Consider the following 144,179-nt stretch of genomic DNA (forward strand, 5'->3'; position numbering starts at 1 on the left):
ATGAACCCTCAAAACATCACAACTAGATTAGTATGATGTTCTCCATCTTTGGAAAACTGTCTAATTAATATAATGCTGCAGTAAGATTGTTTAGATTTGAATTTATCTGTAAAGTTAAGACATAAATGTGAAACACTTAATACAAGCCTGAAAGGGTGAATCGTGAATCTTCATTTCTAACACTAATTTCTAACACTTCCTATACTGGATCAATGTATTATATTTAGGTGATTTAGAAAATGGTAATCTACTTAATTTAAATATTAAATTTTAAATTATGAGCCTTACATCAAAACCAACATTTCACACATGCACTTTTTTAAGGCATAATAAAGGTTATATTCTAGATAATATAATGGTTTCTTGGCACCCATAATGCAAGTAATAAATAGTTTAGAGATGAGAATGTTATTGCTATTGCGGAATTATATTTAAATTTAAAAACATTTTGTATGAAGCCAAAATACAGACCTACAAAGTCTGGCATGTTCCTTGAGCTATCTTTAATGTTTCTTCTAAAAAACAGGTGATATTTGTATCGATGATAAAAATTTCTATACAGAATCTACTTCCTCAGCCTATCTCTTTCCATTTTAAAAAATATTCTATTATATTACATAGTAAGTCAAAAATAATTATCACTCTGAAAATTTGCTTTGCGCTAAGTTCTGGCTAAAGCACTCCAGGTTTTACTATGGACTGTTTCTATAAAACTGCCATTGCTTCCTCTTTTTTTTTAAGAAGTAGAATATACTTTCACAAATTTCCATAAAGTGTCTTAAGAAAAGTAAGGAGGTGCCACCATAATTATGAGATGGCTGAGGTAGTGTTTGGAATTCTCCATGTGAGCCAATCAATGTAAGGAAACGTACATATATTTTTTGTGCTGTAAACAGTTAGTGCAGCCTGAAGCCTGAGTCTATCCAGAATGGATGTAACCAATTTTGACATGATGCTACAGATAACTAAGCATTGAAAAATAAACCAAAGAACCACAGTATATTCTACCTTTAACTTTTTGTAAACCATGTTTTGTGGATAGCTTCAGTTTTACCATAAGGCTGATATATTTCAATATTTTGAAAACATCAGTATTAATTTTGAGTTGGCAGAGGTAACCTAACCACCTACCTATATGTTTGGTACTAAGAGATATACCTTTCAATAAAATTATTGAAATGCAAAAAAAAATTGAAATTGGCTTTGTTGAGAGAACTGATATAGTATTTATAAGGAGAAAAAGATATCTCAAAAGAGCATGAATACACTGTTTGGCATCAATTTAAAAGCACAAGTACAAGTCAAATATTAATGCAAGGAGGTCATAGAGCTCCAATCTGCAGAAAACTTCTACTGTATACCAATGGAAGATCCAGTCTTCCACATTCTGCTTCTTTTGGGTCTGCAAAAAATCCCACTGTGTAAGTCAGGATAGATCAGATTATGCTGCAGTAATAAATAACTCCAAAATTTCAGTTGCTTACAACCACAAAAGTTTACTGCTTTCCCAAGGTTTTCTAGAGAAACAGAACCAACACATTTTATTAGGTTTTAGCAGAGAGGGACAAAGTGAGAGAAATAAACACTTTGCTCACTTGATTATGGAGGCTGAGAAGTCCCAGGATCTACCATCTGTAAGCTGAAGACTTAGAAAAGCTACTCAGTGTGGTTTACTCTGAGTCCAAAGGTCTGAGAACCAGAGAATACAAGTTTCAGTTTGAGCACAGAAAAAGGCCAGTGTCCCAACCCAAACAGTCAGCCAAAAAGGGCAAATTCTTCTTCCTCCACCTTTCATTCTAGGATGGCCCTTAATCAATTGGATGATACCATTCAGTTGGAGAAAGTCATTTGCTTTACTGAGGCTACCAATTCAAATTCTAATGCCATCTTGAAACATCCTCACAGATACAGTCAGAAAGAAAGCATAGCAAAATATCTGAGTACTCCATGATCCAATCAAGCTGCCACATAAGATTAACAATCATATCCACATAACATATCAAATGAAATTAGGCTATGGCTTTGGCACCTTCTCACCTTCACTCTAGGACCCAAGGTGATGGGGGAAAAAAGACATGGAGAACGAGATTCTTAATGCTTGGTTCTTAACTCTTGGAGCAAAGATTCTTAATGATTCTTCCCAGACATGACACATTTTTCCTGCTCATATGTCACTGGCAACAGCAAGTCAAATGGTCTCTCCTGAGCTTAACAGAGTAGGAGAGTAAGATCTTTCCATAGCAAAAGATGAAAAAAAATAAAATTTTGACAAATAGAAATACAGACTACAATACAAACTGAATTTTTATGTAATCCCTAAATTAACTCTCATTCTGGACTGCTGCTCCAGACACTCCCATGCAAATAACTACTGCTCATCATATCACCTTTTCATGCTAGCCAGGTTCTTGTCTTATCCAAGGAAGGTTGTAGGCCCTACCTTTGATTCCCAAAAGTATAGCATATACTGTACCTAGATGAGCATTTAAGAAAATTAACTGAGGTCTCAAGAATCACAAGAAGAATTGTAATTAAGAACAATAAAAATATATAATACTGAATATGAACTATCATGGCTCCTAAAGTCACCTATCACCCATGGCCCTCTGCTAACTTTCTCTCTACATGGCTTCCCCCAGCCCCACTATGACTATGAGCCACCAGTCTCCAGAGTACACTTCCTGCCCTCCTAATAATCCATCACATCCTTACCCACAGGCACTGTTACCAGGTTGTGTGGTGCTGGAGTCTTCTTTTAGAGATAGTTTCTAGGTTCTTTCTGTTCTAAACAAAGAATTGGCCAAGACAAGTGCAAAAGATAGCGAGGTTTTACATTTATTAAAGGTATGAAAATAAAAAGAAATATGCTCTGCAGAGTGAATTCAGGCCAACTAAAGGTACAAAGAGAAATATACCTATAAACCACAGGGTGGGCCACTGAAAGACAGTAGCCCCAGGCTTGATGACTGCTGTCTTTTGTATCTCCCAACCCTCAGGTTGACGTCCGATCTGGGCCATCCTATCCAAAGTCTGCTCAAGTTCTTGTAAGGAGAAGTGAAGATAGCACTCTCTGATTAGCTTTAAGTGCAGAGCTCTGTGAAATGTTCTGCTACATATGTCCTGGAACTTTGTGATCAACAGGTTATGCCCATTTTTCCAGCCAGTTCTCCTTACCCTAATCTCCTGCCTTAGCATCAACATAATCCTCCAGAGTTACAATTATTTCAACAACAAATTAAGCCTTTGTTAATTTTATCCAGAGCTATATAGTATACATGGTTCATGCTTCTTGTTCCTGGATTAGGATTTCTACTTTGCTCAAAGATGATTAATGTCTACTAACAGCAAATTACAAGTAGGTTTGAAATATATATTTTTCCTACTGCACACAAAAAATGAGTGGTGGTTTATGGTATGTTTGTATGAATAAAATAAGAATCTATGGGAAGCAATCATATATATAGTTTACATATTCATATAAACACTATTTTATATTATGTCATTAATAGATTTCAATATTTTATATAATTTTCTTACTTAACATAGTTAAAGACTATATCTTGGTAAGCGTACTCTTAATTTAGATGTTTCCCTTTAGTAAATCAATGAGCTCATCATAAACTACTTTATGTTCATGGATCTTTGCTTATTTTAAATTATTTTACTTAAGTAAATTCCTTGGGATAAAATTCTTTGGTTAAAAGTATGAATATTTTTCACTTTGTACTAATTTTATATGTCTACTCTAATTTATACTGGTTAGATATAATTTTTACTATAAATTAAGTAACATTTTATTACTTGGGTAGTCTAATTTAATTTTATAAACTAAGTGTGAAATATTTGTGATAATGTTTTCTTCTAATATGAAAAAAATTAGTCCCCCCCCACAAATAAACATGAGACATTTTGCACTGGGATAGGGAAAGCATCTTTTGATATGAATGGCCTATGATCTAGGAAAAAGTACATATTGGGTCATAACCCTTTTTTTGCAAATAACAAATGTAGTTTATACTAATTTATGCAAGAAAGGGGAGTTTGGGGAGGTATGGAATACCCCACCTCATAATAAAAACAGATGATCAACCAAACCTCAGAAGTGCAGTAATCTAACCACTGCCAAAAATGTTAATAAGAAATGGAATATGATCAAGAATCCCCCCCCACACTCTCTTCCATCTGCTTCTCTCTAGGCTTTGGCTTTGGTTTCTCCTCCTATATGCAGGGTCTACCTACAGCTCATTCCTAATAGCTCCACGTCCAAAGAAAAAGGGGCTGTGGATTATTGAAGGATGGGTCCCTATTCTTTACCCTTCCATATAGCTACACCTTGGCCACAGCCTCCATGTGGGTGATATAGATAAGCTTTGAGGTTGTCTGTGTTATGTACTTTACAATGGCACGTGAATAGAAGGAATAGAAGTCACAACGTGACCTTGCACAATGTGCAATTATAAAACATACCCCCAGCTAGTCTGCTGGATAGTAAGAGGCATAAGCAACATGCATGCAAATTTACGATGTGCCCTACAGATACCTCAGCTGTTTTGACCTGAACCAGTGAGCCTCTCACCACCCTGAAAACACAGGAGCAATTACAGTCAAGATGAGCAAAACCCACCTGCCAGAATTATTGAGGTGGGAGTTTATTAAATGCTCACTATCTTAAACCACTTTGATTTTGTGGTTCTTTGTTATGCAACAATAGCTGCAAATACCAGGGGTTTCTCCCTTCCAGCTCTAGTTTGAAGTCTCAGGGAAGGATACCAATGTCCCAGGCCACATCTGTCTGAGAAAATCAAATATTTTAAGAAAGAAATGATGTTGGCTGTCTGGAAAAAAAAAAACCAGTTTTCTGCTCTGTAATCCACCCTTATTTTACTTTGAGATAAAATTTTTTAAATTTCAATCATTCATCTTTTTTGAGCTAACATAGAAAGTAGGCTTTGTTAGTAGGGTGAATAATAAAACTATATGCAGTGTATATATATCATATGTCCAGAGTGTAAAGAAAGAGACAGGGAAAGAACAAACAAAAAGGAATATTTGTCAAAACTCTAAGAAGCAGCAATATTTCTTTAGATAAAAATGTATTAAGTTGTGTATTTGCTAATGCATATATTTGAAAATCTGTCCAAGTAAAAATGTCATAACATTTTTTAAAATATCCCTTTCCCCCAGCTGAGAAAAACACCAACTGTTTTCCCAGGGCAGTAAAGAATATTGTCTCTCAATTTGCAAGTATAAATGTTATCTTTAATATTTTCCTATTGCCATCTGGTGACCAGCATCAGCTCCCAGGCAGGGATTAGAATAAAGTACTGTTTGGTGCCAAATTCAAAGAGCTTAGGCAAATTGGGCTAGCTGGTAGAAGATAATGTAGAAGGAAACTAACTAGATAAGCAGGCAAAGGAGAAAGAAACAGTAGGATTAGAACTGGATTCACAAATCACAGCCAAGAGTGTCGCACACAACTCAGGTTTCAAGGGTCTAGGAACAGCCTGGGGTGGGGGTGGGGGTGATTGACTGAGTTAAGATGGGAAGGCAACAGAGCAGAGAATACTGGAATATCTTATGGCAGCATCTGCTCTCTGTTCCCTAGGAATCTGCCCAAGATCAGTGAGCAAGAGGAAGGACGCATCCTTCTGCAGTTTGCATAAAGGAAAGAGGTGCAAGCTCTTGCCTTGGGAAGGGCACAGCAGTGAAACCCAAGTGAACCAGGCATCAAGAGATGAGGTAGGCAGTCTGGCACCCTGAGAAGGGGTCCCTGGGTAGCCATAGCCTTCAGTTATGAAGCAGCCAAAAATTATTTCCAAATGTTCTCATTTGGCAAGTATAGTTCTATTGATACACTGTCCCTGTGGCATCTTTTTGGTCCCAGAATCAACTGAAAGCAGCCTAGGAAGAGCTGAGTACTTGGAAACAGTTGGGATGGAGTAAAAGCAAAGCAAAGGCTGAAATTTGGAGGCCCTTAAGGATTTCACTGCTAACAATTTTAAAAGTAATGTTGCATTTTTATAACTATGGGATATGTAGATCCCACTACTGATATTTCCAAAAGGAAACTGGGTTAAGTGCTAAAAGTCTCTTCTCATGCCTTAGTCTTTTAGAAGCATTTATAACATCTATAAAGTTATATGTTCCCCTTCCCTTAAATTAATAAGAACAATGGGCAATTTTATGTATACACATGGCAAATTACAGCTTACAAATAAGCAGTCCACTAAATACACATTTTCCGCGCATTGGACTACAAAAGAACATTTTATTTTAGAAACAAACGTAGGCATACTAAAGTTGCTAAGCTAGACTACTCTGTAAGTAAATTTCCATTACTATAAGAAATACTCCAGACAAGCAGCTTATAAATGGAAAAGGCTCATCTTGGCTCACAGATTTATAGATCTCTGTCCATTGTTGGTTGACCCCACTGCCTTTGGACCTCTCCTGCGACAGCACAGCATGGTGGCATTATGTAGCAAAACCATTCATTTGATGGCCAACAGTACTAAGGAGAGAAAGGAGAAAGGGGGCGTCCCACATCTTCCCATTAGACCCCACCACAGTTCCATCTCCTCCCAAAGCACCTAGTTAGGAACCAAACCTCTAAGGCATGACATTTGGGGGACATCGCAAGTCCGAACAGCAACCACAAATCTCTAATTAGCTACTACTTACTGGCTTACATACTTATTATTTTAGGTTTTTAACACCAACTGGTATACCTTTATGCTAAAGGGCAAGCACACATGTACAGTCTTATCATTATATTATGGATTTAAGACTATTTTTATAAATTAGCCAAGAAAAATAACCATCATTTGAGCTGGTTTTCATTAGAAAATGTAATCCAATTGCTATGTGAATTACTACTGAGGCTTAAGAAATTTTGCCTTTGTTTTAGTTTTTGCATCGTAGACTACATACACATATTTATCGCCTCCTTCCCCTACTCCCGTTTTTTGGTGCAGCATTTAGAATTCTTCAGGTAGCAAGGGACAGAGAACCTGACTCAAACCATTTCTATGAGATAGATATATTGGTCCAGGTAAGTAAATGCACAGGTGGATGAGGCAAGGCTTGATAAGAAATATAAGCACAAACCCTGACTCTCTCAGACTTCTGCTCTCCTTATTCTCAAGCTTTAACTAGTGACTGCTCAAAGAATGCAGGTACTTCCCTCATGACCACACCTGCAAACCTGAGATTTTTATATCATGCTCCCTCTCTCAGTAGGCCCTATGAGAAGGGAAGGAAGCTTTTCTCTCTTACCCTGGAAAATGTCTTTGCACAGTTTAAGAGATTTTAACGCCTATTCCACAGCCATGACTATGGGAAAAGGAGCTGAAATTGCCTGAATGACTTCATTGTGCAAGACTAAGACTCTTGTGCACAGCCTTGTGCTACACGACTCCAAATTCACTGGTCACATCTATCATGATGCAAACAGCACCCTGTAGAGTTACCTGATATGGCAGCTCTATTTGTGTTGGTCACCTTCTGTCACTGTGGCAAAATTCATGAGATAAACAACTCATAAGGAGCAAAGGTTTATTTTGGCTCACAGTTTCAGAGGTTTCAGTCCATGGTCTCTTGGATCTGTTGCCTTCCACCTATGGCAGGAATGTATGGTAGAGGAGGCTGTTCAGCTCACAGTGGCCAGAAAGCAAAGAGACACAAGAAGAGGCCAGGAGTCCATCTCCACTAGCTGAAGAAAGATTCAAAACACGCCAGGGGGGCAAACAACAGAAGCCTCCTGCTGCCGAATGGCAAAAACATCATGGGATCCTATCCCCTGTCACAGATTACCTATTGTGAAGTGGGGACTGAAGATAATTGCAGAGGATGTATGAAGGTATAATCATAAAGTACGGTGAATGTTTACATTTTTTAAAGTTTATTATAGTAAAATTTATTATAGTAAAGTTTATATGGTAAAAATTAGCGTTGCCATTAATCTTCCTCAAAATACTCCTCCTTGCTTCAAACACACTTATTCCATCATTCTTGCCATTTTTGAAGCAGTTTTGGACATCTTCTTTTGCGTCTTTAGTTATGCACTATTATGGCTGCCTCTATGTCCTGAATCCATCCAAAATGTTTACTTCTCATGGTCATTTTGACTTTGAAGAAATCCAGAAGTTGCATAGTGCAGAGTCCAGATCCAGTCAATAAGGTGGATGAGGACACACTAATATTTTTATGAGCCTGCCTTTCCACTGGATGGCATTCAGCATCAGCATTCACGGTATTTTTTTATCATGCCTCATAAAGACAATATGAATGCTTAAATTTTAAAAATTATTACAGTGAAAGACACATTGCCATAATCTCCCTCAAAGTACTCCCACTCACTTCCAACACACTTATCTCATAGTTCTCAGCACTTTCTGAAGCAAATCTGAAAGTTCCTCTTTTCTGTCTTTACAAGGCGTGATAAAAATATAGTGAATGTTGCTGCTAAGTACATGCAAAAGGAAGGCAGGATCATAAAAACATTGCAGTGTGTCCTCATCCACTTTAACACCTTACTGCCTGGATCTGGCTCTTCCCAAAGGCAAGATGACCATGACTGGTAACCATTTGAATCAGTTCAGGATATCAAGGAAGCCACAATAGCACAACTAAAGATATGAGAAAGGACTTCTAGAACTTCTTCAGAAAATGGCAAGAAGGACAGGATAAACATGTTCAAAGAAAAGACAAATACTTTGATTAATGGCAATGTCTTTTATTATAATAAACTTTTTTAAAAATCTAAAGATTCACCATTTTTCAAACATACCTCATACTTCATTCCAAAGTATGTGTGTGTGTGTGTATACTTGGGATTAAACCCAGGGTTTTGCACATACTTAGCACACAATCTACTACTGAGCTACTCCTCTCCCCAGCCCTTTTTGACTGCTTACTATGTACACAAAATACTGATTCTTTTTTATGTTGCTAGTTATGGTTTTCAAAGCACTTCCCTGGTGAGCACTTGATCCACATAACAGCAGTTCTAGAGGGAGAGTTTGGTGGACAATGTACCCACTACGGAGGCAAAAAGCAACTCAGGTTGTGCTTATCCCCAGGTGAACCCCGCTCACCCTCACTGCAATGGAAGCTTCCCGCTTACAAGTAAGGCATGAGAGAAGACAAGGATAGATCCTACAGGGGTGCTGGAAGGCTGAGTGACAGGGAGGCCAGAGAAGAAAGAGCAGAAAGGGGAGAGGAGAGTCCAGGCCAGAGAGGGAAAGCTACCGAGTTATAGAACAACGTGGCAGCTGCCAACGATGCATTCGGTGGTAATTTCTTAAGGAGGCCATGACAAATCACCACCCACTGGGCGACTTGAACAACAGAAATCCGTTGTCTCATAACTCCAGAGGCTGAAAGTCCAAAATCAAGGTCCTGGAAGCATTGATTCCTTGTGAGGACAGCGAGAGAAAATCTGTTCCAGGGCTGTCCCCTAATTTCTGGTGATTTTCTGGCAATCTTCAGGGTTCTTTGTTTGATAGCTGTTATCACTCCAGTCTCCGCTCAAGTCTTCACACACACTCTCCTTGTGTGTGAGTGAGTCTGCCTCCAAACTTCCTTATTTTAGAAGGACTGGTCATATTGGATTAGGATCCACCCTAATGAACCCATTTTTAGTTAGCAGTGATTTTTATCACCAAATAAGGATACATTCTCACCTTCTAGGGATTAGAGCTTCCACGTGCCCATGGACACAATTTACCTCATAACAGATACAAAGTCCTTCAAGGTGAATTGGACATTAAAACAGCCACTGGCGCCACATGGCTATTGAGCGCTTAGAATGTGGTTAGTCTGAGCCAGATATGGTGGCTCATGCTTGTAATCTCAGTACTCAGGAGGCTGAAGCAGGAGGATCACTGAGAGTTTGAGCCCAGCCTAGGTTACATAGTGAGTTCAAAGCCAATCTAGACTACATAGTGAGACTGGCTCAAAAAAAAATTGTGGTCACTCTAAATTGAGGCGGATGTGAAATACACACCAGATTTCAAAAATAAATAAAAGAATGTGAAATATTGCAATAATTTTATACAGATTGCATGCTAAAGTATTGTGGACATTTTGCTACATACAATGTTCAGATTCATTTCATCTTTTTCTTTTCAAATTTTATTTCATGTGATACCTAGAGATTTTAAATTTCACACACAACACAGATTTTGGCTCATTTTATATTCCTGTTGGGCAACACTTATCTAGAAGAGAAATTGCTGTGGTCTTCACCTCTGGTCACTGAAAAAGAGTTTCTGAACGTGTTCTCTGACAAAGATAACAGAAAAATATGTAATTTACTTAAAATGTGGCCCATAAGGGGCTAGGAGTGTAGTTCAGTGGTAGAACATTTGGCTAGCATGGATGAGACTCTGAGTTTGATGCACAGTGAAAGAAAGAAAGAGAAAAGAAGGAAGAAGGAGGAGAAAGAGGAAGAGAAGGAAGGAAGGAAGGAAGGAAATGAGGGAGGAAGATATAAAGGAGAAACAAGTGACCTAAAGTACATAGTAAATACCCAAGTTTACACCTGCACAGCCTATTCTAAATATGAAGCAAGTTTTCCTCTAAGCTAAGTGGAAGGTATATTTGGTGGGTAAAGATCACACTTCATTTTTATTGCTAAGAACTCAATTTAGAATAGGCAACTCTTATAAGAGTGGCTTCTGTTTAAGATAATCACGTTTTCATTTATCTTGTCTGGGAAAAATGACACAAGATATCAAGAGTGACTTTTATGAATAATTACATAACAACAGTACTGGTCCTTAGCAAAGATAGTTTCTAAGTGAGATTTTGCATATGCTTCATGCAGATAAATCAAGAGTTCTGTAGTGAAGTTATATAAATGTGGACGGGTTTTGTTTTATGAGATCCACAGAATTATAAAACTCTCACCTTGTTTACAAAGGAATTCCAGTTTGTTCCCCTAATGAACACAATAATTCACCATTCAGCTTACTCATTTTCTACTCTTTCTGACCAGAAGCTCTGACTTGCAAACTCAGCCTGTTTTTATGGTGGTAGGTAGTGGTGTGCTGCCATCTATAGCTGGAAAGAAAAACATTTCATGTGCAGCAATCCTAATAAAGCCATGACATTGAAAAAAATTACAGTGAAAGTAATAATCATCATCATAAGACAGAAAAAAATAGATTTACAGATATACAATTATGGCCCTTTCCCCGTGTTAAAATCATTGTAAGACATCAATTGATTTACCAAATAAAACGTAAACAAATTGAGCGATATAATATCACAACCACAAAACCTTAACCCAGTTACTCTTGGTGAGGCAAAAAGATCTATAATATTGATAATTCAAATTGTACAAGATTTACTATAATCATTAGCCAAGGCCATTCCTGCTTCTGTTTGCTCAAAAGTCATATCAAGTTTTGTTAGGTTTTCTTTTCACTCTTCAGTCTTTCTGCCTACTTCAGGAGGCCACCACTGTCATCAACATTCAACATTTGGAGACCTTCTTGTGCCCTAGGTTTTCTTCTAGGTACCTGAGACATCGGACAATTCCCGCCCCCACTTTGAGGTGCTTCTATTCTAATGGAGAAAGACAGATAATACAGATGTATGCTAGGTAAGATAAATAAACCAATCCTGTCCTTTGTTGGAAAGTGGAAGGTATTATGAAAGAGAACAAAACCAGGACATGAGGTTGGAGGTAGGATGGCACGATGGAGGAAGGACAAAGTCTTATCAGGGACATTCAAGGAGCCTCTCTGAGAAGTTGACAGGTGGTCAGATGTCACCTAGAAGGGAGGTAGGTGGTATCTGTAAGGAGAGCACTTGGAGGACAGGGACCACTCAAGGTAGGGCCCCACGGAGTGATGCTACTTGGCGTGCTGAGAAAGAAGAGCCCTGGGGATATGGTGCCTCCAAAGAGGTCCCCAAGGGATGCAGCTAGAGAGACAGGGAAGGAAGCCATCATAGAAGAGCTTGGAGGACACTGTCAAGGCACCGGCTTTTAGCTGAGAGAAATAAAATTTCCTGCTTTTATATATCTGACAGATGTAGCCCTAAATTTTTCTCATTTTTAAAAATGTTTTACAATCATGTTTGATAGTTTTATTGCTGTGATGGTGCTGTTGTCTCAAGATTCACCAATACTTATGAAAGCAAATTTTCATAAATAATTGTTCACCTTTCATGGGCTTCTTTTCAATATTTTTTATTCATGGAGAGATTTTAATATGCCTGGTTATAATCACATGGGGTTCACAGTATCTTACTTTTATATTTCACATTTATCATGAGCATTTTATGTTATGTTTTATTAATCACAAACATTTTCTTAGCTGAATAAGACTCTTCAAGGGAGAAATCTGCCTTTTGAGGTAATTCAAAGGATTAAGGAAAAAACTTCATAAAAAGAGTAGAGAATAGTGTTAGGCACTGGAGAAGACCTCAATAAATCTTAATACTGAGTGGAGACACAGTGGCTTCCCTTTTTATGTGTCTGAAAGATTATCCACAACTGTTTTCCATGAAAAATAATGGTATGATGAAAATCTTGGTAGAAAAATAAAATTTTATGTTTATTTCTCAGGATAAACTCCCAGGAATACAATTATCAGCTCAAAGGCTAGGATAGTTTAAGGTGGTTTAAATAAAATGACAAATTGCTTTTCTAAAGCATGTGTTATGATTTGGATATAGATGATCCAATGAGGTCAGAGGTGGGGCTTGTGGAAGGCAATCAGATTATGGGGCGCGATACTCATTTGTGGATTACTCCATAGGTAAATGTGCTGTGAAGAAGTGGGGTCTGGTCAGAAGAGGCAGTTCATGGGGGGAAGGGTCTATCTCCCTCCCTGGCTGCTCTCTTCCCTCTCTGCTTCCTGGTCACCATGACATGAGCAGTTTTCTCTGCCCAAACCTTCCATCATGCCAATTCTGCCTTGAAGCCAGCTGCCCATGAACTGAAACTTGGAGCCAAAATAAACTTCTCCTTTAAATTGTGGGTGTCAGATATTGTGTTCCAATGACAAGAAAGTGGCTAGAACAGGATGAAATACCATACGTGGTTTTTCTTCAGATCATATAAATCTTTTGCCTTTTACCAAAGGGATGAATGACACCTAGTTTAAATATGATGCTTCCTATGTGAGGATGTCAATTTCACTACCTCTCATTTTTCATATTTTCTAATTTTACATTTTAAAAAATTTTTCTACCTAGAACTTTTTTACATTTCTAGTGAGATAATAATTTATGGGCTGCCTAAATAGTGTTTGTGCCAGGGATAGTCAAAGAACTTTACATTTATAAACTCACTTGGTACTTTAAAAAATCATGTAAGTTAGGTCCTAACATTATTTCTACTGTCCCATCTTATAGAAAAGAAAACTGAAATCTTTCCCTGGAACTCACATGTAAGAACAGAAGGATTTTTCACCCATGCATTCTGCCTCCAGAGTCTTCTGGCTTACGCTTGCTGAGTACACCTGTTTTATCTTTTGTACCCTGCTGGTCTGTGTCTGTCACTCTTGTGTCTATTGTAGTTTTTGTTCTTCTTATGAGTTTTGTCAACTGTTTTTACACAGGAAATACATTAGCCCTTTATCTCATCTTTAGATGATTTGTAAAAGCTCGATGCCAAATTGATTATCACTTTTACCTTTAACTGCCATCATCCAAAGCACCCTTTCTGTCCCCACCCATGAAGGAAAGGGCAGAGAAAGTACCATGACCCCAGAGGGTGAGAATCCTTTCTCCCCTGTGTCCTGGATGGAGCATCACCCCATCTCTCTGGACCAGTCACTCCAGTTGAAAACAACAAGGAATGGACAGACACAGGTGGGGGACAGAATGCCAGGCTGCTCTGCTGAGCTCTAAGGGCATGTGAGGATAGGAGGAATGAGAAGAAAGATTATACTGACTACCAGATCTAATAAGAGAAAACGAAATTGGTCTGAATGCTCACATCTCCGAAAATTCATATGTTGACATGTTAACCCCCAAGATGGTGGCATGGGGGAAGTGTGGGAAGTGATTAGATCACAGAGATGGAGTCCTTTTAAAGGAGACTACACCTTTAAAAGGGGGGCTCACTGTGGGTGTAGTAGTGCATGCCAGTAATCCCAGCACTTGAGAGGCTGAGGCAGGAGGATTGCCATGGTTCAAGGTCAGCCTGGGCTACATAGTGAGTTTAAGGCCAGTCTGAACTACGTAGCAAGACCCTGTCTTAAAAGAGGAGTGGTCTCAAAAGAGGCCCTTTCACTACGTGAGGAAGAAGTGAACACTCACCAGACACCAGACCTACTAGTGGCTTGACTTTGGACTTCCCACCCTTCAGAACACTGAGAAATGAGTACCTGTGGTTTATAAGCTACCCGGTCTATGGTATTTTGTTTCAGCAGCCTGAATAGACCAAAACACAATCCACTTCAGATTCCTCTCTTCCTGGTTTGACATTACACAATCTACATTACAATAGAGATTCTAAAAATACTTCTGCAGGATAAAATAATATAGATGATCAGACTGTCTAAAGTGCAAATGACGTCCACACTCACAACACACCTGACATTACTTATAAGAAATCTTACACACACACACACACACACTCATACAGATGCACTATACACCCCCCACACACATGTACACACACATGAATATGTATCCTCTAATAATACCTGTATTTATTTTACATAATTCAAGGAGAAATAGAGAAATAAATTATACATTTTCAAGCCCATTGAAAGTGAGCCCTCTGGATAAATCAACGTTTCCCCATACATAATGTCTAATAAGCAGTAAATTTTTTGGTTATTTTTAATTTCTTCTTTTTAAATGTACGGAAGTTTTGACATTTGTCTACTAAAGTCTATCTTTCATATATATTTACTGTCATTGCTGACATCTTTAAAAGTTTGACAAAGATTCATTTGTATTTTATCTTCCTATGAATTGATTTTTTATCACTTAGCCCTAATACTTCTGGAATCTGTTTTTGGTGACAATGTGAAGCAAGAATTCTTCACTTGCTATTTGTTCTGGCATCATTTATGACAAAAATAAATAAGCACAAACTTTTCCTTTACTAAATATTTATACACACAGATATTTCTCATTTAATGACCTACCTGTCTAATGACTGTTCAGACTTACAACCAAGGTCTGCCTTTGTGGATTATGACCCACCACTCAGACTTTTGACCTGTCACTTTTTGTACAGTTCTGTATATCTTGTTTATAGAGCCTCCATGTCCTTTTTTGCACAGTGCACCTTGTTTACACAATACTATAATTTTTTTCTGATCATACAGTACAGTACTGTAGTTTTAGGTTCTGTCATACATTACAGTACTACCTGTAAGAGTTATGCAAATAAATGCAATCAAGTTGGAGTTTCCTTGTACCATTTCTTTGTTCTGAACATTGTAATGTATATACTATATACAATTCCTCATTTAGAAACTAATTCATTTAACAACCTAGTTTCAGGAACATAACTGGGTCATCAAACAAGGAATATGTGTATACATATATCTTTTATTGTATGTTAAAAATGAATGTATGTAAGTATTCTGGAATAGCTAGTCTGAGCTACCTAATCTCAGTCCAGTTCTATATTTATATAGGACTTTGTAATTAATTTTAATTCATATAACTTTTCAATACTATTTAATATAATATTTTTCAATACATGATGTGAATAATGTTTGCAATCTCCCCAGATTCCCATTAATTTTCCTTATTCAGAATATCCCTGACTATGTTGGAGTATTCTTTTTTTATTCATTAAGTTTATTGGTACATTTTAGGTATACATTATGATCACATTCATTATTGGGAATTCATACCTATACATGGTATATCTTGATTCTTCTTTTTTCCTCTATCCCTTTCCCTCCCTTCTACCCTCCCACCCCTCCTTGGAGTATTTATTCTTTTACATAAAGAGAAGAGCCTTTTTTTTCTTTTTTCATGTTCTCCAATTGCCTATTTTGGATTCTCCATAAAAACATCATACTAATTTTTTATCATATGTTGACAAACTATAGTTGTGTATACTTATTAGGCTCAAGGTGGTACTGTGATCATTAATACAATATGGAAAATTAAGTTAAGCAAATTAACAGTGGAATGCTTTTTCAGCTATTAAAAAGGAAGAAATTATATCATGTGCAACAACAAAATGGAACTGGAGGCTATTAAGTGCAATAAACCAAAAACAACAACAACAAATATTGACAGAAGATGCCATCTAGGAACCAAGAAACCACCCTCACCAGACACCAAATCTACTGGTGCAGATCAGGAAGTACAATACCAAGTGACCAGCAGTTTGGTGTCTGGTAAGTGAGGGCCCATTTCCTGGTTCATAGATGGCACCTTCTCTCTCCATCCTCAGCTGGCAGAAGAGGCAAGGCAGCTTTCTGAGGTCTTTTTTTAAATATATAATGGCATTGATCCCATTTGTGGGGTCTCTTTCATCATGACTTCCATTGGCAGGGTTCTTATTGCTGGCACAAAGTACCTGACACCCTCAACTCAAAGAAGAAGAGGTTTAATTTGGCTCACTGTTTCAATCCATGATCAGCTTATTCCAAGACCAGAACAGCATGGTGGAAGGCATGGCAAAGCAAAGCTGCTCACTTAATGGCAGCTGGGAAGCAGAGCCCAGGGGAAGACTGCTAGTGAGAGATATGGCCTCCAATGGCAGGCCCCTCAATGACTCACATCAAATGGTGCACCACCTCCTAGCAGCACAGTCTGCTCTGAGCATCAGTGGATTAATTCCCTAATGACTATATAACTCCCATAATCCAGTCACATCTCCAGGAGTCTCTTAATCCAGGCAAATTGACAATCAAGCTTAACTGTCACATCTGACCTCTTTTCAACTTGACACCTAAACACATCTCCTTAAACTATAATTTAATTTCCAAATATAGACAATAACAAGGTCATAATTCCACCTAACATGATGTAACTCTCCTGTGTACAACTGAAATCACAATAGTCCTTTCCCCAAAGTCTCAGTAGTTCTAGCATTATTCAAAAGTCCAAGTCAAAGTCTCCTCTGAGACCCAAGGCAAACTCTTAGATGTGAATCCTTGTAAAATTCAAAAACAAATTACATATTTCCAAGGTACTACAGCACAGAGCAAACATTCCCATTCCGAAAGGGAGAAAGAGTGAATAGAAAAGAATACTGATCAAACAAGACCAAAAGCCCAGCAGGGCAAACATTAAATCCTGTATCTCCATGTCTAGCATCCAGGGCACATAGTGTTGATTAGCAAAGGGCTTGGGTAACCCCACCCCATGGCCTAGATGCCCTCTCTCTCTCTCTCTCTCTCTCTCTCTCTCTCTCTCTCTCTCTCTCTCTCTCTGACTGGCTCTGACTGGCTCTCTCTCACTGCTTGTACCCTTCCTCTGTAGACATTCCACATTGCTTGCACCGCTAATTTCCTAGAGACTCACTGAAACTTTGGCTTCATTCTCACAACTTCATGCATTCCCCTCTCAGAGGACCATTACCTGGCCTCCCAGGCCTTTCTCTGAAATGTAGGTGGAAATTTCCCTGACCCCACAACTCTTGTATTCTACATGCTGATAAAACCAGCATCACAGGGTGTCGGGACCAATGCTACATAATTTTAGGGTAAAATCATTTGGTTAGCCTAGTTCTCCTGCCTACAGCCCAGCTATGGAATTCTGAGACATAATTCCATTTTGGCCTCCAGTCACAACTGAGACCTCAATGATCCCGTGATGCTGTGATTCTCCAGGACAAGAAACATCCTGGGAGCTGAAAACATCCTGGGAGGAACAAACATCTACTCAGTTCCTCTTTGTTCTTGGATTGTTACATCTATTTACGCAGGATGTACTGAACTCTCTGCAAGTCATTTGTTACATTTGTTTCTCCCGATGTACTGAATAAAAGGTGCGGTAAGCTGGGGGCTTTCATCTTTGCCGCCCAGAGCAGCACGGATCAGACCCAAAGCTCAGCTTCTTCTCTGTCTCATTTTTCTACCTTTCCTGTAATTCACTGTGTACTGCCGTGTCTCACAGGAGACTAGGACTTAACTGCAGCGGTTCTAGTAACGTCTCCTTTCCCTGTTCCCTACAACATGGCTGGTGTCAAATTCTACTGCACGCTAAAGCAATAACCAGAACCCCTTAGACAATGACTTCAATGGTCTCAGAGTGACTGGATGTCTGAGAATGGTGAAATTGATCTTGAGAAATCAATTCTCTATGTCCACCCTTCTCAAGCACAGGGCTAGTGGCTCTCTTCTCAAACAAAAGGTTTACACATTTGCACCTTTGGACCTGGGTGAGATCTTGCTGATTTCTAAGATGCTCTGAAGGTACCTTTCTCCTTTCAAAGTACTTGGTGTCTTTTTAATGGTGCTAGTCTCTTCAGCAAACAAATCTCTTTTGGCCTCCTCTTTATATGTGGTCCTTTTAGGGCCAGAACTTTTTTCAAGTAAGTCTTTCTGTTCTACTTTTTGCTGCTAATTCTACTATAAATTTGGCTGAAAGCAACCACCAGTATACATGCAACAGCCTGGATGTTGAGCTGGATTGAAATTTCATCTACCAGGTCATTGAATCCATTGCCCTTAAACTCAGCTTCCTGAAAAGTCTGAGGGTATGGGCAAAACTGTAGACAATTATTTTTGCCAGAGTGTAACATGTGTGGCCTCTAGTCTAGTTCTCAATAGAGTCCCCATTCCCATCTGAAACATCCACATTCCTGTCAACATTCTGGTGTTCTAGGCTCTGACTAGAATCACCCATCAGGCTCTGCTTACAACATTCTCTGGCTTCTCTACCCCATTCTGGAAGTTTTCCAAACATCCCCTGCAAAATCAACATGAAAAAATCAATAGGTTTTCTATATATCAATAATTAACTAGCTGAGAAATAAATCCAGGAAAACAATTCTATTCACAATAGCTTAAAAAAAGAAAACTAAAAATCAGTGACCAAGAAGGTGAAAGACCTCTACAATGAGAACCACAGATCACTGAAGAAAGAAATTAAAGACCACACTAGAACAGTGGTCCTCATTTTGGAGCCAGGTACCAATTTCATGGAAGACAATTTTTCCAGGAATATATTGGGGGGTAGTTTCAGGATGATTCAAGTGCATTACATTTATTACACACTTTATTCCTATTATTATCATTACATAATAATATATAATGGAATAATTATACAACCCACCAAAATGAAGAATCAGTGGGAGCCCTGACTTTGTTTTCTACAACCAGATGGTCCCATCTGGGGATGATGGGAAACAGTGGTGCTGCAAGTATTTTGTCCAGTCTACTCCATAATTTCATTTTAGTTACTTGTCACTAAAGACAACACTGCCTCCCAAAGCAGTGGAAATGGAATCAGGCTTTTCAGTGTTTTGTGGCAATCTCATACTATTCCACCTTGACTTTAATCTAGATGTATGGAGATTTGAAGTTGTCTCAACCATACTTCTGAAGCCACCATCATGTGCACTCTCAAGCAGTCGATTATTTTCTGGTGTAAACAAAGTCAGTCCACCTGGTTTACTCACAAATGGTTCATTGATCCATTTATTCCAAGATTGGAGGCCTTTTGTGATTGGGAGGGAATGCCCAAACTTTTTTGAAACCAGAGATAAGTGATCAAACACCAGCTGGAAGAAAGAAGGCCTTGGTTCAATCTCTTTCAAAAGCTCTGCTAATATTTGACACATGTCAAAACTTCCAATGTTTACTCATTACCACCATAATTACAGCTTGGCTTTGAATGCAGCCATTCTATCTGCCAATTTAAACACAGTTGCCATTCTCTCCCGAAGTGACAGATTGAGTTTGTTAAGCAGGTTGAATATGTCACATGGGGAAGCAAGTTTTGCAACTCTTTCTGTGTTGCTGAAATGTGGTGACATTTTCCTTAAAAAAAAAAAATCCTGTGGAGTAGCTCTCATATCTCAAAAATTCTGGCCACTGATCAACGTTTAGAAAGCCGTCTCATAGAGCTGCACAAATGGATGTGAATTAAGGCCATATAATTTAATGTGGTTGATAATTTTATACACATTCTGCAAAACATTGTTAAATTCAGGTAACATTTTTCAGCTCCCTGCACTTTTGTATGAATGACACAGTGTGCAGACTCACATTCAGAAGTGATATCTTTGACCCAAATAGGGACCCAGCATGGCAATCATTTCATCCATATATCCACCTGCACAAAATGACTGATTCAGTTTTCCTGATATATAATCAAGTAGTTCTGCAGCTGTGGGCCTGCAAATCCTCCTGAAAAATACACACCACATAAAAAATAGTATTGTTGCCTTGTTGACAACATTGGTAGACTAATCAACCTAGATTGTGCACCATAATGACTCTTAACAGTTGTGCCTCAGTATCATCTGCTATTTCATCAATTCATATTCATATAGTGCTAGTGAAAAGAGGTATATGTGTCAACTTTTGAACTGTAGCCTCTCCTAAAAGTTCATGATAAATATTCTTAGCAGCAGGTAGGATAAACTCTTAATCAATAGTAAAGGGCTTCTTAGCTTTAACAGCATGATTAGCAACTAAAGAGGATGCTGTCAGTGCCAACATATTTGATGAAGTGGTGTCCTTCAATAACTGTTTCTGTTCTTTCTTCAAAAACCTACAAAGTCCTGTATTTTAATGCAGGATGCTTGGTCTCCATTTGGCAATGTAGTTTTGAAGGTTTCATGGCTTCACTGGGTAGCTGGTTGTCACTTATCATACAGACCAGGCTTGGAGAATATGAGTTACCTGTTGCAATGAACCTATGACCTAAATAGCACTGTTGGATATAAGGAAATGGAAAGACATCCCTTGTTCCTGGATAGGAAGAACCAATACAGTGAAAATGGCTATAGTTCCAAAACTATTATATAGGTTTAATACAATCCCGATTGAAATTCCAACAATATATTTCACAGAACTACAGAAAGCAATCCAAAAATTTATTTGGAACCAGAAGAGACCTAGAATAGCAAAAGAAATTTTAGGCAACAGAGATATGGCTAGGAGTATTACAATCCCCAACTTGAAACTATACTACAAAGCTACTGTGATAAAAAAAAACAAAAACAGCATGCTATTGGCAAAGAAACAAACCTGAGGATCAGTGGAATAAATTAGAAGATGCAGAAACAACTACAGACATGCTCAGCCACCTCATCTTTGACAAAGAAGCCAACCATCCTCATTGGAGGAAAGATAGCCTCTTTAATAATGGTGTTGGAAAAACTGGATTGCAACCTGCCAAAGACTAAAACTTGACCCATGTCTATCACCATGCACTAAATTAAGATTGAAGTGGATTAAAGATTTAAATATTAGGACAGAAACACTAAATTTGGTGGAAGATAAGTTAGGTAGAACTCTTGAAGATATTGCTATAGGAATAGATTTTATGAACAAAACCTCAGTGGCACGGGAACTTGCACAAAGAATCAACAACTGGGATCTTATCTTATTAAAAAGCTTCTGCACTGCAAGAGAAAGAGACAAGAGAGCTAAGAGACAACCTCAATGTGGGAAAAAATTTTCAGCAGCTGTACCTTAGACAAAGGACTACTATCTAGAATATATAAAGAACTGAAAAAAATCAGACCCCCCCAATTCAAAGACCCAATTCAAAAATGGGCATCTGAAATGAACAGACATTTCTCAGAAAGAGGAGTAAAAGCAGCAAATAAATATATGAAAAAATCTTCAACATCACTGGTCTTTCGAGAGTTGCAAATGATAACAGCACTGAGATTCCCCTTCACGCCAGAAAGAATGGCTGCTATTAAGAAATCATCTAATTACAAATGCTGGCGGGGGTGTGGAGAGAAAGGAACCCTTCTCCATTGTTGGTGGGAGTGCAGATTGGTGCAACCACTGTGGAAATCAGTATGGAGATACCTCAAAGAACTAGGCTTAGAAGTCCTATTTGACCCAACTTTCCCCCTGCTGGGAATCTTCCCAAAAGAATTAAAAGAATCTTACCACAGTGATATATGTGAACCCAGGTTTATAGCTGCACAGTTCGTAATAGCTAAAGCTTGGAAACAGCCTAAGTGCCCATCAACTGGAAACCGGATAAAGAAGATGTGGTTTTTTTATAAAATGGAGTACTATTCAGGCATAAAGAACCAGAAACTAGAGACATTTATAGCTAAATGGATGCATATTGAGGCCATGCTCTTAAGTGAAATAAATAGGACACATACGTGTAAATACCAAATAGTTTCTCTAGTGTGAGAAACTGAAAGTGTAAATAAGGATACACACGGATGAAATGGCCTAATAACATATTTCTCGGATTGTGTTTCCATCGCGTGTCATATGACTGTATCGAAATTTAAATTAGGGAGAAGTATGGCTTATGTGGAGTCTGCTAACTAATTGGAGGGTTTTTTTTCCAGATCATTATTTGTTCAATGTTGGTTTGGGGGACCTTTCTGAAACAAATCACATTCTCTGGTGCCTTGGTGCTTGAGATGCTTTTTTAAGTTATATGGAAAAATGTTTAAGTGCTTTTCAGTTTTGTTTTGCTTGAGTTCTACTGTATTTGTATATTATTGTGGGTTTTTCCCCCCTGGCATTGTTTTTCCTATGAGTGGTTTTAGTATTTTGTATGTGTATGTGTTTTCTTTTTTTTTTATTAAATTCTTTTATTGGTACATTGTAGGTATACAACACAATTACATTTCTCATTGGGAATTGTACCTTGACATAATGCATCTTGGTTCTTATTTTTTCCCCATTCCTAACCCTCCCTTCACACCCTCTACCCTTCCCTATTTACAAAGACTTTATTTCCACTTTTTCCATTTCTCAGCATTTTTCCTTTCCCTTCTTTCCTTTCCCCTGCCACTCCCACTACCCCTACCCCTTTGGACCTTTTCTTCCTATTTTGCATTATTGATTATTCATTCTAATCATTGGTACCTTTTAGGTATACAATATAATGACATTCATCATTGGAAATTTGCACCTTTACATAGTCTCTCTTGGTTCTTATTTTTCACCCTTGCCCAGCCCTCCCTTCAACCCCTCCAGTCCTCCCTATTTACAAAGATTTTGTTCCTACTTTTCCATTTTCTCATATTAATCCCATTCCCTTCTATCCTTTCCTCTAGCCCTCCCACTTCCTTCCCCTTTGCCCCTTTTCTGCCAATTTCACATTACCTATTATACATTTACTCCTTATTTACACTTTCAGTTTCTCACACCAGAGAAACTATTCGGTATTTATTCATGTGTGTCTTATTTATTTCACTTAAGAGTATCACCTCAATGTGCATCCACTTAGCTATAAATGTCTCTAATTTCTCATTTTTTATGGCTGAGTAGTACTCCATCTTTTAAAAACCACATTTTCTTTATCCAGTCTCCAGTTGATGGGCATTTGGGCTGTTTCCAAGTTTTAGCTATCACAAACTGTGCTGCTATGAACATGGGCACACATATATCACTGTGGTATGATTCTTTTAATTCTTTGGGGAAGATCCCCAGCAGTGGAATAGCGGGGTCAAATGGGACTTCCAGTCCAAGTTCTTTGAGGTATCTCCATACTGATTTCCACAGTGGTTGCACCAGTCTACACTCCCACCAGCAGTGGAGCAGGGTTCCTCTTTCCCCACAGCCCCGCCGGCATTTATTGTTGGTTGATTTCATGATAGCAGCCATTCTTTCTGGAGTGAAATGGAATCTCAGTGTTGTTTTCATTTGCATCTCTTGAATGACCAGTGATGTTGAACATTTTTTCATGTATTTATTTGCTATTTCTACTTCTTTGTCTGAGAAATGTCTGTTCATTTCAGATGCCCATTTTTGGATTGGGTCTTTAAATTTGGGAGGTCTGATCTTTTTAAGTTCTTTATAGATTCGAGATAGTAGACCTTTGTCAGAGGAAGAGCAGGTGAAGATTTTTTCCCACATTGTGGGTTGTCTCCTCACACTGCTGGTGGTTTCTCTTGCTGTGACAATACAACATATCGGAATCTATGGGATACAATGAAAGCAGTCTTATGAGGGAAATTCATAGCAGTGAATATGCATATTAGGAAAACAGAATGACCCCAATTAAACAACCTGATGCTATACCTCAAGCTTCTAGAAAAAGAAGAACAGGACAACCCCAGGGCTTATACAAGGGAGGAAATTATAAAGATCAGAGGAGAAATCAATGCAATGGAGACTAAGAGAACGATACAAAAAATCAATGAAGCCAAGAGTTGGTTCTTCGAAAGAATCAATAAAATTGACAAACCCTTAGCCAACCTTGACAGAAAAAGAAAAGAAAAGGCCCAAATCCATGCAATTAGGAATGAAAAGGTTGGAATTTCAGCAGGCCCAGCAGAAATCCAGAGGATCATCAATACCTACTTCCAGAACCTATGCGCCAATAAGATGGACAACACAGAAGAAATGGACAGATTCCTAGATACATATGAATTACCAAAGTTGAACAAAGAAGACCTAAAAATTCTAAACAACCCAACATCAACCAATGAAATTGAAAATGTAATTAAAAACGTATCAACTAAGAAAAGCCCAGGCCCTGATGGCTTCACTGCTGAATTCTACACGACATTTAGAGAGAAACTGATGCCACTACTGTTTCAACTCTTCAATGAAATTAAAAGGGAAGCAATACTCCCAAATTCATTCCTGGAAGCAAGCATCACCTTGATCCCCAAAGCAAAGAAAGACCCAACTGAAAAGGAGAACTATAGGCCAATCTCATTAATGAACATAGATGCAAAAATCCTTAATAAGATACTGGCAAACAGAATGCAGAAGATCATCAAGAAGATCATACACCCTGATCAAGTGGGATACATCTCAGGGATGCAGGGATGGTTCAATATATGCAAATCAATCAATGTAATACATTATATCAATAGAGCCAAGGACAAAAACCATATGATTATCTCCATGGATGCAGAAAAAGCATTTGACAAAATCCAACATGCATTTATGATAAAAACCCTACAAAAAATTGGAATAGATGGTCTCTATCTCAAACTGATAGAAGCCATCTATGAAAAACCAACAGCCAACATCATACTAAATGGTCAAAAACTGAAATCCTTCACACTAAAATCAGGAACAAGACAAGGATGTCCACTATCACCAACCACTCTTGTTCAATATAGTTCTGGAAACATTAGCCATGGCAATTAGACAAGAGAAAGAAATAAACGGAATAAAGTTAGGAAATGAAGAAATCAAATAGTCATTATTTGCAGATGACATGATACTCTATATAGAGGACCCCAAGAAGTCCGCCAAAAGTCTCTAGACTTAACCAAATTCAGTCAAGTAGCTGGTTACAAGGTCAACACACAAAAATCAATAGCTTTCCTCTACACCAATGACAGACTCACTGAGAGAGAAATAGGGCAAATAATTCCTTTCACAATAGCATCCAAAAAACGGAAATACCTAGGAATCATCCTAACAAAAGAAATCAAAGACCTCTTCTCTGAAAACTATGGCACTCTGAAAAGAGAGATTGAAGATGATATCAGAAAATGGACAGACATCCCCTGTTCCTGGGTAGGAAGGATTCATATAGTGAAAATGGCCATACTTCCAAAACTACTATATAGATTCAATGCAATTCCAATTGAGATCCCAGCAGCATACTTCATAGACCTTGAGAAAACAATCCAAAAATTCATTTGGAACAGGAAGAGACCCAGAATAGCAAAAGCAATTCTAGGTAACGGAGACATGGCAGAGGGTATCACAATCCCCAACCTGCAACTCTACTACAAAGCTACTGTTGTAAAAACAGCATGGTGCTGGCAAAGAAACAGACTTGAGGACCAGTGGAACAGATTAGAAGATGCAGAAACAATGCCAGACACACTCAGCCATCTCATCTTCGATAAAGGAGCCAAACGCCCTCACTGGAGGAAAGATAGCCTCTTTAATAAATGGTGCTGGAAAAATTGGGCTTCAACTTGCCAAAGATTAAAACTAGACCTATATCTCTTGCCATGCACTAAACTAAAATCAAAATGGATTAAAGATCTAAATATCAAAATAGAAACGCTGAACCAGTTGGAACAGAGGTTAGGTAGAACCCTTGAAGACATCAGTGTAGGAAAAGATTTTATGAACAAAACCTCAGTTGCCCGTGAACTAGCACAAACAATCAACAAGTGGGATCTCTTCTTATTAAAAGGCTTCTGCACAGCAAGAGAAACCACCAACAGTGTGAAGAGACAACCCACAATGTGGGAAAAAATCTTCACCTGCTCTTCCTCCGACAAGGGTCCACTATCTCGAATCTATAAAGAACTTAAAAAGATCAGACCTCCAAAATTTAAAGACCCAATCCAAAAATGAGCATCTGAAATGAACAGACATTTCTCAGACAAAGAAGTAGAAATAGCAAATAAATACATGAAAAAATGTTCAACATCACTGGTCATTCGAGAGATGCAAATGAAAGCAACGCTGAGATTCTACCTCACTCCAGAAAGAATGGCTGCTATCATGAAATCAACCAATAACAAATGCTGGTGGGGCTGTGGGGAAAGAGGAACCCTGCTCCACTGCTGGTGGGAGTGTAGACTGGTGCAACCACTGTGGAAATCAGTATGGAGATACCTCAAAGAACTTGGACTGGAAGTCCCATTTGACCCTGCCATTCCACTGCTGGGGATCTTCCCCAAAGAATTAAAAGAATCATACCACAGTGATATATGTGTGCCCATGTTCATAGCAGCACAGTTTGTGATAGCTAAAACTTGGAAACAGCCCAAATGCCCATCAACTGGAGACTGGATAAAGAAAATGTGGTTTTTAAAAGATGGAGTACTACTCAGCCATAAAAAATGAGAAATTAGAGACATTTATAGCTAAGTGGATGCACATTGAGGTGATACTCTTAAGTGAAATAAATAGGACACACATGAATAAATACCGAATAGTTTCTCTGGTGTGAGAAACTGAAAGTGTAAATAAGGAGTAAATGTATAATAGGTAATGAGAAATAGGAAGAAAAGGGGCAAAGGGGAAGGAAGTTGGAGGGCTAGGGGAAAGGATAGAAGGGAATGAGATTAATATGAGAAAATGGAAAAATAGGAACAAAATCTTTGTAAATAGGGAGGACTGGAGGGGTTGAAGGGAGGGCTGGGCAAGGGTGAAAAATAAGAACCAAGAGAGACTATGTAAAGGTGCAAATTTCCAATGATGAATGTCATTATATTGTATACCTAAAAGGTACCAATGATTAGAATGAATAATCAATAATGCAAAATAGGAAGAAAAGGTCCAAAGGGGTAGGGGTAGTGGGAGTGGCAGGGGAAAGGAAAGAAGGGAAAGGAAAAATGCTGAGAAATGGAAAAAGTGGAAATAAAGTCTTTGTAAATAGGGAAGGGTGGATGGGGTAAAAGGAGGGCTAGGGATGGGGAAAAAATAAGAACAAGATGCATCATGTAAAGGTACAATTCCCAATGAGAAATGTAATTGTGTTGTATACCTACAATGTACCAATAAAAGAATTAAAAAAAAGAAAGAAAGAAATTAGACAGGTTCTACAAGTAAATGATAATGCCAGTACAACATACAGGAATCTGTGGGACACAATGAAAGCAGTTCTACGTGGGAAATTCATAGCAGAGAATGCCCATATTAGGCCAACAGAGAGAACTCAGTTAAATAAACTAAACAAGATAATGTATAAACTGAACAGATTGACGCAAGCAGGTACCTGAGACAAGGTACCCGTGAGACTCTAAAACAGCTGTACCATGAACATCCAGTTACACTTCAGAAATATCCCCTTGTTCTGGCACCACCACAAATAAAGAACATTCAATAAATTTGTGCAGCGTGGACTTGGATTTTCAGAGAGTGGGAATGGAAGTTTGCGTCAGTCTTACTTCAATCTCAAGGACCAGAAGAAATAATGTGGAAAAGGCCCACAGAAGGAAACTATATGTGAGAGAAATTAATTTTTCTTTAGCTGTGCACTCATTAAGTATCAAAACCAGGCTTCAAAACTAGGCCTGTCTTAGTTCCAGTTCCATGCACATTTTTTTAATTCCTTCCACAGTCCCCTGACAGAAAGATTTGTGCCCAAGCCATTCCCTAAATTTGTGCAATTCCTTTAGTCATTAAGTGCCCACTTTGTATTTACTCTATGTTAAGTATGCTGGAAGTTGTCTGCTCTCCCAGGCCTAGTGAATGCAAGACTAGTGTATCATGTGCTTAAACTGACCAACTTCTTCCACCTTATCTTAGCAGCTATGTGCTCCACTCCTCATTCCTCCCAGTTTCAAACTCCATCCCTCATTCCACATTAAGCTCCCCTTCCATGTGCTACTTATCTGTTTAGCTGAGACAGAGCAGACTGAGTAGATAGTAAATGTTCTAGGAATGCTATGAAAGGCTTCTTGGCAGATTAGATTTTCCTCAGATCCCCAAAACAGATCCCTCTAAATACTGAGGTTAAAAAAATCCCAAACAGATAAAAACTCAGACAAGGCCAAACATGGTGATTAAAAAAATTCTTTCTTCAGAAAAGTTTATGATAGAGGCACTAATAGTAGCCATAAGCCTAGTATTTAAAGCTATCATTTACATCAAAGCAAGCAAAATCTATGCATGCTTATTTCACAAGGAAACATGCTTTGATATTAAATCAGTCCAAAGCAAAAATTCTGTAACTTTCTTGGGTAGACCAAAGAGGTATTTCTTTAGAAAGATTAAACTGTAATGCATCTCTTAATATTAAATAATGTTCTGGGTATGATTATCATCTCTTCACATGAGATGAATATCATGTCAGAAAACTGTATATCAAAATGGCATTTAGAAATTATTTCTATGTTAAGGAAAGAGTGGACATTTTGGACAATGATTAAATGTAAACTAAGAGTCGAGAAGAGAGATAGTACATCTTGGTTACTTTCCTCCATGCTTGGACAAATACCTAATCATACCTACAACCTATTGGTGCACAGGGTTTTCAGAGGTTTCAGTCAATAGTTGCTGACTCCTGGCAGAAACAGCATAGCAAAAAGGTCTGGTGGAGGCAAGCTGCTCAGGTTATGGCAGTTAGGAAGCAGAGAGAGAAGCATGGAGACTGAGAGGGAGATAATCTCTTCTAGGTCATGGTCCCATTGATCCACCTCTTCAAACCAAAACCCGCCTACTTACTAAAAGCAAGTCAGCTATATTAACCCCATGACTCAGTCACCTTCCAAAAGGCCCACCCATGAGCATGTGTGGCCTTCAAAGGATATTCTGTATCCAAACCATAACATTTTGGCTCTGTTCCCCTAAAAGATTCATATGTGTATCTCTTTATGCAAAATATATTCAGTCCATCTCTGAGAGTAGCCAAAATTTTAACAGTTTCAGCATTGCTTAAAAGTCCAAATCCAAAATTTTCCTCTGAAACTCAATGCAAACTCTTTATTGTAATCCTCCTGTAAAGATCAAAAAGAAAGTTGAATACGGACAATATACAATGTCACAAAGTAAACATTCCCATTTGAAAATGGAAAAATAGGGACACAGAAAGAAATGGGACCAGAACAAGACTGAAAACCAGCCCAGCATCTGGGACAAGAGATAGTGAGATGTGATCTCCAAATAACTTGGGTGGCTTCACCCCTACAGCACTGTCAGTTGCAGCTCTCATGGCCCCTCTCTTGCGCTGGTTTTTCTCAATTCCTTCTGCTTTCTTCAGATGGTCCATGCTCCTGGCTTCTTCAACTTCCTGGGGTCTCCATTGTTCTTGTTGCTTCACTCTCACAGCTTCACACACTGCCCCCTGAGGATCACACTGCCTGGCCATGCATTCTGCTGCCTGTAAAATCAGGACTACAGAACTGATGCTCAAGCAGTAACCAGGACTCCTTGGATCATAGTCATAGAGACTTCTGAGTACCTGGATTGCTGAGCACTCTGAAACAAATCTCAAGGAATCAATCCACAAGCAAGGTACCCTGAGGGCCTCTTCTCAAAGAAAAATCTTTCACTTTTCGACCCTTGAGCCTGTGAAAGGTGGGGTCTTGCTGATTTCCAGGATCCCCTTAAAGCATCTTTCCTATTATCCTGATGAAAACTACTTAGAATTTTTTTTATTAAATTCTTTTATTGGTACATTGTAGGTATACAACACAATTACATTTCTCATTGGGAATTGTACCTTGACATAATGCATCTTGGTTCTTATTTTTTCCCCATTCCTAGCCCTCCCTTCACCCCCTCCACCCTTCCCTATTTACAAAGACTTTATTTCCATTTTTTCCATTTCTCAGCATTTTTCCTTTCCCTTCTTTCCTTTCCCCTGCCACTCCCACTACCCCTACCCCTTTGGACCTTTTCTTCCTATTTTGCATTATTGATTATTCATTCTAATCATTGGTACCTTTTAGGTATACAATATAATGACATTCATCATTGGAAATTTGCACCTTTACATAGTCTCTCTTGGTTCTTATTTTTCACCCTTGCCCAGCCCTCCCTTCAATCCCTCCAGTCCTCCCTATTTACAAAGATTTTGTTCCTATTTTTCCATTTTCTCATATTAATCCCATTCTCTTCTATGCTTTCCTCTAGCCCTCCAACTTCCTTCCCCTTTGCCCCTTTTCTCCCTATTTCACATTACCTATTATACATTTACTCCTTATTTACACTTTCAGTTTCTCACACCAGAGAAACTATTCGGTATTTATTCATGTGTGTCCTATTTATTTCACTTAAGAGTATCACCTCAATGTGCATCCACTTAGCTATAAATGTCTCTAATTTCTCATTTTTTATGGCTGAGTAGTACTCCATCTTTTAAAAACCACATTTTCTTTATCCAGTCTCCAGTTGATGGGCATTTGGGCTGTTTCCAAGTTTTAGCTATTACAAACTGTGCTGCTATGAACATGGCCACACATATATCACTGTGGTATGATTCTTTTAATTCTTTGGGGAAGATCCCCAGCAGTGGAATAGCGGGGTCAAATGGGACTTCCAGTCCAAGTTCTTTGAGGTATCTCCATACTGATTTCCACAGTGGTTGCACCAGTCTACACTCCCACCAGCAGTGGAGCAGGGTTCCTCTTTCCCCACAGCCCCACCAGCATTTGTTATTGGTTGATTTCATGATAGCAGCCATTCTTTCTGGAGTGAGGTAGAATCTCAGCGTTGCTTTCATTTGCATCTCTCGAATGACCAGTGATGTCGAACATTTTTTCATGTATTTATTTGCTATTTCTACTTCTTTGTCTGAGAAATGTCTGTTCATTTCAGATGCTCATTTTTGGATTGGGTCTTTAAATTTTGGAGGTCTGATCTTTTTAAGTTCTTTATAGATTCGAGATAGTGGACCCTTGTCGGAGGAAGAGCAGGTGAAGATTTTTTCCCACATTGTGGGTTGTCTCTTCACACTGTTGGTGGTTTCTCTTGCTGTGCAGAAGCCTTTTAATAAGAAGAGATCCCACTTGTTGATTGTTTGTGCTAGTTCACGGGCAACTGAGGTTTTGTTCATAAAATCTTTTCCTACACTGATGTCTTCAAGGGTTCTACCTAACCTCTGTTCCAACTGGTTCAGCGTTTCTATTTTGATATTTAGATCTTTAATCCATTTTGATTTTAGTTTAGTGCATGGCAAGAGATATAGGTCTAGTTTTAATCTTTGGCAAGTTGAAGCCCAATTTTTCCAGCACCATTTATTAAAGAGGCTATCTTTCCTCCAGTGAGGGCGTTTGGCTCCTTTATCGAAGATGAGATGGCTGAGTGTGTCTGGCATTGTTTCTGCATCTTCTAATCTGTTCCACTGGTCCTCAAGTCTGTTTCTTTGCCAGCACCATGCTGTTTTTACCACAGTAGCTTTGTAGTAGAGTTGCAGGTTGGGGATTGTGATACTCCCTGCCATGTCTCTGTTACCTAGAATTGCTTTTGCTATTCTGGGTCTCTTCCTGTTCCAAATGAATTTTTGGATTGTTTTCTCAAGGTCTATGAAGTATGCTGCTGGGATCTCAATTGGAATTGCATTGAATCTATATAGTAGTTTTGGAAGTATGGCCATTTTCACTATATGAATCCTTCCTACCCAGGAACAGGGGATGTCTGTCCATTTTCTGATATCATCTTCAATCTCTCTTTTCAGAGTGCCATAGTTTTCAGAGAAGAGGTCTTTGATTTCTTTTGTTAGGATGATTCCTAGGTATTTCCGTTTTTTGGATGCTATTGTGAAAGGAATTATTTGCCCTATTTCTCTCTCAGTGAGTCTGTCATTGGTGTAGAGGAAAGCTATTGATTTTTGTGTGTTAACCTTGCAACCAGCTACTTGACTGAATTTGGTTATTAAGTCTAGAAGACTTTTGGTGGAGTTCTTGGGGTCTTCTATATAGAGTATTATGTACTTAGCTTATTTTTAAGGCTAATTTTTTCAGCATTCAAGCAGTCCTGAGCCAAAATTTTATGGACCCCAACTTTACAGGTGCTTCCTTTCTGGTGAAACTTTAAAAATCACTCAGCTATGTGTTTTGCTCTTGATTCTTAATATAGATATAGCCTAAAGCCACCAGCAACACCCAGGAGACGGTCTGAATGTTGGGCTCCCTTGAAGTTTCCTGTGCCAGATTAGTCCACTGCCTTTAATCTCAGTCTCCTACAAAGTTCTAGAACATGTGCAAAATGTACATAAATTTCCTGCCAAAACATAACAACTGTCAATGGAGTCCTCATTCCCAACTGAAACTGCCTTAGACTGGTCTTTACTTCCCACATTACTATTGGTATTCTGGTTTTCTGAGCTCTGACTTGACTCTCCCATCAAGCTTACTTAACTTAGAGCATCTAGGGCTTCTCTAGCCAGCAGCGGCAAACCTTTCAAAACTCCTCACAAAGCCAGTTTCAGAGGCTTCTGAACCATATGGTCAGCTAGTTGCAGCAACAACTCCATTCTTCTGGTACCAAGATATATCTTAGTTACTCTTCTAGTTACTCTCCTTATTTTCGGGAGAAATATATAATACCCTCAACTTAAAGGAGGAAAGGTCTATTTGGGATCACAGTTTTTAGAAGTTTCAGTTAATGGTCGTCTGGCTCCAAGGCAGAAACAGCATGTCAGAGAGTCTGGAAGAAGAAAGTTGCTCACATTCTAGCAACTAGGAAAGAGGAAGTGAAGGGAGGACCCAGGGAGGGAGATGTACCCTTTCAGGTCATTCTCCCAGTGACTCGCCCTACCTCATCTTCTATCCAGACTCCACTTCCTAATAGCAAGTCAGCTAAATGGACCCAGGATTTGGTCACCTTCCAAAAGCTCCACCATGTGCTTCCAAAGCACATGAAGGCTTTGGGGGACAATGTTGATCCAAACCATAACACTTAATCTGAAGAAAAGATGCCTATGTTTAAATGAAAAAAAGGAATATGCTGCACTCAATTTAAAAAATCTTATCCATGATCTTCTCATTTATAGTTGAAGAATAATGTGGATAACAGATGAGGGAGAGGAAAAAAAAGTGTTTGCACAAGGTAACACTTTTTTAAAATATCTGAATCTATGTTCCCACCAGCAGTAGAGTGTGAAGACGGGACTGCAAATTCATGGCTGTCATTGGGACTTGCTCCTCTTTGGGAGTATCCTGCTGTTTTCCTTCTTTTCAGAGTCTCAACACCTCCAGACTTGCTGCCTTCACTAATTCCACTTTACATTTTCCCTTATGTTCTGGAAAAGCTCTTCCCTTAAACCTTTTACTTGCTCCATCCCTAGAGAATTGGAAAGCCCTGGCTGATAAATCTGGGGAGAACAACTAGTGCTTCCCCACCCAGCACAGTCATTCCTCATCTTGGTGCATGCCTGTCTCCAAACAACCAGCTTCTCTCTGTTCCTCTACACTCCTACACCACCAAGAGTAGAAGCATTATAGGCAATGCTGTGCTACTTAGAGGAAAATCTCTTCATAAAAACCAGACGTGGGAAAAAGTTACTTCCCTCTAGCAATGAGAAACAAATTAATGGAATGAACTTGTCTAAGTTTGCAGTTTGCCAAGCTCTTACTATAAACTGGTCCTTGTCAGTAATAAAAGCTTTATTTTGGTTTTCTATCACTGCTTTATTTTTCTGGTTTTCTATAATTGAAAAAAAGGAATATAAAAGGCTCCTTTGGAAACCAAAAAAATGTGGCCATTTTTTCGAGTCATTAAAAAAAGAATAGAATTTGGGAAATAACATAGAATTTGAGAATAGAATTTGGGAATCTTGTGAGCCATTGTGTATCACGGAGGTGTATAGCAGGCCTGGTGGGTGTTTACAGTAATGAAGTTGGTTTTGATAAAAGGTTTTAGACCAGCTTGTGAGTATTTTTAATCTGGAGAGTCTCAGTGACACAGGGTGCTTTATCCTCAAAGTGTCAGTTTCTGTGGAGTTTCAATTCCCCTCCTCCTAGAGCCTTAGAAAAGACCAATGGAGCATCAGTATTAGTCACTTTTTCATTGCTGAAACAAAATATCCAACACCTACAATTTAAAGGAGGAGAGATTTATGTTGGCTTATAGTTTCAAAGGGTTCAGTCAGCTAGCTCTAAGGCAGAAATGATGTGGTTAAAGGGCCTGGAGGAGGAAAGCTCCTCAACGCATAGGAGCCAGGAAGAAGAGAAAGAAGGGAAGAGATAGGGACAAGAAGACACACTTCCAGGTCATATCCCAGTGACCCACCTCTTCCACCCGGGCTCCTTCTCTTTATAGCACCTTTAGTTATTAAGTCACCAATGGATTAATCACTGGTGAGTATAGTGACTCCATGATCCAATCACCTTCCAAAAGCCTCACCTCTAAACACATGAGACTTCTGGGGAACATTTTAGATCTGAACCATAACAGCATCTAAGCAAAAAGTACCAGGGCCTTATCAGAGGTGTGGGTTGCCTCTCACTGGAATCTGTGATTCCTTCAGGGACTTCATTTTATTGGCTGGATGCCAATAAAGTGAGTCTGAGTCACTGATCAGACATATGTAAGCTTATCACAGTCTTTGTGCCACCTAGTTTGAAAACAAGCCAATCCTCAGCCATTAAAGCAGTTATCCCAGGAAAGCCAGTTTTCAGAATGCAGCACCTGGTGTGTCCAAAGAAGAAACATACAGAATACCCTTTATCTGCTTCTCCCAGTGCCTGCTAATTTTTGCCTTGCTTTTGGTATCTACTACACATGATCTTTAAGCCCAGTTATCAGAACCCCCCCCCCCCGCCCTATGCCCGTGGCCTACAAGAGGCATAAACTGAGTGGGTGTAACATGGCATGAATTAACCTGTGGAAAGCAGGCCTGCAAGTATGCCCTCCAACACCAGCAGCTCAGCAGCCTCACAAGGACAGGGAGCCAGTAGGCCTTCAGTAGGGGCAGGTGAACACAAAGTGCTCTGCTGCAGTTTCCACACACACACACACACACACACAAACCCTTTTGGGGTGGTTACTAATGGGATTAGGGACTACTAAGTGCAACTGGGAAGAATATGTGCTGCCTGTCAACTCTTTTCAAGGTAGCTAGGTTCCAGAGTACTGATAAGACTCTAACTTTCAATGGGTGGTGCAAGATCAGTGAGCCCATATCCTGCATGACATCCCAAATTCCCTTCGGTACTCAGGCCCAGGGAAGGGACAGTGGAGATGCCAGCCTTGGATGCTCCTGGCTCATCTCTAGTTGACTTTGCTTAAATCCACAAAGAGGAGAAACCATCCAAAGAGGCCAACGTTCTTAAGCCTACACATCCACCGTGGCATAGGGCTGATGATGTCTGGATGGGAATGTGAGCCTGAAACTCTAAGGAAGTCTTCACTTTCTTACCTCAGTCAGGTGCCAGAGATATGTTGCTGGAAGTGAAATGTAAATGATGGCATCAAGCAATGGTGGTTAATTAAGTCTCTTTCCTATACCTGACATCCACGACTTAGAAGAGGTTTATTTTGACTCATGTTTTAGAAGTTTCAGTCCTTGCATTGTCAGCTAACACGGTGGAAGGGTCTGGTGGAGGAAAGCTGCTCACATCATGATAGCCAGAAAGCAGAGAGAAAAGGGAGGATACAGGGAGGGAGAGGTATCATTACAGGGCACAAGTCCAGTGACCAGCTTCTTCCAACCAGATTCCACCTAACAGCAAAGTCAGCTACAACGCCCTCATAATCCAGTTATCTTCCAAAAGCACTGCCTCTGAGCACGAGCCACTGAGGGACATGTAGATATAAACCATAACAGTGGTCTTTCCCCCAGAAATGAGCAATGCATAAGGCCAAAATTAAGGCCTGAGTCATCTGAATACAGATTAAGGTCACAGTAGAATCCAGAACAGTAGCATCTCTCAGAAGTTTAAACTAAAATTTTATTTTATTTTTTTCAGATATCACTAAATTTCTACTCTGGTCTTTGGAAGCACTAAGTACTTAGTTCATGAAATAGTTTTGTCTGGGATAGCTGATTCATGCCTGAGGATTGGCTTATTTTGAAACAAGTGTAGCTGTGAGGACAAAGTGTGCTAATTTCGTGATAGTTCTTCATACTCTGAAAGGCGAGCAGATTAGAGCTGGCCTTGAACTTAAGTTTCTTTCTTATGAGGCCCTGCAGGATCTACCCTCATCAAGACAACTATAGCTGTAACTCCTGAAGGAAGCTCAACTCCAACAGGCTTTGAGAATTCCTCTGGTTAAGGCTGACTGGATGATACAAGTGGCAGGAGAATTTTGAGATATATTTTTCTTAAAGTTTTTGAACTTAGAACTCCTGTGGACAAGAGAATTTAGCTTGAGAGAAGCTCAGCCAGTCCCAGCACCTGGAAGGAAGCTCCTCGCCTCCATCCCAGGCTCCCAGGGCAGAGAAGCTCAGACGGTCCCAGAACCCTGAAGGAAGCTCCCAACCTCATACCAGGCTCCTAGGGCAGAGAAGCTCATCTGGTCCCAGCACCCAGAAGGAAGCTCCCTGCCTCCATCTCAGGGGCAGAGAAGCTCAGCTGATCCCAGAACCCTGAAGGAAGCGCCCCCGCTGCCATCCCAAGCTCCTAGGGCAGAGAAGGTGAGCTGTGTGGGTGCCAGAAGCACCCCCTCCCTTGGAAATGAGAAGACACGTAAACAAGTCTCAAAAACAGACTTCTGGATCAACTACAGCAACCCCAAAGGGAAATGAGGTGGAACAATCTGATACTCAACCACCTGGACTCTCTGAACTGGCAACAAAACAGGACCTGGGAAAAATGAAATCAGAAATAATTACTCAGATAAGAGCAAAGATTTTGCTCATGGTCCAAGACATGATTAATAAATCTAGAGAGGAGAGAGATAAAAAAATAGAGGATCTGAGGAACATGATGGAATCCCAACATAGGAAACAAATGGAATCCATAAAACAGATACAAACAGATTTCCAAGAGATTAAAAACTCCATCGAAAGTCTGAGCAGCAGAATGAATCAATGTGAGGGTAGAATTTCACATATAGAAGATAAGATTGCAATTAGTGAGGAGGAAAAGAAAAATTGCTTCAAAATTATAAGGGAGCATGAGAAATCAATCCAGCAGCTGCTAGATGATGCAAAGAAGAATAACATAAGACTAATTGGACTCAATGAAGAAAGAAGAGAGAGTGCAGATGACATAAAAAAACTGTTCACAGAAGTGATGGCAGAAAACTTCCCAAGGAGGGGGAAAGAACTTGACATACAGATAAGTGAGGCATACAGGACTCCAGCTAGCCTTAATCAAAAAAAATCTACACATAGGCTTATAATAGTTAGGATTCCAGAAATCCAACAGAAGAACAAAATTCTATAAGCAGTGAGAGAAAAGAAACAAATCACATACAAAGGAAAGCCCATCAGAATCACAGCAGACTTCTCAACGCAAACCATCAAGGCAAGAAGAGCTTGGAGTGACATATTCCAAGCCCTAAAGGAAAACAGCCTCCAACCCAGATTGATGTACCCTGCAAAACTATCTTTCAAAATTGATGGAGAAATAAGATACTTTCATGACAAAAAGCACCTCAGGAATTTCATGAATATCAAACCGGCACTCCAAAAAATTTTAGACAATACCCTAGGAAAAGACAATGAGGATCACAACCCCAGGAAAACCAGCAGAACGAGTCTATTGGGTGTGACAAATTAAACACAAAGGGGGAGAATCCAACAAAAAGAAAAAGTCATGACAAGGCTTTTAAAACTTTTAAGTTCATTTCCCTAATGACTGTATAATTCAATCTTATTATTGTACTCATTAGTATTTTTCTGATTCTATAGTTGCACACCATTCCTTCTACTATACTGGCTACTTATCATCTTCTTATGTCTACTTTTTAATTGGGTTGTCCATTAATGAGCTCTAAGAATTCTTTATATATTCTGGTCATAGGTTATATGTATTATAAATATGGTCTCTTTAAGGACTACTTTTCATTTTAATCATGTCATTTAAAGTTCTAAATATTGATGGAATCTCATTTATCAATATTTTTCTTTTATACATCATGTTTTTTGTATCCTAGGTAGTTCTTGCCTACCCTGAATTCATAAATATTTTCACCGATAATTTCTTCTTAAAGTTTTATACTTTTAGGCTTTATTTAGGTTCATAGATCACTTCAAGTTATTTTCATGTATGGAAAAAAAGGGTTGAGGTTAATTTTTTATATACAGATACCAGGTGTTCTAGTGCCATTTGCTGAAAACACTATCTCTTCCTCGGCTCTTGAATTGAGTTTATATTCTATAAAATGCTAATGTTAAATAATCTTTCAAAACTCAGTGGACCATATATGTGTGGTTCTATTTCCAGATTCTCTGTTTTTTTTTCCAATGATCTATATGTCTTTCCTTACACCAACACTGCCTTGATTACTGTAGCTTTAGAATAAGTCGTAAAATTAGGTACTAAACGTCTTCCAACACAGTTTTTGTTTCTGTTTTTAATTTTTCTAGGTCCTTTGTCCTCCTACATAACTTTTAAATTTCAATATTCAATTCTTCATTTACAGCAAGTATACACAGACCTGAATTTTTATATATACCTTGTGTTTTCTAATCCTGCTAAATTCAAATACAAGTTCTAGGGGCTCCTAGAGATTTCTTAATATTTTCTCTGTAGATGATCATTTCATCTACATGTAAAGATTTTGCTTCTGCCATGCCAATCCTATCCTAGTTGTGTCATTTTATTGCCAGACTATTTTGGTGGGGACTAGGTTTCAAACTGTAATGGACAGATAAAGAGTAAGCATATCTGTCCTTGTTCCCCACCTTAAGGAGAAAGCATTGTGTATCTTCTCCATTTATATAAGGCATTCTCGCTGGAAGTACGGAGTGGATGTCTTTAATATGTTGAGAAGTTTCTGTTCTACTTCTAGGCTCCTGATAGCTTTTACCATGAACAGCTGTAGAATTTAGTCCAATACTTTTTCTCCAACTAGTGACAGGATCATATGGCTTTTGCCTTTCCTCTGTTAAAATGATGACTTTTGGGGGTGGATCTTCCAATGCTAAACCAACACTGCCATCTCTATAACAAAACCACTTTCTATATCCTGCCAGATCTGACTTCCAATAGTTTGTTTTGTTAAACAAATTTCTATCTATGTTCATACTTTTTTCTTCTATTATTTTTATCCAGTTTTAGGATTAGTACAATGTTGAGTTCCTAAAATGAGGGGTTTAGTGTTCCTTCTTTTTTCTGCTTTGATATAATTTATCAGTTAAAATGTTTATGAGCCTGCTGTTGTCATATAGGTAGGTTTTCAAGCTAGGAATATACTTTAATAGGTGCTATTCAAATTTTATGTTTCCTCCAGAGTTAGTTTCATTAATTTGTCTTCCAAGGTATTTCTTAGAAGTTGTCAAATTTATTTCAAAAAAGATTTTTGTAATATGCTTTCTATATCCTTTTAAATTCTGTAAAATCTGTGGTAATGTCACCTAGATCTTAACATTGTAATTTTAAAAATGTATAACTGATATTGTGTAACAGGAAGAAAAGGTCTAAAAGAGCAGGGGAAGTGGGAGTGGAGGGGAAAGGAAAAAAGGGAAAAGAAAAAATATGAGAAAAGGAAAAAAATGGAAACAAAGTCTTTGCAAATAGGGCAGGGTGGAGGAGTGAAGGGAGGGCAGGGGAAGGGGAAAAAAATAAGAACCAAGATACTCATGTAAAGGTACAAGATCCCAATGATGAATGTGACTGTATTTTATACCGAAAATGTACCAATAAACTTAATGGGAAAAAAAATTAAAAGTAATTTTAAAAAGTAAAATGTTAACTAAGAAATTCATTTATGCCACAGAAGTATACATACGTGATCCATCCAGTCTCTCTAGGTAGAAAAGAAAAATGAGTAAGAGTGAGGAAATACTGCTCACCAGACCTCTTGTAGTTCTAGTTCCTCCTGCTACTAACAAGGATCCTGAAATAATAAACTAGGAATAAGAGGGAAAATGTATGTAAGCTTCAAATAAATAGATGAAGTCATAACTAAAAAAAAAAAAAGAGAATTTGACTTAGTTATTGGATTTCTTTAACGTCTTTGGATTTTAGCTTCCAAATGGATTTAACCTTTGAACTGTCTTTTCCCCCCTAAAAATTGGAGGCTACTTCTCTTCAAATTTGGGGTATCATTATTATTGGACAACCTTTCGTGCATTTTCTTATGGGCATCTTCCTGTGTTGGGATTTAACCTCAGTGTGGAACCTCTAAGTATGTTCTAATGGACAATGAGGCAGGAAGAATCAGGGAAAATGGGAAATGTAATTTTTACTTTTCGGTAGAGTAGTCTTTACATTTACTTAGTAGTTGATTGTTGGCTCCATCACCATCCACTCACAATCCCAGGAAATGACAGCCTGAGGGTGGTACTGCCTCATAAAAGCAATGGCAGGTTCACCTCCTGAAAGCGTGGCTCTCCTCTTCCAGGTCATTACCAACAGCCCTAGCTGAGCAGTGGGCAATGGTTAAGGTTAATGCTTCAGGAAAACTTAAAACCAGAAGATATAAGGATGTAAGAGGAACACATTTCTCTAATCCAGATCTCCAGGAAAGGCATGGCCCCTAAACAGGCACCTGGCCTATCACAAACAAGCCTACATGCTCCCACCTACCCTACTCTTGGACTTGTCTTCCTGTTCCTCCCAGGACTTTGCCTCTTGGAGGATGGGCTGGGTAGCTGGGTAAATCTAATTCTGCAATACATTTCCAGCCAAATTCACCAGAGTAAAAAGCCGTAAGTTCTAAGGTGACCACCTCCAGCAACACTGACAACCATTTTTCTAAAATGGCTAAAAGCCCTGGCCAGGCAGAAGGAACTATTAGCCACCCTCAAAAAGCACAGTAGGAGGCTGAGGCAGGAGAATCACAAGTTTAAGTCCACCTGGGGCAACTTTTAGTGTCTTAGCAAGACTCTGTCCCAAGATTTTAAAAAGGGTTGGGGTTGTAGCTCAGTGTCCAGTCCCTGGGTTCAAGCCCAGTACTGCAAAAAAGCATAAACAAAAATCCCTCAACACATAGTACTTAATACTTGTTTAAAGATTTGACTGACCTCAGACTGTCACCAATTAACTCAGTGATGCAGGGCAATATGCACGTTGCTGGGACACACAAGTAAAGGACACTCAAAGGGACTGCTGCCCTCAAAGACCTTACTAGACTGGGCTCCTCCTCCCTCCCAGTCCAGGAACCTAGGTTTATTTGTACTGAGAGGTCTCCAGTCTCCTCTCCCTATGGCAACCTGCTCTCCAAGACTGAAGTCTTGATGACATCCCATGTTTGATATTTCTTCTCCCTTAAGCTCTGGTAGTAATCACAGTGCCTCACTCAACTCAATGCTTTCTTACATGTCATCCAGATTCCATCCTTAGGCTAATTTTCTCAACATCAGCAAGACTCATACCTCAAGTGGATGATTGCTATGAATGCTGCCTGTGGTACAAGGTTTGGCAACATCCCTGGTTTCTGTCCACCAATGCCATATTCCATAGCAAAATCTCCCCAGCTGAGAATCACTATTAGTAGACCAGAAGACCATGCACTTACAAGGCTAGGAACACTGAGCAGCTGCTCAGTTTGGTGACACAGGCCATGCTAGAAATTGAATGTAACATGACAGCTAACTAAGCAGGTAAGATTTCAAAGCTCAGTGATTACTGGGCATGGGGTGCACTCCTGTACTCCCAGCACTGTCACAAATTTGAGGACACCATATGCTACCCACTGAGTTTAAGGCCAGCCTAAACCGCATAGCAAGAAACTGCCTCAAAAAAAACAACCAAGAAGTCAGTGACTGACAAGACCCTTTGAAAGCTCCTAATCCACAAACCAAAATAAGCTAAATTAGCTACAAGCTAAAAGAAGTCTGTACTTCCTAAAACACTTGTATGCTGAGCTTATTTTTTTTCAGGCATAATATTTTTTAATGAAGTATTTTCTTCTATCATTGCCAGTCTTACTGACTTCTGATTACTAATTAAAAGACTAAAATTAATAAATTCACATGAGAGGTGAGAAAATGGAAATGGAATGTACAACTCTATTCAATTAGAAACAATTTTAGAGAATTTTATTGTCAATTTATTAACATCTAGTATTTATAGTAAGCACATTAGGAAGAACATGTAAATTAAATACCATAAAAGTGTACTTTTAATGAAACATGGTTCTAATAAGACATGGATATACAAGTTTAGTGGTTTTATTGTATTGTTAGAAAATTATATTATGAAAGATACAAAAAAAATCAATAACGCTGTTTATTTTACAATCAGTATGCCATCTTTTACCATTACGGCTTTAAATTTTTATTCTACCCAACAGGTTTCAAATAAGATTATTACATGCCTTAATAAAACACTTAAAATATTTACAAATTCAAAATAGATGTTCCATAACTGAAAAAAGTTCACCTGAGAATTCATTATAACATTTGCCTTTTCTTTTTTCCAAACTGTTAATGTGGCTGAGTGTCCACATGCAATCTGTATCATCTATTGCATCAACTACATTTAATTCCTCATTTAAAACTGGTTAAGCATTAAGCTATAGTAAATTATTACAAAACTTACAGATGGAGAACCATTATTATATTCACATTTGTTTTAAATATAACAATTTAATAAATTTCTATAGCTATACTATTCAAATAAGGAGAAAATTTTATGGTAATGTTATTTTACATAACACCTTTTTAAAAATCTTGATCAAGCACTGAGAGGCCAGTTCATAAAACAAGGAACAATGATCATGTACAAAGGCAATATACAAACTGAAAACAATTCCAAATTCTGCATGAAGGAAAAGGCATACACTGTATACACATAATCCTCTCATTTGTCTTCTGGCAGCCTCAAAAACAAAAAATATTGCCTTGAAACAAATTATCTTAGAAAAAACTTTAGAAGTTAATGTTAAAATAGGCATAAATGTGTAATGCTATGCAATATATAGAAAACTTCCCCACCTTATGGCCAAAAGACAAAGATAAAATCTTTTTTGTCCATCTATATTACAAGTTGAAAATCATGTAGGTATGAGGTAGTGTAGTTATGCTTGTATTACACACTGGCTATTAAAAATAATGCTAAATTTTAAGAAATAGTACATGTGGCCAATTATCACATACCATTAAAACAACCCTTAATGCTAAACTGTTTACAGGTAGAGAGAAATACAAAATAGGTGCTTTAAAAATTATATTTAAACTGTGGAGACAACTAGGTTTTAGCATAAAATAGAAACTTTTCAAAGCAAATATTTACAGTTTCAATTAAAGCAAAAAATTACTTGACATTTGCACACAAACTGATGACTAACAGTTGAGTGTACACTGAGGTAGGAAATCAATGATTCCATTGGTTTGGATAAAATTTTACATTTTGTAAACCAGAAAAGTCCTTATATTATTTTATATTGTGAAGCTGAAATTTAAAATTACAAATATCAAGGAAACAGCTACATGGGGGAGATATACACATATAATTATTTTGTAGTATGGGATACATTCTCACAGAATGAGCATTCTTCCTGACAAATCAAAAGTACTTCTGGAAGCCTTTAGAAAATAATTCCAATTTTCTCTCCTGATTAAATCAATAAAATATAACATACAAACACTGAAAAAATGTATTACCACTAACCATTTCCATGCTGCCCCACACCCTGATGAAAAAAGAGTAATGTTTAACAAAGAGACTGGTCCCCATACACTCTCAAGGCAAAGGTCTACTTGTTTCTGACTCATTTGTACCCAGGCCCTTCAGGGGACTCAGCAGTTTAGAGAACTTATCTCTTCAGGTGTCTGACTTAATGAAATGAAGTACTTCCTATTCCAAATACTACAAACTACCCCTTTGTACCCTCAGAAACTGGGTTCTGTAAATGTTTCTGTGAACACAGGTTAAGTATCCCTTATCTAAAATGCACGAGACTAGAAGTTTCAGGGTTTTTTCAGATTTCTGAATATCTGCTATATAGATAATGAGATATCTTGGGGATTAATCCCAAGCCTAAACATGAAATTATCTAGGTTTCTTACACACACAGCCAATAGTTTGTGTGTTCTGACTGCAATTTGTCACCTGACATCAGGTGTGGGATTTTTCCACTTGGGGCATCATGTCAGAGCTCGAAAGTTTCAGATTTTGAAGCATTTCAGACTTCCTGATGAGGGATGCTGAACCTATATGTATGTTTTTGTTTGTTGGTTTGAATTGTTGAGGTCTACAGTTTTCATCTTAATCTCAAGTCTGTAATTCCAGATTGGCTAAGAATTATTACAAAATGTTACAGGGCAGGTGCTTAAATTATAAATACATTTTATAACAGGATCAAATAAATACAAAGAATGATTTTTTAAATGCCCACGTCAAACTGATTTATGTGCCTTTATACCACACTAAATATGGAAAACAAAAAGGGATTAAAATATGGTTCCTAAGTGGTACAAGATCAAGTTTCATCTTTTCTCACAAACCTGCACAGTCATAGTAGTACATTTTTTCTACAATAATGGTGTTTACAAGTATACCACAAGACTTTAAAAATGGTAAAAAAAAATGAACTGTGCTCCTGGTGAATGCGGGCGATTTGCTTTGACATCAGTGTCTGCTTTTCTGGCCCTGGTGACCCATGGTGTAAAGTAAAAAGCCTTGTGTGTTCAGCTGCTGTACTGGATTGCAGGGGGCCAAGGACAGTGCTGCCAGGTCATTCACTCAGCACTGCATCTCAAATCAGGTGACTTCTTCCAAGAGACAAGAATGTAAGGAAACAAAGTTCATGATGGGCTCAGATGTGACAGAGACTGATGGGGGGCGGGGGGGGGGGGTGACATTTATCTACGTTTATGCAGCCAGAAATTCTAGTCAGTACTGGGGAGGAGAAAAAGCCTCCACCACTTCAGGCCAACCACCTGCTTGTGCACTAAGTCCTCCCAGTGTAGCTTAGGAATCACAGCGAAGTCCAATCCATACCTGGTTTTAGTAGGAGCAGAAGAGCAGAGCTCTAGGATTCAGGTAAGGTGATCTCTTTTGCACACTGCAGCTCCATTTCCCACTGTTGACACCCTATTTCTCAGTAGACCTGAAAGTGCTGCTTCTTAAACAGGTATACTTACTGCAAGAGGTCTGAGTATTAAGCTTCTGCAGCCCACTTCCTTAGGAGGAACTATCTGCAGATGTTTCAGCTGCTAAACTGGGTTTGATATGCTGCAGCTTTCATTCTCATAGTTTTTTTGAATCCTTGGAAGCTTTTACTAATAGTTATTTTTTAAAACTCATGTTTTAAGGGCTTACTACATTTTCATGTGTGGTGTTTCAAAACCCAGGAGACAAATCAGTTCTGAGTCTTTTGTGGGAATCAGAGTTGACTTAAAGAGAGATCCCTGAATGAAAAGCTATGAGGGGAGGACAAGATTTTAAAACAAGACTGTATTGGGCTTGGCCAAAACGTCAGTAGGAAATTCAAGGGGCTGAAGGAGGAGAAAGCAAGTTTACTCATCAGTAGTACATTTATCGGTCATCTGCCGACAGAAATCTGAGATTCCACCACTCGGGCGACACTGCTCCCCAGGCCCCGGCGTGCAGGCAGCTGTGCGCGTCGGTGGAGCCTCGCGCGCCCCAGCCCCAGTCCCAGTCCCAGCCCCAGTCCCAGTCCCAGTCCCAGTCCCAGTCCCCCGGTCCCAGTCCCGGTCCCGGCCCCGGCCCCGGCCCCAGCCCCGGCCCCAGTGGCCGCGTAGCTTGCCTCACAGACTCCTCTCCCACCAGGAGGCGGCGCGGCCGGAGGCCAATCAGACAAACTAAAAATTGATCGCAACAGAAGTTCACCATCAGAAGTACTTTTTCCCTTGTCAGAAATTAAAAATGAAAGTGGACAATCTGAGGCCGAGTACTTGGCGAGAATCTGTATTTGTTCTTGACTCAGAGCCGCTTCTTCACAGACTTTCTGGCAAAGTCCCGTCAGGTTCTGTTTTGTCTCACCCAAAGTTGACAAAATATGATCTCTTTCCTTCAACAAGTTCTCCTTTTCATTTTGCTGTGAAGGGGAGAAAGAGAACACGATGATTTGCGTTTGTTATTAGCTCAGTCAACATTTCTAAGATGATCGAACATTCAGTATCCACAGTATTTTCTCTTAAGTAAGATCACACGAATTCCTCCTATCGATCCAAACGTATGTTAAATAACAAAGGTCCATAATCCATCCCAAACTCTTAAGAGCTGGATATACCTTAGAATGCGGAATTTTCAGATTTCAGAAACATAGTATGAAGACATAGGGAAATCCTCTGGCAGATTTGGGACAGCACCCCACCATTAAACATCTTTACATTTTTCAGTGGAACACCAAAATATCACATATACACTAAGGAGGAAAAAGTTATATAGTCTCATCAATTTGGATCAGATTGTGGACAAGAGTTAGTGACGAACATGCCCAGCTTTCAGAGCTTTCTGGATTTGTAGACCACAGAGAAACGAGTGTGAGCTTGACATCTGAGACCAAATACAACAAAAAAGGGTAAGTACAGTGTGCAGAGCTTAACTACTGAGATTCATACCCCTGCAAGATTCAACCAGTGACTGCCTTCTTGCACCTGATACTGTGCTAAATGTTTTCCAATGCAGGATCTCAGCTATATAACCCAAACAATGACTGCTGATTGAAGCAATACTGAGCCCGTTCTATAGATAGAATTAAGAGTTGAACACGTCCAGAGACAGAACGCTAATGGGTGAGTTACTGAAGTGTGAATTTTCACCTGTCCAGAAACATCCCCACTGGACTTCTTCAGAGCTATTCCTGGGGCCGGCTTTTCTGACAACATCACCCATCACTGCTGACTGCATGCTTTTTTTAATCCTCCTCCCACCTCACCCTTCCTCTCACTTATTGCTTTGCATCTATTATGACCTAGGAAACCTAATAAACAAGCTGTTTATAAGGTAAGAGTAAATAGGTGTAGACAGGTGGTCAAAGGTTTCTTTTGTGAAATTTATTCCAACTCTCTTGGAAAAGCAGAGGTCATGTTTCACCCGCTTTCTGCTCGCTGGCACTTCGGCTCTCTAGAATCTGCCTATTAACATTGAGCTGGTCATTTTCTAGTCCTCATCTGTTTCTTCTATCTTTTAATTTGTTCTGGCAGAAAAAGAACTAAGAAGGTAATAAGAACTTTGCTTTATGCAAAAGTAACTGTTACAGTTTTACACAAAAATAGTCCTATATAATTACAAGACAACTCAATTATTGGTAGTTTTAAAAAATATCTTAAGGCAGTATTTTGAAAAGATATAAAATGAATACGAAAAACTAAATTTTTACATTGCAAAGTATTCTCCAATTTGTTCTGGTTTCGGTAAAATAGTTCTGTTTCAAAACAGAAATAAGTACAAGTCAATAGTAACAGAAAAAAAGAAACCTGGATCAATGTTCACCCAGTACATTTTCTCGTACACAGACTCTGTTACTGTTTTCAGATAAAATGAATCTGCAGGTGCCAATAGAATGCCAACAGACCCACTGCAGCTCATCCTGAGAAGGGCACATTCGGTGCACTCCGTACCCTTTCTTCTTACGGTTGCCTAGAAGCCAATCCAAATGAGGGTAGAAACAAAACTCCCAGAAGAAAGTGAGAAATATCTCTCTTCAGACATAGCATTATTCAGTCAGGGATTCCTCTATCTCTGTTGGGATGAATCTGTTCTAATGAAGCATAGGCAAAATTTCCACTGCTGGTTTGTCTTTTAAATATGGCTAACCAAAATAATGAATATTTAAGTTTTCTCCCGCACACCAGAACCACTAACCTACAGATACTATGACGATTACATATACAGTATTTTATGACTTCTGCAACTTTATGTAAATATCCATATGATCTTTAAATACCCTCACACTTCCTACTCCACTAAGGGATGACATCATCCATTAGTATGTTCTGTACAACATGGTTTGCTTCTTCACCATTAAAATGAGTATAAACCTAAAACTCTACCATGATTATTTCTGTAAATTAAAGGCTCTCATCTGTTCCTCTGCACTTCAAGCTAACTCCTACATGGCTAATTTCACTCTAATTTTAAAATACAAATGTACTATGGTGGTAGATTAGTAACTGATAGTTACATGAAAAAAGTAATCCAAGTTAATATTTCACGACATCATTACCAAAGAAACCTCCCAAACATACTACCCGTGCCCTGATTATTTCTACAAAATACTGTATTTTACAATTCTTACTAAAACAACGGCATAATTTTTAGGTTTAAGTACTGTGCCTTTAATTACAGATCTAAAAAAATGAATAAAACTGATCTTATAATGAATACAATTGATTTGGGCACCATTCTGTACTTTTTATGAACAAAGCAACTTTAAATCCTTATTTTGAAAAGCTAGTGTATAATATTCATTCAAATATAAGTTTTTAAAAGCAATTATAAATGCAATTCACCCAATAAAGATAAGGATCATAAGAATGTAGCACCAAAAAAGCCAGATAACAATGACTATTTTAGGATAGAAAGAACTGACTGCTAGTAAATGGTCCCTAATGATTTATTATGACATAAAAACTCTGAACAAACAGTTCAGAAAAATCTATAAATAGCCCTTGAAAACATGAACAAAAATGCTCAATTCTACTCATAAAAGAGAAAAAATAAAAGCTGCCATGAGATCCCAATTCTTACTACCAGATTGAAAAAAAAAGTGACAAAAACTGACAAGAAATTCTTGTTGAGGCTATTGAGGAGACAAACATATACTGCTGCAGGGAATGCAAAATGGTACACTCACTGAGAAGAATTTGTTAATAGCTAACAATATCACACCTGCATTTGCTCTTCATTCAACTATCTCACTTCTAGGCATCTATTCAAAATATGTATTTCCCTAAACATTAAGAAAGAGCACAAAGTAATTCAATGCGGCATCCCAGATGTCTACCAACAGGAGACTGCTCTGAACACACTTTACTACAGCCACGGTGAACACTACTGAGATGTACAATGAACAGTCTCTCTTGGACCAAGAAAAATGTTCTCTAGAAATAACTTCTTAAGCGAAAAGGATAAAACAGTGTATATAAGTACTTCTTGAAAGGATAAGAAGAGAATTCACATAAAATATCAGATCAGCTTGTTTCTAGAAAACAAAAAACAAATGGATGAAAACATTTTGCTGATAGGAAGTAGCTATAAAAGTTAGTAAGAAAAAGGGTTCAAGACCTTGGAATATAGTTTTTTAATATATAGTTTAAGCTTTTTGAACCATAAAAAAGTCTTACATATTTAAAAATTTTACTTACATAAAAGTAAAATAAAGGTAGTTTTTGTTTATAGAAACTAATTGTGCACTAAAAGAGAAACTAATTGTATATCAAGTTGATAACAAAAACTTCAAATAACTTCAGACTCCTATATTTTTTGATATATTTAAGGGCAAAAAAGACGAATCAAATTTTACTTATAAACCATCTTTATTAATCTGTTTATTGATAGTAACACTGATTATAATTTTGAGATATATATATCTTATACCTATATATCTTAGGATGCAGCAAATAGTGAACACAATACAATTAGAGCCAAGATATTCCCTGTAAATTATGCGATAAAATACAAATAAATATTTTTAAAAAGCAGATACAAGTTCTACACTGCTAAAGCTGGACTGGAAATATCTACATGAACTCATGATTCCCAATGTACTTTTTACTTTCATTTACTAATGCTATACGTGTGTGTGTGTGCGTGTGTGTGTGTATATATACACTGAATGACACACAGAGGCACAGATGTATCCTAGTTCTATCAACTGACAGGGCCCATAAGGTGTAACATTCCAAAAGCAGCTATGCTTTTCAAAATCCAACACCTGATTAAAACAAGCAAAGGAACAAACAAGAAATTAGGGCACTTGGAGAACTGGGTGATTCCAAATCTTGGGATAAGAGAAGTAAAAAGAGAGCCTATGGCAGGTGTCGAGTGGCACAGAAACTTTAATGGGGTCGTGTTGAAAGGATAGCTGATGGCTTAAGGGCCTCTCCTCAGCCAAACTTGGGGGAAAAATCAAACTGTCAAAAAGACTGACTACTATTAATTTTAACACACTGAGTTAGAAAAACTCAATCTATGAGACCACGGTGATACTACAGGGCAGAAGGAGAAAGGTAAAAGACAAGGGAAAGAAGTCCTATTTAAAGAGGAATGCCAACTAATAAATGTAAATGAAATGAAAGAGTTAGAAAAATCACTGTTTCATAATCTCCACTGTAAAGGCCATCGACATACACTAAAATCCAAAGGGTAGGAGTACTGGGAACACAGAGTACCTGCAAAACACTCTCTCGCTCTCATTTTCTCTCATAGGTCATACTGAATGATTTCAAGGACAGAGAAAACTGGCAGTTCCCACCACCTAGGCGGGGCACCCTGACACTGTGTGCCTCCCTCAGATGATGCAATACGAAGGACAGAACACCAGTGAGCGTTTAAGCTCCATCTGTCAACGCAAACATTTCCAGTTGTACAAAATAAAAGGATGTAGGAATGGACTAAAGCCACGGGAAACAATCAGACAACCATTAATAGTGAGACAGTCTATGAAAAATTAGACCTAGACTCTGAAAACCATATCATTTTTTTAAAATGTTAAGGTTTTAGACTTAACAAAGAATCATTTGAGTAGATCTTATTTTTAAAAAGCACCTATAAAAGATATCTTGGGCAAAATCAGGGTATTTTGAGGAAGGACTAAATAAATATTGAAGATATGAGTTTCTCAGTATATCCAGACATTAGTCATAGGTAAGAATGTCTATATTAGAAGACGCACTGTAAGCATTTAGGGATGAAGTGCCATAATGTGGTATTTCCAAATGATTCAGAAAATGAAAGCAAGAGAGCAAAAGGACAGCAAGACAGCAGGACAAGACTGACATGAGACAAAGCATGAGAAAACAAAATCGGCCATGTGCTCTTATTAATCTATGATTTCCTGGTACTTAGCAGAGTTAACATGTAGTGACCAGCAGATACTTGCAGAAAGAATAGAGGATTATTTTACTTTAAAATACCACTAATATTTTTTGAGCCCTGAACATGTGCTCCAGAAAGCTTTCCAAGGTGATCTCACTGGACCCTCGGATCAACTTTGTGGTAGACATTATTCTCATCCCCATGTCTGCTGAAGGAGGGTGGGTACTAGAGGTTGAACAACTTCCTAGGCCAGGCAGGCTTTCCAACCTCTGACTCCAAAGCCTCTGTCTGGCCTCCACAGTGGAGTCCAAAGGTTAACGTACTTAACCTTTACCTGGAAAACTATTATAAAAGGCGTGTCCCCAGATCCTCCTCCTGTCTGGGATGAGACTAAGAAAAACACCTCTTTTAAGGGGTGCCAGAAAGCAATGGCACACAGTCATATTTCAAAAAGTGTCACTACTCAAAGACATCACAGAACAACGAAGGGCAGGTTTGAGAAAGGTCACTGGGGTATGTTTTGGTAGAGCAGCCAGTAGAATGTGACTGGTATGGACAGACAAGTTTATTTTTAATTAAAATGTAATTTCTACCATAACCTGTAAAACATTAAGGATGGATGAAGATGTTTTATCCCTACCCCATTAAAATGGACAAAGGTAGAGAACCAAAATGGTAACTAAACACCTCAATCCTGTGGTCAGGTGCTTCATGAATATTCCAATTTCCAATCACTTACTAAGTTGATATCAATCAACAATATTTGGTGCTAAGAGAAGTAAATACTGGTAATTAAATAAAAATTAAGGTTCCCTTTATCTCAGGGTTACCTTTGCTTGAGGCCAATATGGTTGTTAGAAATATGTACTATGCTCTAACAGGTGGTCTTCCAGAAAAGAACAAATTTGTACCTTATAAAGAATCCTTTATAGACAAGTACTTTATAAGACAAACACATTAATAGAGGTTGAGTGATTCAACTTTGAAGACTTTATATGTATTAGGATTAAGTTATGCTGTATGTTTATATATTATAAATATTCAATCTTTACAGTAAAATAATGCTAAATTAATACTCAACCCCTAACATATTATAAAATTCAAAATGCATGTTCAAGTCAATATCATCAATTTACCTACCAAATACATACCTTTTTTAAAAATCCCTGTACAAACTGACAAAATTTTGAGAAACATAACTTATACCCTGAATGCAAACTAACATCTCCCTGACTTTCTCAGTAAATTGAGAATATGAAATTGTTCTTTACAGCTGATATTACTGACTCACGTTGCAAACATTTTAGAATGATTAATCTGTCATAATCAAAATAATGCATCTCATGTGTTAATCTGTCCACAGTCTTTTATGCTATTCCTCTCAGGACCAACTGTAAAAAGTTGTAGATTTCTCTCTAGTAAAAGACCCAATAGCCAAAGACCACAGCTTACTAAATATTAGGCCCTCAGCTTAAACATTATCAGACCAAGGTAATAAATACAGCAAATTTACTGTATTTATATGTTAAAGTTTAATTACAAAGTAATTTTTCTTTAAATCGGTTTGCTAAAATCCCACTTAGACTATAAAGACTGGAAACACTGTTTAATTACAGGCTATACTTGCAGAAAGTAGTATCTCAGTATTTTTGTTTAGTTTTTGTTTTGTTTTTTGGTACCAGGGATCAAACTCAGGACCTTGCACTTGCGCGAGGAAGGTGGCAGAACCACTGATCTAAATCCCCGGCCCTATCTCAATATTTTAAAAAAGAACATACACTCACTCACACTGTTCTGTATTCCCAATACCCTATGCCACTGTAAATACAAAACTGTGACTGTGGCTTTACCTTCTCTGCTTCTTCTCTCTTAACAAAAGCCAAGAGCCATAACATAATTCAATACCACAGCCTAAGTAGACTTTCCATAATAAGTACAGTCATGTGTTTAACGATGGGTCCATTTTCGGAGAAATGTGATGTTAGGCAATTGCACCACTGTGAAAACATCTTACAGCTATCTGGTAAATCTACTGTTTCTAGGCTACAACCTGTATAGCATGTTACTGCACTGAGGGCTGTAACACACTGGTAGTACATGGTATTTGTCTATCTACACCTACCTCAATATAGGAAAGGCACAGGAAAAATACAGTATTTAAGACACCCTCTACAGAGCTTAGTGCACAGGAAATGTCTCTGGGTGAGTGGAGAGCATGAAGGCCTACGACATTATTGTACACTACTATAAACATAACTATACTGAGACTACATTAAACATAAAAATATTTTTCTTTCTTCAAAAATAAATTAACTCTGGCTTGTTATAACTTTTTGCTTTATAAATTTTAATTTTTTTTACTTTTTTGCCTCTTTTTAAATAAAATTTACCTTAAAATAAAAATATACTGTGCAGCCATACAAAAGTATTTTACTTTTTTGGGGGAGGGGGCTGCAGGGTACTGAGGATTGAACCCAGGGCCTCAGGGCCACTGAGCTACATTCCCTAATCTTTGTATTTTTTATCCTGTGACAAGATCTCATTACGTTGCTAAGATACCAAGGCTGCGTGGGGACTTGTGGCCCTCTTGCCTCAGCTCCTAGAGTGCTGACATCACGTGTGTGTGGTACCAGGACTTGCTCTTTACATTCTTATTCTCTAAGCTTTTTCTACTAGAAAATTTTGCTTAACTTCTGAAACTTTTTTGTTAAAAATTAATACACTATAGTGTAAGCCAACAAGGAGTGGGGCTCATCAGTATCAGGTCTTCCATCTCCATATCAGCCTCACGGGAAGGTCTTCAGGAGCAACACCACATGTGTTGTCTCCCAGATAGGATGCTGCTCCTTATCTCTACTGAAGGGCCTGCCCATGGCTTGTATTAAGATAGTACTTTTGTCTGAGATAGGTCCATGGTGGTTTACCTGACTTGTGGCTTTTCTTTCTCCTGGATTTGCTTGTAAGCAGACAATCCATTATGAACATCACTCTCTATTAATGAGTATCTCTCCGAGCAGGGAAGAGGACCTACCAAGGTCTGGAAGTTTCTGCTAACCCGTTCCTCTCACTTTGGTTTTACTGGGGTCTTTATTTTTTTTTCCTGCAGTTTCCCTTTATCTTGCTACCTTTTCCTTTTCAGCTCCATTATCTCAGGGGCCACTGTCAGATATGCAGTCCATCACTGATAAGAAACAGCATCATGCAGCACACCACTGTATTTTAAGCACCAAATTATTTTACTTCTGGCCATTCTGGCCTGTAAGTGACATTTTCTGCTTGTTTTTGTCTGAGAAAGACATCTGCGGCAGCACAGAAATCTGGAATATGCTCTCTGCACTCCGAAAGTGGGTTTCCCTATATAAATTTCTGGAACTGAGAGCCGTATGAAGGACTGGGGAGTGTGAAGAAGCCAAAACAGGAAGAAGTCACTCTGACCCACAAACTACGTGACCTCTCTGGGCTGCTGGAAGAGGCCAGGACTGCTCTGAGCTCTGCCTGCGCAGAAAGGAAGGCTCTTGATGCTTCCATCCTTCCGTCCCTACTCCATCGAGTCAGAAAAGCGAACACCTGAGCCTAATTATGCCAATTAGGTGCTCTCCTCCTTGGGAATTCAGAGGTGACTCAAAGTGGAGTCTGTCTGGACTGGTCCCTGGAGATGAGTGAAACCATTCAGGAGCTGTAAGCAGTCACCTCCCACACAAGCACAGGAAGTCATGCTGTGCGTGCAGTAGGAAGCAGGTGCACAGCAGCTGAGAGAGCAGAGTCCCTGGGCTCCTCCAGGTCTTCCCCTGTCTTCTCCATGCTACTTAGGAGGCCTAGCTCCATCCTTCAGCTTCTGAATGAGACACACCTACCTCCCACCTCCCTACAACTGATTATTTGATTAATTCTTAGACAGTTCCTGTTTCCTGAAGCCAAATTAATACAATGGATAAAGAGCATGCTGACCACTCTTTTTTAGTTCATGAAAACTGCTGAAAAACCAATTACTTCCTGCCGGAAAGTAAGCACTATTCTGCTGACAATGTGAAGAGGACCCTTACTAGGAGGGGAGGGGTAGTGTGTAGGTGAGGCCCAAACCAAGCTGAGAAGGAAGCTACCTTGAAATCTGAACGCTGTGAACAGTAATGTGGCCATAGTAAGAAACCTAGTATTTCCTGAGTGCTTTCCATGTGCCAGGCACTGTTGTAAGTTAGTCAGAAATATTAACTCATTTACCCTTCATAAATGAGCACCTTCTCTAAAAACTAGGAAGCAACATTATCTCATTTACAGATGAAAAATGTGAGGCACAGAGAAATCAACAGCTTAGTCAGAGCACTAGATAACTGTGGCAGCATCCCACACTTCTGACCACTGCGTCTCCGCCTCTCTGTTGAAGCAAAAGCAAAAGGGACAAAAAGCCCAGAGAAAGTAGCAAGACCTTTTCATCTTAAATAGCTGAAGTGTGCTGAAAAGTATCAGTTATTTAGCAACCCATGTCTTTCTTCAATAACAAAAATATAAATGGGACCTTTGAGCCAGGAAATAAAGTAGTTCTAATGAGTAATCACTACTCTCAAATCACCTTAGTAAGTATGTATCAAAACTACTGACAGGCAACTCCTGATCCGTCTTGTCTGTTTTTGTTTTTATTTGCAGGAGAGTAAGAAAAAGATTAATTCTACTGACAACTATAAATTACAACTAGTTGAGGGAAAAGACAGAGAATATAAGAAACAGAACTAAAAACTCCAGTAGCACAATTTTATGTCAACTTCAAATGGCTCCACATAACCCAACAGTATGAAGAGTAGCTCTGCGCAGAACACAGCTAAGAACCACAGCATTTCTGGTTAAAATGCTACAGGCAGGTAAGGGTTTAACCCAAAGGTGAGTGATAAGGAAGAATACTAGTAGTTAAAGGTGTAACTGACACACACTGCAGAAGCACTGAGTACTGCTGAACACGGAACATTTCCCTCTTGGTCCGAGCAACTTTAATCATTTAACAGTATCAAATAGAGCGCGGTTTGGTGATGCACACCTACAATCCCACCACTCTGGGAGGCTGAGGCAGGAGGACAGTAAGTCTGAGCCCAGCCTAGGCAACATAATGATGCAGCAAGACTGTTTCAAAATTTAAATACTAAAAGGGGGTTGGTGCGGGTGATGGAGTTTAGCGTGAAAGCCCTGAGTTCAATCCCCAGTATGTTTTTTAAAAAATATTTCTCATGTCTACATTTGTAAAACATTTGGTTTTGTCATCTTTTTACATAGTTATACTTCATCTTTTTTGCCTAAAGCACATGTAAAACATAAATAGTAAGATTTTATTTTTAATTTTTCCTGAAGGCATATAAGGCACAACTGTACAGTTTAATGCCATTCATGTTCATGCTTGAAGACCTGTTACAATCACAGCTTTAAATTTTCAGTGACAATGAACAAACTCACAAAACTGAATATTCAAGGAATGATTTTACTACTTCTAGGCTGTTTCCCTGCTGCCTGACCCACAGATTTTGCCCTTAGCTGAGCTGTACTATCACTGCTGTCCTTTCATACAGTGCTTCTTTCCACTAACCACTAAGGGAAAAGAGAAGTGGAAACAAATGAAACCATTTTTCAGTTAATTTTAGTTTTGATGCTAAAAAAAAAGATTCAATAATCAAGCACTATTCTCGCCTAGGGTCGCATGTGATTTTAAAATTTTCTATTCAGATAAGTATAGCCTCTAAGAAATATTTTTCCTTGGATGAAAGATGTTTCTGCTATCATCTAAAACAGGTAATTCATTTCATTTAGACTACTAAACAGAACGTTATACAGACCCCAGACATATCACAAAGAAATTAAAATCCTTTCTAATTTCTTTAATTTTTATTCAACCACTAAAATCATCCCTAATTTGAAATCAGTTTTTAAGAAATGCAGCTAGAGTAAAAAGCATTAAGATGTGTTATGTTCATGTACCGACTCCCCATGGTGAATATAATCATTATGTATTGCAAACATGTACTAATAAAACCTTTTTAATTTTTAAAAAGCTTACATAAGTAAAAGTCAATTAAAAACTCTCACTACTTTTCCTATCTTTTCTGAAAATGCCAGGTAGTTTATCTTAAAACAGTAACCGTTACATTTTTAAATTAATATGTAACTGAGCATTAGCTCTTACCTAAGAATTGACAAAGCAATTCCTCTATTAAAAAGAATGTTCTGGAATCTAAATAGCAATGAGAGACTTGCGTACTTACCAGCTTCTCAATTTCTGATTCGAGATTCTGTATACAGTCAAGCTTTCTCTTTCGACAGCGCTGTGCTGCAATTCTGTTTTTACTTCTTCTGCGAATGTCATGGATACAATCCAGTTGTTCAGGGGTCAGTTTGTGCATTTTCAACAAGGATTGAAAATCATTTCGAGACAGGGAAATTATTCGTTGTGCATTAAATGGCAGTTTCACCTAGAAGGTGAAATAAACAGTAAGTGCTATTTTATAATTATTCTTAAACCTGAGAAGATTAAAAAAGTACCTCATTTTTATCAACGTGCTTAATTTAGATGTTTTAAATGGTCCCTATTCTCAGTTTTTATACAATCCACTATAATAAAAACTGATAGTTTGGTATGTCTAGCTTATTTGAGAGAAGACATAGAAGATAAACTGAGAAGCAAGTAACTTTCAGCAAATCACACACAATAATAAAACGGAATGATAGAATCTAAGATATTTTAGTATTGCATGTTAATACCCTATAGAGTTAAGTTTCTTTCTCAAGTATTTTAATATGTTGTTTCTCAACCCAAAATGAAATCCATTTTATTCTTTAAATATTACTATGTAGCACTGATTTAATATTGGTATAATTATACTAGTAATTTCTAAAGCATTTTAGAAAATTTATTTCTGTCAAAAAATGATAGCTTCATATATATCTCATTTTAAAAGCTACACATTATACGTGCCAATGTAGAAAATTTTTAAAAATCTTATTAATATTTTAGAGTCATTTTCAACCTACTTAATTTTGGAAAAAGGAAAAGATGACTTTTTCTTTTAATTAAGAATATTACAAGAGTTTAATTATGTTATCAAAAACACAAAAGGAATACTGGTCAGTTAGTCTGGCAACCTAATTAGTTTGCCTTTCAAGCTTACAGAAATTACTCATAGAAGGTGGCGGGGATTTAGCTCAGTGGCACTGCGCCTGCCTTGCAAGCGCAAGGTCCTGAGTTCGATCCCCGGTACCAAAAAGAAAAAAAACAATTACTCACAGAAAACCTCTCAGTGATGTTATTTTCTAATAACATTTTTTTCACAGTATAATTTTAAATGCTTAATTTATGTCATATAAATACAGATATAACCCATATGTACATATTATTTTTAAATTAAATCACCAATCTATTTCCAGCAAAAAAAGAAAACGGCCACTTTCAAACTTCCATCACCAAAGAAAATGCTGAAGAATGAGATATGGAAAAACTAGAATCCTTGTACAGTGGCAGCGTGAAAACAGTGCAACCACTACAGAAAACAGTTATGGAGGCTTCTCAAGAAATGAAAAATAAAACTACCATATGATCTAGCAACCCTACTTCCAGGGTTAAGACTTGGCATCAGTATCTCAGAGGGATATCTGCACTTCTATATTCACTGTAGCACTGTCCACAGTAGCCAAGATATAGAAATAAACTGAATAGCCAGGCACAAATGAATAAAGAAAATGTGGTGTGTATCACAAAGGAAGACTATTCTGTCTTATAATAAAGAAAGAAATCTTGCATTGTGTTACAGTCTGGGTGACCCTGGAGGACATTATGCTAACTAAAATAGTTTGTTCTCTGAACAGAGAACAAACCCCACAGTATCACAAGAATGAGGCTCGCAGACATGAGTTATTTAAACGGTCAAATTAAGAGAAACAGAAGGGAGTGGTGGGTGGTACAAGGGGCTGGAAGAGGGAGAATAAGGAGTTACTTTACAATGGATAAAGTTTCATTTATTTAAGTTCTAGAGACCTGCTGTACAATATTGTGCCTGCAGTTAATGCTCTACTGTGCAATTAAAATTTTCTTACAAGGGTGGTTTTCACATTATCACAATAAAAAAATGAAATAAAATGCAAAGAAAAAAATGCAGTAAGATTTTTAAAAACTGTAAAAAGAAAGTATAAGTTCCAACTATAAAGAGAAAAGTCAACTTCAGAAAACTAAACAAAAATCCAATTTTTAAATACTTAACATGTTCACGACAGGGCTGTTTATTCATGTCTTGCTGCCAGGCAACTCTAACAACTGGTGGTATCCACATGACTGTCCCATAGAGTGGCTTTTTATTAATTTTATTAGTAAAAAGACCAATAAAAGTGATTAGATCCATTTGTACCACCAGTGCTTCAAGCTGGCCGGAATGAGTTAAAAAGAAAACAGGCCCTTATATGGGGTGTATTTTAGTATTTTATAAAAAGCAGCTATAGCTACATATAACTCATTGAGATATTAAGATTTTGTTAAACTAAAAGTTAATATGGCTAATGGAAAAAGAGGGCAGGGATTTAAAAAAAATTTAAAAAGCAATGGCCATGGAAAAACAGGTCCAAGAAAACTTTACGTTAGAAGTCACATTCCCACAATTACTCACTGCCACACGATGGCTCAGTGACTCACCCAGGTCCAGAGGTCCTGGTGGCAATGAATAATGCTGAATGCATGACACACTGCACCAGGAGCTGTCATGCAATGAAGGAGGAGTCATTATTCTTTTTCCTCTTGGGACATGACATTTGATTTAAACAGTTATATGGCCAGTGCATGAATCTACGCCATGGTTAACATAAACACACCTACTTGAAATGTATGAACCCAGAAGTCTTTTGAACTTCATTTCATTCTTCTGGAATTTACCACTTGGTCTTATAATTAACAGCATATGAGTTTCCTGCACCCTCCCTGAGCCTGCTCACATGCTAGTGGTGCAGCGGGAGCTGACTCAGGAAATCCTGATTAACGGTTGCTAGGACAATGAATTAAGAACACACCCTGCTCACCTCACACTCTTGTTCTCTGGCTGAGCAGGATTCACTGTCACCTTCAGTGTCTGTCTCAGAGTCATCGCCCAGGCTAATCACACAGGCATATGGACAAGGTTCCTGCTGTTCTGAAACGTAGCTGTCGTTTCCAATTTCCAAATTGCTTGAACACCCTTCGGTACTCAGAGTGCTCATAAAAGGGCAGTTGACAGAATTTAATGTTGTAAAAGTCCTCTGACCCGGTTCTGGGCTCTCGCTGATCCTGATACCTAACCAGGGACACTCAGACCGTTTCTGTGAGTAGAGCTGTTCTGAGCCATCTTTGGCCACAGCAGGTGATAACTGCATTTGGCAAGGGGAGTCCGTGCTGCAAATGTCACTCCAGAAGCCCTTTGCTAGGTGTTCTGCTACTTCTCGTTCTACGCTACTCCGATCGCTGGACGCGAGGCTGCTGTCTTCCTTGGGGCCTGAGTCATCTTTCAAATGTAAATCTTGACTTTCACCAAACGTTTTCTCTTCTGGAACATCTGTACCTGATAAAGGCTTTTCTGTTTTCACTGCTGAGTGTTGCATACCAGCAAAATTCAAGTCACTGTATTGGTCATATGTGTGTAAAAGAGACAGAGAGTAGAGCCCATGAGGGTCTGCAGAACTGCGAGGGAAAGGAGTCACTTCTGCTTTTTCTGCTGGGACCTGAGAAGCAGGATCTTTCTTCTTTGTGGCCTCGTGTTCCATTGCTAACTTACTTTCTTCACATTTTAAAATCACTTGCAAATCTGCACAATACTGGACTGCCCCTACACATTCATTTTCGGATGTCTCATTCGTCTGAACAGAAGTAGCTTGAACGTCTTTGACATTGGATTCCACACTGCGGACACGGTCAGTCCCAAACGCCTTCTGAAATTTTCTGTATTTGGGGCATAAGGATGGCAATGCCAGAGCAGCATTCCTTTCCATGCACATGGATTCATATGTTTGGCTGGCACTGTCCTGTAGGGGAGGTGATGTTTTTACATCTCCTTGATACCTTTGGAGGTTACAAAGAGGAGCCTGAACATTTTTATCTTCTAGAAATTCCTCTACTTCATCTATTTCGAGGTCCTTCTGGTCCGAAAGTGAAAATTTAAGGTCTGTCTTCTGACAGTGTGATTGAAAGCACTTTTTTCTTGGGCATTCTTGCTGGTCTGCAGTGGAGTCTAAAAACTTGTATTTGAGAAATTGAAAGCAGGATTCCTCGATATTGTGTACACTTAAAAATTCCACACACTTGCACACTTCATCCACATTGTCTTTACTTAAAATTAGTTTAGCAGTATAGGCAAACTGAATTAAAGGTTCAAATCCTTTAACTGTCACCTGTTAATATACAAAATAAAAGTAACATTACTCGAAAACGCGAATAGAGACATGTGTAACATATCTGTAACAATTATAAAATAGGTATTTTAATTTGGTAAGAAAAATATCTGGCTAGGAAATTAAGGGAGGCTACACACACATGCTTATCACACACTATCCACTGGAAATACACCCTCCACTTTATACATTCCATTCTTAATCACACATGAGTTATGGTTTACTCCCATGATCTAGAGACAATTTTCCTATGACAGAGGAAATAAGCCATCTATGAAAAGTAGGATGGATTCCACATACAACCTATATACAGGAAGAGTCAGGTGTCTAGTAGGCCAGCTCCATATGCCCATGCAACCTAACTACTATAAACTTCAAAAGTGGAATTTTTAAAGATACAAACAATTAAGTAAAGCATTTACAAAGAATTCCATTCATGGAGTAAGTGGTAACTACAGCATCTCACAGCAAGAATTTCTAATAAAATTTTAAAAGACTAAGATTTTAAAAGTGATCTAAGTGAAGTTCTAAGAACTCTGTCTCAGTACTGTTTCTGCATGGATTCTATGTAACAGAGCCTTCAGGCAGAAATCTGCACATAGAAGCTGGCAAATGGAACCTGCTCCAGTGCAGAGCAAGCTTCGTCCTACATTACTTGACAAAATTATTTTTAAAACACTGAGTTCCTACAGGAGTGACCAAAATATTTTTAATATTTGTGACTTTTTAAAACTCATGCTAAGCTTAGGAAATTTAACTAACTTTTAAATGGCTAAAATAAAAACAGTGAGACTGTCAAATGCTACATGCAGAAACTGCATCACTCACCTATTGCCAGTGGGAATGTGAAATGGCACAGCCACTTTGAATAAGCTTGGTGCTTTCATATAAAACGAAAATACAACTACCATATGACCAGCAATAGCACCCTTCATCCCCCGTAAGAAATGAAAACTTATGTTCACACAAAAAGCTATGCACAAACGTTCACAGCAACTTTATTTGGTGTAGTCAAAAACGCGAATTAGCCTCATCTTCTTTAATATATAAAATGTTAAAAAAAACTCCACTGATAACATTAATACTAAACTACTACTCAGCAATAAAAAGGGACACACTATTGATATACAACTCTCAGATAAATCTCGAGAGAATTATGCTAGGTGGAAAAAAGTCAGTCTGAAAGGTTACATATTGCATGAGTCCATTTACATAACATTTCTGAAATGGCAAAACTTTGGAAATGGACAGATTAGAGGCTGTCGGCAATTAGGGATAGAAGAAGAAGGGATGGGAGTAGGAAACAAAGGTGGGAAGGAAGCAGACATGGTTACAAAGGGCTAATGCCAAGGATCCTTAGATACTGGAACTGTTCAGTATTTTAACTATGGTAGACAGAAGAACCTCCACAGAGAATAAAATGATAAAATCTTAATATATATATATATATATACACACACACAGAAATTAGCACAAGAAAAATGACAGCAATCTGAATACCATGAGGAGGTTGTACAACCTCCTTTCCCAGCTGTAACCTTATACAATATTTTTCTCAAAATGTTATCATTGGGGGATACTGATCAAAGTGGGAACTCTGCATTATTTTATATAGCTGTATAAGTATTTATAATTATCAAGATTTCAATTAAAATTTTTTAAAGTTAAAATAATCAAAATGGGCCTTTAAGCAGGTTATACAACAGGTTATACAACAGTGGTTTCAATCTGTTACTCTGATAAAAGACATCAAATAATTGAAAACTTGAGATTTATACTTCAAATTAGAATGAATACATAACATACATGCATACATACGTGTATCTTTCCTCACAAACTCATGAATTAGACTTTGTTCTGATTAAAAAGTTTCATTCAGCAATTTGAAAATATGAACCATAATGATGAGTTTGTCTTCATTATGCTTTGGGTTCCTTTGGAAAAAAATCAATGGCTAGTCTATAATTGGTCTTCTTTGTCATTTCTTGGTATTCCCTCCTTCACTCTGATTCTTGCCACAAAAGTGATAAATATTCATTCCCAAAACATAGCCAAAATTTCATGGAAGTATGTATAGCTAACAACAATCTACACGGTAATTTAGTTTACAATTTATCTAATGGTATCCAACAGGGAACATCTCACACAGATAGGGCATACACAAGAAGTTCCACACGCTTTCACTGTATTCCCCTTATTCACTTCTGGGTCCCAACTGCACAGACTTGACACTCTGCTAGCAGCAGTTAGCAACTAAACAAAGCAACCTGTTTGAGTAAGAGTCACTGTAACCAGCACTCCTCTGCCCAAGAGAGAGATCTCTTGGAGCCAGGACATTAACAAAGATGCAAATATTTATGAGCTTGAGCTTCACAACAGCCTAGGGGAAAAGATGTATGGACAACCAAGACTCCACAAATAAGACACAATTTCTTTTTTCTACCAAAACATAAAGACACTCTCAAGGAGAAAGAAAGAGAACACTTATGGAGCACCTACTTTTCACGGGAGAAGATCTTGGGAAATGATTCATGGGACCCTAAACCTAGTCACAGTTCCCCATCTCAAGACAAGGTCCAGAGGGACAGCAAGTCACACAGCACCATCTCTCCAACCATGACTTTCCAAATGTCTAATGCTTGAGTGTGCCCTGACTTGAGTCATTTTATTCAAAATAACCTAACAGTGCCTCAAGTTATTCCACTGCTCAATAAATACTAACATCCAAAATTAATCATTTTAGATGTAAATGTAACCACTGCTGGGAAAAAAAGACAAAGAAATGGATTGCTGCAGAAACTAAGAAATGTTCCTCAGCCACCTGACCAAAGACTGCTTTATTTCTAACTTTATAAATCAAAAAACTTTTGAATAAAATTAAACTACAATCACAAGAAACATGGACCTCTCACCTCTTCTGGGAGAGTAATGCTGAGCTCCGCATGAGACTGGCCTATGATCCTCGAGTGGAAGTAACTGCTACATGCCGCCAGCACTGACCGGTGGGCACGGAACTGCTGGTCCTCCACCAAGACAGTGACATCGCACAGCACATCCTTCTTCCGCTGCTCGTTGAGGCTGAGCAAGATGTTGGTGCTGTGCACCGAGGACTCATAGGCAAACACTGCGTTCTCACTCAGAGACATCCTGCACAGGAGGTGGTGTTGGGAAGTGCAGTGGAAAGCATGCTTCTAATCGCTGGCAACCTGGAAGACACACATAAGGTTTCACTTAAATAACATTTTGTCTCAGAATGGTTTTTTTAATCATCCATTTGTTACTTTTTTTTAATAAGAATCTTTTTGGTTTATGTCTTGTACTCTGAGTAACAACTTTGAAGATAACGGTACACAGTGTATTAATTATTGTTATTCTATTATTTTGTTAGGAAATTTGGTTTTAATTTTTCATAAAATGAAGTAGAAAAACATGGTCAAGTGTCAAGACACAAAATCAACACACAAAAATCAATAGCATTCCTATGTACCAATGAACCCACTGAGAGAGAAATCAGGAAAATAATTCCATTGACAGTAACTTCAAAAAAATCAAATATGGTACTCAACCAAGGAGATAAAAGACTTCTACAATGAAAATTAGAGAAAAATGAAAGACATTAGAAAATGGAAAGATTTCCTGTGTTCATCGGTTAGAACTATTATTGTGAAAATGGCAATATTACCGAAAGTGATCTACCAATTCAATGCAATCTCTATTAAAATACCAAAAACATTCTTCACAGAACTAGAAAAAACAATCCTACACTTCATATGGAATCAGAAAATATCCAGAATAGCCCTGAGTACACTTGAGCAAAAGAATAATGCTGGAAGCACCACAACACTGGATCTAACATCATACTAAAAAGTCATAGTAGCAAAAACAACACGGTATTGGCACAGAAACAGACAATAGACCAACAGAAGAGAAGACACCGAAACAAACCTACATCCATCTCATTTTTAACAAGCAGGCCAAAACATGTACAGGAGAAAGCACAGCCTCTTTAACAAACGGTGCTGGGAAAACTGGATATCCACTTGCAAAAGACTGAAACTAGATCCCTATCTCCCACTCTGTACCAAAATCAAATCAAAACAAATGAAAGAACTAGATATAAAATCACAAACTTTGAAACTGCTGGAAGGTAATATAATAGAAACACTTGAAGCCATAGGCAAAGACTTCCTGAGTAGGACTCCAACAGCACAGAAGATAATGTCAAGAAATCAACAAATGGGACATCAAATTAAAAGTCTATGCATAGCAAAGCAAACAACAGAGTAAAGGGACAACCTTCACAATGAGAGAAAATCTTTGCTAGCTACTCTTCTGTTAGAAGATTAATCTCTAGAATTTATAAAGGATTTTTAAACAGCCCAATTAAAAATGAGCAAATGAACTGAACAGCATGTCTCAAAAAAAGTACAAAAAGAAGTCTAATGAAAAAAATGCTCAACAGTTTTAGCCTTTACAGAAAAATAAGTAACTACTCTGAGATTTCATTTCACCCTAATCAGAATGGCTATCATCAAGAATACAAAAAACACTGAATATTGGCATGGATGAGGGGAAAAACAAACCTTCCTACATTGTCGGTGGAAATATAAACTAGTCATATAACCTGTATGGAGATTTCTCAAAAAACTAAAATTAGAAATACCATTTGATCTAGCCATAGCCCCCCAAAAATAAAGACAGCATACTATAGTGATACATGTATATCCCTGTTTATAGGAGCACAAATCACAGCTAAGCTGTGCAAACAGGCTAGGTGCCCATCAGTCCATGAATGGATTTTTTTAAATGTGGTATTTACAAAATAGGAATATTAGTCATCCAAAGAATGAAACCGTGTCATTTACAGGAAAATGAATGGAACTAAAGACCATCATGTAATACAAGAAATAAGCTAGACTCACAGAAATAAACAAATGAGAGATGATAGGAAACTAGAAGACAGACTTGTGTAGAGGCTGAAAGAGATGGGGGGGTAGCTAATGGGACAGAAAATGGGCAAGACATGTTCAATGCATGTACTAATTTCCCAAAATTTAATTATATATTACTAACATGTTCTAATAAAAATATTTTAAAGACCAAGTGTCAATATCAATTAAAATACACACTCATCACTGAAACAAAAACGAAAACAAAAGCCTCCAGGAGAGCAACCTAGATTTACTCAATACATCTCAATTAAACTCAGTTCTAAGCAGCAGTTTTTCTAACTAATTTTATGGAGTTTGGGGGGATAGGGAGAAACAGGTCTTTGAACCAAGGACTTCTTGGCTCTCTGAAAATGAAAACAGTTCACCTAAGAAAACACTATGAGCAGATAAATGGGGCCTAATTTCCCAAAATTTAATTATATATTACTAACATGTTCTAATAAAAATATTTTAAAGACCAAGTGTCAATATCAATTAAAATACACACTCATCACTGAAACAAAAACGAAAACAAAAGCCTCCAGGAGAGCAACCTAGATTTACTCAATACATCTCAATTAAACTCAGTTCTAAGCAGCAGTTTTTCTAACTAATTTTATGGAGTTTGGGGGGGATAGGGAGAAACAGGTCTTTGAACCAAGGACTTCTTGGCTCTCTGAAAATGAAAACAGTTCACCTAAGAAAACACTATGAGCAGATAAATGGGGCCAGGAATTTTGGGGTGGCACCTCAACCCTGGACTTTAAGATACCAAATGAGTAGGGAGAGTGGGTCTCATTTTAGGAGGGAAATAATGGGCATGCCCTATTTTCCAGTCACTGACAGGTGGTAGGAAGGGTCAGTGCTGAAATCAGGGGGATGCTATTCTATACAAGGTAGAGTTCTTCCAGCACCAGAAGAAAACGGCTCACTTTTGTCAGGCCACATCTTAGTAATCAGTCATTTTATATACAGCAAGTCTTACTTTGCATTACAACAGGCAGGTAATACTACTTTGTCATTAACAATATTGATTTATCATAGGTAGAAACTCTTGGTTTTCTCAAACTGTTACAACATAAGAGAGAATTTTTAAAAATATACGCTAAAATGTATTAGCCTCCAAACATTTTGAATTACATATACAATACTGGCAAAAAAAGGGTACCGCCCAGTACATGTATGGTTTATCTACATTTCATACATGTATGACTATTAGTGATATACATATGCTCTAGAACACATGAAAGTTGAAAGAGGTTAAAAGAGAAGATCTAATATTTTCTTCTAGTGGCCCATGGCCTGTGTGCACGGCTCCAAGTGGTGGGTACACACACTGACAATCACACAGGTAAGTTCCTCACCCATACACCCCTTGCTGTATCACATCCGTGTCACTCACTTCTGAAACACAGGAGGCCCTCAAATGGTCAGCTGAGTGAGAAAATGTCACTCTTCTCAGATTTGCTATCCTCAAGACAAAAATGAAAGGAGAAAAATGAATTACTAAAGGTCACAAAGACCAGCCTCAGGTCATGGGCGGATCCCACCTCACAGACAGGCTGCTCCAAACTGCAAGCAATGCATCTATAAATTTTCTTCTACTTAGTGTTTATTTTTAAAGTCTTCAATATAGCTGAAACGCTAAGCTCCTCAAAAGCAGTCAATGAAAATAAAATATCTCATTATGTGGTTAAACTTTACCTAGGTTAAGGATCATAGCCTATCATTTACTGATGCAGCATACCACATGAAATCACTGTGACTTCAAAATGAAATATAAGAACAAATTCAACTTTTGGGTTATGCCTTTCCAAAAAAGTAAGTTCCTATTAGCAATTGCTCTTTGTAACTGAGTTATTAACACAAGGAATTAGTGTTAGGAATAACAGGGAGGAGCTATCACTCAAACAAACTGTTATCTTTTGTGGGTGCTACTACAAGGACACTGCCCTCCTCTTTCTCCAAAGCAGTACACATGGCCCAGAGCCTACTGGGTTCCCCAGCCAAGCCAGACTCATAGCCAACCCTGCCCTACTTTGTCCCTGCACCCAGGTCCCAGCGTCTTCCTTCCTGCCATCTGATTTACAGCCCTTTAAAAGTACAATGTATAACTCCTCATTCTGCTGAACACAGCACAGCCCAAAGACAGAGAAGGGGAATTCACACCAAGCATTTTTCACTATTCCATTATTCTACTTCCAATTAGTATTTGGTAAATGCACAATATAGAGACCCTGCAGAAGTGTGGACAGCAGATATTACTAAAAGATTTATGTTTGAGAACAAGGAAATGAGCCTCACAGGAAAATGAACTGGATCTGAGCTGCAGAAAGATGACTCTAGACCTTGAATACCTAAAGCCTGTTTGGATTCCAAGCGACTCCAGCAAAAACAGCTCCCATACCTTCCCCAGAGCTGCGGGTGGCTCACCACCATGCATTTGTTGTCTTCTGCTTTTCATCCTGACACCAGCTGGGTCACTAGTTACCTCAAATTCCAAGGGTCCACAGACTTGTTCAGGCAGTTTTCAGGGACAGGTCACCTCATGGCTTCCTGGCCAACTTACAGATTTACTCCACTTGAGCAAGACACATCCCAAGTCCTACCAGCTGCAGCTGAGATGCTAGAGAACTGGGTAGGTAAAACAGCCACCTAGGAGGAGTCCTCTAAGAAGGATCTGTCTCCTGTTAGTTAAGTGGTCTGCATGCAGCTCACACCATGACTGATGCTGCTCACATCAGAAACCTGGGACTCCTGACACCTCGCACAGCCAAGCTCATACATCTGATTTTTTACCACGTCCCGCACTCCATCTGCACTGCCACAACACTAAGCTATCAGCCCCTGCCTGCAAAAATGCTGTTTAGCTCACACATGCATAAATACAGTCATAAAATAAAAACATGAAACAAAGTTTCATGTATCAGTATTTTATCTTTACCATATATCAAGTATTCTGACATATATTCTAGAAAAACAATCCTAGCTGTGATCTACTCAATTTCAAGACCACTAATGGATCATTGCCCCACATGTTGAAAATGGGCCACTGGCTAACAGCTTACGGTTTAGAATTTTATGCTGTCTGGACCCAAATCCCAGCTCCAACACTTACTAGTTACATGACTTTGGCTAAGTGGTTTAACCTTAGCTATGTTTCAGTCCCCTCATCTGTAAAACAGGGTTAACAATACTGCCTCACTAGGATGTTGTGAGGTTTCAATGAGATAATCAGGAAGATGGGTTTAGCACACTGCTTGGCCCACAGCAAGCAAAAAATAAATATTTCCTGCTATTTAAGATGATGACAATGGTGATAACCAAGGCCTTAGACCCCCTAAAGCCCCTGCTGATTCCCTCTCATGTATTCTCTCCATACTAGTGATTTCTCCCTGGCTGAAAAACCTGACATTATCTCCCAAATTTCTTGAAAATCACTTCAAAATCCTCAACATGTCCTTAAGAGCTATGCAGTCCACTTTCCACATATCCACCAACCCTGTCTCAGGCCACCATCTCCCCCTCTTGCTGCTCTCCAGTTGCCTCGGCCTTCCTTCCAGGCCCGCAGGCACCAAGTTCCAACTATCCTTTCCCACAGCCTCTAACAGGCACTGCCTGCTCCATGGACTTCCACTCTTAAGCCGGTTCACTCCTCACCTTCTAGGTCTCAGCTTAAATATCACAACTTGCCTGGTTTGTTCTCTCCCATATCCCGAGTACAGTACATCAGCGAGTACCTGGCCCTACACAGACACAGTACCTGCTGCTGTACAAATGACCTGGAAATTTTAATACAGATCCAAAATCCAGTCATCTACATCTCCTTCCAGTCAGCCAGTCAGACACTGCTGTATGAATGGAAATGCCACTGAGCCAAAGCACACAGAGAGAAGTTCTTAGATGGCTTTTCCAAATGATTGAAGGGCACACAGGAGCCTGGCTCACTCCTGGAAGACACCTATCCTAAGAGCAAGGGGTGGGAGCTACAAGCCCAGCAAATACCAATTACTCATATAAATGCAGACTCCTCTGCCCTGGCTTTCATTAGTACTGGACACTACAGAAATGTGCTCTGAAAATTAATTCTCCCAATTCTGAAAACTAACCGGTCAGTAGTCTGTTTTACCCAGTAACTCAGCTATGTAATGACTGTGCTAGGTAAGAGTAACACAGTTCCTTCCAACATCTACCCAGGACTTTGCAACATTTCTCAGACCTACAAAGTAAAATGTAAACACTCCAGTGTCTTCCGCATCTAAAATTCTATTAATTCATTATGACCAAATTTAGATTCTGTCACATACGAATTTTTCCTACATTCTTGGAAATATTTACTGTTGTAATTCAAAAATAAAGGTTTACCAACCCTAGCAAAATGCTGATTCATTCATTAATGCTGACAAGAATGAGCAGGCATTTTAAAGCTTCTTCCACCTCAATTAGGAATAATTTCTGCCCTCTATTCCTTACTCAGAAGTTTTAATACAGTTGTCATTTAGTTTTGTTTTCAAAATATTACAGAAAATAAAACAAAATACAGTGCCTTTATCATATCAAGGTAACTTTACAGATAATTTACTTAAGAAAAAAACTTTAAAATATGTTAATGTAAGTTAAAAATATAAATTAATATAAGTCATGGAGCCAAGTCTACAACATTTCATAGACTAGAAATTCAGAACATAACTCAGTATGAGGATAAAAGTTCCAGGTATACAAAAGAATTCAAATTTTATTTACTTCCAGTCTCAAAGGACTGTGCTGTCTTGTATTTTAATCCTCAATGCAGAAGAGCACAGTAAACTAACACCAAGTATTCATTTAAAAAAAAAAAGCTACCAGCCAAACTTTTTTATCTCCACTGAAGAACGACAGATGTTCTTTTTACTATGCCCCAGTTGCCTCGAAAACACAAATAAAAGACAGTGCTACATTCAAGAACATAATCTAGATTTGTTCAAAATGTGAAGATGCCTCTGGGTGAAATATTAACAATGATCACTATAACCAATTTACACAGGAATGTAGACATTCAGAAAGACTATTTTCTGATCAAACTTCATGTAATTATAATATACAGTAAAAAAACTATTTCCAAAATGGTTCCTGTCGGTCAAGGATTTATATTTGTGTGTGTGCGTGTGCGTGCGCGCGCGCGTGTGTGTGTGTGTGTGTGTGTGTGTGTGTATGGCGTTCCTGGTGTGTGTTGTTGGCTACAGGTGGTGACTGGGTGGACATCAGAAATGGCAGGCATGGGCATTAACTTTTATAACTTATACAACTCACTGTATGCTGTTGGGCTTTTTTCCATTTACTTTTCCTAATATTAAAAATTACATAGTTAACTCATGGACAGTTGTTATATTTACTGGCTCTAATTCCGTATTTGACATTTTGAAATTAAAGTTAAACTTAGAGGGGTCTGAATTGTTAGAAAAGTTTAAATAAGTTGTTTATAGACTCACCTACTTAGACGTTAGAAACAAAAGGTTTTTTTGTTTACTTCCCAAATCAACAAATCCAACTTTGATAATTCTGTCATAAATTTCAAAAAGCTAGGAAGAGAATTCAGGAACAAAGAAGAGGAAAAAAACACAGGAATTCAAGCTCTAGAGTCAAAACAACCCTAGAGGACTACATCTCTTACTACAAAGACTTTAAGAAACAATGAAGCCTTTTATTTGCTTAACACACTTGGCAACTACTTATCTAAAAAGGACTGCTCTGTTTCCGGGCTATGAAAATAGGAACAACTACAATTGGACCCCACCAACAATGCTTATTTATACCAAATACTTATTTTCTAGCAACCATTTTTCAGCCACTATTTTTATCAACTTTGAGGTATAATTTATGTGGAACAAACTGTATCTATTTATAGTGTACAATTCAACAGGCTTCGACAACATATATGAAACCTCATCACAATCAGAGAACAGACATCTCCATCGCACCTTAAAATTCCACACCCTCTGACAAGGCTTCTCCTTCCTGGTGCAGCTGGCTCCCAGGAACCAATGATTTGTTAAATGTTACTATAGAGTAATGTGCATTTTCTTTTACTTTTATATAAGTGGAATCACAATACTCACTTGGGATTTCACTCAGCTGAAAGATTTCAAAACGGATTTATATTGTGTATATGTGATGTTTGTCTCTAATAATATTCCATTATACAGATATCCTACAGTTTGTTTATTCTTTTAACTGCTGATGGACCCCCCCCCCCCCCCCCCCCCCGTCATAAAGATGGAATACTGCACTGCTCTCAGTCTGGGGTTATTATAATAAAGTATCAATGAATATCTGCATGGACATATACTTTGTTTTTCTTGAGTAATAAATATGGAGTAGGAGCTGAGTGATTGTTTCATTTAACTTTTCAGAAATTGAATAGTTTTCCAAAGCAATTATATCATTGCACATATCTACCAGCATTGCATGACAATTCTAGTTGTTCTACTTCTCATTAACCCTTAGTATTGTCATCTTTTTGAACCTAGGTATCCTAATAAATGTATAATGGTATTCCACTATGATATTAATTTATACTTCCTGATGACTGGTGATATTGAACATCTTTTTAAGTACTTATTGGCCATTTTTATTGCTTTTTTAAAGAATATCTACTTGATTCTTCTGGATTTTGTTATCTTATTGAGTTAGAAAAGCTAATAAAATTTTGATGAGGGTTGCAATTAAACTAGGTATCTACTGGGGGAGAATGAAGAGCTATGAAATTTGAGTCCTCTAATACATGAACATGGTATCACTCTCCATTTATTTAGATCTTTAATTTCTCCAAGACAGCATTATGGTGACTTTTCAGTATAGAAGATTTACACATACATACTTCATTAAATTTATCCCTAAGTATTTTAAGCTTTTTGCTGTTCAATAGACTTGAGGTTTTAAAATGAATTTTCTAGTTTTTTTGCTGCTACTATATAAATACAAAAATTTTTTTAAAACCATATTAACCATGAACTCTGCAACATTAAGTCACTCGGTTCTAATATTCACTTTGTAGATACCTTAGGACTTTCTATGTTCACAATTATGTCATCTGGAAATAGAGCTTTACTTCTTCCCCATCTTTATGTTCCATTTCTCTTTCCTCCCTGCTGCAATGACTGCACAGTGAAAGTGACTGGGTCCGGATCTCCCTGTCTTATCCTTTATCAGGAAAGTCTTCAGTGTTCCGCCATCAGTGTGGTATAACTGTAGGTTTTCTAAAATGAACTAATCGGCAGAGGGGGAGGTTCAGCACTTACTACCCCAGTTAACAAAATGTTCTCACAAGAAACTAAGGGGATGGGCAAGAATGAAAATTCCAAAAATTCCCCCAATGAGTGAAATTCCCAAACTGCTGGTTGAGCAAGTTACTTCACATCTGTATCTGCAGACAACTGCACCTCAACTCCTTGGCAAACTAATAACAAAAATAGTAATTTTTCTTAAGAGAATCAAAATAAATATACACAATGCTTGTAGAGGTCAGCACCTGGCATATAATGAATGCTCAATAATCATTAGCCATTACTTAATTTGGTGCAAGAAACATTTTCTGAATGGCAGAAGGAAACAGTGAAAGACATAAACACAGTTAATTGGTTTTGACAGCAAAATAATGGCAGACTTAGTTATAAAACAGAATGTAAACAGTATCAACCTTGACAAAATAAAAGTAACTTTTACTAGATCTATAGTAAAAATCACAGTCTTAAGAAAATCCCTTTTTTCTAACCTACAGTGAAATTTAACACAGTGCTATTAAATACCAACACTTCATCTTCCTTAAAAATATATTTAGATCACACTGAAAAAAAGGGAAATAAATCAAAGCAGCCACATGTGGTTAAGGATGACTGTTATTCTGCTTCTAAGGAACCTGAAACAGGAGAGTCAAAAGTTTGAGGCCAGCTTGGGCAACCCTGAGAGACACTGTCTCAAAAGAATAAAATAAAAAGTGCTAGGGAATTGGCTCAGTGAGCAAGCATTCCCAGGTTCACCCCCAGGAAAAGCAAAAGCAAAGAAAAAAAAATTAAAACTGATAGGCTGGGAGATGAAATCAGAGAAACTAGAAAGAAAATAGTATTTCTAGATGATTTATAATGTGCCAAGTCAAAAGATACTGCCTTATACTGAGACTACACACACACACACACACACACACACACACACACACACACACACACACACAACACACACACACACACACCAGAGTTGGAGATCAAGAGCAAAAACAAAATTAATATTATGATTATATGCACAGGTGAGGGGATGATAGAACTGAACAATATCACTACCCACTGGAATAGTAAATTAACAGATAAAATCTGTTTGATAAGCTAAGGTATGAACATTACAGAGACAAAGGTAAATACGAGCAATGAGTAAACACTGCATATATCTAAGAAGCACAATTAGGAATGGGGTGCAGATGAGGTTGTTTTCTGTACTGTTTGTAAAAACTAAGAACACACTACTTATTGCTTTGACTAAAAACACAAAAGGAGTAAAATCTAGTAAATCTAAATTGTTAACTTAGCTGTGAGTCATACAACTTTTACAAATTTTTTTCAAATTGGAAAGGTATTTGAAAGAAAAAGTCAAACTAAAATCAGATTTTTGACAAAACTAGGAATTGGGAAAGATAAAATATACAGTAAGATTTCCTGTTTGGGAAAAATACACTGCATGCACTGCTTGGTTTCTCTTACATGAGAGACCCAAAGTATGAATAAATTAAAGAGCAAGTAAAAGATAGAAGACAGTAACAGGGAGGTAGGTCTTTCTGCAAAAAGGAAAGGGGCCAGGAGATGGGAGGGGAACAAGAGGAAAAGGATTCAGATGTGGTATCTACACATACCAACTCCCCCTGAGGGACATAATCATTATGTACTGTAAACATGAACTGATAAAAATTAAAAATTTTAAAAAACAACACTTAAGGATATCCTTTTAAAAAATGAGCTTAACTGTGAAACCACTGGGACATAAGGTCTTTACCTTACAGAATATGATGAAAGCTACTTAACTTCTAGCAAGAAAACCACTCACATAATGAAGTTTTGTGTTTGCCTTTAGAATAAAGACCCAATTCTTAAAAAAAAAAAGCTAATAAAATTAATAAACTTCTGCAGAGTCTCAGCAATGAGGAAGAATATGAATATATAGCATTGCCACATCAAACAAAACATATTATAACAGCTCCTCTCTTAAAATGTCTTGGCCTCCTATAATCGCCCCCCTACAATTCTCTGCTCCTCCACAGAACTCCCAAAAAGAATCATCTTTATGTACACTGACTCCAATTCCTCTTCTCGATTATATTTGCATCCATTAAAATCAGCTTTTTCCCCTCCATTCCAAGGAAGCCGCTTCATGTAACTCAATGGCCTCTACATCTCATCTTCTTACACAGTATCTTAGCAACATCAAACAATGTGATCATTTCCTCCCTGAAACTTTTTCTTTACTTGGCTTCCACAATATCACAATCCACTGATTTCCAACCTACCCTGCTGGAAGCTGCCTACTGATCTTCTTTGGTGGAGTTTCTTCTCAAAACCTCTAAATACTGGAGAACCCAGGGCTTAGTCCTCTCCTCTCTCCTCTTTTTGGACTGTGCATACTCCCTAGTTGACTCTTCAGGACCAATGGTTATGCTGGACACTCTCATTTATACATGGTCTAATCTTGACTTCTCTTAAATTTCATGCTCACATAACCAAATATATATTCAAATTATTACATATATATCTAACATGCATTTCAAGTTTACCATGTCCAGAAATATTGGTTGCCTTTCAAACACATACATCCTTCCTTTGCTTATGTATTGAAATATTAACAATGATAATATTTAGATAATTTTTCTTTATTTCTGCATTCAAATTCAACCATAAACACATATTACTTTGTAAATGACAAAAAAAATACAAACAAAAAAATGTGCTTTGGTTAAAATTATAGTTCACATTTATTTCAATTGTCTTGAAGCCTGCCAAAGAACAACAGTTTCTTTTTTCCTTTATTTCCTCCCAATACTGGTTTGACCCTAATGGAAAACTCTAAACCAGAGCAGCTTCCACTGATAGCTTCACAATAATTACCAAAGATTAAACTGTATAAGAACCTGCAATAAAAAGATACTCGATGTGGAAAAAATCCTGCTACAGAAAAACTAAGAGAATAGGACTCTCATAATCAGATGTACCCATGTGGAAGTCAAATGTGCACTTGTGAAAGAAGGCAGCTGAAGAAAGCAGGTCCTGCCCCTTTCATCTCACAAAGCTCTTTAAAGCATGAAGTGCTAAGAAAACACACAGGATTCTGAATGACAAATGAAAATCAAGTTTTAGGTTATTTTAGTACCACCAGGAACACTGGAATAAAATTAAGGCGCTCCTGACATCACCAACGGCATGATCTTGTATAAATTATCTGACTTACACCTTTAGGTTCTTCATCAGGAAAATGACACCTGCACTTTAAGGACTGAATGGTTTGGATACTTAATAGTATAGTACTTGGCACAAGACCACTAGTATTTTATCATTATTATTGCCATTATTATGCACATGACTGCAAGAAAACTGTATTCTAAAAGGTTCTACAAATGGAAGAAAAAGAATTACAAAATGTAGAGTTTTCTACCTTTAACAGTAAAATTCAGACAGCCTAATACACCAAATAAGATAAGAAGAAAGTATTAAAATTGCACAGGTCTGCCTAAGAAAATTGTTAATTGCTACAGCACTAAAGAACTTCTAATTGAAGGAGCACATTCATCAGGATGACTTGCTTTTGTTGCAGATAAGGAAAGTGAAAGGGCTAGTAAGCTAAAGGTTAGAAAGATCCAAATATCGTATTTCAATTTATGTTTCATGGCTCAAGAGGTACGGGGGAGGGAGGGGGAGGTAAAAGTGAGACAGGATGGACAACGGAGTATAGCGAAATGCCTTAAATTAGCATTTGGGGAAAAGCAAATCTTCCCTTACTGTTCAATATTTGGTAAATTAATTTCTAATCAACACTAGTTGGATTACATAGCCAATTTTACATATCATCAAAAGGAATCTGACTCCGAAGTAGGTTGAACTTAAAAGTCTGTAACTATACCCACTACGTGTGGAAAACAGAAGGACAAGCATGTTCCACCTGCATGTGGCCCTGGATGGCTGACAATGAGCCATAAACTTGTCTGTATTCTGTGATTTTTTTAGTGCTAATTTCTGAGGCACTGGGGATTAAACCCAAGGCCTTGTGTATGCTAGCCAGGCACTCTGCCTTCAGCTACATGTGCATCCTTGAGATACTTTTCAGGACTCCACTGTGTGGCCCAGCAGTGCAGTGCAGACTGCAGGCGACACCAAAATGCAGTAAGAGTCAGGGCACAGTGAGCACTGCCACCACCTCCGGAGCTATCTGTCACACAGTCGGCCAATGGAAATGTGCATAGATCAGATGTCAGATGTGACATGTGCTCCTGCGACTCAAAAGTAAAATGCATGACCACAGATAACAGTATCCCAACTACACCTGTGTGTGCCTGTGAAGCCAAGCAGACATGCAAGTTTTATTTAATTATTAAATTTGGGCTTGTGTTATTTTGCATAAATTATTTTGTAACATAATTTAAAATAGAAAAAAAGGAAGTTTTGTTACTTACATACATTAACTGGACTACATATTATATATATGGCCCAGGACAATTCCTTTCCACTGAATGAGAGCCAGACCAGCCAAAAGACTGGACCCTCATGCTCAAGAAGAAAACAATGTTAGGACAGCCTTCACTGAAGTTATTTTCTTTTTCTTTTTTTTCACATCCTAGATTTCTTACAACTGACCTGCAATACAGATTATGAAGGGCCCTTGTTCTACCCTCAAAATTAAAGATCTGCCACAGGCCATTTCGTTTCTAAACCGAAAAAAAAAAAAAAACTATGATCCAAAATATGTATTTCCAACTCCCTAAAGGGGGTGAAAGCTCTGAAACCAGTTCAAAGTCAGAATGACCCTCTGCAGCTCTAAGAGGTGACAGAGTGTGCAAAGTAACTGAAAAGAAAAAAAAGGTAAAACACAGAAAAGTACCTCTCAACTTCCCAATCATTCCTCACACGCCAACTCATAACAAGCTTGAGCCAGAAAAAGGGGAGGATTAATCACAAAAAGAATTTTAAGTAGTAATTTTAATTAAATAAAGCAGCAGTTATGGCAATCAGGACATCACATGAATTACGGATTTGAAACTCTTCAACTTACCAAATATGAAATTCAAACGCTTTATTTAAAATAACCTGACCCACAAGTCCCTGAAGGTCACTACAGTGCTACCGTGTTTCACTATACATATTTAACACAAAATTAGGAGGCTACTTTTTATTGAGAGTCAAAAATGATCATCTCTAAAATGGAGACTTCTAATCTACAGACTTTCCACTGATGCTCTCACCAACTACTTTTCATTACATAATAATCACAAATAAGTCAAGTAATCCTTTGGGGCCTGTAAATAAAGTTGGAATAGAACTCAGTTCAAAGAATGTATGAAGAACAACTGAGTAGGTAAACAGTATTATCGCATTTTTTCTGAGACAAAAATTTGGTAGAACCAGTCTTACTAAATTCTATCCAAAAAAAAAAAAGTGATACCATTTCAGAAGCCTTCTACAACCATTTCCTAATTTACTCTCAAAGAGAATCAACTGTTAGCAATTAAATTTCTATTTTGTGAATATATAACACTGTTTATCGAAGTCCCTTGTTTGCCTTTCGCACAGCACACAAAGCCTGGGGTTGTGCAGGAAGAACAGGAATGCAACATCAAAGTTCTCTGCAGTGACCATAGTTAATAATGACACATTTCAAAACTGCTGAGACAGTAAATTTTAGAGGTTCTCACCACAAAATAAAAGGTGAGGCGATGAACAGGTTAATTAGCTTGATTTACTCTTTTTACAATGTATACATAAGACATTATATTGTACACATAAATCTATACAATTACTACTCATTAAATAAGTAAATATATTTTTCTAAGTGCTTGAAAAGTCCAGGATTGCTTCAAGAACACTACACAAACTTAAAGTTTCATTTTCTTGAAATCTAAAAGTAATGCCCAACAAACTAACCAGAGTACAATTTTTCCTTCTAGGAAGAAGAGTGTTTAGCGAAGAAAAGATAAACCCATTTGTATCTCTGATTCAAGACTTTGGATACAAGGTGGCCACAGTGGCACACATCTGTAATTCCAGCACTTGGAAGGCTGAGACAGGAGGACTGCTACAGGTTGAGGCCAGCCTGGGCTACACAGTGAGTTCAAGGCCAGCCTGGACTACACAGCAACACCCTGTCTCAAAAACAATGCAAAAAGAAAAGAATTTGTTTTCTAAGCCAAGTTGGGGTGTGTGGCTGTAACCTTAGCACTCTGGGAGGCTGAGGCAGAGGATCTCAAGTTCAAGCCCAGCCTGGGCAACTTAGCAGGACCCTGCCTCAAAACAAAACAACAAAAAAATTTTTTAAGGGCTGCAAAGGCTCCAAGTTAAGCCTAAGACATGACACACACACAAAGGGAAAAGAAAAAGAGAAACAAGTAAACAAACTAGGTTCTAAAGAGTGCTGGCCCACCCAGCCAATGAATGGGACACTTTTTGTCTGAGCCAGGCTAACTCAGTGAGAACCACAGATATCACAGGTCAGTAAGCCCTTCAAATTGAGAAAGAACTGTCCTCTCCACGTAGACCTAATCAGAAGCTGCAAGATTAATTAGAAATTCTCCTTTCCCTGAAAGTATTAAGAGAATGAAAAAGAACTTTAGAACTGTTTAGAGTACCAAAATAAATATAGTTTTCCTTCTACTTGTAATTTCTTATGGCAGAATGGGCATTTTTTTTTTTTTTGGTACCGGGGATCAAACTCGGGTCCTTGCACTTGCGCAGAGAATGGGCATTTTTAATTTAATCTGATTATAAAAATACTGATTGCAGTAGGAAATATGGGGGGAAGTCACCCAAAATTCCAGATCCAAAGATAACCACATTCCCTTTTTCTACTCCAAAGTGTGCACCTAATCATCACAGTGGCTGAAGCAGTAGACAAGCATGACACTGATGATCACCCAGTGGTGGTCACCCACTGGTGACCAACGTTCACCTTGTTTTCCAACCACACAGATAGTATTCACTTATCTACTCTTTACTTGAGGTGACATATTTCTGGGGTAGCAGACTCCTCTCCCAATTCAAGATGAATCATGACCCATTTAGGCCAGAGAGGTCCTACTTCCCCAGACCCTAAATGACTTAGCATGGGCTTGTGTGAATGTTGACCCACTGAGACGTAGCATTTATCATCAGGCTCTTAGGGGAAGTTCTTCTCATTGAGAAAGAGACATATCAGGAAACAAAAAATGTCTCTCCTTCCAGGAAACTTAGTAACATTTACTGAGACATATAAACTTGTGGCAGCCAATGACAAAACAAGGACATTCCCTGCATCAGTAACCTTTCCCCTGACCAGATTTTTAATACACACACACACCCTTCCTGACCCAGCCTCTTTGTACTAAAGCCTCTTTCTATTCTTCACAGCTAATCTTTCCAAAAGTTGTCATTACAAGCTGTTTTCGCCACTAAATTATACATCCATCTGAACATTCCTCAGTCTTTTCTGATTTCCCAAAACTTAGGATTCTCAGTCTATGGTGCTACCACACATTTTACATGTTGCTATTACAATTAACACATGCTATAGCAATGGTTTACTTATCTATTAGACTGTCCCTTCTGAAGAGTTCTGTACTGCCAATATCTAGAAAAGTTCCTGGCATAAAAAGGCATAAATTTTTGTCTCATAGTTAAATGTAAACCCAAGTACGTCACAAACAGGAATGCCATGCATACTGAAAGGAATTTAGCAACCCACTCTACTATCTACACACACCAAAAGTTGAATGTATGTTTGTATGCAGGGTGCACAGAAAGATAAGAGAATAAAGTGCTATGAAACTTAAAAACACAATTATCTTCCACTATTCAGGTATTAAGAGAGCTGCTCCAAGGTGACTCAACCGAAGAGGGCAGGGCAGCTGCTGGGTGCCATCCTAGTGTCTGAGCTCCTCTGCCACCAATGACCACTGCTGCCAACCTGGTCCAGAGAGGATGAGGACCCAGTCCCTAGGGACTGGAATGGACAAACCAGGTCAATGGCAAGGGCCATGCCCTTACACGTGAAACACATTTTATAAAACTCCAAAGAACTGTACCTAGACCTTGATCAGTACTTGCAATAGTCCTTTACCACAAAGAGACAGTTAGGAAAGAAAAACTGACAGTCCCAGGCTCAACCTCACCTGGCATTTCCTTTGCTTTCTCCAGATGAGAGTGGGCACCGTGTATCTACAAAGAACACTGCTCAGCTTTTCGGCTTGAAGTCTCTTGATAGTATGAAAACAATTACTAAAAGAGCCAAAAGCTTTTTTCTTACTTCTTCTATTTTCAGTGATGACTCCTAAGTCTAGAAGAGAACCCTGAGCTTTGCTGAGAACACTCCTCAGAAAAACTAAGTGGACATCAGATACTTCTGAAATGAAGAGGCCTGGGCCAAAATACAATTTTACATTTTAAAAAGTAATTTTTCAATATAAAATATACAGTAATAAAATTACTTATCTTACACAAAGCCACTTACTCTGAAGTTACAAACTAATAAATTTATTAAAATGTTAATAAATCTTTCATAACTTTATATTTTATAACCAACTAACTCTCTGAACTGACTTAGCTGACTTCTAAAAGATCCTGCCACACTTTAGAGGAGGAAGAGAGCATTAATTATATGAAGACGCCAGTAAGCGGGGATACAGGTGGGTGGGTCTCCCCATTTCAATGGAACCCTGAAGATGTAACCTCCTTAGGCCAAAAGCACTTCCCCAGGGAGCCCTTGAGGCTGACAAGTGAATAAAAAGAAATGAATGGAAAAGGGAGATGGGATAGTTCCCATATTTTATTATTTAACCCATAGCCTAGAAGGTGGGCTATAGCTAATGTCCAGGCTACAAATCAATTAAAGTATGGTCCCATCATGGAAAGCACGTTTTAGGGAAATTTCAGCTTAATGAAGGATAAATGAGAAAGGGGAATGCAACTGTCCACTGACTCATCAAAGAGTGAAAATAACCTTACCAAAAGAAACTCGAAATACTCTATTACAAGCTATTGTTTTGAACAATGCATTTCCTAGGATGTTAAGAAAAAGCATTTAAATTTATTTTTAAATGAATATGGTTTGCACAAGCTTCGTTTTATTAAGGTAGCATTTTCTAAATTGTGCCAGTACTGAGAAAGGATCCTACAGCCAGCCCACTTCACTGCATGCCCACTGTGGTCCTACAGCACTCATTAACAACCAAGACCCCAGCATGCACGCCTTCTTTGTTCCTTATGTTTGCCTTGGGGCAATTATTATTATCCTATTAATATTTTCTAAACTCTCCCTGATTCTAAATAAAACCAAGGTTCTGCTATAAAAATGACATTAAAATTATTAGATATATGTGATGGTTAACACTAAATAACCCAAACTGCATTTGCTAATTTATTCTCAATTACAGTTAAAGTCATAAATGTTCTATCTCACAAGATAAAGTAGAAGAATGATGTAAATCCAGCTGCTTCCTCAGTAATCACACAAATGATGAAAATAGAAAGTAGTAATCAAAATGACTGAAGGAGTTTCAACTCAGTACACACTTAACAAAACTTGAGGACCAATGTTGAAAATCTGCTAGAAGAATTTCCAGTTTCAGGGGCTGGGGATTTAGCTCAGTGGCGCCATGCCTGCCTCACAAGCGCAAGGTCCCGAGTTCAATCTCCGGTACCGCAAAAATAAAAATAAAAAATTCCCAGTTTCAAAATCCATAGGACCAAAATTAACCCGAATACTCAGTGTAGCAACCAACAGATCACTTAGTAAACAAACACAGCCAAAGCACATTCAGTATGCACAGGAGGAAAAACAGAAAGATAAAAGATCCTCACCAGGAGGAAATACACACTTGGGTTGAAAAGATGGTCAAAATGTTTGACAGGACCTTTCTGAAGTATTAACAGGTACAGCAAACTATATGACAAACGTATCCACTGTACTCCTTCCTATCCACACCATCTATCATTTCTCAGTGTCAGGCCACGTAAAGAGAACACAGTCCTTCAACGCACCTGGCAGGTAAATGTACATTCCAATGTACTGAATAAACTGGATGGAGTCCAGGAATAAAAGTCTCGAAATAAATTCTGTCCTAGTAGTAATAAGAAGGGTGGGAGAGAACAGGTTACTAAACCTGATGAGACACAATGTTCTCAACCATAATAGACACAACCAGACAGAAAATGGCAAGTATTTTTATTTCTTCAAAAGCAAAAGAAGTCAATTTCAATTACATGGTAGTGACAGAGCATTGTGCTGTAGAGCCCTCTGCTGAGACTGTTAGATTTCTTTAAACAAGAAGCACCTTATTCTTGGGCACCTTGCCCTCAGAAGCTGGGTGTGTGTCTGAGATGGTGCTACTAACTTACCAGCCTGTGCACTTAAGCTGCTCCTCCTGTAGCAGGGACTCACTGCACCCCTCCGTCTCACTTTTGGTCAAAGGCTATAATTCAGCTCTCTAAAGCTACAATCTGTGGCTGTGTTAACTGAGCACTTCTCTGATTCTGGACAACAGAAAGTAATGCCTAACATGTATTAATGTTTAATACAGACCTAATATTGCTCTAGGCACTTACCCTGTATCAGTGCATTTAATCCTTAAAACAATCTATGACACAGATTGGTTACCACCATTCCCAGGATACAGAGGAGACAAGGCACTAGTTACCAAGTAGAACAGCTTGAGTTAGGCTTCAAAGGGGTGACACAGACAGAACTTGGCCTTATGCAATCCAGCTCCACATCTCCTACTTCTAACCACTTTGCTTACTGCTTCATCTGTGCAATGACCAGACCACAAGAGGTTTCTTCTGTTAATGCTAACCACCAAATAAGCCAGAAGCCCAGGCTTCATGGTGATGTAAATCAATACTTTTATCTGAAGTCCTGAAACATTTACTCTCTCCAAGGGGCCTGGATTCTAGCAAATAGCACTCAAATTACCCACACCTTTGGACATCTGAAGATTACCTTATTTGGTATATTTTTAAAATCAAAATAATCTCATAAACCATCTGTTTCACCACATAAATCATCCATTTTGTAGAACCCTCAGGAGACATGGATGTTAGAGTTTAAACAATTCTCCCATTAAAAGAATACTGATCCTAAAATATAAGCCTAGGAGAGATCAGCACTGAGAAAAGAATCTTTGACAACTAGTAATTTCAAAGGGTTTTGCCACTGTTATTCTGAGCATCACCTCTCACAATACAAGGGTGTAAAAGGCAGAGAACATGAGATTTAACTGAATGGTAAATACCAGCCAACTCTCAGCACTCCTTAGAGGTAGATTTTTCTGAATAAATGCCACTACCTAGGAAGGAATCTGCTGAATGCTATTCTCATTAATGGAGTATAAGTGTGGCAGAGAGAGAAAGAGAGAGTAACAGATCAATTTGTAAAGGCATCTGCTATACAGTACACACATTACACTCCAGTGTATAAATTATCTTCAAATGTCTCTTCTGCATCTTTTGGCATATCACTATAATTCAGATGACATACATTAAGCAAATGAACCATTCAGCTTCTCTCCAAATTCAAAACAGGATGGTTTCTAGTGTAACTGTATTTTCTTCATTTCCATCTCTTACTTCAACAATATATAAAGAAATTTACACTCAAGGAACCCTGAATCTATAATTACTGTACAGTGTAAAATGGGCAAAATTAGACAGAAAATAAAAATTGAGGAAAATACTATGATCGTTTTAAAATAATTATAGCCTTTATGGAGAAATCAGAAACATATAAGAAGAAATTCAATTTTTGAATGTTATTGGTTAACAAACTACATTCCACAACAGAAAAAAAAAAAGGTGAGGTTGAGGGGCAAACATCCCCAATGTAAAATATTTATGCTCTACTGTTAATCTGCATCTTTCAACTTCAGGTCTTTCTTATTTTACAGAAAAGTAAAGTTTTAAAATGCAAAGTTTTAACATTTTTTCCCAGATGAATCATCTTATACCACATCTTTGGGACTCCTAATACCTAAAAAATGTCACGATTGTTAATCTCTGGTCCCAAACATAAAGCAACAAAATAATCATTATCCCTATTACAGAATGTTTTAAATGAATTACCCTCAGTAAAAACTGATCGTTCTTTTGGCCAAAGGGCCAGATCTCTACCTCTACAATTCCCATTCCTAAACTTGGCTTGCACTGGGCGCTAGCATGCAGGTGTTACACGCTCATTTTCTTTCAGCAAAAAACAGTGACACAGGTTGTAAGGACACTAGCAACATACTGTTTGCCTTTCGACAGTTCCTTCCTGAAAGACTCAATTAAGACCTGCTGATTCCATCCATATTTTTCTTCCCTCCTGCCTGACCCTAGAAACTACTCAGGTATGCATGAAAACCCATGAGCCAATAAAAATGAGAGGAGGTCCCCTTCTGTGTTCTCATAACGAAATTATTATAAAGAACAAATTCAATTCACTTTATGAAACGTTTACACTACTCAGTAACAAAAGCACAAAAATGAAACAATACACGAGGTTCACTAAGCATGGTAAATGTTTTTATTACAATAGTGTCTGTTCGCCGTGTTACTCCTAGCTGTAAATTTCTCTCTCCGTTCTAGCTCTCTCCTCCGCAAGGATGTTTTCTCCAGCAGTAGGTCACGAGGCTGCCCTGTGTTTAAACACCACCTTCCTACTACTTGGCCACTTCCTAAGAGTGCTTCTGCACCTCACCTACTGATTACCTGTATCAAAACAGAGCTGAGGCTGGGTTCCCCTCAGCCTTCCAAAGCAAGCCCTCACGGGTGCTCTCCGGCCTTTTATAGTGGTGGCACATGAGGAGCAGCGTGTCTGCACAGCTGTTCCTAATTACCTCTGAGGCTGGGGCGAATGACTCAGCAGCCCAACTTTTGTAACGAGTCATCCTACCCTGCTGTCCAACCAAAATACTGAGCCAGGGTCAGCCCCTTGACAGATAACGCAGGTTAAACAGCTGGGGCCAGCCCACTCCACGCTGACTCACCAGGAGCCTCCCCCCACCCCCTGGCGTCGGAGGTCCAGAGGCAGAAGGGGCAAGGGCCTTCAAGCCCAACCCACACAGCACAACCCTTGCACCACTACCCTGGACCAGGAAGCAGCAGGCTGACACCTCTTCCCATTTCTCTGCTCCGCCGAGCTAAGCTCTCGAGCACTCTGCCACCCACACGCCTGGGCTTTCCACCCTTTATCTTCTCGAGTTGTCTTAAAATGCAAACCCTCGGGGATACAGAGTGTGCGAATACACAAAGACCCAGCCGCAGCATCTTCCGTGGGTAAAATCCCAGCACTGATATAATTCCGCGAAAAGATCAACATCCTACAAAAGTCTTTGTTCTTCCAAGCATGACGTTGCAGCCTGTTTTTCCCACACACGTTCTTTCACGATTACTACTCCACTCATCCTCGGATCAGCCCGAGTGCCACGCTAGGGAGGCTCGCAGCCTACGAGCAGTCCAAACGCACAATTCCCCTCGATGACAGGAAACTACCGGGTGCGAAGAAGAAAAAGCCACGGGCGCTCGTGTGAGCCCCGGGAGCACAAAGCCGCCGTCCCCACTGCCAGCACCCACCCTCACCCTGCTGTGAGCGCCTGGTGACCACGCGCGGGCGCCCCCCCAGCAGAGCCAGCCCGTGGTTACCGCGGTCCCCCACACCGACCGGGCTCCCCGCGGCGGGCCGACGTGGGATTTTCGCTCCGGCCGCGACGCGAGGCCACGCGCGACCCGCGCACCCTGGGCTCGCGCAGGAGGACTCGGGCCCGCGCTCCGCCGGCCGGGGCTAAAGTGCGCGGCGCGTAAACAACGCGCGGGCCGCGCAGGGGCCGCGGGACCCGGGGCACCCCTCCCGGCGGGCGCGGCCACTCCACCAGCGGGGGCACAGCCGCCCCGACCCCCCGGCCCTGCCCGCCGCCCCTCGCGCCGACCCACTCACCAGAGCCCCGGGGCGGCGCGGCGCGGCCCGACTGACGGCGGCGGCGGCGGCGGCGAAGGCGGCGAAGGCAGCGAAGGAGCAGCGGTCAGGTGACTCACTCCCTCCGCGCGGCCGGCCGCCCGGCCCTCCTCGCCCCTCCCCTCCCCTCCCCTCCCCTCCCCTCCCCTCCCGCCTCCGCCGGGCCGCCCCGCCCCTGCCGGGCGGAGGCCACGCCCCTCCCGCGAGGCCTCCGTACCTGGGAGGGGTGGGACCAGCGGGTCGACTCTCAGTTTAGGGCCAACCTCTTTGTCTCTGCTGAGAACCAGAAGGAAAGGCTGACCGTCTCCTCGCCCCAAGTGCAACCAGGACATTCGAAGGGGCAAGCTGTCGCGTCCACAGGGTTCCTGCAGACGACTGGAGGGAAAGGGTGCCCACACCACGCCCCTCCTGAGTCCTACGGGGGTCGTTTTCGGGAAACCCTTGCGCGGAGTCCCTGGGCTGCTTCCCCTTGGGGTGGCTGGGAGCCCAAGTTCCGAAGGCATTGAACTTGCTGAGAGCGACTTGTCAAGTGAATCTGTTAGGGGCTTCGAAGTACTTTGGAGGCAACGTGGAGAGTGGGAGGCTTTTTCCTTTAAATGACTGCGAAGGTCTCCTCAAGTTGTTTTTGTTTCAGACAAGGCCGTCCAGAGAAAGCCATAGGTGTGTGACCTAGAGTGAACCTTGCTCATTATCATCTCATTAATATGCAAAACTTCCCCAATAAAATCCCCTTGCTTTTCATGTTCAGAAGACACTGTTTAGGAAATTATCCCCACTACTCTCTTTGCTTACCCGAGTCATCTTTCTTCATTCTTTTATCTCTTGGTTGTGCTCATCAGCTCTAACCTTACCAAGGGGAAAACGCTTTGTGTTGGCCTACATACATACCCTATATCGAGGATTTTGTAGAAAGCCTCTGGCAGCCCTACTTTTGTCTGACAAGGAAAAACAATGGCATCTGCTAACAGGTGTTGCCTTTATTCAGAGGCTGCTAGGAAACTTGGAACCAGGTTCAGCACGGTGGTGTCAGCTGGCTCATCTCAAGCGCTGGTTGTGCTTTCATTCCCCAGTGCTTATTCTGGTGTTTATCTGATTGTCAGTTTTTAAATTATGTTCCTGAGCCACTTAACACCCCTGGTGTTCAAAGCACCATCTCTCTCTGCACGCAGGGCCAAGCCATGCCAGCCAACCTGATGAGCTTTCTGGAGAAGGTGGCCTGCCCCTGAGGCCTGTGGCAATGACAGCACGAGTGTGAAGGCTTCTTTTGTTGGCTTTGTGAATTCAAGTGAGAGAGAGATGGAGACAATGCATTTACTCCTAGAACACAGGAAGCCCCAGCCTTGGAGCTCCCGAGTAAAAAGGCTACCAAGATAATAAATTCAGATACTATGGCTTAGGTGACTACATTTCCGTAATGCATAAACTATGAGACTTGGGAAACTGAGTTACATCCAGAATACATGAGGAGATGACATATGTAAATTGGGTGAGAGTGCAAAGAACAAAGTGATAGAATCACCTGGAGTCGAGACAGGCTTCCTGGAGGAAGTAACATTTGTACTAGGTCTTCATTATGATGAGTGGGGCCTAGCGGTCCAGGGAAGGTCCAAAGGTAGCAGGCAAATGACGTTTCAAAATGCCTGCTTTCAGGGTGCAAGTGAGGGATTTAGTGAGAAAAGAGGAAAGGACACTTGGGAATAGACCATGAAAGAAGCATCAGTGTTCCCTTCTGATAGACACCTGAGAGTTTTGGAAGCTGACCCCTTCTCTCCTGAGCCAGTGGAATGATATCCTTCCTTCTTCCTGCAGTTAATGGAGTTTTTTTCTAAGGGAAGAACACGTCCTCCGCTTTGGGAGGAACTCTTCTTTTCTAGAGATAATGGTAGTGACATTTTCTAGCCAGAAAATGATGATGTGCACTTTGATATGATGAATTATTTGAAAAGTTTCTACAGATTTCTACCAAGGAGTTGATAACTCTCACAGCAATCAGGAGTGACTCAAATTTCAGTGACATCTGGGGGCTCGTTAAAATGCAGATTTATGAGCCCTACCCAAAGCTCTGAATTTCCCTAAGATTCTAATTTCATAGGTCCAAGTAAGAACCAAGAATTTGCACTTTTAATTCTGATGCAGAAGGTCTTCAGATGACCTTTAAGAAGAACTGAGTTAGAATTTGTGGCATGTAGAGAGAATGAAAAATGAATTGAAAATGATATAAAGCCAAGTCAATGAGAAAGACATCATGACCATACCTAGAATTTCAACATTATCTCCTGGGCTGAGAGAGCAAGTAGAAATCTTTCAGTCATGTGATTATTTTTAAATGCTAATTCTAACGTTGAGAAGGAATGGGGAGGGGCACAGATTGTGGGTTGAATGAAGAAAGGATTGATTACACAGTAAATTATGTGGCACTACTTGCTCTGCACAAAAAACACTTAGAGTGTCTTTCATTTAAAGCCTAAATGTCAGTGCAGATATTCACAAGCAAATTTGTGTGGTGAACTCTGTTTTGGGACTTCCAAAGTTAGCATAACATTACCAGCTGCCAGGCCACCAAACCTTGAGTAGTCCTACTGCACTCAGAATCAGAAAAATGACCTATTTAATTGCTCACCTTTTAAGAATACAGTATCAGCCTTGGTGTTTTTTACATTAACCCCTGCATTTATTAAAATGTTACCAAAACAGATCTGTAAAAATGATCTTTGGTTATAATGAGAAAGGATGACTCTGTTCAATTTCTATTTTTAAAAAACTTTCAGATTCTAGGGTAAATACATGATCATTTCCATTGATATTGATACTAATTTGATATGGAAAAAAATAAAACATTCCGTGCTGCTGTTTCACAGTGGCTTGCAATTAGGAGCTTCTTTGTCACTTAGTTTTGTTTTCAGTGCATTTTTCTTTAGGAAGATTTATCTGTGAGGCAGGGCATCACAACTTATTCTTATGTCCTTCACTTCTGCTTTTCATTGACTACAAAAAGTGCTGAAAAATGTTTCTGTTGTGAGCAATACTTGCCAATATGCTCTAGTGCTCACAACATGTTATATATGTTGTCACATTTCTTTCAAAAATGTTATTCTCTTTTCAAAATTTTCCTAATCAGACACATTCTTTTCCTAGACCTTATACAAATTTTATTACCAAAATAAAATCTTACCATTAAATTAATTCTGAAAACAATTTAAATAACTCCAAACTACAAGTAAAGGAAAGATTTTCCATCAAAACTAGAAATACCCACCATCATCCTCTTCTCTAGTGACAATCAGATTGCCTGGCTTGGCTCTCAGAAGTGAGGCAGCCAAATCAAATAGATGAGTGACATGGGATTGCCCTAAGGAACAATTTGGCATAATATATGGATGATGAGACATAATACACTTGATCTTAGCCAAAAGGCTGAGAAACAATAATGAGACATAATACATATCCTGGAAAATTCTTCACATGAAATCACTGTATCACTTGACTCCTCCCACCTCCCCTTCTCATCCTCAGGAAAGATGTACACATCCTCGTTTATTCCATACCACCCTCAGAATTACAGTTCCCTTTCCTCAGATGCAGCAAGACTTCTCTAGCCCCTGTGCATCATTACACCCTGTCTTAGTTACTTTCTGAGTCGCTGAGACACAATACCCAATACCCACTACACAACTGTAAGGAGGAAAGGTTTATTTTGGCTCACAGTTTGTAGAGGTTTCAGTTCATAATTGACTGGTTCCAAGGCAGGGCAGCAAGGTGGAAAGACATGGCAATGGAAAAACAGCTCATGGCATGGTAGCAGGAAGCAGAGAGAGAGAGAGAGAGAGAGAGAGAGAGAGAGAGAGAGATCAAGGGTGGAGGGAGGAAGATAGATCCCTCCAGGCCACACCCACCATGACTACTTCCTCCAACCAGGGTTCACCTCCCAACATCACATTTAGCTATAAATTCACCAGTGAACTAATCTGCTGATGAGTATCATGTCCCATAATCCAATCATCTTTCCAAAACGCTACTTATGAGCACATGGGTATCTGGGGGGCCATCTAGTTATAACTCATAACATACTCTTAGTGCCTCCTCAGAACTTTATTCACCACATCTCCATTGCCCTAGATCTTTTTATCTTTAAGTATACATTTACTAATTCAGTCAACAATTCAAGGACTGGAGCTGGGGGAGGGGTGGGTAACAAGATAAAACATACATGGTCTCTACAACTAGAAAAACTGCCACTTGACACTTTCCCCAGAAGTGATTATAGATTAAAGACAGCGCCCCTGCCCTCCATTTGGAAGTATGTTGTGGCAAATGAATTTATTTTATTCTAAGACAATGAAGACTTCCTAGAGAACAGTGTTTGCCTCATAACTGAAGTGCAAAGGAAGGTGAAGGAAATATAGCCTCTGGTTTGAGGAGCTCATAAAACCTAGGGTTAAGATAAAAGTCAGAAAAGGGAGAAAGAAATAAGTAATATTGAAGCAAAAGAATTCAGTGGAATAAAGGCCAAATCAGTGAACAAAGTGCTGCTGAGACCCTGGATTTAATGACAACCAATGTGGCTCAAATATGGAAAAATTTGTGTGCTTCTCAAAACCAGTAGGAAGCTGTACTGGACTAAAGATGGCTGAAAAAATTTTGTTACTCCCCCTGTGAAGATTGGGAGTTTATTTACCATTGTCTTGGATCTGACCCTGTAACTATGCAGATAAGAAAACGCTACAGGAGGGGTACAAGGAGACAGCACTGCACTGAGGCTTTTAGAAAAATGCTTTCTCTATCTTGAAGTTATTTCCCTGGGACAGTCCTCCTCGGAACCAAGCCCAGCATGGCACAGATGTTGCCTCTCCATGTGAGCCCCAGCCAAGCCACCCACCAGTAACCACTAACAAATACCACTCCTCTGAGTGAGCCATCTTGGACCTTCTGCTTTCATCAAGTTTATTCCAAAGAACTTTCCACTGAGCCCAGAATTACGAGATCATGAAATAATCATTTTTTTTAAGTTGCTAAGTTTTGATGTGTTTTATTTTTACACAGCAATAGATAAAATAGAGGCTAGCAAAATCTCGATGAAATAGAGAATGCAAATGGAGTAAAGTCTATAACACCACAATGCCAGTGATCATGACTTAAAGGAAAATCCAGGCAAATAGAACTGAAAATATGAAGAACATGCACTTCATTTTCAACCTATGCCAAGTTCCTTGACTAGAGATGACACTTGAGATTTTCCTCAATTACAGATTAATTGTGCATCAAACTTTCTATCTGATGCATATGTTGACACACTGAAACAGAGGCATACATGTGAACAAATCTCCCTTATTCCTCATTCACAGTGAGGACTTACCTGGTCCAAAGTATCAGCACTGCCAAGGTTGAGAAATCCTGGCTTAGAGATACTCATGGTGTAGTATGAGAAATGTTTGATTAAAAGAAGTAAAGGAAGAAAAGAACTAAGTGGACAGAAAATAAAATGTAGCCATGAAAGAAACTAAAAAATACATATCACAAAACATATATCCTTGACACATACTGTTATAAATTTATAGCTTCTTGGCAGCCAGGTAAAAGGATAAATCTTACTGGTCAATAATAAGCTCGCTGTAGGGTGGGTGGAAGTAGCCACACTGGAAGGAGGAAGTACTGAACTCCTAGGGAAGAAAACAGTGAGCACCATCTATGACCTCATCAAAACAACCCAGTCCCTGGACTGGGGTGCCATATGTAAGGAAATACTTGGAAAATGAGGGAGAGAGATTCATCTCTGAGATTTAAAAGCTATAAAACAAGATCTGTTGTGTCAGAAGGGGGACATGCGTGCAGAGACATTACCGTGAAGAGGTAGGGCAAGTGATTGGTTGGGGTTGGTGAGCATTCTCCACTGGCTGCTCCAGTCTTCTCCACCCTATTCTGTGTCGCTAGAGGCAGATCTCTTGGGACAGTATCCATAGGTTCCCCTGATTCCTCACTTCCAGTTGTCTGTGGATAATTCCAGATGCTATCAGCAGCTTTGCATCTCCCTAACAAGGGATGGATTGGCTCTGGTTATATTCCTCTACAAAAGTCCCCAGCTCCTGCCAGGTAACCCTCACCTGCAGCGACAGCCTAAACAACATCACCTTAGGGATAGTGTTACCTCCCCCCAGAGCTAGGTCACACTGTGAAAGAAATCTGGGAAGGTGGTAAGTGGGAACGCTGTACATTTACTCAGGATTTTATTAGAAAAGAAGACAAAGGAATGGATACTAAGTAGACACTTAGCTATGTTTGCCACAGAAGAATTTTGAGAAAGCTAAGTGAGTAGGGAGTGAAGTATCCCTGATTTAAAAGTCAGTCCTGAAACCACCATGAGCAACACAAAGGGTATTTCTGGGAAGGAAGGACTGCTTTGACCAGGCCACTTTAGGATTTGCCTTGTCAAACTCACCAGACTGAACTTGCTGGTGCAGAAACCTGAACTGTAGACATATCAGTGGTGATCTGGCTTTTAGGTACACACCCCACCAAAGGCAGAAAAACGCTGGAAAGATAATTTATTAATTTATGATGAGATCGTTGCTAGCAAATATTGATGTTCACTATTTGACCAATTTCTCCTTGTAGACAAATATACATCAGAAGTCAAATATCATTAAAAAGAAACCACAGGAATATGAGCAGGATGACCTTGGTGGCTAAGGTCTGTTTGAACCAAGCCATGGTGCTCTGCACTCAAATCCTTCCAATGTCCTTTAGGTAACAGTACCCAGGAGTAAAATACTGTGTCCTTGGCCATGTACCCTTACCGCTAGTGAGCACAGCAGATGTGTTGCCCCTGTTTGCACCTCTGGCTCTTCATTTTCTTGGCTTCAGGACTTGATTAATTTCTCTTTAGTACTGTTTCATTGCTTCCTTAGATGTATTAATACTTTCACTCTGGTTATTCTCAAGTCTTCAGCTGATGAATCAGACAGGGAGCTGGCAGGAAAGAGATGGGAGCACTTAATGGGAGCACTTACAAGGAGGAGGACAGTATATTAGTTTTCCCATCACTGAGAAACAATACCCAACACCCATAATTTAAGGAGGAGAGGCTAATTTGGCTCACAGTTTCAGGGGATTTAGTTTATGGTCCCCGGGCTCTAAGGCAGAACTATCATGGCAGAACAGCATGGTGGAGCAGAGATACTTAGTTCATGGCAGCTGGGAAGCACAGCAGGGGAACAGTGCCAGAGAAGAGGGGTCAAGGAACCAGATATAGTACCCAAGGCCCCCTCCATTACCCAACCAGGCACAACCAGAAGTGCTTCACTAATACTTTCCAAGGCTCTCAAGCCAATCAGTTTGATGAAATGAAGCTCAGCCACCACAGGCAGGGAACACACCAAGGAGCAGTGATGTACCCTAGAGCTAACAAAAGTGCTAACAAAAGGTCAACAAGATATAAGCAAAGATGAGCTCAGTGGAATTTCCAGGAAAGCTCATACCTTCCTATCAAGAGAGCAAATCAGTCGGTATGCAATTTTGCCCCCGTACTTCCTTCCTTGAATAACTGGAGGAAAGGGTTTTTTTAAATTGTTGTTTTGTTTTGTTTTGTTTTATTTTAATCATGAGGATGAAACCCACAGACTAAGACCGAGGAACAAAAAGTTTACAAGAAGCCCAAGTCCTTGGTGACTTCCTTGGGCAGCTGACCAGTCCTAGTTGCTGGGTTTACTCTTATCACACCAGAGGAAGAAGCACTCTATTCATTTTAGCTTTTTAAAGATGAGTTTCTATTACATAAAGCCATGTGCAGTGTTAACTGACACCCCTTCTAATCTCAGGGCTTATCATCAAGTCCCTTGTGTCACGCTGATGTATCCTAGGTGAAGAGGGCCTAAATGGCTTGTTATGCAGATACTCGGCACAACAGACTGAATTTTTCATCGCCCCCAAACTCATATGTTGAAATCCTAACCCTTGATGTGAATGTATTTGGAAGCTGTGTCTTTGGGAGGTGATTAGATCATGAGGATTGAGCCCTCCTGAATGAGATTAGTGTCCTTACAACAAGAGACTCAAGGGAGCCCCCTCATTGTTTCCATAATGTTAGGACACAGCAAGAAGTAAGTCATCTGCAGCCTCATTTCCAGCCCCCAGAACTGTGAGAAGTAAATGTGTAAGCCCCTCAGTCGATGGCACTGTGTGATAGCACTGTGAATTAACTAAACCTGTACATGAGACCCTGGAAGCTGGAACATGAGTAGAGGTGAATAGCAGTATAGCAGTGTTATAACAGAAGAGGCAAATGGACCTTATTATAAAATTATGATGACATTGACTCTATGGTGACTATTTCACCTTGGATATAACTAGTTCACAAAGAAGAAAACAGAGATGCAGATAAGCCATTAAAAATACTCTGATGAAGTTTTAGGAAATGGCTCTTTTGAAACATGGGATAACTGCCAAAGTGGGGAAAAAGGAAGTTTAACTCCTTCAAAACAATTTCATGGATTTAAGCTCTTTAAAAACATTAGGAAAGCATGAGAAATTGTATGAAGTCATTCTGATATTTCAAACTCTTTCTGTATCATGCAATAACTAATAAAAGATCTGCATCTAATAGATGTTTAAACCAATATCTATGGAATAAATCTATTTGGAAGGATGAGATGTTGAATTCCACTTTAGTAAAAGGAAATAACTTTTTAAATTAGCAATTTGAAAATTTTACTTGAGTAAAGGGAGACTTGGGAATTAATAGTAAGCTTGACTTCTAAAGGCATCATTTAATTGATTAGAATACTAGAAAATTACCCATTGCCTAAATAAGATTTCCAAAATAAATACTGCTGGGAATGTTTTATTACCTCAGGATAAACAGTTAAAGGAAAGAGGGGGCAAATATCAAATTAACTACATGAGCCCCTTGGGTTTCCAAAAACAAGCTGTAATATAATTTGATTCTTTATCCTTAGAAATGAGAAGTCAAGCATAAATCCAGTTGCAAGCACCACATGATGTGTCATAGGAAAGAAAATATTAATCATAGATATTTCTGTCTTTTTTTAAAGACAAAAAAAATCCACATTTCTATCAACAGATACAAACAGATCAGGCCTTGCCTTTATTGCTTCTCTACATGGTACCTGAAATCCCTTGAAGATTGATTATTGGGGTGAAAATTTTGCATATTCAGAAATTCTCTGTTAAAATGCAACTTAGCAAGACCTTGTCTCAAAGCTAAAAATATTAAAATAGGACTGGAGATGTAGCTCAGTGTGAAGGCCGTGGGCTCAATCCCCAGTACTGAAAAAAAGAAAAAAAAAAAAAGAATTTGGCCTCCTCTTATTTCTCTTACCCACCTGATGCATTCCACCATATCGTGACACAGCAAGAAGGCTCTCAGCAGCTGCAGTCCTTTGATCTTGTCCTTCCCAGCTTCATGACTTTGAGCCAAATGAACTTCTGTTTTACCCAGTCTGTTCTAACACCAAGGAACTTCTGTTGCTTATAACCCTCCTAGTTTATGGCAGTTCTTACAGCAGTCTGAACAGACTAAGATACTCACCTGAGGCAGAAGTGAGGATATTCTTCAACTTTTTCATAATAAATAGTTGGTAATTAAGTATTCTTAGGAGCCAGAAGATCTGAGCTCAAACCTTTTTGTCACCTAGTAATGCAAACTTCTATAAGCCTGATTCCTATCTGTGAATATGTTAAGCTTTTAAGACTTAAATTACTGAAACTTTGAATACTATTTCATTTCTTCATAACACAACCAAGAACTATTATAGGTTTTGAATTGCCTGGATAGAGAGACAAACTAAAATTTGCTGAACACTGAATAAAGGGCTAAGTTGCATCAGGTGTTACTTTACCTAATATTCACGACAACCAAAAAATGCAAGTACATCCATTCCTCTTTCATAATGAGAAATCCAAAGATCAGAGAAATTAAATAATTCATCCAGTATGACACAGAATGAGTATTCATATGCAGGCAAGCTTATATGGCATATAAAATCATAAGGAAGAATCACAAAAGGCAAAAATGCCATTGTATGTAACTTAAGAATTGTATGTTGATTGTATTAAGAATATCTACACAAAAATTGCAAAGTAGGGCCGGGGATTTAGCTCAGTGGTTTCGCCGCCTGCTGCGCAAGCGCAAGGACACGAGTTTGATTCCCAGTACCAAAAAAAAAAAAAAAAAAATTGCAAAGTATAATGCCATCAAAAATTTAGAAAGTACAGAGATATACAAAGACTCCACTGACCAACCTGTGTGAAGGGAAGAGAGAATAAAAATAGAAATTAAATAAAACCAGAAGGAACTGTTGGAAACATGAAGAAGAAACCTCTAGGAGCAGTGAAGGTCATCACTCCTTTGAGATTAGAATCGGCTCAAACCAGCTAGCCGTTGTGATTAACATTATTGCCAGGGTAAAGTGAACAGAACTCCAGGATGTAATTTATGTTGTCCAAACAATAGACACAAAGATGGGTTAAACATGGAAGGATTTGATCAGAAGGATATAGAGACAGAGCTGGAAAGTGCTGGCAGAGCCATAAGACCCCACAGCAAGTCCAACCTCAAGCAAAGGAGAGAGGAAAGAAGATTGCACCAAAGCATCTCAGCAAGGCAGAGCGACCTAATGAAGGGTCAGCAAAACCATCAGACAGTCCTTTAGCCTAAGGCAACACCAAAAGGATGCCCATGGAGCCATGAATGGGTCTGCCTCAGTATCCCCACTGTACTCTACCACCGACAGGGAGCAGCCCTTATGACTCTGGCCTCAGGCAAAGTCACTGATGCACTTCCAATATGAGCAGCTGATGCCTTCAATCAATTATGGCTATGCCTTGTACTGTCATTTCTGGGAGGGGGTACATTCTCATGGCTCTTGTATCAAGTTCCCAAAAAGTATTTGTTGGAAATTATAAACTAACATCCTTTTTATTCTCATTGTTTAACACACACACACAAATAATGCAACTAGTCACCTTTTATCTAGCACTCGTGTGCACCAATTATTGTGCTAACCTTTTATGCATTTTTTCCTCTTATAGTCCTTATAGCACATTGAAGGAAATAATATTATTCCCACTTTCCAGACAAAAAATCCAAAGTTTAGAGAGGTTTAAGAACTTCACCAGTAATACAAAGGTAGTAAGAGATGAAGTCAGGATTTACCCTAGGCATTTTGACACCGGATGCAAAGTTCCATGTTGTAACCTAGAATAATACCAACTTTGGTGTCAAGTAAGGCTGTTCTGAGAATTCAGTGAAATAGCACATATAAAAGCCCACAATGCATTGCCCAGCCCGGTAGTAAAAAGCTTAAAGAATGTTGTTATTCATTACTGGAGCCAAGACTCAGATGTAGCTCTGATAGATGGCAACACCTGTGTTCTTGGACACTGATGCTGAACATCCATCAGTGTAAATTTATTATTTCAATCAGATAGTATCAGGAGTAGTTTTTTTAAAAGGAGAACTGGAATCAAACCTTCTTTCAAGAAATAACAACACTCATACAGATAGAATTTAATGGTAACAGATACTAGAAACATCAGATAGGCTTCCTCTGGATCCTGAGGGGAGAAAGTCACCGGGTGTGGCCTGCTTCCTGCTTATTCATAAATAGAAATATGTAACATATATGTGACTAAGTGCCAGTGAGAGAAGAACGAATGTTACTGCGCACAATTGTAAAAGAAAGCAAAAAGCAAAAAGCAGTGTCTGCAGAAGATGACACCCAGATTTCTACTTATGACCATCATGGGGTCACAGGGAAAGGATTTACCCTCCCACCAGAAACTACTGAAAAAACCCTAAGAAGAAAATGGGAAGCAATGACTTTTAGATATTGGATTCCGGCAACACAGGACCATCCATCCCTGAGAGAGGGGAAGCAAACATGGTGAGTCCTGGAAGTGCTATTAGACTGTGTCTGGAGGGACAAACCCAGGGGGAGTCTTGAGAAGATGGAGCTTGAAGTGGATATAGTAGTGGGGGGAACCAAGGCAGCTGGAATTCACATAGCAGAGTGATGATGAGGGCAGGAGGACAGAGAGAGAGATAGACAGAGACAGAGAGACAGAGAGAGACAGAGACAGAGAGAGACAGAGACAGACAGAGAGAGAGAGAGAGAGAGATCAGGATCCTAATAAACTCAAAAATACTCATGGGAATTTGAAACTCATCAGAATTCCACAAAGGCAAAATTCAAAATTCATAATTAATTGTGTCAAATCAAATATTGCCCAAAGTATTTTAAAAATCAGGGAAAGATGACAATCCACAATGAAAAGAAAATCAGTCAATATAAATGGATCCAGAAATGATGGGCCTGCAACCAATACAGTTAATAGACAAGTACATGAAACTGTCTGTAACTATATTATTTGTCCAAAAAGGTAGAGGAAAGGTAAGTAGCAATATGGGGTTCATATCTCTCTTTTTTTTTTTTTTGTACCGGGGATCGAACTCCGGTCCTTGCGCTTGTGCAGCAGGCAGCGAAACCACTGCGCTAAATCCCCAGCCCAGGGGTTCATAGCTCTATGACCCCCAGAAGTGCAGTATGATGGCACACACTTGTCCCAATTACTCAAAAGTCTGCATCAGGGGAATGCTTGAGCCCATGACTTCAAAGCCAAGCTGGACAACCTAGCAAGACCCTGTTTCAAACAAGACAACCACCACAATGATGAAAAGACCCAAGACCAACTTCTAGAAATAAAGGATACAATGGCTTAAATGAAAATTCCAACTGTTAGAGGAGACTCACAGCACCCTAGATACTGTCAAAGGAGATATTCGTTAATTTAAAGACAAAGTAATAAAAACTACCCAAAATGTAATTAAATAAACAACTTAAACTGTAACATGCATGTTGCTGGAGTTCCAAAGAGAATGGAGAAGACTGAAAAACATTTTTTTTAAATAATGATTGAAAAGTTTTCAAAACTTGATGAAAGCCATATATATCCAAGAAACTACACAATTCCAAAGACAGAAAAATATAAAATCAGTTCTTTCCTTTCCATCTGCTATTTTCTCACCCTGAAGAACTTGTATCTGAAGCCAGTCCCTCACCTCTTCTTTGCTAATTACTTTCAAGACCCTGCTGAAAAATTCAACTTTTGGTTGAAACTTTCCCTAACCTTCCAGGAAAAAGGTAATGGCCCTCCTCTATATGCTTCTGAATTATCCCACATGAGATAAGGAGAGTCAGTATGAAACACTTCTATTTAAGTCATATTCAAAACTGGTATGACATTGCTTTAAATTTAATATAGGAGAATCAAAGAGAATAATAGAAGTTAAAGCTACCTTTCCCAAAAGTGATAAAGAAGTAACAGCAATCTGGAAACTTCTTTTAAATTTAAATTTTCACTACCATGATTTTTGTTGAACTTATATAAATGATTCAGTCTTTAGAAATTGCACAATATTATCAACTTCATATTCAACATACATAGTTTCATATCTGTTTTTTAAAAATGGAAGTATTCAATTGAGAAAAATCAAATAATTAGGAGGGATAAAATTAGTATTTAAAATTTTAGGTAGGTTTCTTATAATTCTTATTTCTTTACTTAATCAGGTTGCTCATTCACTAGTCTTACATTAATTACCGGTCTAGATTTACCATCTATTATGCCACAAATTTCAAGTTTTCACTGTATATTAAAAATTTTATTGTAAGATAATTTTAAAAATTTAAACTACAAATGACTTCTTATGAGGGTGAAATATACTTTAAAGTGGCTTGCAGCTAAATGATAAAGTATTTTTGAGAGCTTAAATTTTAAAAAATGAAATATAAAATTTAAAAAATATATTTAGAGAAGTAGTATGAATGTTTTTCAATGAACTGTCAAAAGAAAAGAAAACGTACTGTATACATTTGTCCAAAACCATTGAAATCTCAATACCAAGAGTGAACCCTCATGTAAACCATGGGTGTTGGATGATAGTGATGTAGAGATGTAAGTTAATCAATTGTCAACAAATGTACCGCTTTGGTAGATGTTGATCGTGGGTGAGGCTATGCTGTGGGATGGAGAAGGGAGTATACAAGATATCTCAGTTCCTTTTGCTTAAATTTTGCTATGAACCTAAAAGTTCTCCCAAAATATAAAGCCAAAAAACATAAGGAAAACATGAACAGTGTTATTTTTCATTTCTTTTCCAGTCCTACTTTCTGGTTAACATCTTTTTACTAATGAATTTCCTTCTTTTTGGTAGGTCTGACTCTTCTAACTCTTCTAATTAAAGTAGGCAGTGTATATAACGGTCTTAGTTCAATATCTACCCCTAGTAATTTCACAAAATGGCAGCTATTATTCTTATATAAATAATGTCCAGGAACCAGGGATTTTGGTAGGACACTGATGAATAATAGAGGTTTTTACTTAATCAATGAGGAAAAGAAGAATTGGGAAAACTTATGAGATTCAAAAGATATAAATTTAAAATTTACTGTAGTCACTTTAAAACCATGTTTTTTACTTTTTAAAACTTTCTAATATTCCTAAAGAGAAGCTGTTTTTGTTATAAGTAACATATTCAATGTAAACTATTTCAATTCCTTTATCTGGTATATCAAAACTGCAAAACTCATTGATGTATTGAAATGTATTAACCAATGTTTATATAATATAAACAAGGAAACAATAGAGAAAAAGTTACTTAGAAATAATTTATTATTAATATGTTAAACATCAAGTTCCTTCATATAAAAATATACTCACTGGAAGTGCAGTTTCAGAAAAACAACAACTAGTTAATATTGATGTAATGTCTTGCTATACAACAAATTATAATAAATCACAAAACTGAAAAATAGCAGTAGACATTTATTATCTCACACTTTCTGTAGGTCAGGAAGTTAGGAGTGCTTAGCAGTGGCTCAGACTCAGAAGCCCTCATGAGGTTGTGGTCAAGATGTTGTCCAGGACCACAGTCACCTAAGGATTGGATAGAGCCTAGCATCCTTTCCCAGAGGGCTGATTTGCCTATATGTCTTTGTTGGAAGGAGGATTCTGATTCTCCTTTTCTGGACTTCTCTTGGACTTCTTGAATCTCCTCACGGCTGGTTGGCTTCCACCTAGAAATAAGAAATCCAAGACACAGCAAGGCAAAGCTACATTGCTTTTATAATTTAGCCTCAAAAGCTATACATGATTACTTCTGAAATATCCTAGGGGATATACACTCCATGCAAATCAAAGTGTTAAGGGATTATAGTAGGACATGAGGATTTGAGGAGCATCAGGGAACAACTTTGGGACTGGCTGCTATAAACCTTAACTGAGATCTAAAGCTTAGAAGTACGACATTTGGAAATTACCAGTTTAAACATTATATTAAATTCAACTCAACAAAGATTTTTTTGTTTTTAAATTTTTTCTATATATATTTAAAAAACATGTATATTCTCATGCATCATGTAGCAATGGGAAGGCGATTTTGTCATTAAGGAATGTGATAGAATGTACTTCTACACACCTAAATGGCATAGCTCAGTCACTTGAGATAGCTTTTTGATGAATCAATAGATTCAGTAAACACAATAAGTCTCTTGCCAATATTATGTAACACAGCATAATATTTCACAATAAACTTTTTTTACTAAGTAGTATACTCTAAAGTAATGATTTAAAAGCATAGTATAGTATAGTAAATATATAAACCAATAGAATATTCATTTATTACCATTATCAAATATTATATATGTACATAATTGGACATGCTAAGTATTTAGCAATTGGTAGCACAGTTAAGTTTGTTTACACCAGTGTCATCTCAGACAGGAGAGCAATGTGTTGAGTTATGTGACCACCCACACCACTAGTGCTAGGAAATTTTCAGCTCGATCATTATGTACTTGGTTCACTGTTGACCAAAATGTTATGTGGCACATAACTACACTTTTGTTTGTTTTTAACTTCTATTTTTTTAAAAAAGGGTAGCATGCTGTAGATAGTCTCTTGGCACTTAGTTTCTTCCACCCAATATTCATAAGATTTATCCAAGTGTGGGTATTGTTTGTACTTAAAAATGAGGTATAATATTCCATTGCCTGAATACTGAATAGTTCTTTAATCTCTCATCGATGAGTATTTGAGTTCTTTCCAAGTTTTTGCTATTAATGAATAGTGATGCTATAAAAATTCTTAGACATGTGCAAAAGTTTCTCTTGGATTTATTCCTAAGAGCAGAAACAGTAGTCACCTGGTGTATGAATATTTACCATTAGGAGATAATGTCAATCTTTTTCCCAAAGTTATCACATATATTTACATTCCCACTAGTGCACATAAAATAGTCAACAGAGTTTCAAGACCTTTTCTTTTTTTTAATTAAAAATTACTCTAACCTTAGTGTCATCCTAAAAAAGTAAATAAGAAGATAATCCTTTCCCAGTGAACACAGTGTATGTTAAAAGAAAAATCATATCTATGATAGATAGGCAGAAAATCTAAGATATTACATAAACATTACAACATTCCTTATAGGGTGATAATAAATCCCAAACTTTCCTGTAAAAATTTTAAGTTTTTGTTTTCAGTGTTGAAACAGGGAAATACTTAGGCAAACAGAGATGGGTAGATCACCTTATCTCATGATTGTTCAAATAGCTGTGGAAAGACTTGAGGGTTTGTGACTACTCACCACTATAACAAATACCTGAGAAAATAACTAAGAAAAAAGATTTATTTTCCCTTGCAGCTTTGGTGGGTTTTGTCCATGATCAGTTGAAGCTTTGGACCTGTACTGAGGCAGCACATCATGGTAGAGCACATGGGAGAGTTAAACAGCTCACCTCATGGCTAGAAAGCAATACAGAGAAAGACTGGGGTCCCACAGCCCCCTTCAAGTGCCTTTGATGACCCAAGGACCTCCCACAGATCCTACCTCCTGAAGTTTCCACGGCCTCCCAGGATCAGTACGGGGGCACTGAACCACCCTCTGAACCAAGCTTTTAACACGTGGACCTTTGAAAGACATTCCAGAGCCAAATCATAGTAGCACCTTGGTACTTCTGCTGTCTCTTTTGTTTGGGGGAAGAGGGTTGTATTTTTTGTTTGGTTTGGTTTTGTAGTACTAGGGCTTGAACCTTATGCAGCTAGGCAAGCAGTCTAGCCCTACTCTAGCTCCATATCCTTAGTTCTTTTCAATTTTTATTTTGAGACAAAGCCTTGCTAAGTTTCTCAGACTGGCCTTGCATTTGCAATTCTTCTGCCTCCCCCTCTTAAGTAATGATGATTACTTGCATGCAGCACCATGCCCAGCTGCACTGGGGCTTGTTTGACTTTTCTGTACAAGACTCTGGGAAAATGAGGCTGGACAGTGCAAAGTAGAGGAATGTTGGGTAGTTTCTAGTTTTCTAAATGTTTTCAGTAAGGAAAATGTTACAAATCTTTACTAAAATAATACCTTAGTATTCTCAATAGGCTCTTAAAACTCTTCAGGAAGTGAAATGTTACTTGCTAACATAGTCTATCCTCAGAGAAAAAGGTTATAGGCTTTTAAAATACAACTGCATATTTCTTTTTAAAAGTAGTGTGAAAAAAATTTAAAATAAATAAAAATAGTGTAAAGAATTATAAATCTGCTCTTCAAAATGCAAGCACAATAATTTAGCTAAATGTTTATATAATGCTTATAATTGTCATACGAATTTAGAGAAAATTTATATTGGAGTCATTTTTATGTACTATATTTTTTGTGGAAAATTGAAATTCTTTATGTACTTAGCTTTACACTATATTTTATCAACTTTATTGGCATTGAAGTATTAAATTTCATATCTTAAAATGATATACAAAAATTTTACTTACAGCTTCTCTTCTATAATATTCTTAGACACAACTATGAATCATTTCATGTTGAATCAGCAATATAATCTGTAATTATATTATTAGCCCCATGACAAAATACTCTTTAACCACTTACCAGTCCAATTATTTAAATACAGGATGACCAAAAATTACATCATTTTTCTTTAATTTTTGTAAGATAATATAACAGGAAATATAAAAATGAAAACTATATGAAATTTATTCAATACAAAAATTAACTAGCTGAAATGACACCTGCTGAGTGACACTCAGGATGGTCAGCACATTAACAAATGTGCTGCCCAAGTGATGTTTGGGGTAAACTATCAAGTGGTTAAGTGATGAAGTTTCTGAGAGGATATAATGTCTTAGTCCACTTCTTAGTGCTAATGTAGTCCATTTTATAGTGCTAACAACACAATAGCAAAAAGTAATTTAGCTATGAAGAAATGAGGTTGATTTTGACCCATTATTCTGTTTCAAGATCTAGGGGCCACATCTGGTGCTGACCTTCTTGCCGGCAGAGTCCAAAATGCCATAGTGTGAGGGGATCAAATGCAGAGAGAGGAGAAGAGAGGGCAGGGCTGGCTAAATTGGTTGAGTAGGAGACTGTTGTGGTTTGGAGCTCAAATTTCCCCTAAGAGTCTTTCCTTCAGAGGTGAGGCTTGGTCACAGACAAGTGGGTCACTGGGTGCATGACCTGAAAGGGTGAATTTTTGTCCCTGGCCACCATGCCATGACCACTTTTCCTCCATCATTCCCTTCATAATTGGAGCTAGCCAATCATATGCTGAACCCACTAAAACTGTAAATCAAACTGAACCTCTCCTTTTTCTAAGTGGTGGGTATCTGGTATATTTTTAAATTTTATTTTATTGGTACATTTTAGGTATACAATATAATGGCATTCAGCATTGGAAATTTGCACCTTTACATAATCTCTCTTGGTTCCTATTTTTCCCCCTTCTCCTGCCCTCCCTTCAATCCCTCCATCCCTCCCTATTTACAAAGATTTTGTTTCCATTTTTTTCATTTTCTCATATTGATTCCATTCCCTTCTTTCCTTTCCCCTACCCCTCCAACTTCCCCTTCCCCTTCCCCTTAGCCCCTTCCCTTCCTATTTCATATTATCTATTGCACCTTTTAGTCCTTATTTACACTTTCAGTTCCTCACACTAGAGAAACTATTTGGTATTTACACATGGGTGTCCTGTTTATTTCACTTAAGAGTATCGCCTCAATGTGCATCCATTTAGCTATAAATGTCTCTAATTTCTCATTTTTTATGGCTTAGTAGTACTCCATTTTATTTTTAAAAAACACATTTTCTTTATCCAGTCTCCATTTGATGGGCATTTTGGGCTGTTTCCGAGTTGTAGCTACTACAAATTATGCTGCTGTGAACATTGGTGCACATATCACTGTGGTATGATTTTTTAAAATTCTTTAGGGAAGATACCCAGAAGGGGAATAGCTGGATCACATGGGACTTCCAGTCCTAGTTCTTTGAGGTATCTCCATACTGATTTCCACAATGCTTGCACCAGTCTACACTCTCACCAACAGTGGAGCAGGATTTCTCTTTCCCTACAGCCCTGCCAAGCATTTGTTATTGGTTGATTTCATGATAGCAGCCATTCTTTCTGGGGTAAGGTAGAATCTCAACATTGTTTTCATTTGCATCTCTCAAATGACCAGTGATGTTGAACATTTTTTCATGTATTTATTTCCATTTCTACTTCTTCGTCTGAGAAATGTCTTCATTTCAGATGGCCATTTTTGGCCGGGGATTCAGCTCAGTGGTTCTGCCGCCTGCCCCTCAAGCGCAAGGACCCGAGTTCCATCCGCGGTACCAAAAAAAAAACACCAAAAAAAACCCAGATGCCCATTTTTGGATTGGGTCTTCAAATTTGGGAGGTCTGATTTTTTAAAGTTCTTTATAGATTCAAGATAGTAGACCTTTGTCTGAGGAAGAGCAGGTGAAAATTTTTTCCCACATTGTGGGTTGTCTCTTCACACTGCTGATGGCTTCTCTTGCTGTGCAGAAGCTTTTTAATGAGAAGAGACCCCACTTGTTGATTGTCTGTGCTAGTTCATAAGCAACTGAGGTTTTGTTCATAAAATCTTTTCCTACACCAATGTCTTCAAGAGTTCTACCTAACCTCTTTTCTAGGCAATTCAGGATTTCTGTTTTAATATTTAGACCTTTAACCCATTTTGATTTTAGTTTAGTACATGATGAGAGATATAGGTCTAGTTTTAATCTTTGACAAGTTGAAAGCCAATTTTTCCAGCACCATTTATTAAAGAGGCTATCTTTCCTCCAGTGAGGGTGTTTGGCTCCTTTATTGAAGATGAGATGGCTGAGTGTGTCTGGAGTTGTTTCGGCATGTTTCAATCTGTTCCACTGGTCCTCAGGTCTGCTTCTTTGTGAATACCATGCTGTTTTTATCAGAGTAGCTCTGTAGTATACTTTCAAGTTGGGTATTGTGATACCCCCTGCCATGTCTCTGTTAACTAGAATTATTTTTGCTATTCTGGGTCTCTTCTTGTTCCAAATGAATTTTTGGATTGTTTTCTCAAGGTCCGTGAAGTATGCTCCTGGGATTTCAATTGGGATTGCATTGAATCTATATAGCAGTTTTGGAAGTATGGCCATTTTCACTACGTTGATCTTTGCTACCCAGGAGCAGGGGATGTCTTTCCACTTTCTGATATCATCTTCCATCTCTCTTTTCAGAGTGCTACAGTTTTCAGAAAAGAGGTCTTTGATTTCTTTCGTTAGGGTTGATTCCTAGGTATTTCAGTTTTTTGGATGCTATTGTGAAAGGAATTGTTTGCCCTATTTCTCTCTCAGTGAGTCTGTCATTTGTGTAGAGGAAAGCTATTGATTTTATTTTTTATTTTTTTGGTACCAGGGATTGAACTCAGGTCCTTGCACTGGCACACTAGGAGGACAAACCACTGAGCTAAATCCCCGGTGAGCTATTGATTTTTGTGTGTTGACCTTGTATCCAGCTACTCTACTGAATTCGATTATTAAGTCTTGAAGACTTTTGGTGGAGTTCTTGGGGTCTTCTATATAGAGTATCATATCATCTGCAAACAATGACAATTTGACTTCTTCATTTCCTATCTTTATTCTTTTTATTTCTTTCTCTTGTCTAATTACCGTGGCTAATGTTTCCAAAACTATATTGAACAAGCATGGTGATAGTGAACATCCTTGTCTTGTTCCTGATGTTAGTGTGAAGGATTTCAGTTTTTGACCATTTAGTATGATATTGGCTGTTGGTTTTCATAGATGGGCTTTATCAGATTCAGGCAGAGACCATCTTTTCAAATTTTTTATAGGGTTTTTATCATAAATGCATGTTGGATTTTGTCAAATGCTTTTTCTGCATCTATGGAGATGATCATATGGTTTTTGTCCTTGGCTCTATTGATATAGTGTATTACATTGATTGCTTTTCATATATTGAACCATCCCTGCATCCCTGGGATGAATCCCACTTGGTCAGGGCATATGATCTTGTTGATGATCTTCTGGATTCTATTTGCCAGTATCTGATTAAGGATTTTTGCAACTATGTTCATTAGTGAGATTGGCCTATAGTTCTCTTTTTCAGTTGGGTCTTTCTCTGCATTGGGGATCAAGGTGAGGCTTGCTTCCAGGAATGAATTCAGGAGTATTGCTTCCCTTTCAATTTCATTGAAGAGTTTAAATAGTAGTGGCAGTAGTTCCTCTCTAAATGTCTTGCAGAATGCAACAGTGAAGCCATCAGGACCTGGTCTTTTCTTAGTTTGTAAGTTTTTAATTTTGTTTTCAATTTTATTGATTGATATTGGATTGTTTAGAATTTTTAGGTCTTCTTCATTCAACTTTAGTAATTCATATGTATCTAGGAATCTGTCCATTTCTTCTGTGTTTTCCATCTTATTGGCATATAGGTTCTGGAAGTAGGTATTGATGATCCTCTGGATTTCTGCTGGGTTCATTGTAATTTCATCCTTTTTATTCCTAATTGCATGGATTTGGGCCTTTTCTTTCCTTTTTCTGATAAGGTTAGATAAGGGTTTGTCAATTTTGTTGATTCTTTCAAAGAACCAACTCTTGGCTTCATTGATTTTTTTGTATCATTCTCTTAGTCTCCATTGCATTGATTTCTGCCTTGATCTTTATAATTTCCTCCCTTCTATGGGCTGTGGGTTTGTTGTGCTTTTCTTTTTCTAGAAACTTGAGGTTCAGCATCAGGTTGTTTAATTGGGCTCATTTTGTTTTCCTAATATGAGTATTCACTGCTATGAATTTCCCTCATAAGACTGCTTTCATTGTGTCCCATAGATTCTGATATGTTGTATTGTCATTGTCATTTAATTGCAGGAACTGTCTGATTTCTTCTTTAATTTCCTCTGTGACCCATTGGTTATTCAGAAGTGTGTTGTTCAGTTTCCATGTGTTTATATAATTTTGGGGGTTTCTTTTGCTATTGATCTCCAGTTTCATCACACTATGGCCTGATAATATGCAGGGGATAAGGTCAATTCTGTTGCACTTACTTAAACATGTTCTAGGAGCGAGTATGTGGTCTACTTTAGAGAACGACCCGTGTGCAAAGAAAAGAATGTGTATTCTGATTTTGTGGGGTGGAAGACTCTGTAAACATTTGTTAAGCTCATTTGTTCAAGAATTCGATTGAGTTCCAGTATTTTGTACTTGTTTTTTGCCTATTTGATCTATCTATTTGTGACAATGGGTATTGAGGTCCCCCACTACTATTTTATTAGTGCTTATATGATTTTTCATGTCCATTAGTATTTGTTTTATATAGTTGGGTGCACTAGTGTTTGGTGCATAGATATTTATGATTGTAAACTCTGCCTCTTGGACTGTTCCCTTTACAAGGATGTAGTGTCCTTCTTTGTCTCTCTTAATCAGTGTGGGTTTGAAATCCACTTGGTCTGCAAAGAGGATAGCTACTCCTGCTTTTTGGGGGGTTCCTGTCACATGGAGTATTGTTTTCCACCCTTTCACTTTCAGTCTATGTGTTTCCTTTTGAATTAAGTGTGTTTCTTGTATGCAGCATATTGTTGAATTTTGCCTCTTGACCCATTCTGCCAGTCTACTTCTTTTGATTATTGAGTTGAGACCATTAACATTGATGGTTGTACTTGATACATATTGACTTAACATTGTCATGACTTCTTCTTTTTGTTGGATTCTCCCCCTTTACATTTAATTTCTTGTCGCACTGGATAGGTTCATTCTGCTTTGCTTCCTAGGGTTGTGAGCCTCAATGTCTGTTCCTAGGATATTGTCTAAAATTTTTTGGAGTGCTGGTTTGGTATTCATGAAGTTCCTAAGGTGCTCTTTGTCATGAAAGTATCTTATTTCTCCATTAATTTTGAAAGATAGTTTTGCAGGGCACATCAATCTGTATTGGAGGCTGTTTTCTTTTAGGGCTTGGAATACGTCTCTCCAAGTTCTTCTTGCCTTGAGGGTTTGTGTTGAGAAGTCTGCTGTGATTCTGATGGGCTTTCCTTTGTATGTGATTTCTTTTCTCTAACTGCTTGTAGAACTTTGTTCTTTTGTTGTGTTTCTGGAATCTTAACAATTATATGTCTGTGTGTAGATTTTTTTTGATCAAGGCTAGTTAGAATCCTATATGCCTCACTTTTCTGTATGTCAAGTTCTTTTTCCCTACTTGGGAAGTTTTCTGCCATTACTTCTGTGAACAGTTTTTTGTGTGTCATCCACACTCTCTCCTATTCCTTTGTTGACTCCAGTCAGTCTTATATTATTCTTCTTTGCATTGTCTAGCAGCTGCTGGATTTATTTCTTATGGTCACTCATAATTTTAAAGCAATTTTTCTTTTCCTGTTCACTAATTGCAATCTTATCTTCTATATCTGAAATTCTGTCCTCACACTGGCTCTTTCTGCTGTTTAGACTTTCAGTGGAGTTTTTAATCTCCTGGAAATCTGTTTGGATCTGATTTATGGATTCCATTTCTTTCCTATGTTGGGATTCCATCACGTTCCTCAGCTCATCTCTAGATTTATTAATTATGTCTTGCACTATGAGCACAATCTGTGCTGTTATCTGAGAAATTATTTCTGATTTCATTTTTTCCAGATCCTCTTTTGTTGCCTGTTCAGGGAATCCAGGTGTTTGAGTATCAGAATGTTCCATCTCATTTTCCTTTGGGGTTGCAATAGGTGATCTGGAAGTCTGGTTTTGAGACTTGTTTACATGTCTTCTCATCTTGATGGGGATGGTGGTGCTGTTGGCACCTGCACAGCTTACCTCCTCTGTGCTGGGAGCAGTGGAATGGCGGCCCGGAAACCCCTTCCTCTCCACTTGGAGTGATGGAACAGCAGACCGGAAGCCCCTTCCTCTGCTCTGGGTGTGGTTTTACAGTACCCTGTAAGCCCCTTCCTCTGTTCTGGGAGCGGTGGTAGGGCATACTGGAAGCCCCTTCCTCTGTGCTGTGTGTGGTGGTATGGTGCCCTGGAACCCCCTTCCTCTGGGCTAGGAGCCATGGTTCCGGCACCCTATAAGCTCCTACCTCTGCACTGGGAGGGGTGGAACAGCGGCCTGGGGATATCTGGTATTATATATCAGTAATGGGAAGGTATCTGATACACAGACCCACTTTTGAGGTAATCCATTAACCTACTATTTGTATGAATGATCAATCCATTCATAAAAATAGAGACCTAATCACCTCCTAAAGATCTCACTTAGTTCTACCTCGTAGCATCTCATAATGGGTATTAAATTTCAATAAGAGTTTCAGAGGGAACAAACTATCTTCGAATCATAGCACACTGCAAACAAAAGTAGGGACAGTTTTATAATATATGTCAAATGCAAAGCCCATAATTTCCATTTAAATACATATATTCTGAGAGGGGGAGTTGGTGGCTCTCAAACTTTAATGTATACATGAATCACTGGGGAATTCTTTGTTAAAATGCATGGTCTGATTGTAGAGTAGATATCAGGTGGTTACTAAGATTCTGTTTCTAACACTCAAGTGACACTGATGTTCCCAGGCTACTGCTCACCCTTTGCACATTGAGGTTTTAGTAAGTCTATATGAAATGGGGCCCACCTTCTCCTAGTGACCCCTCAGGCTTTACAGAGTTGTCTATTCCTAATTTTATCCTTCCATATTTGAGTCATTTTATTTCCTTTTTTATTGACAATTGTATTCTAACTGTACCCTACCACATGTGTGACAGCAAGAAGCTTTTCTGTCTTATTCTGTCCTGTATCTCCAGTTTCTGCAACATGATGAGCCATTTCTAGTAAAGATCTATTCACTAACAAATGTACATGCATGGGCTAGGGATTCAGCTCAGTGGTGCCACTGCCTGCCTCCCAAGCACAAGGTCCTGAGTTCAATCCCTGGTACCCCCCAAAAAAGTACATGCACAAAGACATGGTGTATATGTAGGGTAAGTTACCAGATACATTCCATATATATGTGTATGTATATATATAATATATATATAATTTATATATAATATATATAATTTATATATTATATATATATAATTTTTATATATATATAATTTGGGGCATTGGTGACTAAGAGCATGGGCTCATGAGTATACTCATTAGCTGTGTGATACTGGTGACATAAAGTCACCTGCTTCTATGTCTTCATCTATAATATGGGAATAGTGATAACCTTACTCATTGTACTGTTGTGAGGAATGTTACTACATGTGACAGAAAAGGACTACACATAAAGTCACATAATAAATATAATTTAAGCACAAAAGTTATGATGTTGTTTAACACTGATAGGTATTTTTATTTATAAAATGTAGAAGCTTCTTAAATGGAAGACATAATCCTGTGCTCTCTCTGGAGTGGACCAAGACCACAGGCAGCTTGGTACTTTTCAACTGTGCTTCTCCAAGAGGCAGAGGGTCTATACAAATCTCTAAGGGTTCTTTGAGGGAATGGTGGACAGTACCTAGCAATATGGACTCTGGACCAGCACCACTATGAAAGCACCCCCATCTTTTCTTCATTTGCATTTTCAAATAAGCTTCCCCAAACTAGGATGTGTTGCTTTAAAAAAAAAATTCATTTGAGAACCACAGGACAAGATAATCTCCACATCCTACTCAGCTCTATCATTTCATCAATTCCCAAGAAGTAAGATATTACATGGCACTACTTATGGCCCACAGTAGCATGCATACGTATTCATGTAGTTGCACATTAACAAATTACTGCGTGAGCCTTAGATTAGTTTCTGGAGGATGATGGAGATGTTGACCAGTGATTTGAGAAAGATTAAGAAGTGAGCACGCAGGAACATGGAGCAGCTGCTAATCTTTAAAGACAAATAGCTCTAAAGGAAAAAGACAGCATCTGAGGAAGGTTAATATCAAAGGAAGATTCTTTAATGCATACAGGCCAAACAAGGGCATTGATTTTTTTAAAGACCTGTATACTTAATTCATTCCAGGAAGTATTTACTGTCCTATCCCATTAAGTGCTCTGCTCTTTCATTATTTAGAGCAATAATTCCCAGCCCTAACTTTCCCTTAGAATCACCTGGGGAGCTTTCAGACAAACCTAAGTTCCCAACCAGCTAAAACACAATCATCTGAACTAGGTTCCAGGGCTATGGTAGTTGTCTGAAAGCCCATATGGTTTAGATCGAGGATGTCCCCCAAAAGTCTCATGTGTTCAGACCTTGGGCATTTGGAAAGTGATTGGATCATGGAGGCATTATACTCATCAGGGAATTAGCCCACTGAGGAGTTCAGAGCTGACTGTGCTGTTCAGAGGTGTGGCCGAGTTGGAAGAGGCGTTCACTGAGGGTGTGAGCCCTCCCCAGCTCCTCCCTTCACTCTCTCCTTCCTGGCCACCATGATAGGAGCAGCTCTTCATTCATCGTCCCTCCTGCCATTTCTGCCTTGGAGCTGGGTGACCTTGGACTGAAACTATGACCCAAAATAAACCTCTCCTCTGTTAAATTGTGGATATTGGGTATTTTGTCCCAGTGACGGGAAAGTGACTAAGCTCAGCTGCAACGTAAAATCAATTTTGAGAGTTGCTTATGATTTTCAAGGTCTGTTTCAAGTCAAAATGTCTAAGATTTACATCAATGATCTTTTAACGTGTTATGGTTTAATCCCTAGATGACCCCCCCAAAAGCCTTTGTGCCTCAGTAGGGTTTGGAGGGAGGTGATTGGGTCATGGAGACATCATACCTCATCAGTGGACTAATGAATTTACAGTTAAAGTGATTTGGGAAGTGAAGCCTAGTTGGAGGTGGGTCACTGGGGGCGTGGCCTGGAAGGGTCTGTCTCCCTTCTTCCTCCCCTGATGCCTCTTTCCCTGTTTCCTAGCTGCCATGCAATGAGCAAGTCTCCTCTGCCACAACCCTCTGCCATGCCATTCTACCTTAGAACCAACAGACTGTGGACTGAAACTTCTACAAACTGTGAGCCAAAGTAAACCTTTCCTCCTTTAAGCTGAGCATGTCAGGTATTGTGTTTCAACAATGAGGAAAGTAACTAAGACAACATGTTAATAAAAATTATTAAATTTGTCTCCTAATAGTTGTTTATGCATTTGTTGCTATTTACATATGATGTGTTAAATCTCATAGCCAAAGAATATTTAATGAATACATTTGTTTTATAATAAAATGTCAGCATAATATAATTTGATAAATGAAAGTTTGGGGCCAGGGATTTAGCTCAGTGGTTTCACTGCCTGCTGCACAAGGTCAAGGACCTGAGTTCGATCCCCAGTCCAAAAAAAAAAAAAGAATATCATTAGGGCCAGGGATTTAGCTCAGTGGTTTCACTGCCTGCTGCACGAGCGCAAGGACCCGAGTTTGATCCCCGGTACCAAAAAAAAAAAAAGAAAGTTTGGTTTATTAATATATATGTTTGTCTTTAGTTGGGGAAAAGATACATATAAGATGTATATGAGCTATAAATATACATAATATATAGCATGTTAATCTAAATTAAGAAAATAACCAGAAAGGTTTTCCAAAGAATATTGATATTTATTTGGGAATAGCAGAGAATTGTAATGGGAATACACATGTCATAGTGAACTATGGGGGTATTCAAAGAAGTTGAAGCAAGGGGAAATTCTTAAACAAAAACCAGGAGCATTATATCAGATATTTTGAAATAATATTCTTTGACCACAGTGGTTAATAACAAGAGTGATATCAGTCCATGGTTGAACAGACAGCCGCTGGATAGATGTCCTTGGAGAAGTCCTTTTTGTGTAAGGTTGTGGCGTCCTCTGTAAAAACCTGAGGTCTTAGAGGTCTTTCATAATGGTTCCTCAGCAATCACAAATGAAAAGCCTTCCTTCATAACCTCCTGGCTTTATTTACCTTTTGCTTTTTTAAAATTCTAACAATTTTCACAGCTGTTTTACATGCGTGTTACGTATGTAAATACATATAATGTGGATTCCAGCATATTCATTAAGTTATTCAAATCCAGAACTTGATGACTAGGGGATGAACAGATGACTAGTTTTTGATGCACCCCTGCTGCAGGACAAAACTCTGGCCTTCTTTGGAAGTGCAAAAGTCAGCAATGAGGAGTGGAGGAAAGGACTTCAGTTTGGGACCAACCTGGCTTAAATGCTGACTCTGCTCCTCCCACCAAAACAAAACAAACAAACAAGACTCAAATACAAATTCCTGATGTTCTCAGAACCTCAGTTTTTTCATCTAGAAATGAGGATGATGTTATCTATTTCTCATGGTCTTCTGAGGAGTAAATATAATAACAATTAGAAGGCAGCCCAGCAAAGGGTCCAGTATACTGCAAGAATATCAAGACCAAATAATGTCCACTAGCCATTTTCTCTCTCTGTCTCTGTCTCTGTCTCTGTCTCTGTCTCTCTCTCTCTCTCTCTCTCTCTCTCTCTCTCTCTCTCTCTCTCCTTGTACCAGGGATCAAACTCAGGGTCTTGCATTTGCCAGGCAGGGGTGGTGCCACTGAGCTATATTCCTGGCCCCTCCTTCTTTCTTTCTTTCTTTCCTTCTTTTCTTTCCACCTTTCTTTCTTCCTTCCTTTCTGTTTCTTTCCCTTCCTTCTTTTCTTCCTCCCTCTTTCTTTCTTTCTTTTTCCCCCCTTTCCCTTCCCTTTCCTTTCTTTCTTTCTTCTCCCCTTCCTTTCCCTCCTCTTCTTCCCTTTTCTTTTCTCCTAGTGCTGTGTATCAAACCCAGGGCCTCAACATGGTAGGCAAGTAAGTGTTGAACCACTGAATCACATCTGCAGCCCTCCACTGATCACTTTCCATGTGTCAGCACTGACCTATGTGTTCTGTTTATAACAGCTAATTTCATTATACTACAACATAGCCTCTCTTGCAGAGCAGATAGTAGGTGATGGAAAGAAGAATAGAATTATAAAGGGAATTCAGGTTTATTTCAAACTCCTTGATGTGACAAGGTCAGGGGTCCACCTTACTGCCTAAGGAAAACTTTAAGACTCCTAACATATCACCTAATTTTAAAATAAGTTCCATATCTAAATAGCCACAGGCATCATAAACTCCAGCTAAATACACAGATATCTACCACAAATTGTGATGTGTATAAAATGGGATATTTTTTCTTCATAGGCTTGGTTTTAATAAATACAGTATTAGAAATGTTAGAAGAATCCTTTAGATTATTGATTTCCACTATGTCCCAGACCCAGGCCATCTGACTCAAGGTGCAAAAGGTGACTGAAAGATACAGTAAATGTTTAAATTTTGAAAGAAAGATAGAAAGAAAGAAAAAGAAAGAAAGAAAGAAGAAAGAAAACCTCTTGCAGTAAAAGACAACAAACATATTACCAAGAATGATCCAATGAGTGTGTTCAAAGTGGGGAGTGTACTTTGAGTATTTTGAAGGGGATTGATGGCACTGTGGCTTTTACAGCAATAAATTTTTAAAATTTAAACATTCACCATTATTTTTTGATCACCCCTCATAGATCAACCATGTATTGCAATTTCTGTTAAATAAAAACTTTACACTATGTTCTTATCCACCTTATTTACCAGGTCTGGCACTGTGCAACTTCTGACTCTTCTCCAAAGTCAAATGACCATGAAAGGTCAACATTTTGGACAGGTGAGGTGGTGCATGCCTGAAATCCCAGCACTTGGGAAGCTGAAGTAGGAGGATCACTGTGAGTTCAAGGCCAGCCTGGACTACATAGTGAGACCCTCTCTCTCTCTCAAAAAAAATAGGCAAATATTTTGAATCAAGGGCAGGACAGCCAGATCAGTACAATTCACATCACTGATGAAAGAGGACTTCCAGAACAGCTTCAGAGAGTGTCAAGAATAATTGGATAAGTGTGTTTGAAGTGAGGATGAGTATTTTGAGGGAGATTAATGGCAATGTGTCTTTTACTGTAATACATTTTTTAAAATTTAAACACCAACTATATTATTTTATCTTACCTTGTACACTGCCTCAGGGAAAGAGGAGGAACTGTACTTGCTCATTCTTGTAGCTAGTGTTACGTTGAACTCAGCTTCCTGATCCAAAAAGCTGTTTCCTATAGACAGCTTTGGACTAAGTCCAAGAAAACACAACAGGATGATGTTCCTTTAATGCTATGTTTCTTAAATAACAAAAATGCAAGTTTTAAAGAAGATTAGACTCACAAACATCCAATATCATTTATATTATTACCTAAGTTTAGTTAGCCGAGTTACTAACCTCTAACATTTCTGACATTTCTGAATCACTAGTTTATCTAATCTTGCTTTTTCCACTGATTTAAGTAAGTTTGTTCATGTTGGAACTCTAAATTTGGAGATTCAGCTCCCTAGATTTTATCTGATTTCTCAGAATATTTGTGTTCATAGGTCCTGCAGATACTTTCATATAACCTTTGATGATTTCCTTTGAAAGTCCGATTTATAGCTACTCTCTACAATTTAAAGTCTCTCTCTCTATGTCTCTGTCTCTCTCCCCTCCTCCCTCTCTCCTTCTCTTCCTCTCTCTGGACCCCGTGAAACATGAATAATTAATCACACACAGAACTGTTGACACAGGGAAACATGATCTTTCTCTAATTTATTAGTTCCCCGCCAGATTTCTTGTAAGTCTTAATTAGTCCTTTCTATTTGAAAATGTCTATAGTTTTCTCTACCTAGTTTGTATTGGCATCTCAAATACAGTTTTCAGAGAAAAGTTTTTCATATGAACTTTTTTGTGTTATGAAGAGTGTGTTGCTAAAATTCAGCAATAGAGGTGATAAAAAGGATAAAATTCAAACTAGGGGACAGCAGGGAAGGCTCCCAGCAAAAAGTCATGCTTAAGTTCAGGCCCCACGATAGCTTGAACATTTGTCCACTCTAAAACTCCTGTTGAAATTTAATTGCCATTGTAACAATGTAAAGAGGGTGGACCATTATAGTGATGAATTACTTATGTTACATTGTGCAAGTGGGTTCATTATAAAATGACAAGCCTTTCTCTTGCTTGCTCTTGCTCTTTGTCCCCCGTGCTTCCGCCTTTCACTGTGTGAGGAAGCAACAAGGAAACCCTCACCAGATGCCACCCCCTGATCTTGGATTCCCCAGCCTCCACATATGTGAGAAGTAAGTTTCTGCTCTTTATCAATTACCCGGTCCGCATCATTCTGACCAAGACAATCAAGCAGACAAACATAAGCTATGGGGCAAGGCTGAGCTTACCAAGACAGGAAGAATAACAAGTGAAGAGGGTGGGAGGGAGGAGAGAGCAGTTCTTCAGTTAACTTCTCAGTCAGAAGTATGACCAGGACAACAGGTAAGGAAGGAGCGCATGTGTAATGGAGCTGGTGGGACAGGTAGGGGTCAGATCACGCTGCCATCAGATCAGCACCTGATGATGCTGCCCTCTAAAGAAAGGCATGAGACAGATATGATTAGACTTTCTCTCTAGAAAACGATTCCTCTGGCTTCCGCGGGTTAGAAGACTGGAAAGTGTAGAAGTCCGCGACAAGAAAGGCTACTAGGCAAGACACTGGGACACTGGTCTGGTAAATGGAGGAAGAGATTAAATGGTCTGAATTAAGCCTACCATCCCCTGAGTATTGAGAAGAGCAAGAAAGGCCAGATTATTGCTTTATGATAACAAGCTATGGTGCAAAAAATTAGGGAGCACAAATTGTATATATGTTACCATATATGTGGTAAAATACATAGTCTATGTATTATGTATGCACATTATCTTCTTAAGAAAGTACTTTGGAGAGGCTTTAGAAAGAAGACATAGAAGCTCCAAATTGCTTAAAAATTACTTAAAACTCCCAAGAGAAAACAGCCAAAAAAAAAAAAAAAGAACTACATTGAAGAATGAAAAGAAATTAAAGGATAAATCACAAAGAAACTCTTAAGAATTCATTAAATTGTAATGACTGTAAATAAGCATGTCCTGGAGGAAATCTCAAGGGATAAGTTTTTCCTGCCAGAGATAAAGAGAAGGAAATCCTAACAAAAACAAACAAGAAAGGATTGCACAAGTTGTTATAATTGAGAAAAGAGAAGTGATGGTACACAGCAGGCCAAATCACGTAGGCACAGCCTCCAGGAATTGGACACACTGGATAAACACATGCCAGGATGCTGCACCCAAATTCCATCTCCTCCTATGACATGGATTTGCTTCCACCTTCCCAAGGGTCCTTCCAACAGAAACCTGAATTTCTGTCCCATCCTCTACCCTCTTGTCTTTCACGATCCCTCCCTCCTAACCTTTGGGAATGTATTTTAAATGCTCACTACATCATATTGGTTTAGAGCGTTCCACATCTGTGCCATCATCACTTTACATATAAATGCTAGAATTATCCCCACACTGGACTGGCTCTTCACCTCTGCCTCCTGCAACCCATACTCAGTCTCTCTCCTGGGTCTTGGTGTTAGTGAAATAATTGGGGCTACAGAAGGATAAGGGGAAAGGCTAATATTTATAGGATATCTCCTACAAACCGGGCTCTAAGATTCTCTTCATATGTAAGCTTTTATTGTTTTACTTCTCATGACCCATGAAGAGGATGGTATTATCTCCATCCTATGGTTAGGAGCGCTGTGTAGAAACTTCCCCCAAAATACTCAGATCATTAGTATCAAAGTTGAGACTAAGGACTTTTAAACACTTTTCCTGTTATCATCACGTTCTGTAATTCTTTAGTTTAAAGGGAGAAAAAAAGTTACTGTTATCCAGCATGGACAATATATCTAAAAGTGTGCCTTGATTTAATATAATTGTCTTATGTGTTTATATGCTTTTTGGCCTGTTAATCTGGTTGTTAACCTGTATAGGTGATAACTAACTTTATAATGACATAAATGAATCTGATGCTGGCAAAATAAAAGAGGGCGGAGGAAATGGAAAAAAATAATTGAAATGTGTTATGTACATGTTTCAGTTCCTTACAATGAATGTAATCATTATGTACTGCAAATGTATACTAATAAAAATTGAAAATAAAGCCCTTGAAAATAAGGAAGATATTTTCTTATTTCATACTTCCTAAGGACACTGTGAAGATTAAAGAGACATTTAAAAGAAACTGACCCCAAGTAAAATGACAAAATAGGAAACATTTTATGAAGCTCACTTCCTTTGGAAAACCCAGGAACTTTCACTTACTTATCTACTTTACAATATAAGTAGCAATGTATTGTTAAAAATGCTTTCGTTGAGAATTATATATTAACATTCTTGAACAGAGAGGCAGGTAGTTTAGAGAAATAATAATGGGTTCTATGTTCAGACAAAAATCCTACAATCCTGATTTTGCTATTTGGGAAAGCTATTCAATGTCTCAGACCATCAGTGTCCTGCTCTAAAGATATAAGCAAAAGGACTTGCTGTATTTGTTTATTGTGAGGATTAAATAATAGATGTAGAAGAGTCTCGCGTATTACATTATACATGTTCATAAATGATAGGCATTAATTAAATCACTGTTTCTTTAACTGAGGGTGTTTCTAATGAGCTTCCAAGGTTTTTTGTTTTTTGGAGGGGTTTTTTTTTGGTATCTGGAATTGAACTCGGGTCCTTGCGCTTGCGCAGCAGAGGGGAAAACCACTGAGCCAAATTCCCAGCCCATTTCTTAGCTGTTTTTAAATATCTTGGTATCTGCCCCCTGCAATCAAATTCTGATCTACTATAGTCCACTCTTATTTTGAGAGGATATGTTTCAAGACCTCAATAGATGTCTGAAACTTGAAGATTATCAAAGCTTATATATTGTATATTTTTCCTAGACATACATATCTACCTACAGACATGCATACTTAACATAAGATTAATGCCTTTTCCGTCTTCCCTAAGTACTTATAACACACTGTGGCTCTAACTTTTGCAGTTTGAGGCAAGACAGCAAAACTAGTGCTAGGGTTTCGATAAGTGTCCCCCAAGATCCATTTGTGGTTCGTGCTGTTGAGAGGTGGTAGAATCCCAGCGGGTAGAGCCTCTCGGGATGTCCTTGGGTCACTGAGGCATGCCCTTGAAGGGCACTACAGGACTCTGGGCTCTTTCTTTTTCTTCTCTTTGCCTCCTGCCTCATGAGGTGAGCAGTTTGCTCTGCCACACACTCCTGCCATGATGTGGTAACCTCACCATAGGCCCAAAGAGAATGGGATCACAAATCTTGGACCAGAACTCCATAACAATGAGTAAAAATAACCTTTTTCTCTCTATAAGTTAAATACTTTGGGTATTTCCTTATGGTAACATGAAGATGATAAATGCAACTTGTACAAATTTCTTTTTCATTCATGGACAAAAGATACATTCTTACTGCACATCTCAGCAATCGACATCTCACATATGATCTTTTTTGTTTTCTTAATTAGTTGAGAGTTCTCACCTTTTTACTCCATTGAAGCCCCTTTATGGCTTTTCTTTGGCATATTCAAGTTGCCAACATCACTACTCTTGCAACTTGGGGCCATTATTAGATAGTATAAGGGTTACTTGAACACAAGCAATGTGATACAGTAAGATTGATTTGACAGCCTCGACAGCTGCTAAGGGAACTAAGAGACTAACAAGTGGGTAGCACCTGTTACAGAGTGTGGACATACTAAACACGAGGATGAATTGTATTTTGTCAGGATGGACCAGGATGATATGAGATTTGATCCTGCCACTTGGAAGAGTGTGCAATTTAAAACTGATACCTTTCTATGCTGAAAGTGCTGCCCCAGCTCCTACAACACCTCAGGTCCATCCAGAAGGAGGCAACCTGGCGCCTGAGCAACGTGGCCACTGGGCCCCACCAACGTATCCAGGAGCTGATCACTCATAATTTGCTACTTCCTTTGGTGGCTCTGCTAAGAAATGGAAAATACAAAGTCCAAAAAGAAGCTGTCTGGAGAGTGGCTAACTTCGCAAGGGGGGCCTCCTCAGACCAGTTGTTCCAGCTCATTCACTTTGGAGTCCTGGGGCCGCTGTTGAATCTGCTCACTGTCCCAGATGTGAAGATCATCCTCATCATTCTCAATGTCATCTCTTATGTCCTCCAGGCTGTGCAGAAGCTGAGTGATAAGAAAAGCTTGTGTCTTCTGATGGAAGAACTTGGTGGGATCGATAGAATCGAGGCTTTACTACTTCACAAGAACTGTCAGCTTAGCTGGGCTGCTCTGAAAATCATCAAGAACCACTTTGGTGGAGAAGAAGATACTGACATGCACATCCTCTGTTCAAAGCCAGGACTGTGAATGCATGAATTTCTCCAAAGGAAAATAGCAGAGGCTCCACAACTTCTAAACCCATAACCCAATGCTAAAGGATACATCCTTTGAGAAGCAGCATTGCTATTTCTTAGTGTATCACAAATGTAAGGTTTTTCAAATTTAATAGAATGTCGAGCACTTTCCAAAAAGAAAAAAAACTGATGCCTTTCTTATTTCTGAAATTTTCCATTTAACATTTTCAGACCATGGGTGAGTGCAGGTACTTGAAATCATAGCAAAACTGTGGATTAGGAGAAGCTACTGCCATTGGTCTTGGGTACAGCCTAGGTACTAAGAAATTGTAAATCTCCCCCAAGTGACTCTTAATATACTACAAGTTGAGAGTCTGTAGGCTAGAACACTAGTGGTAGCAATTGGCGATGGTGGCAATAGAAAGGGTAAAGGATCTGCCTAGCCCTCCTAACAGCTTTATCACAGCCTTACCACAAGAAAGCAGCATGTAGATATACCCATTACATAGGAGGCACTGCTGACCAATCAGTGTTGGCCGGAGAAGTTGACATTCAACCAAAGAGAGGCCAGCAGTTTACCCCCATCTCATGTATGGAGACCAGCTTCCACTCCCTTTCCACTGCCCACTGGCTAACACCAGGGGGAAATACAAGATACCAGAAATGGGGAAAAGTGTGGAGAGAAGAACATGTCTCCATTTCTCCAGGTCATAGAGAAAGACATAGATTCTGCCAGAGCCAGGGAGAGGAGATGTCAAATTTCAAATTTTAAAATGAACAGAACTGAGTCTTATATACGATCTTAGTGATGCCCACTAAAATAATAGCACTTAATTATCTTTCCCACTGTGGGTCAAGAATTCAGGCAAGCATAACAGGGATGATGGTCCACTGACAAGACTAGAAAAGTAGAAGTTAGATTCATCTGGAGACATTTTTTTCATAATATATCTGCTACTTCTTTTGAGATGATTCAGTGGCTCAGCTTTGACCAGAGTGCTTACAAATGGCCTATGTTACTTGAGCTTCCTCACAGCATGGCATCCTCCAGCTTGTTTGATTTATTATATAGCTCAGAATTCCAAGAACAAATATCTACTGGTGTTTTATGACCTCATCTTAGAAATCACATGGCAACTATTTCTGTGATTCTCTGGTTCCAATCAGTTCCAAGTTCACCCAGATCAAGGACATGAAACAAACTACACCAAAGATAGGAGAATCTCAGATAATTTGCAAATACCTACAAAAGAATGAGCTAATACCTACAATGATGAGAAGTTAAAAAATCTGGTGAAGATGTTGGTAAGATCCAGAATACTCGGCAAGAAAAGAAATAATAAGTATAGTGCAGGTGGGGAGGAAAAAGTTCTTGAAATGAGTTTTATGTTTATACCATATCCAACTGAGAATCTTCAGTAGACCATTTATAAAATTTGCTGTATGCAAGAAGAAACCATAATCACATACCTTTATGTGAACTACAGAACTGAAAAAATTATAGTTCAAAGATGACCTGTTGTCATATTCTTGCCTCTTTAAGAGTCCGGTTTTTGGGCCAGAGATTTAGCTCAGTGGTTTCGCTGCCTGCTGTGCAAGCGCGAGGACCTGAGTTCGATCCCTGGTACCAAAAAAAAAAAAAAAAAGAGTCCGGGTTTTTTTTCGAAATGCAATGAGTAAGAATATTTTGAATGTGGTATTTTTTCAAAGTTCAAATAGAAGGAATACATTTCTAATAGTGATTATTATTTATAAATCTTATTAGTGTATAATTCTGTCAAATATACTGTCATGAGAAAGACAAATACTTTATGTTCTTGCTCATATGCAAAAGCTGTAAAAAGTCAGGCTGAATAGTGATTTGGGAACACTGGGAAGTGGAGGAGGGCAAAAGGAAGTTGGATAATAGGCACCAATACACAACTAGATAGAAGAAATAAGCTCTGGTCTTCCACACCACAGTGGGATAATTATAGTTCAAAATAGCCTGTTATATATTTTAAGAAGATTTAGAAGAGAGAAGTTCAAAGGTTCCAAAGCATGATAAAAGAGAAATGCTAATTACCTTGATTTGATCAGTGCACACTTGAATGCATGTGTTGAAATAAAACACTATTAATATTTACTATTAAAAATAATTGATTTACAATAAATGTAATACACTATATAAACAGAGTCAAGGACAAAAACCACATGATCACCTCAATAGATGCAGAAAAAACATTTGACAAAATCCAACACCCATTCATGATAAAAACGCTACAGAAAATTGGAATAGGAGGTTTTGATCTCCACCTGATTAAGGCTATCTATGAAAAACCAACAGCCAACATCATACTAAATGGCCAAAAACTGAAAAGTTTCACACTAAAATCAGGAACACGACAAGGATGCCCACTATCACCACTCCTGTTCAATATTGTTCTGGAAACATTAGCCACAGCAATTAGAAAAGAGAAAGAAAGAAAAGGAATAAAGATAGGAAAGGAAGAAGTGAAACTGTCATTATTTGCTGATGATATGATACTTTACATAGAAGACCCAAAAAACTCGTCAAAAGTCTTCTAGACCTAATTGACAGATTCAATAGAGTAGCTGGATACAAGGTTAACACTCAAAAAACAATAGCCTTTTTATATGCAAATAGCAGACTCATTGAGAGAGAAATTCGGGAAATAATTCCTTTTACAATAGCATCTAAAAAAATGAAATATCTAGGAATCAACCTAACAAAGGAAGCAAAAGACCTCTACACTGAAAACTACAGCACTCTGAAGAAGGAGATAGAAGAGGATATAAGAAAATGGAAAGATATCCCTTGTTCCTGGGTAGGAAGAACCAATATAGTGAAAATGGTCATACTTCCAAAACTACTATATAGATTCAATGCAATGTCAATTGAAATTCCAATAATATACTTCACAGAACTAGAGAAAACAATCCAAAAGTTCTTTTTGAAACAGAAGAGACCTAGAATAGCAAAAGCAATTCTAGGCAACAGAGACATGGGTGGGGGCATCACAATCCCCAACTTGAAACTATACTACAAAGCTACTGTGATAAAAACAGCATGGCACTGGCAAAGAAACAGACTCGAAGATCAGTGGAATAGATTAGAAGATGCAGAAACAACTCCAGACATACTCAGTCACCTCATCTTTGACAAAGGAGCCAACCACCCTCATTGGAGGAAAGATAGCCTATTTAATAAATGGTGTTGGAAAAACTGGATTTCAACCTGTCAGAAATTAAAACTAGACCCATACCGATCACTGCACACTAAACTAAGATTGAAGTGGATTAAAGATCTAAATATTAAGTCAGAAACACTAAACTTGCTGGAAGATAAGTTAGGTAGAACTCTTGATGACATTGGCATAGGAAAAGACTTTATGAACAAATCTTCAGTAGCACAGGAGCTAGCACAAAGAATCAACAACTGGGATCTCATCATATTAAAAAGCTTCTGCACTCCAAGAGAAACTACCAACAGAGCTAAGAGACAATCTACAACGTGGGAAGAAATTTTTAGCAGCTGTAGCTCAGACAAAGGTCTACTATCAAGAATATATAAAGAACTGAAAAAAATCAGACCTCCCAAATTCAAAGACCCAATTCAAAAATGGGCATCCGAAATGAACAGACATTTCTCACACAAAGAAGTAAAAACAGCAAGTAAATATATGAAAAAATGTTCAACATCACTGGTCATTCAAGAGATGCAGATGAAAACAACACTGAGATTCCACCTCACCCCACAAAGAATGGCTGCTATCAAGAAATCAACCAATAACAAATGCTGGCAGGGTTGTGGGGAGAAAGGAACCCTTCTCCATTGCTGGTGGGAGTGCAGACTGGTGCAACCACTGTGGAAATCAGTATGGAGATACCTCAAAGAACTAGGACTACAGGTCCCATTTGACCCAGCTATTCCTCTACTGGGAATCTTCCCCAAAGAATTAAAAGAATCATACCACAGCAATATACGTGCACCTATGTTTATAGCAGCACAATTTGTAATAGCTAAAGCTTGGAAACAGCCCAAATGCCCATCAACTGGAAACTGGATAAAGAAGATGTGGTTTTTTTAATAAAATGGAGTACTACTCAGCCATAAAGAATGAGAAACTAGAGTCATTTATAGCTAAATGGATGCATATTGAAGCCATACTCTTAAGTGAAATAAATAGGACACACATGTGTAAATACCAAATAGTTTCTCTAGTGTGAGAAATTGAAAGTGTCAATAAGGATGAAAATGATTAAAATGAATAATTGATAATTTGAAATAAGAAAAGGTCCAAGGGTTTGGGGATGGTGGAAGGGAAAGGGGAAAGGGAAGAAGGGAAAGAAAAAAATTATGAGAAAAAAAAAGGAATCAAACTCTGTGTAGATAGGGAAGGGTGGAGGGGGTGAAGGGTGCACACGTAATGGGAGTAAAAATAAAAACTAAGATGCATCATGTTCTGGTACAAACACCCAATGATAAATGTAAATGTATTTTATACCTAAAATGTACCAATAAATATATATATTTTAAAAAATTTAAAAAATAATTGATTTCAGCCCCTACTGTGATTTTAATTCCATAAATTTTGAAAAATAATTTAGGAAAATATGTATCTCCTGATTACAAAATGAATTTATATTAGCCTCATGTTAGCATAAAGCACAAGACTCCTAAGGTAGAGAGCAGTGACTACTTCCAGAAATAATATATCTTGTTAGAAATCATTTTGATCATTTTCAATCATTGTAACTAGAATGGATAGGGAAAGTGTTTGCATGCTCCTCTGTACAGGTGATAGCTCCAGCGTGCTGAACTTTTTTTTCCTAAATAGATAATTTCTATAAGTCATACCAACTCCTGCTTCCAGACACTGGGAGCAGCTGAGCTTTGGGGCAGCAGGACACTCCTTTCCCTTGTCCCACAGGTGAGCAGTAGTCCACCTTCTTAAGTAAGCCATAAGTGCTCATTTAAGGACTAGCAAATCACAAATATCACAGCCATATGTGTACAAAGGTAAAGAGGGCAGACAGTTCTTTAATTAGAGGAATTTGCACCTATTAGGAAATGGTAGCCTGTCCAAGATCATAAATCATGCCAGTTTTCATATTTGCATTTTATCTAGAGAGTAAGCAGTGAGCCTTTTTTTTCACATAGGCAAACTTACAAGTGAGATCATCAGATTTTCGACTAATCATCTGGTCATAGCAGAAAACAGTACGGTACAACAAAGAAAAGAATTCAAAACATGAAAAAATGATAAATTAAAGAGATCATAAGCCACCCAATTTTAGCTAGGTGTGTGGGAAGAACTACCAGCCACACGCAAGGAAATGAGTTTCTTCTAAACAACCCCAATGAGGGATCAAGTAAACAGTTACGACCACAGCCAGTGTAGCCATCATGTAGTTGATTGTAGTGCACACAGTGGGATGCAAGTTAGGGTGGAACAGAGGAGCAAGAGAAGGAATCATTGCTGTGGGGCCAGCATCCATTTCTTAAAAGACTTCTGGGATCTTAAATTATACAACCTTTGTGTGTTTGTATGTTTTATCCCAGTGACATGGAAAATCACTAAGACAGTATGCTCACTAAATCATATATACTAGTTAAACATATACTTATTGTAGGCTGGGCAATACACTGAAAGTATTTACCCAACAGAGATGAATACTTGTATGTGAATGTTTATATATAAATTACTCATTAGAACCCCAAATTGGAAATATCTCAAATGTCTCCCAAATAGTAAATGGATTAAGCAAAAGTTGGTATATTCATACAATGGAAAACTATTCAGCAATAAAAAGAGTAAATTATTATTTTTTAAATCTCTTAATTTTAATACAATACAAGTAGATATTAATAAAGAAAATATAAAAGATATTTGTTGTAGTCAGGGTTTTGGCAAGGGCATACATTAAATACAGGACACATAGTTTCTAAGATTATTTTATGATAATTAACAAAAAGTCAAATGCAAAGGATTGCAAGAGATTTACTGCATGTTAGAGGCCCATAAGATCCAGCTGAGGGACTGGACACCAGTAATGTCCCATCTAAGTCCAGCTAAAGGCTTAGAGTCCCATGTCCTCCACGAGTCTAGCCAGTGGCCTAGAGCCCAGGGCAATGACTCATGCTTGTCCATATTGAGGATCTGCACCTGAGAGCCCCAAAGGCCAGTGGTGGAAGTCAGAAAACCTACATTAGTGAGATGAAGGATTTGTGCCACCAAGCTGAGGGATCCACATTGGAGCCAGGAAGTGATGCTCACAGTGAAGATCAGAGCTCCCCTGATGAAAACAGCAGCCATTCCCAGCGACAGCAAAGCCCCGAGTTCCTCCTCCAAAGAGAACAGCCCAGTTCACATCAGGAAAACCATCCACAGCAAGCTTCTCCCAGAAGACAGCCCACAATCTTCCTCTCCAGTTCTCCTTTTCTGGCTATTGACAACAATCCTCAGGTAGATCCTCCATGCCCAGATCACGCTGATTCAGTTCAGCTGGGCGTCACAAGTTGCCCAAAAGTTAATCCACTACACTGTTGTTCTAGGAAAAAATAATTGTTCATAACAAAAATGATTAGAGAATAACAATGATAAATACACTATGTATCATGATCTAAGAAGGATATTTGCTAATCTCTCAGCTTATTTCCTAATAATACTATACCCTTTTTTGCATAAAACATTTTAATTATTCACAAAGTATCTCACATTCTGTATAATTTTGAACAATTTCTTCCTATTTCACAATATTTATTTTTTTTTAAATCTTATTTTCAGTTTCAATTTCTCACACCAGAGGGACAATGTGATATTTACACATCTGTTCAATTTATTTCACTTAAGAGTATGTTCTCAAGGTGCATCCATTTACCTAGAAATGTCTCAAGTTTATCCTTCTTTGTGGTGGAATAGTATTCCACTATATTAAAAAAAATCTTTTTTATCCATTCATCAGTTGATGAGCATTTGCGTTGTTTCCAAGTTTTAACTATTACAAACTGTGCCACTATAAGCATGGGTGTGCATATATCAGTGTAGTATGATGTTTTTAATTCTTTGGGGAAGATACCCAGAAGGGAAATAGCGGGGTCAAATGGGATCCCTAGTCCTAGTTCTTTGAGGAATCTTCACACTGTTTTCCACAGCAGTTGTACCTGTCTACACTCCCACCAACAGTGGAAAAGGATTCCTTTCTCCGCAAGGAATAAATTATTGACACATGGAAAACTATGATGCATGAACCTCAAAAATATTATCTTGGGCCGGGGATTCAGCCCAGTGGCACCATGTGGGCCTCACAAGCGCAAGGTCCTGAGTTCAATCCCTGGTACCAAAAAAAGAAAATCATGCTATATAATGGAAGTTAGACACAAATAATTACACATTAAATGGCTTGATTTACATGAAATTTTTAGGAAAGGAAAAATTATGGAGGCAGAAAGTAAATCAGTAATTGTGTATTAGTGAGAGTGGCAAATGACAGCAAATGGGCAGCAGTGAATTTTTGCTATTTGAGGAAAATGAAGTTTTGTGTAAATATTTTTGATTGATGCATAATTGTACCTATTATTTGATACATGTATTCAATCTGTTATAATTAAATCAGGGTGATTTACATTTCTTTCTTCTTAACCATTTATCATTTCTTTGTGTTGGGAAGTTTCTAACTTCTGTAAGTAAGAATGTTTTAAGTATCCTTGTTTTAATTTTTAAAAAGTATTAGTTATACCAAGAACCAAGAAGACCTCAAACTACAAGAAAAAGGCAATTGATACAGGATAACACTATGGTGAGAGTGTAAAAGAATTGCTTTAAAATATCAGTAATACTTTGTATATTTTATATAACAAATTTAATACAATAGTGGCTTGGGAAATTTCAAAATTAAATAAATAACTAGATATTCAAGTCATTAATATCAAGTTTCTATTGTAATTTAGGCAAGACAGTCGACTGTTGTTGTAAGGAAAGTCATAGTTGATCTTTACATTTTTGCCCAAGAAAATAAAAAACATATGTCCACAAAATACATACAGACAAATTTTCATTACTAAATTGGTCAGCTTTCTTGTCCCTGGGATAAAATACCTACACATGTGAGTTAAAGGAGAAAAGGTTTATGTCTGGTTCACAACTTCAGATCATTCAGTCCATGGTTGACTGGCTCCAAGGCAGGCACATCATGGTAGAAGAGCAGGCAAAGCAAAACTGCTTAGTTCATAATGGGCAGGAAGCAAAACACAAGGAAACAGCACCAGTGAGAGAAATACCCTCTAAAATCATACCCCTAGTGGCCCATGTCCATGTAAGTCTCACCTCCTAACAGTACCCTCAGCTATGAGGAGCAGGGGATTGACCCACTGATGAAAATTGTGCCTCCATGATCCAATCATCTGGGGTTTTTTTTAAAATTTCATTTAAAATTAATATACTGACATGTTACATAAAACTGAGAAATAAGTTTTATGTGAAATATGCAGTAAATACAAAAATTAGTGAAACAATAAGAGAGGGGAAGGGTGGGTGTGGGGAAAGAGCTGGGCACAGGTTGATGTCAGGAGAGGACACCCTCTGTGGAGCCACCAGGAGTTGGTGGAGAAAGCTCCTGGCTGTGGTTCTCACTAAAGTGCCAAAGCTGGATCCAGTCACCTACCTAAATCCAGGCAGGTTGGCAATTAAGCTTAACTGCCACAGCAGCTATATTCACAATGGCCTGAAACAAGAAACCACTCAGGCATATGTGACTAGATGAATGCATAAACAAACTGTGGCAAATTCATACAATATGATACTACTTAACAATGAAAAGGAACAAACTTGCAGTACCATAAATAAATCTGAAAAACATATGCTGAACAAAGGAAACTGGAAAATAATATGTTTGAACATGTGCTCATAGGCAAGGCTTCTGTAGGTGATTGGATCATTGAGGCATTATAGCTGACTTGCTAACAGGAAGTGAGGTCTGGTCAGAAAAGACAGGTAGCTCTGGGCATGACCTGGGAGGTTATAACCCAGTTACACCCTTCACTTTGTGTTTCCTGGATCCCATGACATGAGCAGCTTTCCTCAGTCCAGGCCTTCCTGCCTTGGAGCCTGCCAACTATGGACTAAAAGCATGAGCCAAAATAAACCTTCCTCCTTTAGTTTCAGGTTTTTGTATTTTGTCCTGGTGACAAGAAATGACTAAGAAAAAGCCATCATCAAATTTGTTGGAAAACTGATTAAAGAGTTTGAGAAGTAGTGGCATTAGTTCCTCTTTACATTTCTGTGGAATTCAGCAGTGAATCCATCAGGGCCTAGTCTTTTCTTTCTTGGCACCACTGTTTCCAGTGCAAAGGAGGAGGCTTCCAGGCCAAGGTACCACCACTCCCAGCAAAGAGGAGGTGAGCCATGTGGGCACCAGGAGCACAGCCCTATCCCACCCCCCCCAGTCAAAATGAGAAGACATATAAACAAGCCTCAAAACCAGACTTCCCGATCACCTATAGCAACCCCAAAGGAAAAATGAAATGGAACACTTTGAAACTCAAACTCCTGGACTCCCTGAACATGCAACAAAAGAGGATCTGGAAAAAATGAAATCAGAAATAATTTCTCAGATAACAGCAGATTTTGGGCCCATAGAACAAGACATAATTAAAAAATCTATAGTGGACACAGACAAAAAAAAATAGAGGAGCTAAGGAGCATGATGGAATTCCAACATAGGAAACAAATGGAACCCATAAATCAGATGCAAACAGATTTCCAGGAGATTAAAAACTCCATTGAAAGTCTGCACAGCAGAATGCACAGAACATAAGATTGCAATTAGTGACCAGGAAAAGAAAAATTGCTTTAAAATTGTAAGGGAACATGAGAAATCAATCCAGCAGCTGCTAGACAATGCAAAGAAGAATAATATGACTGAATGGAGTCAATGAAGAAACAGGAGAGAGTGCAGATGACATTAAAAAAAAAACTTTCCACAGAAGTAATGGCAGAAAACTTCCCAAGTAGGGTAAAAGAACTTGACGTACAGGGCTCCTGGTCCAGAGGAAGGGGATTCCCGGCCACCATCCCTCCCACTGCTCCCAGCCCAGAGGAAAGAGCTTTTGGGCCACCTTCTGTCCCGCCACTCCCGGCCCAGAGGAAGGGGCTTTCAGGCCACCATCCCTACCGCCACTCCCAGTCCCTGTCCCACCTCTCCCAGCTCAGAGGAGGTGATCCTCATGAGTGCCAACAGCACCCCCCCCCAGTTGAAATGAGAAAACACATAAATAAGTCTCAAAACCAGACTTCCAGATCACCTACAGCAACCCCAAAGGGAAACAACATGCAACACTCTGATACTCAACCACCTGGACCCACTGAACTGGCAACAAAAGGGTATCTGGAAAAAATGAAATCAGAAATAATTTCTCAGATAACAGGAGAAATTGTGCTTCTAGTGCAAGAATTTGACATACAGATAAGTGAGGCATATACGACTTCAAATAACTTTGATCAAAAAATATCTACATATGGGCATATAACAGATAAGATTCCAGAAACCCAACAAAAGAACAAAGTTCTACAAGCAGTTAGAGAAAAGAAAGTACATACAAAGGAAAGCCCATCAGAATCACAGCAGACTTCTCATCGGAAACCCTCAAGACAAGAACAGCTTGGAGTGACGTATTCCAAGCCCCAAAAGAAAACAGCCTCCAACCCAGATTGATGTACCCTGAAAAACTATTTTTCAAAATTGATGGAGAAATAAGATATTTTCATATAAAGAGCACCTCAGGAAATTCATAAATACCAAACCAGCACTCCAAAATTTTTTAGACAATATCCTAGCAAAGGACAATGAGGATCACAACCCCAGGAAGACCAGCAAAGTGAATCCATTGGGCATGACAAGAAATTACATGCAAAGAGGGGAGAATCCAACAAAAAGAAAAAGTCATGATAATGATAAATCAATAGATTTCAGTTATAACCATCAATATTGATGGTCTCAACTCCACAATCAAAAGAATTAGACTGAAAGAATGGGTCAAGAAGCAAGATCCACAATATGCTGCACATAAGAAACACACTTAATTCAAAAAGAAACTCATAGACTGAAAGTCAAAGGGTAATAAACAATACTCCATGTGACAGGAACCCCCAAAAAAGCAGGAGTAGCTATCCTCTTTGCAGATCAAGTGGTTTTCAAACCCACACTGATTAAGAGAGACAAAGAAGGACACTACATCCTTGTAAAGGGAAGAATCCAAGAGGAAGAGATGACAATCATAAATATCTATGCACCAAACACTAGTGCACCCAACTATGTAAAACAAATACTAATGGACATGAAAAACCATATAAGCACAAATACAATAGTAGTGGGGGACCTCAACACCCCACTGTCACAAACAGATAGATCAACTAGACAAAAAAAATACTACAACTCAATCGAACTCTTGAACAAATGAACTTAACAAATGTTTACAGAGTGTTCCACCCCACAAAGTCAGAATACACATTCTTTTCAGCTGCACATGGGTCGTTCTCAAAAATAGACCACATACTTGCTCATAGAACATATTTAAGGAAGTGCAAAGGAATTAAAGTTATCCCCTGTATATTATCAGGCCATAGTGCCATGAATTTGGATATCAATAGCAAAAGAGACCAACTGAAAGGAAGCACCCCCACCACCATCCCAAGCTCCTAGGGCAGAGAAGGACAGCCGCACAGGTGCCAGAAGCACCCCACCCCCACCCCGTGGAAATGAAAAGACACATAAACAAGCCTCAAAAACAGACTTCTGGATCACCTACAGCAACCCCAAAGGGAAATGAGATGGAACAATCTGATACTCAACCACCTGGACACTCTGAACGGGCAACAAAAGAGGATCTGGGAAAAATGAAATCAGAAATAATTACTCAGATAACAGCAAAGATTGTGCTCATGGTCCAAGACATGATTAATAAATCTAGAGAGGACACAGATTAAAAAAAAATAGAGGATCTGAGGAACATGATGGAATCCCAACATAGGAAACAAATGGAATCCATAAAACAGATGCAAACAGATTTCCAGGAGTTTAAAAACTCCATCGAAAGAATGAACCAATGTGAGGGTAGAATTTCAGATATAGAAGATAAGATTGCAATTAGTGACCAGGAAAAGAAAAATTGCTTTAAAGTTGTAAGGGAACACGAGAAATCAATCCAACAGCTGCTAGACAATGCAAAGAAGAATAACATAAGACTGATTGGAGTCAATGAAGAAAGAGGAGAGAGTGCAGATGACATAAAAATAACTGTTCACAGAAGTGATGGCAGAAAACTTCCCAAGGAGGGGAAAAGAACTTGACATACAGATAAGTGAGGCATATAGGACTCCAGCTAGCCTTGATCAAAAAAAATCTACAGATAGGTATATAATAGTTAGGATTCCAGAAATCCAACAGAAGAACACAATTCTATAAGCAGTGAGAGAAAAGAAACAAATCACATACAAAGGAAAGCCCATCAGAATCACAGCAGACTTCTCAATCCAAACCCTCAAGGCAAGAAGAGCTTGGAGTGATGTATTTCAAGCCCTAAAGGAAAACAGCCTCCAACCCAGATTGATGTACCCTGCAAAACTATCTTTCAAAAATGATGGAGAAATAAGATACTTTCATGATAAAGAGCACCTCAGGAACTTCATGAATACCAAACTGGCACTCCAAAAAATTTTAGATAATACCCTAGGAAAGAACTGAGGATCACGACCCCAGGAGGCCCAGTAGAATGAATCCATTGGGCGTGACAAATTAGGTGTGGGGGGGAGAGTTCAACAAAGGGGGAAAGTCATGGCAAGGCTTTTAAAACTTTTGACTTCATCTCCCTAATGAGTGTATAGTTCAATCTTGTTATTGTACTGATTAGTATTTTTCTGATTCTAGAATTGCACACCATTCCTTGTGCTATGCTGGCTATTTCTCATCTTATGTCTACATTTTAACTGGGTTGTCTATTAATGAGCTCTAAGAATTCTTTATATATTCTGGTCATAGGTTATGTGCATTGTAGATATGGTCTATTTAAGGACTACTTTTCATTTTAATCATGTCATTTAAAGTTCTAAATTTTGATGGAATCTCATTTATCAATTTTTTTCTTTTATACATCATGTCTTTTGTATACTAGGTAGCTCTTGCCTACCCTGAATTCATAAACATTTTCCCCTATAATTTCTTCTTAAAGTTTTATACTTTTAGGCTTTCATATTTAGGTTCATAGATCCCTTCAAGATATTTTTATGTATGGAAATAATGGGTTGAGGTTAATTTTTTATATACGGATACCAGGTGTTCTAGTGCCATTTGCTGAAAACACTATCTCTTCCTCAGCTCTTGAATTGAGTTTATATTCTATAAAATGCTAATGTTAAATAATCTTGCAAAACTCAGTGGACCATATATGTGTGGTTCTATTTCTAGATTCTCTGTTTTATTCCAATGATCTATATGTCTTTCCTTACACCAATACTGCCTTGATTACTGTAGCTTTAGAAGAAGTCTTAAAATTAGGTACTAAATGTCTTCCAACACTGCTTTTGTTTTTTAACTTTTCTAGGTCCTTTGTACTCCTACATAACTTTGAAATTTCAATATCCAATTCTTCATTTATAACAAGTATGCACAGACTTGAATTTTTATATATACCTTGTGTTTTCTAATCCTGCTGAATTCAAATACAAGTTCTAGGGGCTCCTAGAGATTTCTTAGTATTTTCTCTGTAGATGATCATTTCATCTACACATAAAGATTTTGCTTCTGCCATGCCAATCCTATCCTAGTTGTGTCATTTTATTGCCAGACTATTTTGGCGGGGCCTAGGTTTCAAAGTTTAATGGACAGATAAAGAGTAAGCATATCTGCCCTTGTTCCCCACCTTAAGGAGAAAGCATTGTATCTTCTCCATTCATATAAGGCATTCTTGGTGGAAGTATGGAGTACATGTATTCTGTTGAGAAGTTCCTGTTCTACTTCTAGTCTCCTGATAGCTTTTACCATGAACAGCTGTAGAATTTGGTCCAATACTTTTTCTCCAACTAGTGACAGGCTTTTTCCTTTCCTCTGTTAAAATGATGACTTTTGGGGGTGGATCTTTCAATTCTGAACCAACACCACCATCCCTAGAACAAAACCATTTTCTACATCCTGCCAGATCTGACTTCTAATAGTTTGTTTTGTTAAACAAATTTCTATCTATGTTCATACCTTTTTCTTCTATTATCTTTATCCAGTTTTAGGATTAGCACAATGTTGAGTTCCTAAAATGAGGGGAGAAGTTTTCCTTCTCTTTTCCTGCTTTAATTGTTTGATATAATTTATCAGTTAAAATGTTTATGAGCCTGCTGTTGTCATATAGGTAGTCTTTCAAGCTAGGAATATACTTTCTTTAATAGGTGCTATTCAAATTTTATATTTCCTCCAGAATTAGTTTCATTAATTTGTCTTCCAAGGTACTTCTTAGAAGTTGTCAAATTTATTTCAAAACAGATTTTTGTAATATGCTTTCTATATCCTTTTAAATTCTGTAAAATCTGTGGTAATGTCTCCTAGGTCTTGATATTATAATTTAAAAATGTATAATTGATATTGTGTAACAGGAAGAAAAGGTCTAAAGGTACAGGGGAAGTGGGAGTAGAGGGGAAAGGAAAAAAAGGGAAAGAAAAAATATGAGAAAAGGAAAAAAATGGAAACAAACTCTTTGCAAATAGGGAATGGTGGAGGGGTGAAGGGAGGGCAGGGGAAGGGGAAAAAATAAGAATCAAGATACTCATGTAATGGTACAAGATTCCAATGGTGAATGTAACTGTATTTTATACCAAAAATGTACCAATAAACTTAATGGGAAAAAATAGCAAAAGAAACTGCAAAAATTTCATAAACACATGGAAATTGAACAACACACTTCTGAATAACCAATGGGTCACAGAGGAAATTAAAGAAGAAATCAGACAGTTCCTAAAATTAAATGACAATGACAATACAACACATAGGAATCATTGGGTCACAATGGAAGCAGTCTAACAAGGGAAATTCACTGCAGTGAATACTTATATTAGGAAGACAGAGCAAGCCCAATTAAACAATCTGATGCTGAACCTCAAGCTTCTAGAAAAAGAACAGCAGAACAAACCCATAGAAAGGAGGAAATTATAAAGATCAGGGCAGAAATCAATGCAATGGAGACTAAGAGAACAATATAAACAAAAAATCAATGAAGCCAAGAGTTGGTTTTTCAAAAGAATATACAAAATTGACAAACCCTTAGCCAAACTTATCAGCAAAAGGGAAAAAAAGGCCCAAATCAATGCAATTAGGAATGAAAAGGATGAAATTACAATGGATTCAGCAGAACTCCAGAGGCTTATCAATACCTACATCTAGAATGTATATGCCAATAAGATGGAAAACACAGAAGAAATGGACAGATTCCTAGATACATATGAATTACCAAAGTTGAACAAAGAAGACCTAAAAATTCTAAACCACCCAATATCAATCAATGAAATTGAAAACGTAAAAACTTACCCACTAAGAAAGGCCCAGGTCCTGATGGCTTCACTGCTGAATTCTACAAGACATTTAGAGAGGAACTACTGCCACTACTGTTTAAACTCTTCAATGAAATTGAAAGGGAAGCAATACTCCCAAATTCATTCCTGGAAGCAAGCATCACCTTGATCCCCAAAGCAGAGAAAGACCCAACCAAAAAAGAGAACTATAGGTTAATCTCACTAATGAACATAGATGTAAACATCCTTAATCAGATACTGCCAAATAGAATGCAGAAGATCATCAAGAAGATCATACACTCTGACCAAGTGGGATTCATCCCAGGGATGTAGGGATGGTTCAACATACACAAATCAATCAATGTAATACACTATATTAATAGAGCCAAGGACAAAAGCTATATAATCATCTCAATAGATGCAGAAAAAGCATTTGACAACATCCAACATGCATTTATGATAAAAACCCTACAAAAAATAGGAATAGACAGTCTCTTCCTCAATCTGATCAAAGCCATCTATGAAAATCCAACAGCTAATATCATACTAAATGGTCAAAAAACTGAAATCCTTCACACTAACATCAGGAACAAGGCAAGGATGTCCACTATTACCACTTCTGTTCAATATATTTTTGGAAACATTAGGCATGGCAATTAGACAAGAGAAGAAATAAAAGGAATAAAGATAGGAAATGAAGTGAAATTGTCATTATTTGCAGATGACATGATACTTTATATAGAACATCCCAAGAACTCCACCAAAAGTCTTCTAGACTTTATAACCAAATTCAGTAATGTAGCTGGTTACAAGGTCAACATTCAAAAATCAGTAGCTTTCCTCTACATGAACAACAGACTCACTGAGAGAGAAATAGGGCAAACAATTCCTTTCACAATAGCATCCAAAAAACTGAAATATCTAAGAATCAACCTGACAAAGGAAATCAAAGACCTCTTCTCTGAAAACTATAGCACTCTGAAAAGAGAGATTGAAGATGATATCAGAAAATGGAAAGACATCCCTTGCTTCTTGGTAGGAAGAATCAACATAGTGAAAATGGCCACACTTCCAAAACTGCTAAATGGATTCAGGGCAATCCCAACTGAAATCCCAGGAGCATTCTTCATGGACCTTGAGAAAACAATCCAAAAATTCATTTAGAACAATGAAAGAGACCCAGAATAGCAAAAGTAATTCTAGGTAACAGAGACATGGCAGGGGATATTACAACCCCCAACTTGAAACTATACTACAAAGCTACTGTGATAAAAATAGCATGGTGCTCACAAAGAAACAGACCTAAAGACCAATGGAACATATTAGAAGATACAGAAACAACTCCAGATACACTCAGCCACCTCATCCTTGACAAAGGACCCAAACACCCTCACTGGAGGAAAGATAGCCTCTTTAATAAATGCTGCTGGAAAAATTGGGTTTCAACTTGTCAAGGATTAAAACTAGACCTATATCTCTCACCATGCACTAAACTAAAATCAAAATGGATTAAAGATCTAAACATTAAAACAGAAATGCAGAACCAGTTAGAAGAGAGGTTAGGTAGAACTCTTGAAGACATTGGTGTAGGAAAAGATTTTACGAAGAAAACACCAGTTGCCTGTGAACTAGCACAAACAATTAACAAGTAGGATCTCTTCTTACTAAAAAGCTTCTGCACAGCAAGAGAAACCACCAACAGAGTGAAGAGAAAACCCACAATGTGGGAAAAAAATTTCACCTGCTCTTCCTCAGCAAAGGTCTACTATCTCAAATCTATAAAGAACTTAAAAAGATCAGACCTCCCAAATTTAAAGACCCAATCCAAAAACGATCATCTGAAATGAAGACATTTCTCACACAAAGAAGTAGAAATGGAAATAAACATATGAAAAAATGTTCAATATCACTGGTCATTTGAGAAATGCAAATGAAAACAAAGCTGAGATTCTACCTCACCACAGAAAGAATGGCTGCTATCATGAAATCATCCAATAACAAATGCTGACAGGGCTGTGGGGAAAGAGGAACCCTGCTCCACTGTTGGTGGGAGTGTAGACTGGTGCAACTGCTCTGGAAATCAGTATGGAGATACCTCAAAGAACTAGGACTGGAAATCCCATGTGACCCAGCTATTCCCCTGCTGGGGATCTTCCCCAAAGAATTAAAAGAATCATACCACAGTGATATATGTGCACCCATGTTCATAGCAGCACAGTTTGTAATAGCTAAAACTTGGAAACATCCCAAATGCCCATCAACTGGAGACTGGATAAAGAAAATCTGTTTTTTTTAATAAAATGGAGTATTACTCAGCCATAAAAAATGAGAAATTAGAGACATTTATATCTAAATGGATGCACACTGAGGCGATACTCTTAAGTGAATTAAATAGGACATCCATGTGTAAATACTGAATAGTTTCTCTAGTATGAGTAACTGAAAGTGTAAATAAGGATTAAAAGGTATAATAGATAATGTGAAATAGGAAGAAAAGAGGCAAAGGGGAAGGGGAAGTGGGAGTGGTAGGGGAAAGGAAAGAAGGGAATGGAATTAATATGAGGAAATGAAAAAATGGAACAAAGTCTTTGTAAATAGGGAGGACTGGAGGGATTGAAGGGAGGGCAGGGGAAGGGGGAAAAAATAAGAACCAAGAGAGATTATATAAAGGTACAAATTTCCAATGATGAATGTCATTATATTGTATACCTAAAATGTACCAATAAAATAAAATTTTTTTAAAATTTATTGTAAAACTTTCAGTTTTCCATTCAAATTTCCATGTTCTAGAAGCAAAATACAATACAATCAAATAAGAAAACTGAGTAAGGAATATACATATTTGAAATGAAGATATATAATTTGGAGATTACTGGATTATATACAAGGATTAGACTGGCTGGTTAAAAATGTAATTTATAAAAATGTTTTCCAGTATACAAATTATAACAGGAAAAAAAATAGGAGAGTTCGAAAAAATGGCAGAGTGGTAAGCAATAACAACTCAGTCATTCTGAGAATTGGAATCCAGACACTGGGCTAAAAAACAACTTGCAGAATAAAAAAAGAGAGAGAAGTAGAACCCAGGAACTAGGAGGGCTCTGACAAGAATATCGGGGACTCTGGAAAAAATGAATAATCAGAATGCAATGGGAGATAGGAAGCGATGGTCTGCCCTTTCTCCATGGCTCCCAGCTACAGAAACAAAAGTGAATGTGGGGGACCCCATGGGGTGTCAGGGAGAAATGCAGTGGTGGAATGGACCAGCAGCTGCTGTGATCTACTGGGACAGTGCTAGATTCTGCTCCCAAAGATTCCTTCAATAGTCAACAGCTGGTGAGCGACTCTACTACAAGTGCCTACCATATCTTTGAGAGAGTACAGGATCAGACGCCATTCCAGGAAAGGGTTAATTGTTGGAACCCACTACTCAGCAGCCATGGGACTGTTTCACTTCAGGGTTCCCAATGTTACATTCCCACAGAAACTGGGTGAGAGACAGCCACAAGAGACAGTCATAGTCAGGGAGCGAGTTGGAAGGAGACCAACCCACTGAGGGATATAGGCTCACACCCATGACCAGAGGACAGGCCCAGCTTGGGTTGCTCTGGATTTTAAAGTCCCATCCTTAGCACCTTTGCCTTACTTCTACTGGCTGCTGGTGCCCACATCCAGCATGTATCTGCAGTCTTACTACATTCTTGATCTACCAGCATGAAAAGGGACCTGTCTTGATTTGCACATTACTCCAAAAATTGTAGCTCCTAAAAGAACTATATGTTCAAAATCAATGAGAAATTTATTTTTTTCTTTCATTTTTTATTTTTACAAATGTGTCCGTATTTGTGTGTGCAAGTGTGTGTGTGTTCCTTTTTCTTTTTCTTCTTCACTAGTTTATTAGTAATTTTTCTTTTTCCCTTTTACTTGCTTCTTTGTTTCTATCTTTTCTTTATTTTTTTTCTTGTATCCTCACCTTCTTTTTGTGCTTCCTTCCTTCTTTTCCCTCTTAATTTTTCTCCTGTCCATTTTTTCTTTTATTTTTAGTCTTCATATAATTTCTTTTTTCCTCCCATTGCTTCCTTTAGCTTCCATTATTCAACTTCTTTTGTATTACTTTTAACTAATTCTATAAACATCCTTCCACACCCCAATAGGATCCTTTGCCCTACTTTTCTCTCCTCCTTCTCATATAATATAGTTTAAGGTTTCAAGTTTTTCTTCTTGTATTCCCCCATCTCTCAACTCCTTATATTTAATAGTATAACTATAAAGCTTTATTAGTCTTTAGATAATTGACTATAAAATTACTGTTGAATTATTTTTTTACCATTAGCAGAGACATAGCTAATTAGTACATAGTAGCTGAGGGCCAATACCTGGATTGTCTTGATGTTTACACTATTGTGTATTTCTTCTCTAGGGTTAAGGTAGTACATAATTAGTTCTTATGGTATGTGAATATCCAATTTGTCTTAGGTTATACTACTGTAGCTGATTTGTTTCATATAACCAAGAACACATAATTGTTGCTATTAATGTGCTTTCTCTGTAAGCCAACACCCAAATTACATTTGTGACCTTAACCAAACTAGAATATATTCCCAGAGAACTCAGTGTTGAACCAGTTACACTGCATCCTCCCCTCCCAAATTAACCAGATGGTCAGATCTTGGGGAAGAAGCAAAGGGTTATAGTTAGCCATAGCCAAAGTACATCACCGAAAAGTGACTAATTAAAGAGATCTTTGTAATGGCAACAAAGTCTTCACTCTATGAGTGTCCACAAACCTCAACACAAAACAAAACAAACAAAAGCAATAGAAACATGAGAAGACAAGTTAACAAAATGCCTCCCATAACTTCTAGCTCCCCTAAAGCCAATCCAGGAAGCTTCAAAGGGGAATACCATAAGTTACACACCTGAACTACTCAAAGGGTAACAGAAGAGGTTAGAAATCAGATCAAAGAGGCACTCAGCAGGATCACTGAAGATTTAACTAAACAAACAGTGAAAGTAATAACCAAAATGATCCAGGAGATTTCAGAAGACACTAATAAAAAGCTAGCTGGACTAACCAAAATGATGCAAAATATCAATGAGCAGTTTAGCAAAGAA

General features: G+C 38.4%; 1 protein-coding gene and 2 long non-coding RNA genes across 6 annotated transcripts; 2 read left to right on the forward strand and 1 right to left on the reverse strand.

Annotated features, from left to right (window-relative positions):
• Nucleotides 1-42,543: 42,543 nt before the first annotated feature.
• Bach1 (BTB domain and CNC homolog 1) lies at nucleotides 42,544-88,078 on the reverse strand. 3 transcript variants are annotated; one of them, XM_087213307.1, is made up of 5 exons: nucleotides 87,946-88,078; nucleotides 64,768-65,061; nucleotides 60,515-61,855; nucleotides 57,721-57,927; nucleotides 42,544-46,535 (listed from the first exon to the last, which is right to left on the reverse strand). In XM_087213307.1, exons 2-5 carry the CDS (start codon nucleotides 64,999-65,001, stop codon nucleotides 46,020-46,022), a joined length of 2,298 nt encoding a protein of 765 aa, XP_087069433.1. In that variant the 5' UTR covers nucleotides 65,002-65,061; nucleotides 87,946-88,078; the 3' UTR covers nucleotides 42,544-46,019. The 3 variants fall into 3 exon arrangements, with proteins under 3 accessions (XP_087069433.1, XP_087069437.1, XP_087069438.1); XM_087213311.1 differs by lacking the exon at nucleotides 87,946-88,078 and having other exon boundaries at nucleotides 42,544-46,178; nucleotides 46,253-46,535; XM_087213312.1 differs by lacking the exon at nucleotides 87,946-88,078 and having other exon boundaries at nucleotides 42,544-46,110; nucleotides 46,218-46,535.
• Nucleotides 46,787-56,430, forward strand: LOC147830353 (uncharacterized). 2 transcript variants are annotated; one of them, XR_015452058.1, is made up of 3 exons: nucleotides 46,787-47,021; nucleotides 47,129-47,235; nucleotides 56,123-56,430. It is a non-coding gene; the product is annotated as an uncharacterized LOC147830353 (long non-coding RNA). The 2 variants fall into 2 exon arrangements; XR_015452056.1 differs by lacking the exon at nucleotides 56,123-56,430 and adding an exon at nucleotides 50,873-53,795.
• Nucleotides 88,079-115,033: 26,955 nt separating the features above from the next.
• On the forward strand, nucleotides 115,034-121,274 carry LOC147830354 (uncharacterized). Its single transcript, XR_015452064.1, has 4 exons — nucleotides 115,034-115,265; nucleotides 117,857-117,926; nucleotides 119,339-119,410; nucleotides 119,736-121,274. It is a non-coding gene; the product is annotated as an uncharacterized LOC147830354 (long non-coding RNA).
• Nucleotides 121,275-144,179: the final 22,905 nt, after the last annotated feature.

The sequence above is a fragment of the Heterocephalus glaber genome, unplaced genomic scaffold (genome assembly GCF_053883595.1).
Source record: "Heterocephalus glaber isolate CG9 unplaced genomic scaffold, H.glaber_assembly_v1.0 deba00000122, whole genome shotgun sequence".
Classification (NCBI taxonomy): Eukaryota; Metazoa; Chordata; class Mammalia; order Rodentia; family Bathyergidae; genus Heterocephalus; species Heterocephalus glaber.

Excerpts from the sequence above, each read along its gene's own strand:
- Bach1 (XM_087213307.1), bottom strand. The coding sequence starts at position 65,001 with ATGTCTCTGAGTGAGAACGCAGTGTTTGCCTATGAGTCCTCGGTGCAC. Across the intron at positions 57,928-60,514 it reads CCAGAGAACAAGAGTGTGAG|GTGAAACTGCCATTTAATGC; the intron begins GTGAGCAGGGTG and ends TTCACCTTCTAG. Across the intron at positions 46,536-57,720 it reads AATCAGAAATTGAGAAGCTG|CAAAATGAAAAGGAGAACTT; the intron begins GTAAGTACGCAA and ends TCCCCTTCACAG.